This window comes from Ascaphus truei, chromosome 3, assembly GCF_040206685.1.
Source record: "Ascaphus truei isolate aAscTru1 chromosome 3, aAscTru1.hap1, whole genome shotgun sequence".
NCBI classification, from domain to species: domain Eukaryota; kingdom Metazoa; phylum Chordata; class Amphibia; order Anura; family Ascaphidae; genus Ascaphus; species Ascaphus truei.
The window spans coordinates 99,804,898-99,920,464 of NC_134485.1; the positions used below are offsets into that span (position 1 = coordinate 99,804,898).

The 115,567-nt window shown below is 44.4% G+C and overlaps 1 protein-coding gene across 3 annotated transcripts; it reads left to right on the plus strand.

The window, feature by feature from the left end:
* Nucleotides 1-507: 507 nt before the first annotated feature.
* On the plus strand, nucleotides 508-62,319 carry LOC142491671 (arylsulfatase D-like). 3 transcript variants are annotated; one of them, XM_075594582.1, is made up of 11 exons: nucleotides 508-685; nucleotides 1,574-1,617; nucleotides 19,308-19,442; nucleotides 20,298-20,419; nucleotides 27,661-27,783; nucleotides 31,141-31,564; nucleotides 35,620-35,756; nucleotides 36,582-36,716; nucleotides 41,784-41,946; nucleotides 55,267-55,388; nucleotides 61,490-62,319. In XM_075594582.1, the coding sequence occupies exons 2-11, from the start codon at nucleotides 1,595-1,597 to the stop codon at nucleotides 61,858-61,860; spliced, it is 1,755 nt and encodes a 584-aa protein (XP_075450697.1). In that variant the 5' UTR covers nucleotides 508-685; nucleotides 1,574-1,594; the 3' UTR covers nucleotides 61,861-62,319. The 3 variants fall into 3 exon arrangements, 2 of the variants coding, with proteins under 2 accessions (XP_075450697.1, XP_075450696.1); XR_012800446.1 differs by lacking the exons at nucleotides 508-685; nucleotides 1,574-1,617 and adding exons at nucleotides 18,840-18,915; nucleotides 59,860-60,546 and having other exon boundaries at nucleotides 61,490-61,626; XM_075594581.1 differs by lacking the exons at nucleotides 508-685; nucleotides 1,574-1,617 and adding an exon at nucleotides 18,840-18,915.
* Nucleotides 62,320-115,567: the final 53,248 nt, after the last annotated feature.

A 115,567-nucleotide genomic window follows, 5' to 3' on the forward strand; every position in this document is an offset into this window, starting at 1 on the left:
ACACAGTATATAACAGCCCTAAGGATTGTTATAAGAGTTATGGTGCATTGGGACAGAATTAGTTGGCAGTAAGCAAAAAACTAGAAAGAAATAGTGAGGGGGACGTAGGAGAGCAAAACTTTAATGGAATCGGATTGTATACATTTAGTTCTGATTATTTTTACATTTTAAATTCATAATTTAAATGTCACAGGGAGTAAGTTAGTGAGACTGATGTAGACCTGGTGAGAGGTAAGGTCATGTCACTTTCTATTCAATTTCTATTCAATTCACCCTAATATTTGTAGGGTGGTGTTTTTATTAACCCTAGTTGGAGTCAGTTTCGGAGGCTGATCGACTGGGAGGCAAAACCTTTGTAATTTATTATGTCATGATTTTTCAGGAACTACAGTAACAAAAACCTGTTCCTCAGCTAGTCACATGATCGGGAAGTAAATAGTGTTTCATACGTACTAATACCTCAATGAAACACGTGTGATACAGACTATTAATCATTGGGCAGGGCTTGAAGCAGAGTGATAGGATCACAAAGCCTACAGTAGTACAGTAGCACAGTAGCACATCAGAAAGTGCAAAGTGAAAGTAAACAAGGTCTGCTGCTTTTAGCAGAGGAACCAATACAATCATTTGAGAGAGGAATACAGGAAGGAGCGGAGTGAAAAGGCAACAGTGAAAATGTTTTCAAGTACGTACAGGCAGCCTATGGCATGTCCCATTTTACTTGTTAACTCTAACATGATAGGACTTGGAAACCTATTTTACCTTGAAATCCCAAGCAAAACATACATCTGTTTTTGCCTGTATTCGTGTAATTGTTATTAGTACAACTGCATTGTAAATGTCAGACTCCTTTGATGCCTTTGTTTATAAATTGCAATGTCTTTTAAAAGGTTATTAAAAAAATAATTTTGCTGCTGAACATTTGTTTCTGGAATATCTTTAACAATAACTTAAATTAAAAATTGCAAGTGTGTATTTTTTTTTTTTACACGCAGTCCCTCTTAACATTTAACACAACAACAGGATGTACAGTAGTACAGTAGGTGCACAATAGTCAGTGTCTCCTTGCATGAGGAAGAGACCATGATGTTTCCATTTAAGGCACATAAATGACCAGACCTGCCCTGTATACATCTGTGTAAAAACAAGAGAACATAAGAAAGACATTGAAATATGACTTGTATGAAGTACAGTACAGTATGTCATCTGTACCCAGCTGCAATACAGATGTATCAGACATTATTACGCCCGTTAAAGTACAATATAAAGCTTTAAACACATGTTTTTTCTACATAACCCTTCTTTTAAATAGCACTACTTTATAACACGCCAGCGTTAACACAAAACATTGCAATAATGGGTGCAATAATGTCCGATACATCTGTGGTTGACTAAAGGTTTTGTGCTTTAAGAATGCATACTGTGGAGCTCACCTCCTGCTCTTGTACATAAACAGGATTACAGTGTAAGTAAAATTAGGAATCTGGTGTAAATCGATTTCTTCACACAATGTTCCCTAGATATTCACTTTCAGAGTGCAATTTTTATATTGTGTTTTGTACTTTTATTTCAGAATTGTAATATAAAATAGAAGATGACATGCATAACAATCCATTGGTAAGTAAATGGTTGCACATTTAAAATAATGGTTGAATAGTTATGCCATGTTTTTCAACACTTTTATAAGTAATTCTGTAGCAAAAATGAATAATGGCAGTAATATCATATCAGATCATCCAAGATAGGTACGACTCTCCAATTAATCTTTCTGTGCATGATGGTGCTTCATCTGTAGGCACTTTAAGATACGCAGTACAATATAATATTGTTTTATCGGTAAGACAATTATAATTATTGTATTTCTTTTTTTTTTTAAACCTTTAGATCTATAAACCTACAGATAACAATGTTTATCAGATATTTTTTGATGTCATTAATCCCTCGACTGCTCTAATTTGCTGAAGGTTCTGAGTTTTAACCATTGGGAAAAGGAAACAGTTTTCCCTGCTTTCACACAATGGCTGTAATAGGCCTATAAGCAAATCACGGTTACATTTAACATTGTATGCAAAAGACTACACAAATATTTGCAGTGTTGCTGGAATTCTCGTTCTGTGGGGAAAGGGGTTGCAACATGGTTTATAATGGGTAGAGGGGGTGGGGGTAGTTGCCACGGTGAGGATGGTTAAGCCTCCAGGTGGGTAGTGGGGGAGGAGGGTTAACCCAATTATTACTATAGTGGTTACTAACCGCTAAGGTGATTAACGGGTTAGTGGCCAATAGTTAGTTTTTTAATTGTAATGTTGCTGCCCATAGAGGACGCTGAGGAAGCTGAGGACGGCCTTCATCCTGGCAGGGGTAAGTAGAACTTTAATTTACTTTATAGCGGTTCCCACAGCTATGGTAATGAAGGGCTTAACTCCTCCCGCAACTTTCATGGTAGGCCTAACCACCCACCCTGGGCAAAGTTCCTCCGTTCATCCACCCCCTCTACCCCCAATAAATCGGTTACTGTGGCTTAACTCCTTCATTGCCTTAGCAGCTAGCCGCTAAGATAATGAAGCTGTTTTTATGTTAACTTTAATAACAGATTATTGTAGCAGGTGGTCTAGTGAGCTGAACCGCATTAATTTCAGCCTCGGGGACCCCCAGCATACCGAGTTACAGGCCCCGGTATATAGTGCTGGTATCTCCCTGCATTGTTTAAATGTCCCGCGGGTAGGAGAGTGAGAGTGGTCTAGGTACTTGCCGTGGTCAAGGAGAGGAGAGATCGGATAGTCGTTGATGCGGTGCCAGAGTCCAGGGGTAGAGAGAGAAGAATAGTCGAGTCCGTAGCCGTTGTCCAGGGGTCAGAGAAGTTGGGAGTCCGAGTGCAAAAATACAAAACACGAACAAGGCAAGGCAACAGTAAGCAAGGAGGTAAACACACAAGAAAGTTTATGCTCAGCCAATTTGCCAAGGGGCTGGCTGAGCATACAGTATAAAGGAGAGAGAGCCAATGGGAAGGCTGCAGGGAGTGAGTAGCTGTATAGTGCTAAGCAGGGGCGGAGACTGTAGCAGCTGTGGAATAAGTGATTCCGTCAACCCCTTGAGTGCCTGTATCTGTGCGACGTCTGCACGTATTCCGCGTGCGCTGTGCGGTGCCCATGTCGTCATGCAGGCGGGACCTAGAGGCGGTCCCCGTGGTGTCAGTCTTCCTAGCGGGGCAGCGCCTGCGTGCAGGCTATGGCTGACGTGCATCACCTGTGATGTCGTAGGATATGTCACGGGGCGGAGCCTGGGAACGGTCCCTGCGGTGTCTCCCGTTCCAGCAGCGCGGTGCCTGGGCACAGGTTGTGGTAGGCGCGCGTAATTAGTGATGTCGCGAGATGCGTGACGGAGGCGGAGCCTTGTGCTGATCCTCACAATGGCTAATCCATTGTGTTAGAATTGGAAACTATTACTACTTTACTCATACCAAAAACAATAAAAAAATATTCACAGCTACAGAACAACTACCCATATATCTGGACACATGGACAATGTGGCTACCTTATGTGCACATACAATGTGAAGCTTTCTTTAAAACGCGGTTTATATGCTATTGGTTTTCTTTATTTATTCCAATGTACAGATGTAGCAAGAATTGTTTTCGGCACTGGGCAAGCTGTGGGACCGCAACTGCCCTAGTGCCGGAGGATTGTCGCTGCAGGGAGTCCAATCAGATTCATACGTGATCCAGGGGGAGCATGGGAGAAAAATAGAAAAATAAAAGAAACACAATATAAGTGCAGACAGTTTGATACTGAGTGGATTAGAGTGATCTTGTATCTTGGCTCATAAGTGTTGCCTACTCACAGGATTCAAATAGGACACGGGCAGTTTGACACAATGGTCTCAGTGGATTGGATCTGTAGATTCTAGATAGGTGCAGACTTCACTCTCAGCAGGACAGCATATGTGTGGAGGGAAAAAAAGTATACATAGTGCAGACCAGTAGTATAAACGGGTTTTACTTTATGAAACTTAAAAAATGCACACTTACAATAAAATCAATATGATAAAGCATGTATCACAATAATTGTGATGGGAGAGGGTGGACTGTAGATCTTAGGGCTCACCCGCCACCTTCGGTGCGCATACGATGCGTGGGACACTGCTCCGCTGGATGGTCCCTCTCAGTCCAATCAGAGGCATGACCCCCTCACCCCTGCAGCGTGACAGTGGCAGCACTCTCTAAAGCAGCCGCGCGCAAACTGGGGGCGCGCCCCCTTGGGGGGGCGCAAGATAATTTAGGGGGCGCGGGCTTCGTGCGGGGAAACCTGGGGGCGGCAGAGCTGTGTACGGGCGGCCAGAAGCTCTGTGCTGAGACTACTTCCAGTTCCCTGCTGTGACTGCCTGCAGAGGGGGCGGGGTTTTGCTGCGGGGCCTTCCCTGCACACAGACAAGCCCTCCTCCTCCTGTCTGTTACCCGCCCGTTTTCAGCAGCACATGGGGGGACCTGAGCAGACTTAGTTACTCCCTCCCCCCACCCACCCACCAGGTAGGTAGGTATGTGCTTTGTGGTGGGGTGCTATGTGGTGGGGGTTCCTCCTGGTCCTGGTTGTGCGGCGCATGCGCTAGAGGAACGATGCGCATTGGTTAATCCAAATTGGTGACGTCATTGGTTTGGCGCCAAAACGGCAGTCAGCTGTATTTAAATGTTCTGTGTATCGTGTATAACACTTCTTGATAAAGTGCACAACCTGCACGAAACGCGTAGAAGGGTTGCAACCCTCTATTTTATGGCTTTCCATTAAAGAGTGTATTTTGCCAGACTTGCTCTCTCTCACTTCTTGGCTGTGCGCTGCACACACACTGCATTTGGATTCTCCTGACCTGGATACAGCTGCACGCTTTGGAAAGAGCTACTGGGACTTCCGTGAGTACGTTTACCTGGGGCCAACCCAATGAGGAGGGGGAAGTGTCTCCGCACACATACCCCCACCTTCAGGGTGTTTTAGAGCCCCCTTATAGGTTTAGTGCTTTGATCATTTTAGTAATCATTGCCCAGTGTTTTGCTCTCCTCCTATCAACACAAGGATATAGGTCCTAGTATTTTTGAGCACCATTCTCTTACCATAGGTAGGTAGGTAGGTCGGTGTGTGTGTGTGTGTTTGGGTATGTGTGTGTGTGTGTGTGGTGATTGAGTGTGTGTATATATGTATGTGTGTGTGTATATGTATGTATGTGTGTGTGTGTATATATATATGTATGTGTGTGTGTGTGTGTATATATGTATGTGTGTATATATATATATATATATATATATATATATATATATATATATATATATATATTGTGGCAGGATGGTCGTGGTAAGTGAGGAGACAACGCGTCTTTTCCGGTGAAATAATGCGGATGGGTTTATTTGTCCAAAAACAGTAACTAAACAATGGGTACACTGTCCCTTTAAAATTGAAACGAAACAAAATCCTAACCCCGGTCGGGGTACTAGCTAAACAAAAGTGCAGGCTAACTATCTGGCTGGCTAGCTAACCTATTCCAGCCCAATAAAGTACAGCAAACGCAGTTGGCTCTTTACCTGGGAGCTTTATTCTTCCCTATTGGGACAGGATCGCTTTGGGCAGCTTGTGTCTGTCTTAACACTCCTCTGTCTTCCCTCTATGCCTCAGAGAGAGACTGCCGCCCCAGAGGTATTTCCTCTTCCTGTTTTTAAGCAGGTGAAGGAGCTTAATTCAAATCACCTGTGGTCTGCTTGACAAGCTGAGTTAACCCCTCGTTTACTGGATAGCATGCATACTGCTATCTCCTATTCACATACACAGAGTCAATGACCCTGTCACATATCCCCCTTCCCAGCGTAACGTTACTGAGTGGAGCGGCCCGTGCACCGAGACTGTGCACCCTAGAGAGTGCATCAGCATTACCGTGCAGTATTCCTGGCCGATGTTGGATCGTAAAGTTAAAAGGTTGTAACGACAGGAACCAACGGGTAACTCTCGAGTTCTTTTCTTTATTTCTGTGCATCCACTGTAGTGGTGCGTGATCTGTTATGAGTGTAAAAGACCTGCCTAAAAGGTAATATTTCAATGTGTACATTTAGGCAGAAAAATAAAAGCATATCTGTGCAAACATCAGCACAATGTTACCACAATGGAAAGCCTCTAGATGGAATGGTGTAGCCCTCTGGTGCAGCAGCTGTCTTCTGGAAAGTCACAGTGATATCTCTCACTTATTCTGGACCCCTGTAAGTGGCAGCTGCAGCCCTTGGGCTGTTCAGAGTTCCCCCACTGGTAGTGGCATCTGCTGGGCTCGTGGCATAAAAATGTCAGTTCAAACAGGCTTGGTTTGCTGTCCTTAGGGCACAGTGATGCCTAAGGGCTCTCCTCTCACTGCACACACCGCGCGGCTCACGTGGGATCTTCTTCCGGCGCTCGCGCACTCCCGTGACGTCACGGATGACGCGCGGTGTTGATTTCAATGGAGACAGTCCAAAAACAAAAGCACAGTATAGAAATCGCTAAAAATAGGTTAGGGAGGCTAGGATGGGGCACCAGACCCTGCCAATCTTTATCCAATGCGTTTCGAAGCTACCCAAAGAGCTTCTTCATCATTCTTGATCCCTGATGAAGAAGCTCTTTGGGTAGCTTCGAAACGCGTTGGATAAAGATTGGCAGGGTCTGGTTCCCCATCCTAGCCTCCCTAACCTATTTTTAGCGATTTCTATACTGTGCTTTTGTTTTTGGACTGTCTCCATTGAAATCAACACCGCGCGTCATCCGTGACGTCACGGGAGTGCGCGAGCGCCGGAAGAAGATCCCACGTGAGCCGCGCGGTGTGTGCAGTGAGAGGAGAGCCCTTAGGCATCACTGTGCCCTAAGGACAGCAAACCAAGCCTGTTTGAACTGACATTTTTATGCCACGAGCCCAGCAGATGCCACTACAAGTGGGGGAACTCTGAACAGCCCAAGGGCTGCAGCTGCCACTTACAGGGGTCCAGGATAAGTGAGAGATATCACTGTGACTTTCCAGAAGACAGCTGCTGCACCAGAGGGCTACACCATTCCATCCAGAGGCTTTCCATTGTGGTAACATTGTGCTGATGTTTGCACAGATATGCTTTTATTTTTCTGCCTAAATGTACGCTTAATACTCACCATTTTTTCACAAATATAATTTGTACTTATATACTTCACTATTGCGTTTTGCGCTGTTCTTTTTGTCTTTTTCTCCTAGTGTTTTGAGTGCTGAGCCACTCTTTCAGTATAGCAGCATACGCCTTCCTATATGGTTTTGTATACATTTTTATACAATTAGTATCACACCCTATGCACATTAATTATTGCACTCTAACACCATAGTGTGTGGATTTTGTTATAAGGTGAATTTTGGGTTGCGCACATATTTCTGTATCAATATTTCAATGTGTCTGTTGCCCACTTTACGGCCAGACACTCTTTTTCCACTGTGGCATATCTTTGTTCGCGGGGACACAATTTGCGACTTAAATAGAGGACCAGGTGTTCCTCTTCTCCTACAAACTGGGACAGTACAGCTCCGAGACCTACTTCGGAGGCGTCCGTTTGCAAAAAAAACTCCTTTTTAAAATCCGGGGCTACCAAGACTGGGTGACTACAGAGCGTTGTGCGTAGGTCTACAAATGTGGTCTCCGCATTACCGTTCCATTTTACAACATCAGGCGCCTTTGCCTTTACTAGATCTGAAAGCTGTGCAGCCCGGGTTGCAAAACGGGGTATAAGTCGCCTGTTGTAACCTACAATGCCCAGAAACGTCCTAACCTGTTTCTTTTTAAGCTGACGGGGCCAACTCTCAATGGCCTCAACTTTATTGAGCTGGGGTTTTACTGTCCCCCTTCCCACAACATAGCCAAGATATTTTGCCTCTGCTATGCCGACTGAACATTTAGCTGGATTGGCTGTAAGACCCGCCTCCCGAAAGGTTCTTAACACTGCTTCAACCTTTCCTAGATGTGAGTCACAATCTGGACTATGAATTACTACATCGTCTAAGTATGCTGAGGCGTAGTTCGAGTGTGGGTGTAGCAACTTATTCATCAACCTTTGGAAGGTTGCAGGCGCCCCATAAAGACCAAAGGGTAAAACAGTATACTGAAATAGACCATCAGGTGTGGAGAAGGCCGTTTTCTCTTTTGCTGACCTTGTTAAGGGGATTTGCCAATAACCCTTTGTAAGATCTAAAGTGGTTAGAAAACGTGCCCTCGCCAACTTCTCAATTAGCTCGTCTACCAGTGGCATAGGATAGGCATCAAACTTCGAGACTTCGTTTACTTTTCTAAAGTCGTTACAGAACCGTATTGTCCCATCTGGCTTAGGTACCAAGACAATAGGGCTGGACCATTGACTATGGGACTCCTCAATTATGCCTAGATCTAGCATTTTCTTTACCTCTGACTGAATAGCCCCTCTTCTAGCTTCTGGGATTCTATAAGGTCTTATCTTAATGACTACCCCAGGCTTGGTGACGATATCATGGGAAACCATCCTAGTTTTCCCTGGTACGCTGGAAAAGACATCTCTGTTCCTCTTTACCAAATCTACAGCTTCTCTGTGTTGTTCAGGTGTAAGTTCTGCCGATATTTGAACAAGTGGTTCCTCCCCTTTCCTGGATTCGTTAGCTACTACGGACAGACATACCTCTATCCTTCCAGGCTTTTCATAGATTTATGTGATAGATCTGCTCTACCTTCCTCTGGTCTGGCTGTCGAATTTTATAATTCACCGGGCCGACCTGTTCTAGAACCTCATATGGCCCCTGCCAATGTGATAACAGCTTGCTTTCGGCCGTGGGAACAAGGACCATTACTCGGTCCCCTGGTCGGAAGTTACGAACCGTAGCCTCTCTGTTGTAAAGGTTCCGTTGGGCCCTCTGTGCCTCTTCTAGATGCTGTCTGACTATGGGGGTAATATGCGCAATACGGTCTTTCAAATCTTCCACAAATTGGATGACATTTTTCCCTGGCACAGCTTGTTGCTCCCACTCTTCTTTGAGGCTATCCAGAATCCCTCTTGGGCGTCTCCCATACAGGAGTTCAAATGGGGAAAACCCCGTAGAGGCCTGTGGTACCTCTCGGATAGCAAACAAGAGATAAGGCAACAAGGGGTCCCAGTTCTTCCCATCACTAGCGACCACCTTTCTCAACATCATCTTCAACGTCTTATTAAATCGTTCTACCAGTCCGTCCGTTTGCGGATGGTACACATAGGTTCTTAGGGACTGTATTTTTAGCTCTACACACAAGTCTCGCATAAGCTTTGATGTAAACGGAGTACCTTGATCTGTCAAAATTTCTTTCGGTATCCCGAGTCGGGAAAATATCTGTAACAATTCCTTAGCTATAGCTTTGGAGGAAGTGTTACGTAAAGGTAGTGCCTCTGGATATCGAGTGGCATACACTGGCGACACACTTTATTGAAGTGTGACCAGTTCCGCAAGCCGGGAGATTTCCCGGCTTGCAAGTGGCAGCCCCTCGGCGTGCCGCGCGTCTCCGATGCGCGGTCACGCGTCATCAAGTGCCTGCGCCCCCTGCACGCGCGTCCAGGGCTCCCCGAGGGAGCCCTGGTGTCCCGCGATGTGGGGGACGGCGGCAGGGGGTTCCGGGGGACCCGGCGGACCCGGCAGCGGTAGGGAGAGCGCCCCGATCGGAGGGCGCTCTTCCGCTGCTTTGGCGCGCGCCCGGCACCCTCCGGCGCGCGCCAGGATACTGCTGCGGCCGAGAACGGGCAAATGCTCGAATAAACTCGGCCGCAGCAGTAGTCTAGGATCACCAGAATGTACTGATGACCCTTGGCAGATTTCTCCAAGGGACCCACTCTTTACTGCATTATATATCCCTGGTCAGTAAAACCTTTTTAGGATTCTTTGCTGTGTCTTCTCTACGCCCAGATGACCCCCCAACAAATGAGAGTGTGCTAGCTCTAGGACCTTCCTCACTAATGAACTGGGTACTAACAATTTTTCTATTTCTTGGCCCTCCTCTTGGCTCACATGGTATAACAAATCATTCTTAATATAGAAATATGGATAGGATTCCTTTGTGGTTCCTTCTACCAGGACCCCATTAACTTCTACCGCCTGGCTAAACCCATTTTTCAACTGGGGATCATTAGCCTGTTCTCTACCAAAGTTAGTTAAGGACAGTTCTAGATTTCCAAAACCTTCCTCATCGGGAGTTTGGTCGGTTACCTCCACGGGTAACCATATACCTGAGCATCAACAGGCCCTGTCTCGGACAACTCTTCTCCCTCTGGTCTCTCTCCGTTAGGAGTAGTGACCAGTGCTAACTGGGGTGGGGGTGTACCTCTTTTTTCTCGGTCCTACGTTCTCGTTTTGACTTAGGGGTTTTAGACACCTCGGCGACTAATTCGGGGTCTGTAAACGGAAAAAGCTCATCTGGAGTAGGACTGTTCAAGGTGAGCTGTCCTCTGATAAGGGTGTCAAAACCAGGGAAATTACAGCCTAACACTAGGGAATGGGGTAACTTTGGTACAATTGCTGCCATAGTTTCGATGACTTGCCCCTCGACCTTTACTTTTATCAGAGTCGTGGTGTACGGAAGCGTACACCCATGTACACATAATACCCGCAACTTCTCACCCTGGGGTAACCGGAGAGGCTTAACCAACTTCCCGGATACAAGTTAATATTGCTCCCTGAGTCTACCAGTGCGGAGACTGGTTTTCCATTTAACATCACCGTGGTGAGGAAGTTGTGGGTACGTTTTCCCTCGCGGGTCATACCCACCACTCCACAAAATTCAGATTTCACAGAACCATATGCACACTCCATTGGCTCAGACAACTGTGGGCAGTGAGCCTTAATATGCCCAGTCTCCCCACACTCAAAACAAACAATTGGCCCAGTTCGTTCTTGAAACCCTTTCTGAAATTTAGAGTTTCTGTCCCTATCCAGGTTTTCTTCCACCCGTTCAAATCGTGCGAACGGTCGTGGGTCCTGGCGCCAGCGCTGGCCTCTACTGGTCGTGTTGGGACGTGGGTTGTAGTTGGTGCAAGTGGGACATGACAGTTCACGGGTAGCCAGAAACTGCTCCACTGCGCCTACCATGGCATCACAAGAGAGGGGATCTCCCTGTCCCACCCACTGTTGAAGGTCCTGGGGTAACGCTCGAATGAAGCGGTCCAACACCACCATCTCAAGGATCCGTGCCGGGCTATGTTCCTCTTGCTTTAGCCACTTGGACGCTAGGTGAATCAAATCCCATAACTGGGATCTGGGCGGCTTCTGTTCCTGGAATTTCCACTTATGTAACCTCTGTGCACAAACTGCGGGAGTCACACCAATCCTTGCAAGGATTTCGCTTTTCAGACAGTCATAGTCTGCTGCGGCTTCTTCGTCAAGGTCACAATATGCTTTTTGGGCTTGCCTCAGTAGAAAGGGTGCGATAATCCCAGCCCATTTGGAGCGGGCCCACCTTTCCCGGGAAGCGATTCGCTCAAAGGACCTGAGGTATCCCTCGACGTCATCGTGCGGCGTCATTTTCTGTAGGTACTCGTTCGCCTGGACGGGCCGCGTCGGGCCGTACTTGACAAGCCCATTTTAATCTGGGACAGCTGCTAAATCAGCTGCTTCTGTGTGTCTGCAACAACATCAAGCTGGGCTGCAAATAACCGGTTCGTCTCGCGTTGTGCAGCCGTGCTGTCCTGTCCCTGTTTGTTAGCTTCTTGCTGGACAGCGGTGCTGTGTACTAAGGCCTTCACAACGTCCTCCATAGTGGCAGCTACCGCGTGGACAGTTTCCATCAGACGCAATCTGTAACTCCGCCCCTATAACAGGGTGTTCGACATCCCACTTCTGACACCACGTGTGTTAGGATGGTCGTGGTAAGTGTGGAGACAACACATCTTTTCCGGTGAAATAATGCTGATGGGTTTATTTGTCCAAAAACGGTAACTAAACAATGGGTCCACTGTCCCTTTAAAATTGAAACGAAACAAAATCCTAACCCCGGTCGGGGCACTAGCTAAACAAAAGTGCAGGCTAACTATCTGGCTGGCTAGCTAACCTATTCCAGCCCAATAAAGTACAGCAAACGCAGTTGGCTCCTTACCTGGGAGCTTTATTCTTCCCTCTTGGGACAGGATCGCTTTGGGCAGCTTGTGTCTGTCTTAACACTCCTCTGTCGTCCCTCTATGCCTCAGAGAGAGAGACTGCCGCCCCAGAGGTATTTCCTCTTCCTGTTTTTAAAGCAGGTGAAGGATCTTAATTCAAATCACCTGTGGTCTGCTTGACAAGCTGAGTTAACCCCTCGTTTACTGGATAGCATGCATACTGCCATCTCCTATTCACATACACGGAGTCAATGACCCTGTCACAATATATATATACCATAATACTGAGTTAAGTTATGGTGAGTAAAAAAAGTGACAAAAACCCTCCACAGGAAAGCAAATATGCAAATACAACTGTATGCTCATCTGCATGTCTTAGGCAGGTCTGCAACCCCGCCTTTCCCCATTATCACCCAGCATACAGCACTACCACTGCAGCAAGGGATTCTGGGAAATGACATGCAAATGAGCACACAGTGTCACTTTTTGCCTCAAAAACCATTTTTAACATGGTTCCCTATAGGCTTAAGCTTGCTGCATGGTCACAGCTTTGAGCACAGCCAGGGTTAAGGTGCATACCCAGAAAACCACCCACAGACAGCTGTTTCGACCTTGATGGGTCTCATCAGTGTGGGGTTGATTTTAACTGGATATGCATAAGAGGCTATGGGATAGGCTATACCATAATACTGAGTTAAGTTATGGTGAGTAAAAAAAGTGACAAAAACCCTCCACAGGAAAGAAAATATGCAAATACTGTATGCTCATCTGCATGTCTTAGGCAGGTCTGCAACCCCGAGGGATGGAAAATCTATTCATCCCTCGCTCCCCCTACTCTGTTTTGTCTCTACGTTTATCTAAGGGCTTTGGATCATCCCTTTATCAGGGGTAGAAGCAGAAGGGATCGCAAGAATAACTCTACACCAATAGGAATTAACCACAATAATTGGTTTCATCGCTTCTCTGAAATTCTGTCACTAAAGGTAAGCGCCTGGTTCCTCCATACAGGTCTGCAACCCCGCCTTTCCCCATTATCACCATCATTATCAATGAAATGATCATTTCCCAGAATCCCTTGCTGCAGTGGAAGTGCTGTATGCTGGGTGATAATGGGGAAAGGCGGGGTTGCAGACCTGCCTAAGACATGCAGATGAGCATAAAGTTGTATTTGCATATATATATATATATATATATATATATATATATATATATATATGTGTGTGTATATATGTATGTGTGTGTGTGTATATGTATGTATGTATGTATGTGTGTGTATATGTATGTATGTATGTATGTGTGTGTATATGTATATGTGTGTGTATATATGTGTGTGTGTGTATATATATGTGTGTGTGTGTATATATATATGTGTGTTTGTGTGTGTGTTTATGTGTGTTTTTATGTATGTGTGTGTGTATATATGTGTGTGTGTATATATATGTGTGTGTGTGTGTGTATATATATGTGTGTGTGTGTGTGTGTGTGTGTATATGTATGTGTGTATATATATGTGTGTGTGTGTGTGTGTGTGTATATGTATGTGTGTATATATAATATATATATATATGTGTAGAAATCCTCAAAGAGGTAGGAGCGGAGCACAGCAGAATGGATGCAGGGGCTGAACACCAGAGTAAATAAAAATCCTTTAATTCACGATCAACATCATGGTAGTGGATAGACAAACTTCTCTTACGCGTTTCAGGCTTTCGCCCTTTATCAAAGAGAACCAAATTTTACTGCAAGTGCCCCGCTGATATAGGTCTCTCCCCTCCGCTGCCAGCTGATCAGGATTTCATAATTTGTTGGCGCGAATCGCCGAACTGCAGTCTGATTGGCTGTCTCTTACAGCCAATGAGATGAATGAACCGGCATATTGTGTGCAGGGGGCGGCTCAGATCAGCGGAGCGGCTGCAGCAAGTCTTTGCAATAGGTTAAAAAGCAACAGCAGTGTACACAGTAACTTTTGAAGCATATTAAAAACAATATGATGTTACAAAAACAATCTACCAAACTGAAATGGTGGTATGGAGGATAATACAGTGGGGAAAGAAGGGTATCTATATATACATAATTTATAACAGGACTGTTATTGCAACCAACTGTATAGACTATAAAGAAATTGGTCTATGTACAAATAGCCAGTTGTTTAAGTGAAGTCTAAATGATCTTAAAGACATATACACTGTAGGTAGTCCTGATATATTGACTTAATGTTAGTAAAAATAGAGCCAACATAATACACATTTGATCTCACACCTATACTATCAAGTTATTTTTGTTCATGCATATCACATATATTGCTTCTATATAGTTTGTTATTTCTTATATAATTAATAGAAAAGGAACAGATAGATAGTATAATGCTAGTCATAAGATACATTTCTTGTCACATAAACTCTTTCTGTATAATGATTTATTATGTATTTATTATGTATATACCAGATAGACAATGAAAGTGCTAATTTCAAGATGTGTTTGTTATCAACTGCTTATGTATTATATGGTTCTAATAGAGGTGAGTCATTGTCAACCCATGTTGTATAAATGTTTTATATGAAGATACAATAATCATGGGCACATTATTATTTGTGTTATATTATTTCAGGAAATGTTTCAATTCCCAGTCTGTGTTCATACCATTGGGAGCCAGTGTTCCTAAGGTATATATCCAGTGCATTTCTCGGCGATTGAGGAGTGATTCTCTATCACCTCCTCTAGGATGTATAGCTATATGTTCGAGAGCACTGAATGTTAGGCGATCTATTGAACCTTGAACACAATTCTTAAAATGTCTGGCCACTGGGTAATTGTCATCCTTATTCCTTATAGTTCTAATGTGTTCCCTGATTCTTATCTTAAGTGGTCTTGTTGTTCTTCCAATATAATTACACCCACATGCACATCTGAGAACATAAATAACAAATTTGGAGTTACATGTTAGAAATGAATTGATCCTATATTTACGTCCAGTGTATATGTTCCTTACTGATTTCATTGGAAGTGCGAATTTACAGAAATTACATGTTCCACATTTGTGAAATCCCTTTGGTAGTTTTCTTTCAGTAGCCAGTCTGTCTCTATACATACTAGGTGATAAATGATCCCCCAATGTTTTTGCTTTACGGTATACTATTTTTGGATTAGATTGGGTGACTTTGTCCAAACCTCCATCTAATTTAAGTATCTTCCAATGTTTATTGAGAATTGATCGTATGGTATTTGATTGTTTTGAGTATGTGGTGATAAATAAGGGTACCTCTCCCTCTAGTGTGCCCCTTTTCTTATGTTTGTTGTTCTTATATCTAGATAGTAGATCTATTCTATTGCATTCTTTCACGTTCTGAAAAGCATTTTCAATTACATCATCCGAATAACCACGAGATTTGAATCTAGTTTTTAGGTGTTCTGCTTGATCACTGAAAGACTTTTCTGTTGAGCATATCCTCCTAAGACGGAGAAATTGACTCCTAGGAATGCTGTTTAACAGTGGTTTCGGGTGTGCACTATTTGCTCTGAGCAGGGAGTTGCGAGAATGTTCCTTTCTGTAGATATTTGTTTGTATTGAAAGGTTAGTATCCACATATAGGTGGAGATCCAAAAAATCAATATGTTGGTCATGGACCGTATGTGTGAATCTAAGGTTGCAGTCGTTGGATTCAAGGTATGCAAAAAATAATATATATATATATGTGTGTGTGTGTATTGTGATTGAGTGTTGATTGTGTGTGTTGTGATTGTGTGTGTGGGTGTTGTGATTGAATGCAGTGGTGCACAAACTGAGGGGGGGTGGGGGGCCGCCCCGGGCACAAGATTTAGGCGGGGCGCGTGCGGCAAAACCTGGCTGTGCAGGCAAAAAAGATGTGCGCAGGCGGCCAAGAAGAGGTGTGCGCGCGGCCGAACAGAATAGTGCAGGTGGCTGCCACGTGATTCGGAGGTACGGGGGAGGAGCACGCCCCAGCACTATGATGTCAAACGCCCCTCCTTCCGCTGTCTGCCCTACAATAGCGCTGTGTTCCTGCTCTCCTCCGCTGGCAATCTGCTTCGCTGCGATCCTCTGCAAGTGAGAGGGTAGGCTGCCACTATATCAATCATACTACGAATGTGCAGAAATAATAATAAAGAAAGTGTAAACACTTCCCGTTTGTGCTTGCAAAATTATGCAGGACACCCTGTGCTCATGCTTGGAGAGTTGGTGATGTCACCGCTCTCCGCGGCAGTGTGGACGCAGCCTAATTTTGCAAGAGCGAGCTGTTGAAGTATGTAAGTATTTAGGCTGCGCTTATAGTGCCGGCGACGCGACGTCGCCCGAAAACAAATGCATTGTCGCCGCCGTGTGCGCTTATACTAAGCGTGACCTGACAACGCGATTTTTTGAAGCCGCCAATATTTGATTTTTCAGGGGCTGTCGCCTCATGTCGCCCCTGAACCAATCAATGGCCTGGTTGCCCGCGCCGCCACAAAGCGAAATACAACTTTCGCTAGCGGCGACGTCGCGGGCACTATATGCACGGCCTTAGACATATTTGTATTTACATTGCATACCGTTAAATAAAGATTTTTTTAAAATGTGATTTTGATTACATCAGGCAGGGGGGGCCCGAAAAATTTAATGGATATGTAACCCTGGTCCCCAGCAGCTCCTGGAGACCCCCCTCCCCTGGTGCAGCTCGATCGCGGGTACTGAAAAACCCGACGGCTGCTTCCACGGTGGGGGCTGGTGCAGGGAGCAGCGCGGCTTCTCCTGCCTGCGGCCGGTTGCCGGGGACGCGATCGGGCCGTTGCTAAGGCCGCGATCGTGTCTCTAAGGTCCCGGTGGCCGGTGAGGCAGGGCGCCGCCATTGAAGACAGCGTTGCGCATGCGCAGGGACGCGTAGGCGCAGGGAAAGCCCCAGAGCTAGGGATAGCTCGCGCGAGCATAGGGACAGCTCAGGGAGAAGAGAGAAAGCCCGGGAGAGCTTGCGCACGCGCAGTGTAGGGTAGGAAAAGCCCGCGAACCCCTAGCCTACCAGGGAAGGCTCTGAGCTGGGACTACATATCCCAAGAGCCTTTGCACGCCCCATGTGATACCAGGGAGCCAATAGGGCTTAGGAAGGCCAGGCAGGCAAAGAGATACATTGTTTGGGCTGCAGCATGTTTGTCAGTTGGAGCAGCGGAGCTGAAGGGGAAGGAAGGATGCAGGGAGTGAGTGCAGCTCCTGCATCCAGATAGGTACCCTCACCCTCCAGGTAGGCCGCAACTCCCCACCAGGTTAGTGGGTAACTGATAAGGGACGGCCCTAGATAGGAAGGTCACCCTTAGTGTATGTAAGGTGCAGGTTTGGCAGTGCCACAGCGGGTAGTGCTGTGTGCACTGGCAAATAGGCACAGCGTGTGTGCAGTGGATGATTTGCTGCGGGATCCAGGTGGCTGTGTACGATTGCCAGCTGTGTGTGTGTCGCTGCATGTGCTGGGCGCAGTGTGTGCAGCGTGTGTGAATGTCTGCAGGCTGACAGTGAGAGCGGTGTGTCTGCTGCAGGCTGTTAGGAGTAGCGAGTAGCTAGATGTTAGGGAGGATTAGGGACTTGGGTAGATAAGGGAGTGGGGCAGGTTAATAACCCCGCAGGCCCTAGGAGTTTTCCCCAAGTCACCTCAGGTTGCGGTACATCAGGGACAGGCCCTAGGTTAGGGTTCCTGTCACTTTAGGGTTAGTTAGGGATAGATAGGGATAACGGCGGCTGCTGTTCCCGTGAGACGGTGTGTTACCGAGAGACGGTTGTGTTCCCGTGAAGCGGTGGGACCCTCGTTGGGGTTCCTGGAGAATATCACCTGGATAGGATCAGACGGATGCATCGCACGTCTGACCCTTTGAGAAGCTTGTTGCTGACCCGAGCACCGGAGTGCTCGGAAGGTATTATGTCATCACATGTGCACCAACAGGCCTAGAGGTTTTAGTGACTGCGCAGTCACCCATTGACTATCTCCGTAGGAGTACGGGACATTGGGTGTGTGGGTTTCACTGGACACTGAGTGGGATCACCTAGGGTTGGGGAAACGTCCTGCGAGACGTCACGGGTAGTGTCTCCTCGTGAGAGGGACACAGGTTATGAGGTTATGTAAAGGTGATGATATTCTCCATGCATATAAGTAAAGTCCTTAGTTATTATATAATCACTGTGTGTGTGGTTTCTGATTGGGTTCCTATGTAGGGTCATTCTACATTTCCATAGAATCCTACATAGGTGGAGGCGCTGTAAACGAAGATCCGTTCCAGAGGATTCACCCCAGGCTCTCATTAGCGGAGGCTCAGACCTCCTGTGAGCCTGCAGGTATACGCACCACACCGGTAACACCGCATGTTCTACTCACCCACACTATATATGAGATTGGGTGGGGTGGAATACCCGTTACAGATAAAAGGGGGGCTCGGCATAAAAAGTTTGCTCACCCCTGCTCTAGAGCACCCTCTCTCTCCTCTCTCCCTCATCCACATTTGTGGGTGGATGTTGGGTCTTTTGCAGAAAGGGAGGGCCATCAAACCCGCTTGTAAAGATTCAATTGCAAATCAAATTTTGCTGTAAACCCCACTAAACATTAGCGACTCGAATTTTGGCACATTCGCCCATCTCTAGATGGGAGAAACCCATTCTTAACATGATGAGAGATGTGAGTTGTATCATGTTGCCTAGTTATGGCATTGTGGAAAGTTGTTTTTATTTTTTATACTTTGTTGCATAGCAACATTACTCCAGGGACACTGTTAGTACGATAATGCTCAGCGAACTCCATGGAACACTTGGGCTGGAGCTTCAAGTCAGGATGCCCTGGGTTGGTGGCAGGTTCTGGTGGTGAGCAACTGATTATTTATAAAAGTGTAAATCAGCGTATGCTCACAATATTTGGGTGGACTTGTTTTATCAATTGGCTGTGACCTTGAAACGTTGCACTGTACCTGCTCATTATACAGTATGAATTAAAGACACAGCCATTTTGCATAAGAATTGATGTGTGCCTCCATCCTTCTATTGCTGATGCTTCATGAGGACTCAAACACTAAGCCATACTGTAGATGAGCTAGTGCACGGGGACTGATATAAGGTATACCTTTGCAAACACTGGAGTGCCACTTTAACCCTATTCCAGCAACCCAAATATTGCACATCAGCTGCACTAAATGCTTACGATATTAAGTCACATGACACTACCTACAGTTTTAACTTTCTGTACTCATATATTTCAGGATCTTGTTGATTATTTTGTATTTGAAGACATGTCCATGCACAACGGCAGTAGCTTCCAAACCCAACTTTGTACTGTTATTGGCAGATGACCTTGGCATTGGAGATATTGGTTGCTATGGCAATGACACCATAAGGTACGTAATTCATGTACATACAGCAAGACTAGGTAGGTTGGGATACATTTTAGGTACAACATGAGAGTTCTTCATAGATAAAATTATTGTATACACAGCTTTTGAAAACTTTTCCAACATAGAAACATAAAAATTGACGTAAGGTAAAAAAAACGTTTGGCCCACCCACTTAAAGAAAAAACCCATGAGGTTTTGAAAGCACAGTACGCTTTCATTTCATCCATGAATATCTTATGTTGGTTCACTAAAAGGTATCACACCCTACAATAAATCTACATTTCTCAGGGAACAGCACATCCACGTTGAACTACAGAATACCTGAATTTTAGAAGATTCCAATTTGATATTCAGACTTGACCTGGGTACCCCGTAATGATACTGTATGTTTAGATACATTGATATAAACGATATTATGACTGTTTTGTTTTATTTATCAAGTACTGCAATCAAATCATATAGAAAATCTGTAAAATGTATAATAAATTGCAATATGGTTCAACATTCTAGCTAGTTTTTACAACTGATATTTAGCTGTAGTGTGCAATGTGTTTAAATTACATAGTTCTGTAATGTATACAACTATCAATAACGTAAGAGAGAAAGTTAATCCATTTGAAAGAATTACGTTTCTTCATAGTGATTAAACATCATCATGTATCAGTACTAGATCTAAATATAGCTCAGATTTGTCTGAGGAATCAAGATCTTTATTGGCTTGTACCTTTACTCTTATTATTTTGTTTACAGCAGGCTACAATAAGGCACCTTTTTCCCTATACTGTATATGACAATGTATCCCATACGTAGAGGTGAGAAGGAACTTCTACAAACGTGGTAATGTTTTCATTTTTTAAGGACACCTAATATTGACAACCTGGCTAAGGAAGGAGTCAAATTAACGCAACACATAGCAGCTGCACCAATCTGTACACCAAGTAGGGCAGCTTTCTTGACGGGACGATATCCAGTGAGATCAGGTGGGTATTTGTTTACAAAGCTCATGTAGTTTAAGATTCATATATTTTCATTGTACATAGAAAGCTCAGCTTTGGTCTGAAATATGGATCACATGTTTTACAGCTAGGACCCTTGACCACAATGGAATGTGAATTTTTTTTAACTTTGGTAGTAAGTGAGACAAGCTTTTCAGCATTTTTTCAATTTTGCTGGAGGAGTTCCTATGCCTTCCAGAGATCGAGGAATGGGTCCTAGATCTCTATTCTATCTATCCATCACTACCCTCAGACCTGCAATCCAGTTCCATGTCTCTTAATGCCTCCTGGTTATATCTTCGTGGATGGTTCAGCTGTTAAAATAATTTCTCCCAAAACAGTCTCTGCTCATCTGCTCCTTTAATCCCTCTCATGGATCCTAGCGATTTGTGGAGTGGAGCAGTTGGGCATGACGGGCCCAGGACAGTCTTAGTCCAAGCCCCGGTGACTTGTGGAGTAAAGTTTTTTGGGTGATAAAGGGGCCTAGGACTTAGTCATGACCTGGGCCCAAGTGAGTTGTGGAGTGGGGATTGGGAGGGTAGCTGGGCCATAGTGAGTAATGATAAACCATAGTTAAATTAAAATGTAATGTCTTAAAGCAGCAGTCCAAGCTGCATTTTATTTTTTCCCCTTTAATATGTGCATCAATACAATCTACACAATGATAAGTAATTAGCTAATTTGCCGATAATTCTGTTCTCCTATGATCAATTGTTAAGAGTCGGCTCAGGGGTTCACTAAATGGCTGTCTGCAGAAGAAGAGGACCAAAAATACAAAGTTCTGTGGGGAAGATCATGTGACCAGGCACTAGATACATTGGTGCACTGCTAGAGAGAGGGCAGGGCTTCAAAAGGGGTGTGCCAGAGCCTGTTTCAGAAGAGGAAGGGGATGTAATTACATTATAATTACATTATAATACATTAAAAAATGTCATGTAGAGTAGTTTTTTTTTTTTTGTAAATGCTACGAGTTTTTTCTCATAGTACAGAACTGATTTATTTAAATAAAAAAAAACACATGTAGGCTATTGCTTGGTCTTCAGCTGTAAGTGGTACTTACAGACTCGGATGCTGTTCTGTAGTCATGCATTGACAAAAAAAAGCTTTAAAAAACATCTAAAGAACATGAAAGCGCTGCTGTGCCGGGCATAGGATGGAAAAATCAAAGTACAGCTTAGCCCCATTATAGCGCGGTCCTCGGGGGCCACCCGAGACCACCGCGTTATAAACGGGGTCATGCAAAAAATGGGCGCCGCCCCCATCGGAGGGGGAAAGCTGAGAACAATCCTACCGTTCCCAGACCCGGTGGGGCAGCGGCAACCTCACACAGCACTTACCCGGCATCTGGCAGCTCTTATCCCTGTCTCTGCTTCCTGCTTCAGCTTCTGTCTTGCGAGAGCAAGCTCCCTTAAAGAGACAGTGTGCCTCTGTGTGTGTGTTTAACTGTGTGAGACTGTGAGACTGTGTGTCAGTGTGTGAGACAGTATGAGTGTGTGTGACAGTGTGTGTGAGCAGGGGGGGTACTGTGTGATTAGGGGGGGTACTGTGAGTAGGGGGGGTACTGTGTGAGCAGGTGGGGTACTGTGTGAGTGGGGGTGGTACTATGTGAGCAGGGGGGTACTGTGAGCTGGGGGGTACTGTGTGAGCTGGGGGGTACTGTGTGAGCTGGGGGGGGTACTGTGTGAGCTGGGGGGGTACTGTGTGAGCAGGGGGGGTTACTGTTTGAGCAGGGGGGGTTACTGTTTGAGCAGGGGGGGTTATTGTGTGAGCTGGGGGGTACTGTGTGAGCAGGGAGGTACTGTGAGAGCAGGGGGGTACTGTGAAGAGGGGGGTACTGTGTGAGCAGGAGGGGGTACTGTGTGAGCAGGGGGGTACTATGTGAGCAGGGAGGTACTGTGTGAGCTGGGGGGTACTGTGTGAGCTGGGGGGGTATTGTGTGAGCTGGGGGGGTTACTGTGTGAGCAGGGGGGGGTTACTGTGGGAGCAGGGGGGTACTGTGTGAGCAGGGGGTGTACTGTTTGAGCAGGGGGGGGTACTGTGAGGAGGGGGGTACTGTGTGAGCAGGAGGGGGTACTGTGTGAGCGGGGGGGTACTGTGTGAGCAGGGGGGATAACTGTGTCAGGAGGGGGGTATTGTGTGAGCAGGGGGTACTGTGTCAGGAGGGGGGTACTGTGTGACAGGGGGTACTGTGTGAGCAGGAGGGGTACTGTGTGAGCAGGAGGGGTACTGTGTGAGCAGGGGGGTTACTGTGAGCAGGGGGGTGTTACTGTGTGATTAGGGGGGGTACTGTGAGTAGGGGGGTACTGTGTGAGCAGGTGGGGTACTGTGTGAGTGGGGGTGGTACTATGTGAGCAGGGGGGTACTGTGAGCTGGGGGGTACTGTGTGAGCTGGGGGGTACTGTGTGATCTGGGGTTTGTACTGTGTGAGCTGGGGGGGTACTGTGTGAGCAGGGGGGGGTTACTGTTTGAGCAGGGGGGGTTACTGTTTGAGCAGGGGGGGGGTTACTGTGTGAGCTGGGGGGTACTGTGTGAGCAGGGAGGTACTGTGAGAGCAGGGGGGTACTGTGAAGAGGGGGGTACTGTGAGCAGGAGGAGGTACTGTGTGAGCAGGGGGGTACTATGTGAGCAGGGAGGTACTGTGTGAGCTGGGGGGGTACTGTGTGAGCTGGGGGGGTATTGTGTGAGCTGGGGGGGTTACTGTTTGAGCAGGGGGGGTTACTGTGTGAGCAGGGGGGGTTACTGTGGGAGCAGGGGGGTACTGTGTGAGCAGGGGGTGTACTGTGTGAGCAGGGGGGGGTACTGTGAGGAGGGGGGTTCTGTGTGAGCAGGAGGGGGTACTGTGTGAGCGGGGGGGTACTGTGTGAGCAGGAGGGGTACTGTGTGAGCAGGAGGGGTACTGTGTGAGCAGGGGGGTTACTGTGAGCAGGGGGGTGTTACTGTGTGATTAGGGGGGGTACTGTGAGTAGGGGGGTACTGTGTGAGCAGGTGGGGTACTGTGTGAGTGGGGGTGGTACTATGTGAGCAGGGGGGTACTGTGAGCTGGGGGGTACTGTGTGAGCTGGGGGGTACTGTGTGAGCTGGGGTTTGTACTGTGTGAGCTGGGGGGGTACTGTGTGAGCAGGGGGGGGTTACTGTTTGAGCAGGGGGGGTTACTGTTTGAGCAGGGGGGGGTTACTGTGTGAGCTGGGGGGTACTGTGTGAGCAGGGAGGTACTGTGAGAGCAGGGGGGTACTGTGAAGAGGGGGGTACTGTGAGCAGGAGGGGGTACTGTGTGAGCAGGGGGGTACTATGTGAGCAGGGAGGTACTGTGTGAGCTGGGGGGGGTACTGTGTGAGCTGGGGGGGGTATTGTGTGAGCTGGGGGGGTTACTGTTTGAGCAGGGGGGTTACTGTGTGAGCAGGGGGGGTTACTGTGGGAGCAGGGGGGTACTGTGTGAGCAGGGGGTGTACTGTGTGAGCAGGGGGGGGTACTGTGAGGAGGGGGGTTCTGTGTGAGCAGGAGGGGGTACTGTGTGAGCGGGGGGGTACTGTGTGAGCAGGGGGGATAACTGTGTCAGGAGGGGGGTATTGTGTGAGCAGGGGGTACTGTGAGCAGGGGGGGTTACTGTGTCAGGAGGGGGGTACTGTGTGAGCAGGGGGGTACTGTGTGAGCAGGAGGGGTACTGTGTGAGCAGGGGGGGTTACTGTGAGCAGGGGGGTGTTACTGTGTGAGCAGGGGGTGCTGTGTGAGCAGCGGGGGTACTATGTGAGCAGGGGGGTACTGTGTGAGCAGGAGGGGTACTGTGTGAGCAGGAGGGGGTACTGTGAGCTGGGGGGTACTGTGTGAGCAGGGGGGGTTACTGTGTCAGGAGGGGGGTACTGTGTGAGCAGGGGGGTACTGTGTGAGCAGGAGGGGTACTGTGTGAGCAGGGGGGGTTACTGTGAGCAGGGGGGTGTTACTGTGTGAGCAGGGGGTGCTGTGTGAGCAGCGGGGGTACTATGTGAGCAGGGGGGTACTGTGTGAGCAGGAGGGGTACTGCGTGAGCAGGAGGGGGTGCTGTTTGAGCAGCGGGGGTACTATGTGAGCAGGGGGTACTGTGTGAGCAGGAGCGGTACTGTGTGAGCAGGAGGTGGTACTGTGTGAGCTGGGGGGTACTGTGTGAGCAGGGGGGTTACTGTGTGAGCAGGAGGGGGTACTGTGTGAGCAGGAGGGGGTACTGTGTGAGCAGGGGGGGTTACTGTGTGAGCAGGAGGGGGTACTGTGTGAGCAGGAGGGGGTACTGTGTGAGCAGGGGGGGTTACTGTGTCAGGAGGGGGGTACTGTGTGAGCAGGGGGGGTTACTGTGTGAGATGGGGGTGTACTGTGTGAGATGGGGGGGTACTGTATGAGCAGAGGAGTACTGGGAGCATGGGGGGTACTGTGTGAGCATGGGGGTAATTCTGTGTGGTTGTTTGGTAACTCCTTCTGTGTGGTCTTTCGGTTAACGTGAAAGATGCTGGCCTTTGAAGTGGTTGGGTGCATTGTGATCGTGCCCTTGAGCGCCCACAGCACCCAGAACTCACACAGCATCCCAGCACACAGAGTTCCCACAGAGCACGCACAGTGCACAGAACCCACAGCCCGCAAATAGCGCCCACAGCTGCCCACAGAGCAGTGGCAGAGGCAGCACAATCCCATAAAGAGGATAGGTAGGAGATCTTCAGCTTATGTCCTATTCACTAATACATTATTCTTCTGTTCTATTGTGCTGTTTTGCTGGGTTTGTGTTTGTATTTTATTTTAAGCTTTTATTAATGTTTTGTCCCAATTTTGCCCAAACTCCACCCCCCCCCCTCAAAAAAAAATAACAAAAAAATCTAATTTTTTAAAACGGGAGCCATGTTAATACTGCGTTATTGCGAATTCGCGTTATAGCGGATTGCGCTATAACGGGGTTAAGCTGTACCATTCCCCACTTTTTCCACGGTTTCCACTGCTGGTGACATTGTGACATTAGTACTATTAGCGGTGTTAGTGGCTGAGGTGCTTGTGGAGCCAGGCATGGCAGTTGGACATCCCGGGACCACCTAATTCTAAATAAAGGCAAAGAAGAGCCCTGGCTTCAACCTGGTCAGCTGTTCACTCATTCTCAGAGAAAGATGAAAAAGACCAAAGCATGATCCATATGTATACACATTTATAGCATAACATATAAAAGATCACACTTGCATACAAGCGTGATAACAACAGCGTGTAGAACTAAAGATGTCATCAGTTTCTCTGATTACTACATCGGCACAACAGCAGTAAAAGGTGACCTAATTTTCGATTAATTTTTAATTGTTTTAATAATTATCTTTTCCCGAATAAAAGTTCCCCACCACTTACAGCATACCTAAATTATAGGTTTTAATGACATATCAAACGGATATTATATCTTATATGCCTTATTGAATAAGTTTTATGCTTTATTTTGTATATATCGGCAAATTAATTTTGTGACCAATAGAAAGACAGAAGGAGCTTCTTAAGAAGGGCCATTAGATGCAGTAATTATGACTCCTGACAAAGCCGAACACGTGCGAAATACTTTGAGTGGCCAGCGCCAGCATCACCTTTTCTTGCTCCGTTGTGCCGATGTCCAGTGTGTACCATTGCCGAAATTCTTTGCGCTCCAATTGCCGGATGTGACCGGAAGCACCACAAGCCAGGGAGACACCGGAACGCAGAAGAATCATCTTGAGAGACAGCACCAAACACTGAGCAGCAGTAACCAGAGAAACTGATTACATCTTTAGTTCTACACGCCGTTGTTATCACGCTTGTATGTAAGTGTGATCATTTATATTTTATGCTATAAATGTGTATACATATGGATCAAGCTATGGTCTTTTTCATCTTTCTCTGAGAATGGGTGAACCGCTGACCAGATCCCTACCATAGAAGTTGACACTATCAACACATAGGCACTAAGCACAGTTTTGGAATCGCTTTATTTCTTATTGCAGAATGTGAGTGTACCATTTATAGGACTATCTCAAGTTACTATACCCCCTTATATATACCACCTGCACTATTTGTGTTTTTAATGTTTTTCACGTTGCATATTTGGTGAAAATCTGCGCTCCCCAAACTCCACTACTGAAGCCAATGCAGCAGGTCATATGACTACTTCCTTTTTTGCTGAATTTCGTATATCCACGGTTTGCTGAAATCTCATATGTTTGCTGGTTTGCTAAATGTCACTTAACACTGCCATACATTTTTATTCTAATAATATTTTGGCAAAATTATTAATTTTGCTGTGCTTGGCAAAAAAATGTTGTTGCACAATTAGGACACTTTTTCACACATCTCTCTTCTTAACCTACAGTAAGATAGAAAAAATGGGGAAACACCTGAGTCGATACTCTAGATGTATGTCAGAGATAGGTACTAATTTTACATGTAGTCATTAGACAAGTGAAAGAGTTAATAAGGTGCCTGAATAGAGGGAGGATATACCATTGTTAAACTTTGCTCTTCCTGAGAAAAGTGCCCATGTAATAAAGCTAATACAGCAGATGAAGGGCAGAGAAGTAGGAGGGAGGGAATCCCGCAGCCGGAGCTCAGCTGCGTGAGCCCGCACTTACAGAGTACACATCCCAAACAACACCTCCTTGTCCCCAAAGAACTGCTAGCAAATGGGCACAGAGACGGGATAAACTGAAGTGAAGAACTCATGTTTGATCCTCTCAGTGATCCCGCGATCAAGATGGCGGCAGTGTTTGTATAAAAATCCCGTCTGATGCATGCTCCAGCCGGTGCTTGGAATAAAGGTAAGGGAGAAAAAAAAGCGGAGCACTGCAGCAGGAACCAAGGAGGACGCTGGGCAATAGAGGCCGTAAAAATAGGACTTCTTTAGGGAACCACATCTCCGCAATCGCTCTGACGCATTTTGTACCCATCGGTCTCTTTGACAAAGTACCAACGGGTATGAAACGCATCAGAGCAACTACGGGGAGGTGGTTCTCTAAATAAATCCTTTTTTTTACAGCCTCTATTGTCCAGCCTCCTCCTTGGTGCCTGCTGCAGTGCTCCTCTTTTTATCTCTCTTACCTCTTAACCTACTCTAAGCAGTTAAAAAGAAGAATATTACACTTTACCATGGCAAAATGTCATGACGCCGTTAAATGTCTAAGCATCATATATTGTGGTGTTTCCATTTGATTAGAAAAGGGTTTTGTGAGTACAGCTAACATTTTGCAATATTTATATCCTATTATTAGGTATGGATTTTTGTGGTGGATATCGTGCCATTTTTTGGCTTGGCGGATCTGGTGGTCTGCCTCCAAATGAAACTACATTCGCTACAATGCTTCAAAGGCAAGGTTATTATACTGGAATTATAGGTAAAGTCTGCAATCATTCTGAGTGCTTGTAGATGGAAGGACTGTTTCCTACCTTATGTTGCCTACACTAAAAGAAAAAAACCTATAAAGGTTTCAAAAGCTCTATATTGTATACTGTACAGAAGTAGCAAGATTTACTGTCATTGGTGGTGGTGCTGCTGCCCCAAAGGTTTAATGCTGCAATAGGTCCTATTCGTACGCATGAATCCTCCGCAGCTCCATCGCCGCAGACACTGTGCCAGCGCCATGGACTTTTGCTTGTTTGTCCGCGACACCAAAGATTATAAGCCTTGCTACTGTTCATCTGTACTATAATTTAATCTATGAAGAATTGTAATATTGGCCTGCTAAATGGTAGCATAATCTACAAAAAATTTACAGTATGTTTTAAGAAAATTATCATTCAGTATGATACATTACATAAAGTAGCATGTTTTCCGACTTCACAGATAGAACTTGTATTGTCTTACATAGCACTGTATTCATTTTTAATTGCTACTGTATTGTATTAACTTTCCTTTCCCTCTCCTTAGTAGGTACTGTATATTTCCTGAATCTATCTCTTTACCCAAAGCTTTATTTTTTAAATGGAAATTTTTAACTAGGCACTCTCCATGGGAGCCTAAGTAGCCACATTGGCAATCAAAAGGAACCCATAATCAAAATTGGGTTACTTACCCCAGCCAAGAGGAAGGCCGTCCTCATCTGCAGGGCTGGAGCCCCCTGGAAGAAATCCAATAAAAAGCCAATGTCCAACCATTAAAAAAAGCAAACAAAAACTATAATCCAAGGACCGATGCCCACATAAATTAAACACAAAAACCATACAAAAAAAAGCACACAATAAAAATAAACCCAGGCCTATTTATAATCCATGGCCATCCATAGCCCGCGATGTGGAGTCCTCAACTTGATACAGAGCCCTAGATCATCTGTTGATTGAGGACTCTTCATCTGTAAGTATTCCTTTAGTTCTTCATTCTTTTCTTCTTTAAATGTGTCTTCTCTCTTCTTCTTTCATCTTCAGCTACTGTATATGTCCACTTGACAAACGTCCAGTGTTTTGCGAGCGCCCAGGCCTTTCTTAGTGCCTGAGCCATATAGTAGAACAAGTGTAATAAGGTAACATAGAGCATCAACCAAACAAGTTGATTGATGTACAATGTGATTCATGCTCTTTCTTACGGCATCATAAATTTTGCCAACCCTCTTTTTAATATGACATCATAGATTCATAAGTTCCCATTGGTTGGGAAAATCAATTATGTCATAAAAAAGAGCACATGGTAGATAAAACAACCTGATGTGTTCCCAGAGAACACCGTAAGTTAGTAAACAGGCCCCATCCAGTGGCTGAAGAAGAAAAATAAAGAAGAAAAGAATGAACAACTAAAGAAATCATTACAGATGACTCTTCAAGCAACATAGGATTGAGGATCCCACGTCACAGGCCACAGATAGACTTGGATTATAAATGAGCCATTTGGCCTGAATTCATTATTTGGTATTTTTTTTTATGGTCATCGGACCTTGGGTTATTATGTATGGATTTTGTGTCAAGCCTTGGATTATGTTTTTTTTTTTTGCTTTTTATTTTTTTACTGTTGGGTATCGGCCCTTTACTCATTTTGCTAAGGGGGACTCCATACCTGCAGATGAGGACGCCCTTCCCCTCGGCCGAGTTAAGTAATCCAATTTTGATTACGGGTCCCTATTGTTTGCCAATGTGGCTATTTAGGTTCCCATTGAGAGGGCATCGGTAGCGACAGTGACATTCAATGGGTTTATGTTTGGCCCGTTTTACCCTTTTTATCATCAAATAAACTATATTTTGGAGTTGCCCTCTCTACCTCGTTTTTGTATTGGTGGCGCGAATCAACTCTACCTACTTCTATGTTTTAAATGTTTTCTTCTATTATGCTATGTATTGTTTAATTATTTTAAATGTAGGGTTATAGGCCATTAGTCAAGGGGGGGTTGGTTAGCTTTATTGGGGGGCTAGGGGTAAGATGATGGGTAATGGGGTTATTTGCCCTGGGGATAGTGGTTATGCCCCCAAGGGGGTAGGTTGTGTAGTTTAATGTTAATATTAACCCATTTGTAGCCCATAGTGGTCAGCTAGTCATGTAAGCACATGACTAGCTAAACTTTTGGCTATTAAGGAGTTAATATGTACTGTAATGTGTTTTTTTTGTTTGTTTGTTTTTTTAGCCCTGGTTGATTTAGGTTATCTTACCTTTGTATATAATGGCCAATATATTGGTCATTATATACATTAGCAAGATAGGGCTATCGCCAGCCTGAACTATGTGATACAAAAATTGCACTATTTCAGCAGTTAATCGGTGATGACGACAAGGATATGGGGAAAACTAGCGCAATTACCTCCATTTTTGTCAGGTTCAGATATTTCTAACGGATCTGTTCAAAAAGCATTATTTTAAACGAGGTGACAATGTTAACTTGCACGATAAAAAATAAGGCATTTGTTTTCACGGTAATAATGCATTTTTTCTTATCGAGCATTGATGGCGCTAGGCTAATTAATCTACAAAAATGTGTGGTTGCCACCATTGTAAGGTCCATATTCCCTACAGGATGCTGAGCTTTAGCAACCTACAGTAATATCAAATAAAATTAATAGGCGTTATGAAGTGCTGAAACATAGCAGCACCCTTTAGTGAAATTGCGTCTAAGTAAGAAAAGGACCACCTGTGGACTGGTAAATCTCAGTTGATGAAATATTTTGAATAATCTTTTTCCCGTGATCTCCCGTAGCATGTCAGAAAAAAGGGATTAGTTTGTAAAAATGTTTGTGATGCAATAAATATAAAAACAAAAGAGGGATCAGTTGTGAAAGGGCATGTCAGAACACCCCGAATTACAAGTACAACATTAACAGTTATGAACTAGTATTATCTGGAATAGCTCGGTGCGCAAATACCCCAGATTCACAGGATTTCCTGAGCTCTAACGTTCAGTTTGTATCTGAATAGGTCAGGTAGAGTAGGGAAAGCACTCTGTAGGATCTGGTTTGGAATAGATAGTCAGTTGTTGGATATGAGATAGATATACTTGTTATGGTATTGACTTTTCTACCTAGTCCCAGACATCAGAACAGCCAGAAAGAAAAATTATTTCTTAAGCATTGTAAAAATATGTTCCTGTACATAAACTATTCCTTATTATTATTATTAGCCGTAATGAGTTACAATACAAAATGAGTAGATGAACAAAACTAGTAGACTGGATATTTGGCCCTTCCAGAGCTAGAAGGTGTCTTAAGAAATAGCACCACCATCATTTTTTCCCTATAGTATATGTTTTAATTTTTTTTAAATTGTCTTTTTGTTTCAGGAAAATGGCACCAAGGTATGAATTGCAAGTCTCGCAATGACCACTGTCACCATCCTTTAAGCCACGGTTTTAATTACTTTTATGGTATGCCATATACCCTTATCAGTGAATGCCAACCAGGAAGTCCTTCGGCAACAGACGCTCACCTTCAATCTCAACTTTGGTTTTATACTCAAGTAATTGCTCTTGCTGTGATTACTTTGATAGCTGTTAAATGTATTGACCTAATTGAAATCAATGGAAAAGTAATCATGTACTTTGCATTGTTTGGCCTCCTGTTTTTCCTCACATGGTACCTAAATTATGGTTTCATGCATTACTGGAACTGTATACTCATGAGAAACCATGAAATAACTGAGCAGCCAATGAATGTGCAAAGAACAACTTCTCAAATATTGAAGGAGGCAAATTTATTCATTGAAAGGTACAGTACAATACATGTGCTATCTCTTTCCCTCTATTATTTTTACAGCATGGCATAAATTTCATGCTATAGTATTACATTTATTTATTACTAGCTGATATACCCGGCGTTGCCCGGGATGTAATGTTCTCGCTTCCCCTCCCTCTCTCTCCACTCCCTTCCCCCCCTCTTCACAGCTCTGCCCCCCCCCTGTTCAGAGCTGCGCTCCCCCCTTCAATGCTACATTTCTCCCCTCCCCCGTTCAAAGCTTCGTTTCCCCCCCCCCCATTCACAGGTCCGTTCCCCCCCCCCCATTCACAGCTCCCTTCCCCCCTCCCCCGTTCACAGCTCCATTCTCCCCGCGTGTTTGGCAGCTGAGCTGACTGAGGGGGGGGGGGGTGTGTGTCTCAGTCAGTCAGTTAGTGTGTGTCAGTCAGTCAGTGTGTGTGTCAGTCAGTCAGTGTGTGTGTCAGTCAGTCAGTGTGTGTGTCAGTCAGTCAGTGTGTGTGTCAGTCAGTCAGTGTGTGTGTCAGTCAGTGTGTCAGTCAGTCAGTGTGTGTGTCAGTCAGTCAGTGTGTGTGTGTCAGTCAGTCAGTGCGTGTGTGTCAGTCAGTCTGTGTGTGTGTCAGTCAGTCAGTGTGTGTGTGTGTCAGTCAGTCAGTGTGTGTGGGTCAGTCAGTCAGTGTGTGTGTGTCAGTCAGTCAGTCAGTGTGTGTGTGTCAGTCAGTCAGTCAGTAAGTCAGTGTGTGTCAGTCAGTCAGTGTGTGTGTCAGTCAGTCAGTCAGTCAGTGTGTGTGTCAGTCAGTCAGTCAGTCAGTCAGTGTCAGTCAGTGTGTGTGTGTCAGTTAGTCAGTCAGTGTGTGTCAGTCAGTGTGTGTATCAGTCAGTATGTATTTGTGTGGGGGCTTCCCCCCCCTCTCTCTCCTGACTCCCTCCCCCCCCTGCGGACTGGCGGTGGTGTGCTAGTGTTGGCGGCGGGTGGGCAGGTGAGGCGCAGCTGAGAGAGGGTGGGGGGTGGTGGGGCAGAGGCGCTGTCGGCGGCAATGGTGTTGTCCTCACCCCCCCCTTCCCACGAGGAGCTGTGTCAGCGGCGGGTGGGGAGGTGAGATGCTGCTGACAGAGGGTGGGGGGTGGTGGCTGTGGTGTGTGTGTGTTGGCGGCTGTGAGGTAAGTGCGGCCTGGGGAGCGTAGTGTGAGCAGAGGAGGCTGCTCACGGTGTGCGGTGACGGTCAGAGGCGCACACGCGATGTGAGGAGGCTGTGAGTGTGCGTGTGTGTGTGATCTCCCTTCCATGGCACACAGGCCAATGAGCTGCGGCCGTCTGCTGGCCAATCACAGGGGGCACAAATACACACACAAACATTATTTTAGTCTTATATATATATAGATTGAAGAATAAAGATAGGGTCCAGAACTGTGGGCTAAACAATCTATGCACACTGTAGCTAACAAAAAAATATCTATCCTATCTACTGTATATATTTATCGTTTTAAACATCATGGGTTTTCCAACTCTTATTTGCTTTAATATCTATTTTCCTATTCGTTGTTCTAAAGTGTCATTAATTGTCTATAATAAATTCACAATTATTATTTTTATTTTGCTCTTTATGCTTCTGCCTAAAAATCATAAAAAAAACAATTCTAACACAAACAATACCCATATTTCTGAAAAATTGGGATTGACAAATATAATGAGAAACACGTGTGCCTTTTTTTTAATTTAATTACATTTATTATTTAAGCACAGCAAAAGCAGCAGTTCACTCTCCTCAATCTGTCCCAATATACCATCTGTCACGCACAGCACAGAAGTGACTAAGTGACTTAGATATGCAACCAGGGTTAATACATACGGCTATTCTAGCCAACTCGCCTTTTGCCTCCGCAAGGTACTTTCAATTAGTTAATATTTACCCCTTACTCGATTGCAATCATACCCGCTGACACGTCCCATGAAATATCAAATATGAAGATTTCAGAGTCTAAGGTCCCTGTTTATTAAAAAAAAAAAAAAAACTATGCACTTAACACACACAACTCTGTTGTAGCAAAATGTGTCTGAAAATGTACTTTACTCTATACAAAGCATGCAAACAGTTCATTCAGAGCCCAAAGCATAACTTATTAAAGTTTTGTTTAAATATATAGATAAAAATACAGTGCTTGGATTACAGAAAGATTCATACAAGAACATACAGTTAGAATAAATGCAGACCCATTTCTTAAAATAAAAGGGAAAATCAGAAAATATGTTACCATATGTCATAGGTTTTTGCCACTTGCTTAGTAAAGATGAGAACTCACGTCTGATCCCAAAACACATCTCTTATTGAACTCTAACTCATAATTGAAAAGTAGAGCTTTATATTCTAACTGCCCTTCATTGAGAACACCATAATCCCACCACTACCATAAAGAAGCTATTTGGGGGGACATTTACGACTTGAAAGAAAAAAACAAAATTTTCTTCTGACATTGAAATTGGACTCAGTATATAATTTGTTCACGTACAAACTGATTTAATTTTGTTTTTCATATGGTAGAATTATTGGGCAAAATCCAGAATCTATTTTCATAGTTGCCCTGACCCAAATTCCTACATAGTTACTTTCTCAATTGTATTTAAAGTTACATGTTTAGTGCACCAACATGAATTGTATTTACTAATGGCATTATACAGTACTATAGAAGAATTTAATTTATTTTGTTTAAGTCTATTGAGATTGTCTCTGCCTCTCTTTTTTTCTTTTTTATTATTTCACTTTGTATATTCTGTATGAGGTATATGGGGGATATTTACGAAGGCAATATTTAGTGAATTTGATTCAAATAGTGCCCCTTTTATCTTGCGTCTCTATACATCCCTGTATTACGCACATGTTCCAGCTGTTGCTCCATATGTACAATTTTGGGAGTGTCAAAAGGAGTATTTGGAGAGGAGGTACACAACTCACAAATTTGTAATGCAATGTATCAATCTGCATAAAAATTGTTATTTTAAGATGGAGTAATTTTATTGCTTCTAACGATCTGCGTCAGATCTAAGAAAAATAGTTTCTGATTTGGCTGCATAAAATTGTGCAATGAGTAAATCATTACTTTGTTCCAAAATTGTCTTAATACATAGCCCCCATCATAGCAATACAGAGAGAACTGTGTTTTGACATACTGCACTATTTCCTACTTAATGTTTCATCACATGTAACAAGCTTCTTCGAGATTACTACATCTGTTGACACAGTTTGATACATGTTAAGAACAGGCACAGGAAGAATGCAGACAACTAAACAATTTAGGTATGGCTGGGCTTGTTACCCCAAGTGATGGTTGGTAGAGTATAGGTACCAATTGTATGGTCGGTGGCCGGCTCTGCCCAAATATGAGCAACATGGAGACCAGCTGTATGGTTGGAACCCTGCAGCCACAGAGGGTTTTGGTAATCGCTCTTAGTTGGAGCATACAAGGGAGGGGGTTGGAGCAAACTCCACCCCCAGGTCCTGCATGGTGCACCCATTAAGGCTGAGCTTGGTGTGCCCATAGCAGGGGCTTACTGGCAGTCTTAGGGTTTTGATAATTTAATGTAAATTATTAAATAAAACTGATCCTTTCATTACCCACAACAACAGAGTGTCCGACTCCATTATTCCAAGGAGAGGGTATTGTGGAATAAGATGAATGCGACTAAATAGGCCTAAAATTTTCACCATAAGCCCTCATGCCCAAATCACAAGCTGATGCACATGGTCGAAAGTGGAGCACAGATACACTGATCTCCTGATGTAAAGAGTCACAAAGAGAACCCTTTCACTCACATTGGGGGTGCATTGTAACCCACTGATTGATATCCAAGCGATCACATTGCCATGATCCTGGAAGCATGGCCCTCACTGGCACTCACTTAAATGGCTATTATCAAGAGATAATCAACAACATTGCACTTGAATGAATGTAAATCTGCTTCTTTCTCCCTTTTCCTCCCTGTATGCTAACACTAGTTTGGGTATAGAATTGTTTTGTGGGTAATTCTGACATTCTGCTATGTTCTTTTTTTTTTTGTTTGTTTTTTTCTACAGAAATAGGAATGTTCCTTTCCTCCTCTTTGTTTCCTTTCTACATGTTCATACCCCACTGGTTACCACAAAGAAATTTACTGGAAGCAGTAGGCATGGAATATATGGGGACAACGTAGAAGAAATGGACTCCATGGTTGGTAAGTGAAATTTATCGATTTATTATTCATTTAGGACAGTAGAGACAACAAGGAATGGCACCCAATCCAGGCAGTAACTGCCTGCTCATTTTGTAAAGCACTAGATTATGCAGAATTGAGAGAAAGTCACACAGTGGCAGACACCACAGTACACACAAAAAAAATTTTTAATCAGTCAAACTACTGATTTAAATAAAAAGATGGGGAAAAAATACAGGCAATTTAAATATATATATTTTTTTTCTTTTTCTACTGGACAAGATTTAGGTGCTTACTCTATATCCACTGAAGGGGCCGAACGGGCTGTTTTCAGACAAAATTCCCTATTGAAGTCAATGGGGAATTTTGACTGAAAATGGTCTGGTCAGTAGCTTCAGTGGATGTAGATTAGAATAGAACAGAGAGTGTTTCAACAAACTACAAAATTAAAATCTGAATTATTTGTTAAGGATATCAATCATGTATAATAACCACAGAGAAATAATGGATGAGGAGAATATACAATATACTGTAGTATAGAGTCAGGAAATCTGTGATGTTTGATTTTGGTTTACCAGAACTCACTGATAAAAAAAATAATGCAAAAAGTGTTATTTGGAAGAAAGAGGGTTGAAAGATTTAAAAAATACTGGATGATGTATACTAAAAATGGATTAAATTCATTTTTATTATCCAGATATGTATATATATTTATAAATACTTATACATGAATGATAAATTACCCATTTGGTGCCATGGTGCATATACTATTACTGTACATTACCTTGAAATACATTTCAAAGTGTTAAATTATCATTAAATACTTTTTTTATATGTCTACTGTAGGTGCAATAGTTGATGCTATTAATGCAGCAGGATTAAAAGACAACACATTGATTTATTTTGCCTCAGACCATGGAGGGCATTTAGAAGTCAAAAATGGAAATATCCAGACTGGGGGATGGAATGGGATTTATAAAGGTAAAGAAAGATGTCTCTTATGCCTAATGTTTCTGTGCAGGTACAGTAGGACAAGAAACTTAAACGGCCTACCACCTAACATAAAACCAGAGCTCATTTAAAAACAAAAAACTACAGAAGAGTTTATTTTCCTTTTGGGGGGGTTGACACAATGGTGTCTCCTCCTGCTAGGAGCGTTGTGTTTCTCTCGCACATTGCATCAGCGGGAGCAATAACGTTAGCTACAGCTTTCATTAGGAATGGATTACCCATAAGGCACAGTAGGCATGTGCCATGGGGTCCCCAAGGTTAGGGGGCCCCCGCTAGGTCCCCGAACCTTGGGGTCCCCAATAGAGTTTGGGGTAGAGAGCAGGAGATCGATACTTGCTGCGCTGTGAGAGATCAGTGCTGCAGGCTGCTCTCACTCCCTCCTTGTGGCAGCTCGGTGTCTGTGAAACAGCACAGTGCAGCAGAGAGGTGAGAAAGTGAGAGCAGGAATGCAGCAGTAATACAGGTCACAAACTCCCCTCTCTCACTATTAACCCCTTCACTCACCCTCCCTATTGAACTTACCACCTGTCTGCTCCTGTTGACCCCCACCCTTCCTGCCCCCATTGACCCCCTACCTTGATGCCGGCCTGCCCCAGTTTACCCCCTTGCTGCCCTTGGTTACCCTCTATTTGTCCTCCCCTCTTGACTCCCCCCATTCCTGCCTCTGTTGACCCCCTACCTGCCCCTGTTGACCCCTTACCAGCCCCTGTAAACCCCTCCCCCCTCAAGTTCTTCACCTTTCTCCTTAACTCCCCTGCCCCTTACCTCTTAACCCCTTTCTCCCACATTTTATTAACCCATTAACTACCAAAGAGGCCGCAAGGAATTGCAGGGAGATTTGATGCAAATCCCTCCTGTAAGAAAAGGGTTAATTTCCAAACCATTTCCCTGTCTGTGCGTTACCTTTTCTCACCTACACTGCTTCCATCCACGTCATCCATCCACCCCTCACCCCAGCACTCACATTTAGACATTCCCTCCATTTAAAAATACATTTAATTAATAATGTTAAAAATACATAAAATAGTTTTATGTTTTTTTTTAACATTTTATAAAGGAAATGTGTTTTTAAATAGAGAGAGGGTTGGGATAAGGGATGGGTGGATGGATGGATGAGGGGGTTATTAGGATGATGGAAGCAGTGTAGGTGAGTGATGGAATGAGGGGGATGTTAGGGATATGGGAGCAGTGTAGGTGAAAGATGGGATGAGGGGTGGATAGATGACAGGGATGTTGGGGTGAAGGGAGCAGTTTAGGTGAATGTGATGAGAGGTTTGTGGATGACGGAGATGTTAGGGTGATGAGAGCAGTGTTGGTGAGAAAAGGTGAAGCGCAGACGTGGAAAGGGTTTGGGAAGGGAGAGCCCTTAGCTCTAGTAAATCTAAAGAAAATGTATTTCTTTTAAACGCTTCATTTAGACTTACTAGAACATTTTCGGGCTTAAAAAAAAAACATTTTTGAAACAAACTGCAAAAAAGGGCCCCCAAAGTCTTTGTGCCTAGAGGCCCCCAAGGGTCTTAATCCACCACTGGCTATCATTTCCCAAAGTGTTTAATCAGTATTCACACTGTGCAGCTTTATGGACTTTCTCGTCAGAACAATCTATCATAAAAATGAGGCTACAATGTGAGATATATTATTTGAATACATATTTATGGACATGCATTAGAGTATGTGCACTGTTATCCCAAAGATTTTCATATAGCCTAACCAACAATGTTTTTCTTACATATGTTGGCAAGATGTATTCTTTCTCTCTCTCTCTCTAGCATTTTTCTTCTTGCTTTTCGATTAGGCATTATTTGGTTGTTTGCCATTCATTATTATTGAAATGTGAAGTGAAAACACATTTTTAATTTCCATTAAAGCCTGCTGAGGTGCAGTGCCACAACAAATGTGTCACTAAATTGAAGTCAGTCAGTTATAACACAAACCTCATGAACATTTGTTTTTTGACTGGTTGTGTTAATTAGCTTCTTTAAATTTGGACCTAAAACCTAATTCTAAACAACACAACAGTAAATATTATAAAAGACAGTGGTCAGAGCACCGTCATCAAGGGCCACCAACAGAACGTTTTTTTTCAAGAATTCTCTAATTAACACATAATTACCATTTAGCCTCACTTTACTTAGAGCTAAATGAACTTGTTTGTGCATATACATTGCACTCAAAATCTAACCTGTTGGTCACTCTTGAAGACTAAGCATGGTCCAACCTGCTGTAGAATATATAAAAGGATCAAGTTACTGTCCTATGACTAACTTGTGGACAAATGTCATAGCCCCAGATTCACATAGCTCCATTGTTGATTTAACGATGCGCTAGCTTACATAGGTTAATTCATAGTTAAGTGCTAGCGGGTATCGTCAAACGTCAATAACACAGTTTTAAGCACTGTTTTTGGCTGGAGAAGGTATTGTACTAACTATAATAGAAGTTAGTACTAATGATATGCAATAGAGGTGTTCCCACTAACAACGCATATCCACAGAGGTTGCCTTGGCAGAGCCCATTCCAGTGAAAGACTTATTGAAAAAGCTGTGTGGTGCTCTAAAACCTCAGGCACAAATGCTTGATTAGCTCATAATATGTAGAAAGAATCCTCTGATTGAGTACCCCCTATGGTATCAGGATAATATTGCAGAACCTTCCAAATAACATCACAATCCCACGGTTATTCGAATTAGCTCAAGATTTGGTCAATGATGATGTTCCAGATGGTTCATTATCTTTATCGACCTTTAACGTAATGATGGTGATAGTCAATATGTTTCATCTTCTCTTTCTAGCAAAGTCGGTGCTACCTTTAACTTCAAAAAACAATCTTTGCTGCAAGATATGAATTCCCTCACTGATGAAAATAAAGATGGAGATGATATAGATAGTTTTGGGTAAACATAACTCAGGATTAAAAATTTTTTTTATCTTTTATCCCACACACATGAAGGGGCATTGTTTAATGACGTTTGAAAAACTTGTGTGAAAGGGACTTATCCTTACTTTCCAAGGGGTATACTTTTCACACTTATAGTGTAAGTTTGAAAATTTAACTACAACAGAAAAAAATGCTTTGCAAAACTTAAGATCCAATACATCTCTGGTTATAAAGGGTGCACACAAGGGAGGAGTCATCGTGGTCCAGAAGAGGACTGATTATAAAGATGAGACGCTTTGTCAATTTAGTGATGTCTCGTCCTATTCTGTACTACATGGTGATCCCACTGCGCCATTTCTTAGGGAGCTTAGAACTCTTTTGGAAGAGGGGTGTCTTTTAGGTGTCTTGGACAACAAAGAGTTAGAATTTGATAAGATACATAAGACATTGGTCTCCCCTCCTGGGAGGCCAATAGTCTCTAGTTTTGGATCATTGGGAGATGGTGTTTCGAGATACGTGGATCATGATTTACAAACACCTGTTCGTTCACTACCATCTTACATTAAAGACAGTAGTGATCTGGCACAATTGGAATCGATAAACTGACAAAGAAGTTACATCTGGGTCACACTAGATGTGACGTCTTTGTATACAATTATAGCACATCATCATGGGATGGCAGCTGTCAGGTTTTATTTGGAACAGTCTGATTTGTCACTTTCAGTACACAGAGCACTTTTATTCTTGATTCTTTACACTTTTTGTTAACTCACAATTACTTTTTGTCTGATGGGCTTTTCTATCTCCAAACACGTGGAACCGCTATGGGTACCAGCTTTGGTCCATCGTATGTCAACCTATTTTTAGGTTGGTGGGTGTCAGTCCGCGTGTTTGAAGATGGAAACCCTGTCCGACAATTTATCACTTTTTTAGAAAAGATATTTAGATGATCTTCTTCTAATTTGGGATGGTGGTTTAATACACTTTTGTTATTTATTGATTATCTTAATCACAATGATTTAAATCCCCACTTTACTTATAATTAATGATTTTCACCATATTCACTATTTAGACTTATTTTTATTTATTGATATGAATATGAACATCAATTCTAATGTTTTCCGTAAAACTAACTCACGGAACACTTTTTTGAGGGCAGAGAGCTGCCATCCCAAGTCTCTTCTGAGAGGAATTCCTAAGGGACAATTGACCAGGTTAAAGAGAATCTGCTCAACCAATGAGAATTTCCTCATACAGTCAAAAGAACTCCTATGTAACAGTATGAATAGGGTTGCTTTACGAAGAAATGAATCACGAAGAAATCAAGACACAACAAACCTGATATTTATTACTCAGTTTAATGTACAAACCAGTCAAATAAAAAATATATTTTGGAAACATTAGGGTGTCCTATCGGCAGACCCGTTATTAAAAGATGTATATAATGAGGGTCCCCAATTTGTCTTCAAAAAAGCCAAAACTATTTTCAATTATGTCTGCAAGTTTATTTCAAACACAAAAAAACAAGAAACAGTAATTTACTGAAAGGTAGTTTCAAATGTATTAATTGCATATCTTGAAAACATATGATATCAGGTTTCACTTTTACCTCGACTGTTACTGGATCTGAATTCCAAATCAAATCCTTCATTAATTGTAATACCACATTCGTGGTTTATATATTGAGCTGCGGATGTGGTAAACAATATGTGGGATGGACCACACGAGCCTTAAAGGTTCGTATTATGGAGCATTTGCAATGCCGTGTTTAAACACCCGGTAAGTATTCTTTTTATGCACCTTGATAAAGAGCTGCGGGGGTTTTCTGCCCTATTATGCTGCTTTTTAAAATGTGATCCAATACATTTTTCTACCATGGGTATGCTCTCTACTTGACTTCATTTAACTGCTTGAAAGTACTGCTTGGTTTTCTTGTCCTTTTCTTCAGTGAAAGACTTAACAGTTGAAAACTTAGCAGGAACTAAAATGAATAGCAAGAGATAGATCAGCACCATATAAATAGTTTGTTATAACTTCATTTGTGTTTGTTTTTTCTTGCAAGGATTGCTGCTTTAAATTGTTCTTATCAAAGTAAACCAGAAATTATTCAATTATGTTATTGTATGACATTTTTTGTTTCTGCTACTTCTAACTCCCAGGGGGAAAAGGCATGGCTGGTTGGGAAGGTGGAATTCGTGTTCCAGGCATAGTCAGATGGCCAGGTGTCATACCTTCTAATACAGTGATTGATGAACCAACAAGTCTTATGGATATTTACCCAACAGTGATTCAGCTAGGAGGAGGGGAGTTACCAAAAGACAGGTATACACAGTGCTCTGAAACACAGTGTTTGTATAAATCTATAAAACTAATGGATCTAAGCAACAGTGGTTTGTGTGCGCAGAGCTCACAGGAAATGAGTTCCAGACCATTTTTTTTAGTGATCAGCATATAATTCATGTAAATTAATCTGCGTAATTTTAAGAACTGCATCATATCTCAGTTTTTATCATTAAAATCACAAACTCCAATGAGTGAATCAGTGATGTTCGAGATTTCTGAGCCAAACATTGGAGTTAAAAGCAGCAGTCCCATCATTTTATATATATATATATATATATATATATATATATATATTAAAAAAACAAAGAAAAAGAAGCACAAGATCATCATCAAAAGCTTTGCCTCCCCATACAGACTGATTCCTGATCTGGACTTTTCATCTATGAACTTCACGTGTTTGTTTTTTTATATTTTAATCTCTATACTGTATATATCATATATTTACATTCTTGGGTGTTATTATTTAATTTGGAATATTTTCATTCACAATATATATATGCACATATTTTGTTAACACCAGGTTTTCTTCACACTTTAGCGCTACTCTTTGTTTGTGTTATATATATATATATATATATATATATATATATATATATATATATATATATATAGGAGAACAATAAGCGCATCAAAATTATAATATCAACACAATATATGTGAACTGTGACACAATATACAATACTGGGGGAGGTGCTACCAGTGACTCAAAAAACACAGCGCACAACGCTCATAGTGCATTAAGAATTATATTAACTCAAAACAATTAAAAGGGTAAGTATTGTGCGTACATCAAAGTAATATTAAACAAGCATTTCTGGGATAAATGTTACCCAAACACCACGTGGAAGCCAGAGTAGATGTCGTCACTGGTATTGGAAACTGCTTCGTGACCACCGGTTCCTACTAGGCAGTTAAGGAGTCCACCAAAGTGCCTGCTCACACGGAAAGTCCAGCACATCTGCAGCTCACACAGGAGGGGCTGCTCCAAACAGAACTCCACGCCAGCTGGGTTCCTCTCACTGTCCTCCGTTCAGGCACTTCCGGATTAGTGACGTCACAGGAGGGTTTCACCGGTGCTTGCGCCGGTTGCTGGATCAGTTCATGAGTCGTGGAGTAGTGGGATAAAGGCAATATAACTAGCATACTTTCCAACGCGTTTCGAAACCAACACGACCCCACCACAGCCGAGATTGGAAAATTGGTGCATATGACCTAAGCGCAAAGGAAATAATCGGGAAAGGAAGGGAATCAAATTAATGTGTCCCTGTTGCAGGGTACATGTAACCACACACGCGGGTTCTTTGGATAAGGCTTATTTATTTGAGCCTTAAAACATACAGCGCACCAAAAACAAATAGCTTCTCATCAGCAAACAAAAGAAAACAGCTTCTTCTTCAGCAGCCAAAACAAAATAGCTTCTTTTTAGCAGACAGAACAAAATAGCTTCTCTTTAGTATGCAGGAGACAGACAGTTCATCACACATGTACTTTGCACCACAGACCTTACAGCAATAATCTCTTCAGAACTTTCAGTCCTGTCTCCTCACCAGCTCTCCTGCATGTGTGTACAGCCTGGGGTTTTAACACCTTGATTATGCAGCTGGGGTCAGACTAATTAAGCAGCCCTTCTCAACTTTTGATAAAGCGCACAATGCGAGAAACGCGTTAGAGGTTTCTCTTTTAAATAGTTAATGTCCCATTACATTTTTGTTATTTTTTCACTTGGCCTCCAGTTCTTGTTTTTTCATTGCTGTGCTCCTAGTGTTTTTCTCCTGCTTACCTGTTCCTGCTATTCCTGGATGCACAAAGCCTACACCGGAGACTTCAGACTTACCTGGATTCTGGATTGTGAGTACGCCATCTAGTGACTGTTTGCTGCTGATTTATCACTAAGGGTTACCTGGTATATGCGAGGGTCTGTCGGTTCCCTTAGGGGGACCAAGGGTCCATCGCTTCCAGCTGGTTCCCGTTCAATGTGATCTAAGGATTTATTACAGCTACAGCGTTTTATTCCCATGGTTTGTCTCCGATGTGCTGGGGGTTAATACAGCCTGCACATGATACACGCTGTCTTCCAGGCTAGTAGCGTCGGGCTTGGAGGTTTCTTCCTCTGCTTTGCCTTCTCAACTTAACCTCGTCACTGCTGCACTGCAAGCCTAAACATAGGTTTTCCAGGCATATGGCTGGTGATGTTCATTCACCCTGTCACATTCTCCCCTGTTAGTGTGTGGCTGGGGCCACGCACGGCTGAAGCCCGATCCTCCACCCAGTCAGCATTCGCATTTTCTTTTCCAGGCCTGTGCTGAATCTCAAATGAGAAGGGTTGGAGGGCCATATACCACCTAGTCAATCTAGCATTGGAGTCCTTCATGCTATTTAACCACTTTAATGGAGCATGGTCCGTCACTAGAGTAAAATGGACTCCTGCCAGGTAATGCCTCAAAGCCTCGATTGCCCACTTTACTGCGAGGCACTCCTTCCCAATCACTGAGTAGTTTTTTCCCTCAGGAACAATTTCCTACTCAGAAAAAGGATCGGATGTTCCACTCCCTCAAACTGTTGTGACAACACTGCCCCTAGCCCTATCTCTGATGCATCGGTTTGCACTACAAAAGGCCTGTTGAAGTCTGGGCTTCTAAGGACGGGACCCTCTGATAGACACCTTTTTATGTCCTCGAAGGCTCTCTGACACTCCCTTGACCATACCACTTGTGTAGGGGCGGACTTTTTTGTGAGGTGCGTTAATGGGGCTGCAACTTCCGAGTAGTTGGGGATGAACCGCCGGAAGTACCCTGCTAAACCCAGCAGAGAGCGTACCTGCATTTTATTTTGGGGGGTCGGAACTTCTTTCAGGACAACTACTTTGTCAGCTAGTGGCCTTACTTTTCCACCTCCCACTGCATACCCTAAGTATTTGGTTTCCGCCTTACCTAAGGCACATTTCTTAGGGTTGGCTGTGAGCCCTGCCTCTCTTAGAGATTTGAGGACCGCTTTCAGCCTATTTAGATAGGCCCACCAGTGTTTACTATAAATGACAAGAAGAGAAGTGATGATGTGTAGCACAGCCACGGATTCCAGCTCCCAATAAGACCGGAAAGAATAACAAAGGTGAACACTCCAATGTAGCAACAGGTCAGGTTTATTGCAGGGTGGTGCAGCAACAGGACAACAGGACAACACGAACGCACCTACGCGTTTCGTGCACTAGGCACTTTATCAAGGTGACAAATACATGTATTGCTGCATAATTTATACTCACCTGAACTAAATTACGCAGCAATACATGTATTTGTCACCTTGATAAAGTGCCTAGTGCACGAAACGCGTAGGTGCGTTCGTGTTGTCCTGTTGTCCTGTTGCTGCACCACCCTGCAATAAACCTGACCTGTTGCTACATTGGAGTGTTCACCTTTGTTATTCTTTCCGGTCTTATTGGGAGCTGGAATCCGTGGCTGTGCTACACATCATCACTTCTCTTCTTGCTGTCTACTTACCTGGATGGACTGCACGCCCTGGATGTCTAGAAGTCCTGCAAGCACTAAGGTAAAGGGCCGCAGTGCCCCTACATATATATATGTAGCCCTTTTTGTGAACGCCTGAACTAAGGGACTACGGTGCATAAACCTGTGGCTTCAGGAGCTCTGAGCCTCCGCATATTGGGAGCCTGGGGGTATACCTTTATCACTTGTGGTGCAGCGCCTCCACTTACCCAGGATCCCCATTATAGAGATTATACCCTGAGCAAGAACCTAACAACAGCAGTATGCAACAGCAACCTTTTTATATCACACATGAATAACAAATGATATGCAGACTTATCATATAACATTTACATACACACACACAACGTGGCTCGGCCACACCTTATTAGGGATAATGTCCTGTACATAGGTGGCTCTGCCCCTCTTCTTAGGAGTATGTCTCATAACCAGTAAAGTATGGTACTATATGCATGCTCTCAGGAAACCCAATTAGTTAGTGGGAGGCGGGATCAGCGCCTGGTGACCGGTGTAGGTGCACTTGTAGATAAGGATACCTTCCGGTCACTACGATGACCTTGACACTCCACATGGGGTCCTGGTGTTAATCCAGCCTTGCGCCGTCTCTCCCTTCTGCAGCACCGTCAGATGGGAAATCCAAGATGGCGGCCGCAGCTCCGCAGATAACCCTCACTAAAGGGAAACGTCCCTGACGACTATGGGCGTCCTTACAAATACAGCACCCTACGATGGCAGGGAAAATACTCCTGGGGCTGTGGGCATACACTACCTAAGCAGACGGGTCACTGACCCTCTGCTCTCGCACACGAGGTTCCGCCAACCTCCTCCTTCACCTCCCTCGCTGCTCTGACCCACCGCCCACACGCATCCGGTTCCTGCATACACAGTCTCGCATCCCATTGGTCCTCAGCCTCAGCTGACCTTCTCACAGTCAGAGTTCATAGTTCAAACCCCCTCCAAGTCTCTACTTATGATTACCCTTCGCGCGCTTCCCTCGCGCATGCGCAGCCCAACTGGTACGCAGTAACTTCGCTGACAAACAGGGACAATATGGCGCTGCCTATGTAATTGACAGCGCGGAACCTTTAATATATATGCACATCCTTACATTCTCCCCCCTCCAGAATCCAGCGTCCCCGCTGGACTACCTAACCACATATATATTTAACTATGTACACAACCCTCTCTTCCTAGATTAGGTTACACATCTCATTAAACAGTACCATCATAGCTTGCATCCTATGCCGAGCCCACTGCTTAGCCTCATAATGGGGTGCCCCAAACTGATCATATGCCATTCGCATGGGAGGTTGACTGTTTCTTTGACTTCGGCGGGGTTGATCCTCCTCTGCTTCCTCTGCAGAGTGCTCAGTCTCAACTGGTATTTCCATCTCTACCCTTGAGGGGTGTTCAGCATTAGCACAGTCTCTTTGGGGTGTAAAACATGGACTTTGTGGGTCTAGAGGCTGACTCGCGGGAGTCAATTGATCAATGTTCGGGCCAAAAGGCTCTTTACCCGTGGCTCCTTCGGGAGATGCCTCCACGGCCGGAAGGCCCCTTTGAGAGGTTCCCTCCATTGTATCCTCAGAGGTGGCAATTATTACAGTCTCTGAGCCATCCTCTGTGTATTCAACTGCTCCATCTAGGGCAGTGGCTGGGGCTTCCAATTCATCCGTCCCTACTTGAGGTATGAGAAGCAGATGATTCCTATGCCACACTTTCACGCGGCCCTCAGAATCCTTGATCCGGTACACAGGAAGACCCGGCATCTGTGACTCCACCTCATACACACCCTCCCGCCACCGGTCTGCCAATTTATGCTTCCCAGGAACACCTAAGTTGCGTAAAAGGACCGCATCTCCGGGGTGAATTTCCTTGTAACGTACTTTGTGGTCATAACGCCTTTTATTCCCCGCATTCAATTGTGCGGTCGTCCGCTCAGCCAATTTGTAGGCCAACTGTAAACTATCCTTTAGTCGCTGAACGTATCGGAAATGCGTCCTATTGGATACCCCATCGGTAGATATCCGTAGGCGCACATCCACCGGTAACCGGGCTTCTCTTCCGAACATCAAGAAATACGGGGTATACCCAGTGGACTCATGTCGGGTACAATTATACGCATGTACCAATGCTTCGACGTGTTTACTCCACTCCGTCTTTTGCGGGCTCGTCAATGTACCCAACATATCCAACAAGGTGCGATTGAACCGTTCGGGCAAGGCATCCCCTTCGGGGTGGTACGGGGTAGTACGTGACTTGGCAATGTTCAGTAGGGTGAGCATCTCCCGTATCAGTGTACTTTCAAAATCCCGGCCCTGATCGGAGTGAAGACGATTTGGTAACCCATAGTGAATGAAATATTTTTCCCATAGTACTCGGGCTACCGTTACGGCCTTCTGGTCTTTCGTAGGGAACGCTTGGGCGTACCTAGTGTAGTGGTCAGTGATCACCAGAACATTACTAACTCCCCGACTGTCGGGTTCGATACAGAGAAAATCCATACACACCAAATCCATGGGACCCGAACTTTTCAAGTGTGCCATAGGAGCCGCCCTGGTAGGCAGTGTCTTCCTTTGTAAACAACGATTACACTTCCTACAATGTTGCTCCACTGACTCCCTCATTCTCGGCCAATAGAACCTATCCTGCAGTAGTCCAAAGGTCTTGTCAATGCCCAGGTGACCATGGTCATCGTGAAGGGCCCGGAGGACTAGTGTTCTCAAACGTTCCGGTAAAAACAACTGACGCCGATCGGGATGGTTATGATAGGAGATCACCCGATATAACAAACAATTGTCCATTTCAAACTTCCCAAACTCATTTAACAGGAGCTTCACCAAGTCTTTGGGGGCCCGCTTCAGTATAGACGGATTATCTTGCTGTACAGCTTGACGGGCTAGCTCCACTATGGGGTCTTGTGTCTGATAATGCACTAGATCCTTCCACGCTATGATATTATCTTCATTGATATTCATCCCTTCTCGACCTTGATAGGCCCGAGGAACAGCCTGCGAATGACATCCCAACGAGTCAACCACCCGTAATTCCGAGAATGCTACGTTGTAATCGACTATCGCCGCTACTGAACAGAGAGCACGAATCCCGGGGCCCGGTATCTCCTCCCAGACTTCCTCATCAGGGGTGGATTGCAGGCCAGGTCGACGAGACAGAGCGTCGGCACCTATGTTGGTGGGTCCGGGTTTGTATTTAAGGTTGAACTGGTAATTGGCTAGAGCAGCTAACCAACGGTGTCCGGTGGCATCCAATTTGGCAGACGTATTGATATAGGTCATGGGATTGTTGTCCGTGCGTACTTCGAACGGTACTCCATATAGATAATCGTGCAGCTTGTCCACCACCGCCCATTTTAGCGCCAAAAATTCCAACTTATGGACCGGGTAATTCTGCTCGCTAGGGGTTAAACTTCGGCTCGCGTAGGCCACTGGACGTAGCCCGGTCTCATACTTCTGATGCAAAACCGCTCCTAGCCCGCTGAGGCTAGCATCGACATGTAGGACATAGTCTCGCTCAGGATCCGCGTAGGCCAAGACGGGGGCCTGAGTGAGGCTGGTCTTTAAGTGTTTGAAGGCCTGTTCACATTCTGGAGTCCATGTCTTCCCAAAGGGTGTCTGCGCCGAGCTCCCCTTTCTCCCGGTTTCTCCCGGATACACCTTGAGAAGGTCATTCAGTCTCTTGGCCTTGCTGGAATACCCCTCCACGAACCGCCGATAATAGCCACAAAACCCCAAGAAAGACCGCAGCTCTTGAACATTTTGAGGTCTGGGCCAGTTCACCACCGCCTCGATCTTCCCTGGGTCGGTGGACACCCCATCAGCTGACACAATGTGGCCCACATACGTTACAGAGGCCCGACAGAATTTGCACTTGTCTAGCGACAGTTTTAGGCCCTCCCCCTCAAGCCTATCCAGCACCTTCATCAGTCTCTCGGAATGCTCCTCTAGAGTCCGCCCGAACACGATAATGTCGTCCAGGTACACTAAGCACTCTCGCGGGTTAAGGTCTCCGAGGGTTTTTTCCATTAGTCTCTGGAACGTGGCCGGGGCACCGCAGATCCCTTGAGGCATGCGGGTAAACTGGTAAAACCCTAATGGACAGATGAAGGCCGTTTTTTCTTGGTCTTCCTGGCCCATGGGCACTTGATAATACCCGGACCTGAGGTCGAGCACACTGAACCATTTACTCCCGGTCAACGCATTCAGGAGGTCCTCGATTCGGGGCAGTGTATACTGGTCGGGGATAGTACGGTTATTCAGCGTTCTGTAATCCACACATAGACGGACCGTCCCGTTCTTCTTGCGGACTACCACAATGGGTGAGGCGTAAGGGCTCCGAGATTCCTGCACGATGCCAGCCGTTTCCATCTCGTCGATTAATCCCCTCACTTCGTCAACATCCCTGGGGGCAAGCCGGCGGGAGCGCTCCCGGAAGGGGGTGGCGTCGCTCATTCGGATGGTATGGTGGGCACTGCGACTGCACCCCACATCCATATCACCAGTGGAGAACACACCCCTTCGGTCGTGTAGCTCATCCTGCAGCCTCTTCCTCCACTCATCCGGGAGGGGCGAGTCGCCAAAGTCAAATTCCAATGCCGGCGCTATGGTAGTAGGCGAGCTCCTAGCTAGTCCCGTCGAGGCCTTGTCCTCGGAAGTTACCGGGTATATCCTTCCTAGCGTCTGCCGCCGGTCAATAGTCATCGGGTACGGGGATATATTCTGCACATACACCCAGGTGCGCTTCGGGATCTTCCCGGGCCATTGCTTGACCGAGGTTAGTACTTTGTAGCCCAAACGTTGTTCGTCCTGGGCCACACTCTCCAAGGTGAAGAGCTGATCCTCCGACCGTCGACGGGAGTAATGGCAAGCGGCGACCATCATTCGTCCTTCCCCCGGGGGAATCTGGGTCAGTCCCCATTCTTGGCTGTAGAGGACGCCATGCTCTTCCTCAGTCGCAATTCTACCGCAGACCTCTTGGAGGGCGGGGCAGGCCGCTAAGGCCAGCAGTGGGGCTTCTCCCGCTTCTTGCAAGAACTGGCGAAACACCGTGCGTACTATGTCAGCGTTGGTCCCCAAGATGATTGGGGCGCTGGGGCGGTCCTGAGGTTCGGGGCACACTAAGGCCTCCACTTCCATGGGGTGATGTTTACCCGTATTCAGCTGGAGAATATCTAGCTGCACCTTTATTACTCCGTCTATGGGGTAATCTTCATGACTCAATCCCCGTAGCCGCAGGGCATCCGCCGATAGCAACGGTAGTTGATGTAGGTGTTGGTCGTAGAAGGGCCGGTATACGATCGTTACTTGGGATCCCGTGTCCAACAATGCGGCGGCGTAGATGCCTTCGATAACTACGCGAATAATGGAGGCGGGGCCGATTCGGGAGCCCTGAGGAGGCGGTAATGCCTGGTCATCCTTCAGGGGTTGGCACGGCATTGAATGCGCCGGTCGGGACGACGTTCTCCGTGAGGTGGGGCAGTGGGCCCGCAAGTGTCCCATCTTTCCACATGCATAACACTGTATTTGGCTGAGGTAAGCCTCGTCTCTCCTGGTGGGGGGGCTCCGCCCGATCGGGGGACGAGGTCTGGGTGTCACGGGGGGTGGGGGCATCCTCGGGGTCAGGGTCCCCAGATTCGGGCGCATCGGTTTTGGGTTCCACTTTCTTGGCCTCCTTACCTCCGAGCTGGGGCTTCTTCCCGGTGGCTAGGTCACGCCCCAGTAGCACCGTCTCATGCGCTTGAACCCGGTCCATTAAGTCGTGAAACGACAACGCTTGTCCGGGCGTTAGGCAGCTACTGACCCGCACCGACACGGGGTGTAGGGGTAAGAGGCCCCGCAACAGCTGAGTGGTGCGTAGTCCGTTAGCTTCTATCCTTGGTAATACGCCTTTCCTCACCAGATTCCAGAGGTCCAGGTGTAATCGTCTGAAAAAATCGGACACCATTTCTCCTTCTTTCTGGGTTAACGCATGAAATTTGGACATCAACGTGTACGTGTCCACCGGGGCTCCATAGGCCTTGGTCAGGCAGTAGATAAGATCGGCCGCGTCAGCTTCCGGATTGTCATCTCGGTAGTAGTGCACCATGTGGGACGCGGGGGGCCGTAAGCACTCAACTATGCGTTGTCTGCGGACCGCGTCCGTGCAGGTCCATTCAGGCAGTACCTGTTCGGTATGATCCAACCAGTCCTCTATCCCTACTTCCCCTTGAGGCGTGGGTTTCTCGCCGGAGAAGGCTTTTAACTTCCTGTACTGGAGCGACTGGGTGGTGTTGTGGATAGCGGCGGCTATGGCGGGAATAGAGGTGTCTCCTGGTAAGCTGTCCCCGACTGCAGGGTAAGCGTCCAATCTTGATACGCTAAGGCGGTTGAGGCCAGCCCGCAGGACGGACGGGGTGGACGAGGAGCCTAGGCTCAGGGTGGCTGGCCAACGAGGGTGTAGGCCACGGTCAGGGGAGTGGTCGGGGCCTCCCGTCGCGGCACCTGCGGTGGGAGCATACTCTCTCCTCGGGGTAGAGGTGGCCAGGGGCGCAGGGGTGTCCGCCTGGACTAGGGGGCAGCGCACCCCCGGGGCCTCAGCCAGCAACAGTACACGGGGCAAGGCCTCGGGGCATATGTCCTGTTCAGTGGCGTACAAGACCCGGCGCCAGGTCTGGTCGCGGTCATAGAAGTGGTCTTGTACTTGGGCATTGTCCAGGAGTGGAAGCTTGCGGACCTGCTCGGTCACTGTGCCTAGCGAGATCGTGGCGGGGACATGGCCCAGCGCGAAGACACGGTTCAAGGGAATCCCGTGCCGTTGGGCCCACTTGCGCACCTCGAGCGCCGAGGGCACCGACATGATGTGGGTTGGTTGCACAATAGAGACAACAAAAAAAATGTGGGGGCACCCCAGGTCTAAGATCTCAGCAGCGCCTCCAAATGTAGCCCTTTTTGTGAACGCCTGAACTAAGGGACTACGGTGCATAAACCTGTGGCTTCAGGAGCTCTGAGCCTCCGCATATTGGGAGCCTGGGGGTATACCTTTATCACTTGTGGTGCAGCGCCTCCACTTACCCAGGATCCCCATTATAGAGATTATACCCTGAGCAAGAACCTAACAACAGCAGTATGCAACAGCAACCTTTTTATATCACACATGAATAACAAATGATATGCAGACTTATCATATAACATTTACATACACACACACAACGTGGCTCGGCCACACCTTATTAGGGATAATGTCCTGTACATAGGTGGCTCTGCCCCTCTCCTTAGGAGTATGTCTCATAACCAGTAAAGTATGGTACCATATGCATGCTCTCAGGAAACCCAATTAGTTAGTGGGAGGCGGGATCAGCGCCTGGTGACCGGTGTAGGTGCACTTGTAGATAAGGATACCTTCCGGTCACTACGATGACCTTGACACTCCACATGGGGTCCTGGTGTTAATCCAGCCTTGCGCCGTCTCTCCCTTCTGCAGCACCGTCAGATGGGAAATCCAAGATGGCGGCCGCAGCTCCGCAGATAACCCTCACTAAAGGGAAACGTCCCTGACGACTATGGGCGTCCTTACAAATACAGCACCCTACGATGGCAGGGAAAATACTCCTGGGGCTGTGGGCATACCCTACCTAAGCAGACGGGTCACTGACCCTCTGCTCTCGCACACGAGGTTCCGCCAACCTCCTCCTTCACCTCCCTCGCTGCTCTGACCCACCGCCCACACGCATCTGGTTCCTGCATACACAGTCTCGCATCCCATTGGTCCTCAGCCTCAGCTGACCTTCTCACAGTCAGAGTTCATAGTTCAAACCCCCTCCAAGTCTCTACTTATGATTACCCTTCGCGCGCTTCCCTCGCGCATGCGCAGCCCAACTGGTACGCAGTAACTTCGCTGACAAACAGGGACAATATGGCGCTGCCTATGTAATTGACAGCGCGGAACCTTTAATATATATGCACATCCTTACATTTATATATATATATGGTTACCAGTGCCTCTGTTTATTCTATATTGGTTACTAGGTTGGTCTCATATGATGTTTCAGTTGTGGAGGTCAAGTGGACCCCACTAGACACCTAGCCCGTACCTGATAATAGCCATATCATTCATGGACTTTCTACTGTCATCCAGTATTATTTACATATATTGTAGAGGAATTCTAACCAATTTGGATGCATCACATCTATCCTACTCTTTACTATAAATGACAATGTCATCTAGGTAGGCTGCGGCATAAGCCCTATGGGGTTTCAGCACCTTATCCATGAGTTTCTGAAATGTGGCTGGGGCTCCATGCAGTCCAAATGGCATTGTCACAAACTGGTATAAACCCATGGGAGTGGCAAAGGCTGTTTTGGACTTGGACTTTTCCTCTAAGTATCCTTTTGTTAAGTCCAGCGTGAATATATATTCCGCGTTACCAAGGGCATCAATTAACTCATCCACCCTTGGCATCGGATATGCGTCAAACTTGGATACCGCATTGACCTTTCGGAGGGCCACACAAAATCTTACCTTCCTATCGGGTTTAGGGACCATAACTAGTGGACTATGAAAAGAAAAAAGAACAACATACAGTACCTTGAAACTAGCACTCTGGGTACAGAAAAAGTACACAACATATATTTATTAAGCATTATCTCATATATAAAAAAATCACAATATAAAGAACACATAAAAACATGGTGATTGTCTATAAAGACCCACAAAGAACTAAAAAGACCAAAGTTTAGACAACAAGAACCTGAACTGCAACCTAACCGTGTGTTAAAAATAATACAGGAGCAAAATAAACAGGCCTAGCTCCTCTTTGGAACGCTGACTATACAGTGTTTAGTCTATTAGCAAGTTGGAGGGCTAAGCCCCTTACCAACAACAATACTTGAGTCAGACATAGGCACGTTTTACTTTCAGGCCTCCTGGCTGGATAAGAGCAGGGTGCTCTTCACAGTGGTCCAGGGTGTCTCACTGGATCAGAATTTGAGTGCCTTCTGCAGGGTGGTCTCTCTTGTGCGGTCCAGATGTAGTAGCCTGGATCAGAGAGTCCCATGCAGTGAGCTCTGTATGCTTTCTATAAGTCTGTAACGTGGCAGCTGAGGAGGCTAAGAATAGTGAAGTTCCTATGACGACAGAAGAAAAAGAATAACGTAGGAGGGAAATTGGAAAAATACTGATTTTTAACAATCTGACTGTCTTCAAATCGGTGAGACTCAGAGAATATCATTGAGAGTTGATATGTATGTTTTTTATGAGCCCCTAACTAATTTACAGGTATAACAAAAGTAAAACTAGTTGCATCTTCTATGACATTTTCTAATCTGCTCTCCATGGTTTCTTGCCAATGTTACAAAGTGGTGAGGAAAATACACAGACGGGTTAAGTCAAGTAGTCCTTATCAGCTGTCTATTTCTGTGTTTCTTTGCTTGTATTATAAATGTCGAGAATTCGATCTCCCCTAGAAAAAGTACCAGGAACATTATGACATAGCTACTACATCATGGCGCCCCTGGAGTGCCAGACCCTATGACATAGCAGCTTTGTCTAGAGAGCACCCAAAGGGTTAAATTTGGGTTTTGGTTGCATTATTTGGTCAAAGTACAGTATGAAAAGCTTGCCCACCATGCCAAGGTAGCCCAAATCAGGCAAGACCTAACTTGTAACTGGGGGTGAGTCTGGATGCATTTACATATAAAAATATGCAGACTGAAAACATCAGGCTATTGTACAGTATGCTGTAGTTTGATACATTAATAGGGAAAATGCAGTTATTTTCTCAATTCTCTTTTCTTTATATTATCAGGATAATTGATGGTCGGGACCTAATGCCTTTGCTGAAAAACCAGACTTCTCAGTCAGAGCATGAGTTTTTGTTTCACTACTGTGGGATGGATTTGCATGCTGTGCGCTGGCACCAAAAAGAGAGTAAGTATGACAATTGTCACTTGTTATTAAACTCATAGTTTTCCTATGTCATGGCAAACAGAAGTACAGTAGAATCTGAAAAAAAACTTGGAATACCTGTAGTTATGGCAAACCGAGTACACATTATATAGCATTTACTGATTCAAGAGCACCAATCTACAGCAATTATGCGAAGAGCAAAAATGCCTTTAAGTCTATGCTTATATCACTGTTGCAAGGTATGATAAAATATTTTGCTATCAGTGACAGTCAGTTGTTATTGGACTGTGTTTACAATTATAAAACATGCAAAAGACCAAAGAGGGAATAAGGACTCAAAAAGATAAAATGTTATTTAAATTGGTGTAGCCCTGTGTAAAATTGGGTTACATGCCTTTCTCATTCTGTGCAGTAATTCCTGTTAAGAGGGAAGGTTTGCCAGAAGTTATCATGAGGATTGGCCTCACCCCCTTGTGATGTGTAAGGTGTAGCAAAGGAAGTGACAGCATGCTCTGTGTCCACTATTAGTGACACAGGGGTGGGCCTTCTGGAAGCTATATAATACGTATCACTTCCTAAAGTTAGAGTGTGTCAGATCAGATCCAGACAGTGTAAGTGTCTGGTGCAAGAGCTGTGAGTCTGTGCAGCTCAAGTGACAGTAGTTGCAGAGTGACAAGCTGACCCCACACTGTGTCCAGGGCTCTGGCACAGCTGGTGGCCCTCCCTTAGGGGAGAGGTGGCAGAAATATCCCTGTCTCTATTACAGAGTCAGGAGGGAATTTCGTTGAGGTGTGCAGCTATATGATGTGCGGCTAAGTACCGGCCGCTATGATGGGCAGTCTGCCATGCATGATGCAAATAAAGATGCCCTTGATTCAAAGACCCTTCTTGCCTGTGACTGGAGTTAATCAGGAAGAAGATGCACCCAGGAGTTCTCTTCCAGAGACTCCTCCCTGCTATCGTGGGGATCTGGAAGGGATGGTGGCGCTGTACCAACTGTGAGTAGAACTCAGCACTACCTCACACGCCTGTCATGGTGAAATCCCCACCACTAACGAGCGGGAGACTCAGGAGTTCTGTGAGCCAGCAGAACTGTGGGCAGATTCAGACCATAGGGACCCATATGAGATTGGGTAGGATCGAACCGTTACATTTTTGGAGGCGCTGCTGAGAGCATCAGGACAGGCTTTTGCTAGGCTGACTAGGAAACAGGGAATGTACAGTATGCTGCTAGGAAGTGCTGTGGAATGGACGGGAGCCTAGGAGTAGTCAGGGGTAGGAAGTCTGCTTGAAAGGTACAACCTAGGGCATTGAATGGAGTAAAGTAGGTCTGGAGACAGGGCTATAGCTGTCCTAGTCACCTTGAGGCAGCTAGTCGTAGGATGCCTTAGGGGGTAGCCTGGTTAACATGGGTCAGGAACTCCTGGGAGGGTCTGTGCTAGGTGTTGCCAACAGTAGGTGACGCCCTAAGTACTGCATGGAGAAGCCAGAGTACTCTAGCCAGTAACCAGACTATTAACCACAGAGCACATACTGGAGGAAATTGTGTACAGCATACAGAGACAGTGAGCCTAGCCTGAGGTAGTGCATACATGAGTGAGACACACATGAGATACATGTAGAGGTGCACAGGCATACTTTATTGCATCAAAATGGCAGCTGCCCAGCAGGAGAGGAGCACCATGTGCGATTACAGCAGAAGTGAAAAGATGGCGATTGCAAGTAATGATGTCCCGCGCGGTGCGGAGAGTCCAAGATGGTGGCTCGCGCCTGATGGAGAAAGCGCACGTGGTGTGTGTACCACAGAGGAACAAACTACAGAAGTCACTTGCTAGTTTGCTGTGGAGTGGCGCTAAAGCAGTGGCTGCGACGTTCTTTTCCTGCCTAGGTTCCCGGGGTGCCACCCTGGAGGATAGTTGTGAGGACATTGTAATTATGTGCGGAAATAATGGAGTATCTGATTGCCAGACGGTGATCACTAAGCAAGTAACCCCTGCTGCTAATGGGATCCAAAATGGCGGCTCCCGCTTCCCAGGAGACCGCGTGGGCTGTGTGCAGAAGAGACTTTTGCAAAAACTTGGCTGGGAGAGGCGCAAAAGAAAGAACCCCACCCTGCTGGAGGAAGTGGCGCGAAAGCTGTGGCCGCGCCTTCCTGGACTGTAACAGACTCAGAGCCGATTCTGGGTCATGATGTGAAGCTGTGGGACCCTCCTCTAATCACTACCAGAGGGAGGGATCCTTGCATCTGCGAATGGAGAACAGAGCTGACTGAAGGAGGAGCTGGATGTGCGCTTCCTGCCCCTCAGTTGCGAAGAGCTGGTGAGCAAGAGAGACTGATGTGCCATGTGTCTCCCTTGCCAAACACCACTACCAATTGTGCCATGGACATTGCCATACACCCCTACCAACTGCCAGGAGGCTTCCTGGTAGTGAAGGCAGGTGGAAAAGAGACCCTGCGGTGCCTGTGCATGCAGTGCAGGTTACCCGGCGGAGAAGCCAGCACCACCGCAAGATGCCCGCAATGTAGTATACATTACTTGTGGGCCATGGAGTCGTTCGTGCCTGGGCACACCGCGGAGGCGGGAGGAGAAATAGCCACGCTGACGACTGGAGCCTCGCCTAGAGTGAAGAAGGAGAAGGTCGATCCTGGAGAATGGGGATCGCTGATATTGACGGTTCCTGACCAGAGTGAAGATGGGGCCTGCTACCGTAGCGAGAACCCGGAACCTCGCTGTCGGTCCCCTGCGGAGGTACCCTTACCGGCATCGGAGTCTGCCTCGTTGAACGACGAGCAGGGAAGTCCTACGTCGGTGGTGATGTGCCTACCAGCGGGCCACTACAGCGGTGCTGAAAACAAAGACAAGCGACTTACCGGTGATCCTGAGGAGCTGAGCCTCGACAGTCCCCGACAACCTGCGCTTGTGTGGCCGGAGCAGCGGACGAGTCCCACGGACGTGGCGACTCTCAGCGTGTCGGGAGAAGAGGACCTCATCGCAAGCCAGCGGAGTGGTGAGATAGCCTCTTACCTCCCACAGGCTCCGATGGAGGCAGCCGAGGAGAAAGGCCCTGCCAAGGCCCCAGCGGAGCTGAGGAGCGAACCATCGTATCCGGTGCCGGATGTTGAAATGGAGGAAGAGGTTCCGGTGGGGGACCCCACCCAAGATGGTGCCTCATCCCGCGAGGTCGATGACGTCACTTCTGGTGGCCGCAGCGGAGCCGACCGGAAGCAGCCGTCGCCGCCGATGTTAAGCACCAGCCTGTCCAAAGAAGATATGGACAGATACCGGGAGGCAGTGAAGAGTCGGGAAACCAGAAGACAGGTGAGCCTGATCCACCCAGCGTTGCCACGGGCCGCGGCATCGCCAAATTGCGGATCATAATCCCGCAGCGTAAGAACACTTCCCTCTGCCCAAGGCCACTGCCCAAACGCCTGCCCCTGTCACGTCTTCCTCTGGGTCCCAATCAAGCCAAGTCTGGTCTGGGGAGTCCCAGGACACGTCGGAAGAAAGGACTGGGTTGGCCATGGACTGGGGTGAATGCTTTTCTTCTGATGAGGGGTCGGGGAGGGAAATGCTATTACACCTCCGAAAATGAATCCTACCGTTTATAATAGTTTTGTAAGGGGAAGGCCTAAGCGATATGTGTCAGCTTCCAGGTCAACTAATACATCAGGTGTCTCTTCTGGGGGAGAGACTGAGGGGAGTCAAACCACAGTATCAGTGAAGGAGCAGTCTGTGGAGCAGAGCACCAAGTGGTGGGCTCCCATGTATGAAGGATACGTAGTCTGGTTAGATCGCACCCGCTTTGTACTAATGCGGGGTGAGGTGGTTGACCACTGGTGGGAAGTGGGCGAGTACACAGAGGAGGAACGCCAGGAAGAGTTAGTCAGGTGATGGTACGAAATTCAGAATGGACTAGTTACCCCCAGGGGATCCTCTATACTGTATGATGTAGTTGCCCCTGAAGAGCCCCTGTCTTGGGTCCTGCCAGGTAAAGCAGGCAATAAGAAACTGATTAGAATCAGCAGAGCTGAGAGGGCCATAGTTGCGCGCTACAAGCAGTCACATGGATTAGAGTACCCCTATGTCCCAGAACCACCTCTGATGCAGGAAATAGAGGACAATAGAGATACTTGGTTAAGGGAGGCCGTGGAGGACTACATCAAGTCCAAATCCAGCCACTCAGAGCATAGAACAGAGGCTAGGATCTGTTATCTGATGAGAGTATGGAGTGTTGGGCGCAACATCTATATGCATAAGATGGAGTACAGGCCAGAGAACGGGCAGCCTAGATCCTATAGCATATCAGTGCTTGATGCTAATTGGAGGGAGGTAAAGAAGCCTGATCCCAGACATTACTACTGAGGCTTAGATTCTCCTAAGGAGTAGTCCATAAAGTGTAATTCTGGATGCCATAATGTCTTATGTTGATTATGTACAGTGTGGGAAGATGTATTCCTGTATTGATATTATTGTTTTTGTGTCTTTTGCAGTGCCATCTGAAGGAAGGTTCCGCAAATTTAGGTCCAAGCGGGCACGTTGGATTCCACCAGGGGGAGATTGTAGCCCTGTGTAAAATTGGGTTACATGCCTTTCTCATTCTGTGCAGTAATTCCTGTTAAGAGGGCAGGTTTGCCAGAAGTTATCGTGAGGATTGGCCTCACCCCCTTGTGATGTGTAAGGTGTAGCAAAGGAAGTGACAGCATGCTCTGTGTCCACTATTAGTGACACAGGGGTGGGCCTTCTGGAAGCTATATAATACGCATCACTTCCTAAAGTTAGAGTGTGTCAGATCAGATCCAGACAGTTCAAGTGTCTGGTGCAAGAGCTTTGAGTCTGTGCAGCTGAAGTGTCAGTAGAGTGACAAGCTGACCCCAACTGTGTCCAGGGCTCTGGCAAAGCTGGTGGCCCTCCCTTAGGGGAGGAAATATCCCTGTCTCTATTACAGAGTCAGGAGGGAACTTCCTTGAGATGTGCAGCTATATGATGTGCGGCTAAGTACCGGCCGCTATGATAGGCAGTCTGCCATGCATGATGCAAATAAAGATGCCCTTGATTCAAAGACCCTTCTTGCCTGTGACTGGAGTTAATCAGGAAGAAGATGCACCCAGGAGTTCTCTTCCAGAGACTCCTCCCTGCTAGCGTGGGGATCTGGAAGGGATGGAGGTGCTGTACCAACTGTGAGTAGAACTCAGCACTACCTCACACGCCTGTCATGGTGAAATCTCCACCACTAACGAGCGGGAGACTCAGGAGTCCTGTGAGCCAGCACGTGCACCACACTACACTGACATGTAACTGTGGGCAGATTCAGACCATAGGGGCCCATATGAGATTGGGTAGGGGTCGAACCTTACATTGGGTTATAAAAATATCTAAGATTTTGTGAACTTTAGACCAAATTGTAGAAAAACAATAGTAAGAAAAAGGACACAGATGTCCCTCAGCGATCCTCCCCCTCTACAGGGTAATACCAAACTTCTCATAACAGTTAAGGCAGTTCATGAATATATTTGGTGCAATTCTATTAACACAGTCCTTATCCTCCCCAAAAATGAAGAAAAATATGAAAAATATGAAGAAAAATGTCACAAAGGTAGTCAACAATAAATGATTTGTCAGTAGTGTCACTTATCAAAATAAAGTCTCACTATTCTTGACGACATGGTGTTGCGAAACGTGTTAGGAATATTGCACTGGGGTTATGCACTTTATGTAAACCCTTTTTTTCTACCACTAACTAACTTTAATACGGATTTAATAAATGTTGTATTTTAAGAACCCGTAATGCTCTTGAACATATTGCTGCTGAACTTTGCTGACAAAGGGAGGTTCGAGAAGCATTGTGACTTCATTTCCTTGATGCCCCCAGGATTTATTCATGCTGCATTAATACTATATGATGTAATGTACCGGTTACGTATAGACATTTATTTTGGGGGCGCTAATAGTGTATAGTGATGCTCTGAGTGTGCATCAAAACCCTTACTCAGCAAAAGGATAATGTAACACATACTTTCAGAGACCCAAATGGGAGGACAGAGAAAGTGATCTTCCACACAAACATGGGGCTTATATATTATAATATTATTGAACTACATGTACATGCCATTTTTTTTCCAGGTGGGGCCATTTGGAAGGCTCATTACATGAGTCCAGTCTTTTATCCAGAAGGTGCAGTGGGATGTTACAACATACAAATCTGTGCATGTGAAGGGGAACATGTAGCACGCCATGATCCTCCATTGTTATTTGACCTCTCTGTAGATGCTTCTGAATCCAATCCACTTCAGCCTTATTCTGAGCCACAGTATAAGGCAGTTATTAGTCGGATAGAACTGGCTGTGGCAGAACATCGGAAGACTATTAGTACAGTGCCACAGCAGCTCTCTCTCTCAAACATTGTCTGGAAGCCATGGTTACAGCCATGCTGTGGAACTTTCCCATTTTGCTGGTGTGACAAAGAAGGCAATGATGAAACTTCAATTATATGATTAAGTATATTTCACTTCTCTGTATCCCATTATGAGTATAACTGAATGATCCACTCCAAACCTGTTTTCTGCAGAAGGTGATGGGACATGGGCATGTCATTGCTTCCTTAAATCTTCTCTTTTATTATACCCTGATTATGTTACCATTGTATTGAGATGAAATGAAAAGATTGGGTTTTTTAAAGCGGCCTGATATTGTGAGTAGTAAGGTAGATAGCTAATTATATGATATTCACCAGTAATTGTGTGCATTATTTACTAAGCAGTGCTATTCCATAAGGCGCTGGAAGAGAAGTTACAACCCGTTCGCTTAATGGGCTGTTTGGTTTCATCCGGGGTGCTATGATGTACAGTAGTACCATTACGAAAATATGGTTAAATGCCTGTGGAACTCCTAATTGAAACCTCCAGTTTTGTTACCATCCAATCTTTCATTCAATAAAGAATTGAGACAATTGCCTTGGTGACGTATACATACATGAAAGAGAAAAGTGTCAAATGTACTATTTTACAGCCTCCAATCCCTGATCAAATTAATGGTTGACCTAAAAAATAACTTTAAAAAAATGCTTTTAAACAAGCACAAAACATACATCATGTTATTCATATAAAAAAAGTTTTTTTTTTTAATTAATATTGTGCTATTAATTGCACCCTGTGTATTTGCTGTACAAGACTTCTGTAGAGGTGGATGTGATGTGTATTATATGGGTGAATGGGCTGAACTATTACAGTAGGGGTTTTGGTGTAATGGTGTCCTCAAATTAACAAAGAGAAAAAGTGATCATGCTTACTTACAGTATGTAATACCATTTTCAATATCAATTTTGTCACAATATCATACTTTTTAAATAATGCATTTTATACATAAGGATTTAGGAAGTCATTGCTTTTGGTATTTTTAAAGCAGTAATCTGCCTTACTTTTTTTTCCATTCGTTTTCTTTACAGAACTTGAGCTAGAGGGTTTCCAGAGTTGAACTGCATTACTTTTAGCTCTGGGGACATCCAGTTCCAAAGATACTTACCAACCTAGTTGCCAGAGATTTCTCCCCCATTCAGAATGTCAAAAAGGCCCCAAAACTGTCTTTAGTACCGAGGGCAAATAGGAAGTTACAGGTTCCTATTGAACAATTCCAACAGTCATCTTTGGGTATCCAGGAAGAACACAAACAACTAATATGTTAAGTACTGTTTTGTGGAAACCGAGGGTTCCAGAAGCTAAAATTAGCGCAGTTCAACTTCGGAGGACCCCGTTCAAATTCTTTAAAAGAATATATGAAAAATTGGGAAGGGTTGTTGCTTTAAACATTACATGAAATAATTCTTGATACAGTAGTTAAGGCTTCCTTCTTCATCCCTTTTATTACCATACACTGTAGATAATTTACCATATGTGTATGGCTTTGTACAGTAAGTAATTATTTGAGAAACTGAAATTAGAGCCCAGTTTGTTTTCAATTAAAAAGAATTGAACATTCCAATGAGTTCATCCCCTGCTATATAATATTGGTCCATCCAACATTGCACAAACTTCCCATTGTGAGAAACCATTGTGCAGAAACAAATTAAACATTCATTGTAGATTTTTAAGACTCATTTCTATCTCACACTGTAACTCAGTTCAATTACATTTTAAAGATGTTGTAAATCCAGTAACATTTCACCGGATATATCAAAGAAAATAATATCTATTCCTGTCAATAGGATTTTTCGTTTTGGGAAATTTGATGCTATTACACTGGCGACACACTTTATTCGAGCTCGGCTAGTCCCACGAATTCGAGTATACTCGGGTGTTTTGAGGTTTGTGACTGTTTTCTGCCCGAGTGCATTGCGTTATTTTCCAGGCAGGGATTGAAGCATTTTATTCCCGCTGGCTGCAATACTGCACAGTATATATATATATATATATATATATATATATATATATATACTGCATTACAATTCATGAATTTATGCCATCTGGTAGACACGCAAAGCATTGCAGCCTATTAAATCCTAATCATTATCATTTAACAGATCAGCCGCCCATCAGCCAGGCATGAACCATGGCTGGGAAGGCAAACGCAACGGGGCTTGTCAGAGGTGAGGAGCGGCGCATTCCAGGTATCTGCCAGGTACATACTGGGTATTTGCTCGAATAAAGTGTGTCGCAGCAGTACATGCATCACTTTGTGGTCTAGTTATGAAACCAACAGAATGATAAATAACACCCAATACCTGTATAGTTGTGCTAATTAGGGAAACTGCTTTAGGTAGCATAATAGAGTTATCAAAGTACAGCAATTAGTAAGTGTTTATTTCTTTGATAAAGAATGCTTGCTAAAACTTCAGTTTGTGGCTGAACTACAAACAAAAGGAATGTATGTAAATATTGGCCATATCTGGCGGGGAAATGGTTTCTATTTCACATCCTTAATAAACAATGTGGTCTGTTTTCACACACACCGTCCTCCTCCCGCCCCCCCCTCCATGCCCCCAGTCACAGGGGAGAGGTAGAGGAGAGGTAGAGGCGGTGGTCTTAGTTCTATTTTTTATTAGTTGTTTGTTTGTATATGTATGTGTGTAAATATAATTATGCGTGTATGTGTGTGTATGTATATATATACCGTAAATATGTGAAGAGAAAAGTTCCGATCGGGTTGACTGTCGAGCAAGGTATTCAAATAAAGATGAAAATATTTTTCAAAGGATTCACTTCCTGGCTGTATATGTCTCAATTGGGTGCTCCGTTCTCCGACTAGATAATCCAAAAGGACCTTAAAAATTACAAAAACAAAAGACACAGCGCACCAGATGTGTGAATAGTAGATGGTGTAATATACTGTAAAAACCACACAACATATACATGAACTTACATTTATGAAAATAAAAGTGGATTCCATGACGTCCAAGTGAGAGCTGAAAGTCCAAATTATGTCATTTTGTTTGGACCCGGTGCACCAGGTCCCTGGACAGACTGCTCGCAGCACCTTGGGGCCGTAGATGCCACAAAAAAAAACAGTTTATCAGCTGATCCACTGCTGGGGCGTTTCAACTGGAGAGCCACGCAATGCTCTGGTGCCGGCGAACAGCATTTTCCATCCCCCTAGCAGCTGTACTGGTCACCAGCTGATCGCGGGCTTTGCGTCTCTGCATAATGATGCGCATACACTCTGCTGTCAAAGCTCGTGAGCCGGACCACCGAACAGTAAGCGGCTCAGCAGCTGTGATGACACTTAAGTAATAACATGCAAAGAACAAAGTGACGACCTCTATGCATTTCCACACTCGCATTCTTCTTCAGGGGGTAACGTCACTGGCGTCAGGACTTTTGTATTTATATCAATTGAATGTAATTGACCAATTTGTTAGAGCTATGGTGAGCTGCAGCATGTTCAACACCTCACACGTTGTAATACAGCGGCCATTGGGCATTCCCGACCTCCATCATGTACAGTTGTGTGAAAAAGAAACACCCTCTTTTGAATTTTATGGTTTTACATATCAGGACATAATAACAATCCATAGCAGGTCTTAAAATTAGGTAAATACAACCTCAGATGAACAACAACACATGACATACTGTATTACATCGTGTCATGATTTATTTAACAAAAATAAAGCCAAAATGGGTCCAACCCTCATGGATTGAATTTCAGGGGGATCAGAACTTCTTGCATCTCATTGGAGGGGGGGGAGGTAACAGAATCCAGGATCTTGTTAGCCGGGAGAACCTTCTGGATTCATAGATTAAAATCTATGGTTCTGAAAGGTCTCAATGTAGCTATCGATGTCAGAGGTTGTTTTTTTAGTTTAATAATTATATTATTGCTGTCATTTTATGATTGCTATGATTTTAATTATGTTGCTCGTTCTCCTCTTTTTCTCTCCACTATGGTCTGAGAGCATTTTAGATTAGAGTAGTTTTTTAACATTCATTGTTATGTGTTTTAATAGTATTTTCACTGTATTTTATATTATATAAATTATCTTTATCGTTAGTCATCTGTGTGTGTTATTCTGATAACTCTCTCCTGGGCTATGTTCATATGTATTTTATTTTTCTGTATGTATTTTATTATACAGGATCTTTTTTTGTATGCACAACAATAGAAAAAGAAACCCCTATAATGAGAGCACTCTAAACAAATTCATCTTTTTTTGTATGTATACATTTCTATTTCTGTTGTGTATATACAATATTCCTATTTTCGTTAGACAAACTAGAGCTATATGGATACCCCTTACATTGTCAAATCAAGTTTATGTGAAATAACCAATCAGACAGTATTTAAAGGTATAGATAACCTCACCTAGTCATACTCCTGACAAAGCTAACTAAGCGAAATGCATAGTTTTTGTTCAGTCCTGTGCCCGCTTGGAAGGATGTCGCCACACTGATGCGTGATCACACTGTACCTATTCCTGTGTCTCCCTGCTATCCGAGTTCGAGAACCGGTAGGGATGTTGTGGACTTTGAAACCGGAAGTGATGGCGCAGGCCCTGTTGCTGGTTGCAGAGGGCAGACAAGCGACTCTGAATAGTGTATAAACTTCTAAACATATGCTTTTAATCTTGTTACACATTGTGATTGTGCATTCGTATGTGCTTTATTTTTAATGATACATAAAATGTTGAACCCATCTGCACTATATTCTGCTCTATGTTTCCTTTGAAATATATACCACTTACCTTCTGCTCATTACAAGATACATTGTTTTTTCCGTATACCCAGGTTATACCCTGGGTTATTGTATCTTAACAGTTTCCAACCCTTTGGGTTATTGTTCAATATCTTCCTCCTTATTTCTGTGTGTTTTATTGTTTCATGACCTTCACTTATTACTTGAGCTCCCCTATCCCATGTTTCCTTGTTAAAATAATTTTGTACAGTTCTTTTTGAAGGTTTTCAGTTGCAATTTTTTCCCATACATTGTTCACACATATGCATCTTTTTGCACTTACCGTACTTTCACTCACTTTTGAGTCAATTATCACAATTATGGGAGCACCTTCTAATTTGTTTCAATTATTTCAGAAAGGGGCTTGATTTTGACCAGAAGGGCTCTAGTGAATCAAATAATCATATCTGCAGGGGAGAATGAGGAGAGGGATGCAGTTCTACAGTGGCGACACCCTTTATTCTAACTCGGCTAGCTTCGCGAATTTCGGATTATCCCGGTTATGTGCGGGTTTTTGTCGTTTTCGCCCGGAGTGAATTGCGTTATTTTCGCGCCCGTGATTTAAGCATTTAATTATCGCTGTCTGCAATACTGCAATGCCGTGTAAAAACTCATGGGGGCGTTTGTGAGCTGTTGTCTTTGAAGTCTAATACCTTCTGCTCATTCTGACTTAGCCGCGCTGGTTTGAAACGGCTTTCTCCGCCATTACGGTCAATGATAGGACCTTCCTCGCCGGCGTGACCCTTTCTCGTCGCCATTACTGGTCGGACCCTGTTGGGGTCAAGTGAGAGGGTTCCTAACATCTATGGGCAAAATGAATTTTATTTTTAGGTGCCCTAGAACAGAAGTTCCCACGCCAATTGGCCGTGACCTTGACTGAGCCCCTAGTTCCCACGCCAATTGCGCGATTATCCTGACTCCGTTCTGTTGCCACGAGAGGGTCGCTATTTGCCATGCAATCTTGCCTGAACTAGGACTACATGGTGACCGAATCTGAGCCCTCTAGGTTAAACAGAACCGGAGTTATGGGTTCCAGGTTTTTGCTCATTCTGACTTAGCCGTTTCCAAGCAGCGCGGCTTTCTCTGCCATTACGCTCAATGATAGGACCCTCCTCGCCGGCGTGACCCTTTCTCACCGCCATTACTGGTCGGACCCTGTTGGGGTCAAGTGAGGGGGTTCCTAACATCTATGGGCAAAACGAATTTTATTTCTAGGTGCCCTAGAACAGAAGTTCCCACGCCAATTGCCCTAGTTCCCACGCCAATTGCGCGATCCTTGCTCTTTTTTGACAATGTTGCCGATCTTGCGGCTTTGCGGTCTGGCAGTAAAAAAACAGTGCAGTAAGCCTCGACATTTGTTACACTGTCAAAGGAGCAAATGGAAACAATGTAAGACAAATCAACTTTCATTGGTGGAGTCAGTACAAAAACATTTATTTACAAATACTGTACAATGTGGAAACATTTTCAGTGCACAGCAATTCAAAACATCAACAGGTGTATGGTTTACTGCTACAGTACATGTGTGAAAACATTTGTCAGTCAGTATGGTTTACAGTCACATGTTTAAAATACAATACATTCTTTAATATCTTTAAAATATAAATATATAAATATAATTTAAAATAATCCGTTCTGTGGGTCTGAGCGGGTTGAAATTGCACCAGTACAGTCCTAGAGGGCAGCAAACAGGGCAGGTATTCAGGGCAACCTTGAAAACAGTGCCTGTTTTCGGCCCCCAGGGACTGGAGTCGTGCATGTCCTGTGTAAAAAAACACACAACAACGCTTTGCTCATTTTCTGCAGTTACTATGGTCATTGTGTTTTTAATCCGTCCCTAGCCAAGCGTCAATCGGCTGACTGCGCCTGCGTATACTCTAATCCTTTTAGAGATGGGAGCTTGCTGCTTACAGCGCATGAGTCACCCTACCCTACCAACCCCCTCTCTCCACAGAGTCATTAGTCTTCTGAATATTGCCACAGCCTCAGTGCTCCTGCGTGTAATCACACCATCCCCCCCCCAACCCTTAGAGGCTTTGTTTACGGTAACGCTTTGGAAAATCCCCTCTCGAATTTGAAATGTAAATCTGCTGTGCACAGCATTGTGAGAATTGAGAGTAAAAAAAACATTAACTGATTCATGTTGTTTTTTCATTCATTCTTATAATATACTGTCGGGGGGGGTGTGGTGTTGTCAATGATTACGATAACCAGGAATGTGAATAAATATTTATTATATTTCATCGGGGAAAAAAAAAAAAAAAACATAAAAATAATCATGAATAATACATACTGCAGCCTTTATTAAATTCTTCTGGCAGATTGAAATCGGAGAAACATTTACAAAACATTTGTAAGACATAAAGACACATGAAAAATGGACATTTATATGAATATTAATTAATAATATATATATATATATATATATATATATATATATATATATATATATATATATATATATATAGAAAATCTACTGTTTGTTTTTGGTGCCTGAGGCACAGGGAGTTAAAGTGACTTGCTTTTTATGTACTGTATTTGGGGGTTGTATTTGGGGGTTTATTGATCAAATTATTATGATGAACTGCCTTTTGAAATTACAGTACTGTTAACTATTTTAGCCACACACCTCCATAGTCATTTATTTTCTGCAGTTACTTTAGTCATTGTGTTTTTAATCCGTCCCTAGCCAAGCGTCAATCGGCTGACTGCGCCTGCGTGTACTCTAATCCTTTTAGAGATGGGAGCTTGCTGCTTACAGCGCATGAGTCACCCTACCATCCCCCTCTCTCCACAGAGTCGTTAATCTTCTGAATATTGCCATTGTGTTTTTAATCCGTCCATAGCCGAACTACAAAGCCTCAGTGTGCCTCAGTGCGCCTGCATGTAATCACACTACCCCCCCCCCAACCCTTAGAGGCTTTGTTTACGGTAACGCTTTGAAAAATCCCCTCTCGAATTTAAAATGTAAATCTGATGTGCACAGCATTGTGAGAATTGAGAGTAAAAAAACCATTAACTGATTCATGTTGTTTTGTCATTCATTCTTATACTGTCGGGGGGGGGGGTTGTTGTTAATGATTATGATTAGCAGGAAAGTGAATAAATATTTATTTTATTTTGTCAGGACCCAAAAAATACAAATATAAAAATAATCATGAATAATACATAATGCAGTCTTTATTAAGTTCTTTTGGCAGATGGAAATTGGATAACCATTTAGAAAACATTTGTAAAACATGGGGAAACATGAATAATGCACATTTATAAGAATATTATTTAATAATATATACTGTAATGTACTGTATAATATATATACTGTATACTGTATATACTGTATAGTAATATTATTTTTTCCGTCTTTATCTTTTCCTCATTCTGTCTACAGTACAGTAGTTCATTGAGAGAGGAGAGGTTTTGTGTACATCATTACTGCTGTTTATATACTGTACATTTTACTGTACAAACAGATTAGACGGGACACAAAAACCCTCCTCCCCCCAGGCCACCCTTTTTTCCTGAAATGACAAGAAAACAAAAAATTAGTGCAGTTACTGTACTGTACTGTATGTGCGTACTGTATTATGGCATTGTGTGATGTGTAGAACTACTGTAGGTGGCTGGTGCTGCTTTCTCTGGAAAGAAAAAAATTGAGCAGTTAGTAGGCAGTTACTGTAGTACTGTCAAAATAGTCTACTGTATACTGGAACTACTGTATACTCTGACTACTGTTAAATTCTATGTACTGTAACCTGATGGCTGGTGCTGCTCTCTCTGTAAAGAAAAAACTAACTACTGTATACTCTGACTATCTGGAAAGAAAAAATCTGTACCATACTTACCTGTATCATACTGTACTTACAATACTACAGCACAGTACTACTTTCCTGATGCTTGCCCATTACGCGCGATGACACTGGGCAACACAGTGGCAATATGGTCTATATATTTATTGCAGCTTTCCACGGTGAGTACATCGTTCCAAAAACTCATTATGCCTTTCAACAACTCGTCCTTTTTGGAGGGTTTCACCACTTTCCGGATATAGTCCTTCAGCTGATGCCAGACCATTTCGATCGGATTGAAGTCTGGCGATCTGTCATTGGAAAAAAAGGACAATTGGTTTAAGAGCTAAAAACAGTGGGGAACAAATATGGGACACGGTCTACTGCACTTACTCCGCTGGCGTCTTCACCCAGTTGATGCCGCGCTCAAGGATATGCGCCGTTGACGCGGTGTGCTTCGGATCGTTGTCCTGGTAGAAGCGGTGACCATTGGGGAACTCACGTGTGATGTATTGCACTATCTCGGGCACAATGTTGTCTTGGAAGAAAGCTTTATTCGTGATTCCTATAGCAAGAAAAGAAAAGTGCTCAAAAAACTGCACAATAGTACAGTACAGTGCATACAGTAAGGCAACACTAGTAAAGTACAGTGCATTAGGCAACGTTATATTTGATAAATTTTACCTTCAAAGATGACAATGCAACCCGGTCCACGCCTAGAGATGGCACACCACACATGCAGCTTCACAGGGTGTTTTGGCCGCGGCTTCAAAGATATGCAGCCTTTTTTGTGGAATGCAAAGCTTGGAAATCTCTCCAGCGACACAGTAGACTCATCAGTGAAGATGCAATCCTGGAAAGTCTCCCCACTGTCGATCCATGCCTGGGCCTGGACCACTCTTTTGATTTTGTTTGCGTCCTGTATCATGGGGTACGCTCTGTAATGACAAGGAATAAAAAAAATTAGCGGCACAGTACAGTACGGTACAGCTTGCTAAACAACAGTTTTACCTCCTGTACTGTCCAATACTAACCTCACACGTCCATATTTCCATCCAATGCTGCGTCTCATCTTCTTTATGCTGCTCTCGGATACAGTCAGATTGTGCTTTTCCTACAGAGTGTTTATAACCCTTAATGCACTCTTCTCATCATTCTCCTCACTTATTCTGTCCACCAGAAGAGTTGTCTCCCTACAATGTAAAGAATATATATTGTTTTATTAATATGCAGCAATATAAAATGTATTTTAACATAATGTTGTAATATAAACATAAATATACCAAAAATATATACTGTTGTAATATAAATATAAATATACATCCTATATATACCGTTGTACGATAAATATAAATGTATACTGTTGTACTATAAATATAAATATACAAAATATATATACTGTTGTACTATAAATATAAATATACAAAATATATATACTGTTGTAATATAAATATAAATATACATCCTATATATACTGTTGTACGATAAATAGAAATATACAAAAAATGTATACTGTTGTACTATAAATATAAATATACAAAATATATATACTGTTGTACTATAAATATAAATATACAAAATATATAAATTGTTGTACTATAAATATAAATATACATCCTATATATACCGTTGTACGATAAATAGAAATATATAAAAAATGTATACTGTTGTACTATAAATATAAATATACAAACTATGTTGTAATATAAATCTACAGAAATAACAACAGTATTACAGTAGATACAGAACTGTACTGTAGATGTACTGTAATGTATGAACAGTACAGTACGTACAGTTTATTATATTTTTTTGTTGTTAAGTTTTATAAATATATTTACGCGTTAGTTACCCTTGGTGCCCTTTTGCGGTCTCTGTTTTTTCCGTATGCATGATAGCACACAGTGGTTGCTGGCACAACGAGGTCAGAAGCAGCTAACCAGCATTGGATAGCAGCAATTCGTTGTCCGCACGTGTACATCTCCTTAATTCGCATGCTGAGCTCCTTTGAAATCTTTTTTAACAGGCATTGCTGCGAGTTGAAAGAAATACAAACACAAGAATGTATATTCGATGTTTAGTCGATGTATATTCTATGTGCAGTCAATACACAAAATGGATGGTGTATTTATACGGTAATGACTCACATTAGAGTACGCCCACTTTCAACACCTGTACCTGGTCGCCATGTATAAAAGGTTACACACTTTGCATAGCCCACCACTCCATGATCTTTATCTGAACTTTCCCTTGTCCAGATACTGCATTGTGCAACCTGCTTCCATGGATCAGCCCCGATTCTATGGACGCAGGAACCCACTCGCCTCTGCCGTGCCTGTCAAGCTGAAAAAGCGAAAGGCGGTTGCCGTTTCCACGCCAAGGCCAAAGCGACAGGCTAAGGCCAATAAAGAAAACCTTCTGCTGACCCCAAAGGTTAAGGGTTTTCTTAGACGTAAGCCTCATTATGTCAAGAAGATATACAGTGATGTACTCTCGACGCAAAACGAATGGGAGCCAACCCATCGAACCCGCAGACCACTTCCTCATATATGCTTCGACGACTCTGCTGTAGCTGTCCCGGAAATCTTCAGCCCGTCTTCTCCACCCCCATCTTCTCCGGTTCCATCCGACGACGCCGCCGCCTCTGAAATCCAAGGGTCACTGTCTCCTTTGCTCTTGGACGACTGCTTCTCGCCCGGAAATCCAAAGGTCACTTTCTCCATCCCTCTTCGACGACGCTGCCGCTTCTCCTCTACCGGGTATCCACAGGTCACCTCCTCCACTTTTCCTCGATGTCGATGCCGCTTCTGTCCATGGAACCCCCATCTCATCCTCCGTTGCACCCATCCCCCCAGATGTCCAGACGCCATGCACAAGAAGCAGCTCGTTAGACCAGATGCTGAATGGGATAAGTGTGGATCTTCCCGGGAATTCTATTGTGCTAGCAAAGATAGATCTGCTTCTGGAGACAATGCTAAATGTGGAGCAACGGATGCTACAAATGGATCAACGGATGGATCGACGGATGGAGAAGATAGAGGCTGACATAGCGGGCATACATTATTTGCTCAGTGCTAATGCCCCTGTTTCCCCGACACCGGAGCAGGGGGGTGACATGCATGTGATGAATGGGACCTTCGACCCCCTTCCATCACCAAGCGCACCCCCTCCACCAGAAGATGTAGTGTACATGTATGCCGTTGAGGAGGACATGACAACCCCGTCAAGACCACGCCAGGAGACAACACGGCGACCACGACCGGAGGAAAGCTTCCTCCCAGACAACCTACCGTCGCCTTAAGCACACCCGCTCCCAAAATACCTATACCCGCTCGCATCGATACGGTGCCCGACATCACCCTGTGCGATCTGCCACCGAAGCTCAGGGAGAAGTATAGGGTGAAGAGTGCTGGTGTACCCCACAAGTATGCCTTGTTCATTTTTAAGCACCATGTTCCCTACTCGTTGTACTGCGACTGGGCCTTCAAAGTGAACTACGATGGGAATCGCGTAAAAAAGGCGCTTCCTGTCAATTTAAGGAAAAACATTCTGGATGAAATGCGACGCTTTTATCCAATTACAGATCCTGTAATGAAAGGCCTTTGAGACTGCATTAATGGCGTTTTGCGCCATGCAAGGAATCGGCCATGGACGGACAATGTGGAGGACTTTCTGTAAGACCATACTGTTGTGCTGAACTGTATTGTACTGTACATGTTTTGCCCTACAGTACCTGTTTTACTTAAAAAAAGGAGATGTTGTTGTGTGTTTTTTTACACAGGACATGCACGACTCCAGTCCCTGGGGGCCGAAAACAGGCATGGTTTTCAAGGTTGCCCTGAAAACCTGCCCTGTTTGCTGCCCTCTAGGACTGTACTGGTGCAATTTCAACCCGCTTAGACCCACAGAACGGATTATTTTAAATTATATTTATTTATATATTTATATTTTAAAGATATTAAAGAATGTATTGTATTTAAAACATGTGACTGTAAACCATACTGACTGACAAATGTTTTCACACATGTACTGTAGCAGTAAACCATACACCTGTTGATGTTTTGAATTGCTGTGCACTTAAAATGTTTCAACATTGTACAGTATTTGTAAATAAATGTTTTTGTACTGACTCCAACAATAAAAGAACTTGTTGATTTGTCTTACATTGTTTCCATTTGCTCCTTTGACAGTGTAACAAATGTCGAGGCTTACTGCACTGTTTTTTTACTGCCAGACTGCGAAGCCGCAAGATCGGCAACATTGTCAAAAAAAAGCAACGATCGCGCAATTGGCGTGGGAACTAGGGCAATTGGCGTGGGAACTTCTGTTCTAGGGCACCTAGAAATAAAATTCATTTTGCCCATAGATGTTAGGAACCCTCTCACTTGACCCCAACAGGGTCCGACCAGTAATGGCGACGAGAAAGGGTCACGCCGGCGAGGAGGGTCCTATCATTGAGCGTAATAGCGGAGAAAGCCGCGCTGCTTTGAAACGGCTAAGTCAGAATAAGCAGAAACCTGGAACCCATAACTCCGGTTCTGTTCAACCTAGAGGGCTCAGATTCGGTCACCATGTAGTCCTAGTTCAGGCAGGATTGCATGGCAAATAGCGACCCTCTCATGGCAACAGAACGGAGTCAGGGTAATCGCGCAATTGGCATGGGAACTAGGGCCTCGGTCAAGTTCACGGCCAATTGGCGTGGGAACTTCTGTTCTAGGGCACCTAGAAATAAAATTCATTTTGCCCATAGATGTTAGGAACCTGGCACTGTATACTGTAGAACACACATAATGTAAATGATACTGTACATGTAGAATAAATGCATATTTTTATTTTTTTCGGTTTTATTACACAGTATACTGTACGGCCTGAACAAGGGCAAAAAACTGTAGACGTGGGGTTTTAAATCCGATTCAGCAATGTGCAGGCATTGTCACACAACACGATATTATCCATCGAAATCCCCCCATTAGCCGTTTTCTTTTCTGAGGAAAAACAAAAAGAAAAGTTTTAATGTACTGTAATGGTCAGCCCCCTGAAGAAGTACCCAACCAGTCCCACCAATAATTTTCTCCTGTTCACATGCGCATGCGCCTAGCGTTCCACCAATTGTTCAGTATCTGCAGTACAGTACTCTAGAAGCCGCTCAGCCAATGATATTGCTTACAGGAGAATCGCTTGACTTTGGAATCGCACTGATATTTATACAGTATTGTCAAAATAAAAAAACACAGAAAATAATATGGCAACAATACTCACCATAGTATTTCCCATTCAGCTGGCGCCGGCGCCGGTCCACTGCCAGTCCAGCTTTCTTGATCATCCACGTCGATAGTTTGCAGCGGGACTAGTCCACCTGTAGTCAGCTGGTGAGGCTGGAAATTGCTTAGGTACATGCAAGCTTCATCAAAACTGCACGCGAAATCCGGCTCAGGCTCAGGATTGTCATTGACGGCGGGACCGTCATTGGAAGCTGGTGCTGGTGCATTGCTTGGCAGCGACTGTTGTTTCTTAGTTGGTTTTAACACGGCCCTTTGCCTTTTGTCGCCTTCATGATCATAAATACTAGAAAAATCCGGTGATACATACCAATACCCTTCAACAAATTGTGGCTCAATACGATGAAAACAGGGATCGCTACATAACCTTTTCCTTATTGCACGCTTTCACGTATGAGGAGTTGGTGAAAATTTGTAAAAGTCATAGTTTTCGATAAAATACTGATAAATTTGAACAACTGTTGCCATCTTATCCTCTGTTGCATTAATCGTGGCACATATCAAATATGTGTAACTTCTGTCGGGTTTTTGGAAAGCGGGCTGCACTTGAACACTCATGGCGGGCAGGTCTCAGGAGAATACTGTAACCGAAACTGGTCTTTGTCTTTCTTTAATATGAAAAGCCTAAATTGATACATTTTTACAACCTCTTCCTTCAGTCTCAAGGCCAAGTTACAATGGCACACTGTGGTACAGTATCTTTTTTAAACGAAACACCTGCAAGCCGACACATTACTCAAGCGCATGCGCATTACAATTCATGAATATCTGCCATCTGGCGGACACGCGAAGCATTGCAGCCTATTAAATCCGAACCATTATCAATAAACGCATCAACCGCACGTCAGCCGGGCATGACCCGTGGCTGGGAACGCAAAATGAACGCGGCATTCGCCAGGTGAAGAGCGTCGCATCCCAGGAACAAGCCAGGGAAAAAACGGTGATTTGTTAGAATAAAAGCTGCCGCAGCAGTAAGTTTCATATAACCAAGAAAACTCAAAAAGAATTGAGTGAAGCACCCTAGTATTTTGCACTCTTATCCTATATTCTAATGAATTGCTCCTAATAACCCATGGGGCCAAGCACTGTCCCCTGTCAGGTAAAGGAACCGACAAAAAAACAAAAAAATTTTTAATACATCTAATAATTACATTCAATATTACAAAAAGTTTTTAAAAATGTTATTTAAAATCCCCAAAGGGGAGCGGTGGAGTGGGGAATAAAAGAAAGTTCTGACGAATTACTGCATGATTTCTGCAGATAGAGAGTTGTCTTCCCCCTCCTACGGTCTCAAAGGCTCTGTGGTGTATGTTTGCAACAATAAGGGTGTTGCTATTCAAACTCGAGTTACAATGGGTGAGATAAGGTTAGTTAGGATCCACACATGTTGTTAGTATGTATATAATAGCCTAAATTGGCACCACTGAAAGATCTATATATGAGGTGTCTGTTTAGATAATACCTAATTATACCAGTAGTACCTAGACAATACTGCAAGAGTATATAGGCTATCAGATGTCAAACAGGCAATACAAGAGGAAAAGGGAGACCAAAAAGCGCACCAGCAAAAACGGAGCAGGAAGGACTCAAAACGAAAAAATGATTAAAAGGGCACTTTAATGTGACAAGAGACCCATCCAACACGTTTCGAATGTCACAGCGTTGAAAAATAACGCTGTGACGTTCGAAACGCGTTGGATGGGTCTCTTGTCACATTAAAGTGCTCTTTTAATCATTTTTTCGTTTTGGGTCCTTCCTGCTCCGTTTTTGCTGGTGTGCTTTTTGGTCTCCCTTTTCCTGTTATTGCATATTTGTAGCTGCACAGCTTGCCTACCTACTACCAGGATGTGAGTATTGCTTATTTTCAGGGGAACCTGCTGATGAGACTGAGGGTGAGTGGGCTTGTACCATCTACCACCTGTCTTCAGGAGGATAGTACCCATACTATTGCACATTAAGTACTATATTATTCTTATTAGTACCCTGGTTTAGTGGTTTGGCTTATTTTATTCATTGCACCTGCATTGAGCGCTTTAGCCTACTTCCCTTAGGCAATACAAGAGACCTAATAGTCAATAGCCTGTTGAAGCTCAAATATCACACATGCATAGTCTCTAAACACAATATAGTGACACATACTGCAGATACCTGAATGAAAGTAACCAGGAACTGCAAAGTACCACAATGTTGCAGACTTGTCTTAACCCAAAAAGTAACTGCTGTGTATCCTCTGGTAATAACCTGCTGTTGTTTAGCAGTGAGTCCTACAATACAATTAGTTATGCAGGAAATGCTCATGCGTATTGCATATTCAAGGGAACAAACACAAATCACCAACAGTGGTTCGTATGGATACGGGTTGTGGCAAACCCTAGCAGCAGAAGGGAAAGAGATTATACAAGCTGTCTTGCTGACTTGTCTTGCTGACTTGGACCACACCAGCCGTATGAGCCGCCGCTCCTCAGTGACGTCTCTCAGCTGACGTCCGATTGCCCGACAAATGTTTCACGCGATGCACGCGCTTCATCAGGGGGAGGAGTCTGCTCCTCAGTGCCTGACTTGACTTTTTATTGGCAGCGCTTAGCTCCTATTGGTAGGAGTCTGTGGGATTGACCCTATCATGTCAGGTCTGACTTCAGTGACGAAATTGTCACGGACCTATCTTTCATAAATAATATCCCTTTTATATATATATATATATATAAAGCACATGAATAGTATTTATAAAGGGAGAGGATAAAGTGGGTGTACTATAAGGCACTAGTATAAAGATGATATGGTGTAGAAGTTTATGAGCCTTAAGGTGATCCGCCCCTAAGGTCAATACGGATCATATTGGTATTACTCCTGTATACCCTGGATCCCCACATGTAAAATATGGTGAAATTCTCCCTACAGAAAAGGGGGGGGGGTTTGTTGTGTTGGGGAGCTTATTGGGGAAATAGATGTTATTCCATATCAGTAGTTCTTGGAGATATTTCATTTAATGAAGGTATGCTGAATATAGAAATCCCTCATTAAGTCCAGAGGGTGACTGGGACTGTAACAAAAAAATCCAACGACTTTCTCTTTGGAGAAGTACTTTGTCCCAGTCACCACCTCATGGATTACGCTGAGTATGTTCAATGGCAGGGACAGTGCTTGGCCCCATGGATTATTAGGAGCAATCCATTAGAATATAGGATAAGAGTGCAAAATACTAGGGTGCTTCACTCAATTCTTTTTGAGTTTTCTTGGTTATATATGTTATACCTTCTATGCACCTACCTTACTATCCATAGGACCGTTATATATATGTAGAGGTGAGCAGTTTAATTTCTTCTTATTTGTTGCAGCAGTAAGTTTCAGCAGCTAGAATTCATAACTGTAAGAATAGAACTATGCCTGGATGTGTAGGGGCAAGGTAGACATCATAGTGCACCCCTACACAGGCGCAGAGCAATTTTCATTTTATCTGTCATACAATCTACAGAACCAGACTTTATATGACAGTTCAAAGGGACCCATTGCAGTGACCTCTGGTGGTCATCTTTCAGAAAATGTAAGTTGAGAAAATAGCAGTGAATCAAAATCTGTCGTATGCTGGTTTGGGACGCACCACCCTCATATTAAATATTAACAAAAAAAAAGAATATATATTGGATTGATATTTTCTTAAAGTAGACAACATGATGGTTGATACGGTGTATAATAAGGCCCATTTAAGTTTAGAAAGCCATACTATTTTGCATACTGCTTTGCAAAGATTACAAACAATCCCAAGATTATTGGCATGTTATTTAGAAATGGTTTAACTTATTTTGCAGATTTGAATCCACAGCGGATCGTCCGGTTCCTTTGATCCACGGATCACGCTCCAAAGGAGCAATCTGCAATTTCTTTCAGAGGCAAAGAGCAATCTGTTCCCAAACACATTTTTGATGTGAGAGATTTCTAATTTTATTAGCAATCACCAGTTGTGTATATACTGTATATATATCCCCTCAAGCGTCCCTCCAAATAAATTAGGGAGACATACCTGTACTGAAGAAGAAGCACAGATGAGGTACCTAATGCAAAATATTTAAATGAATCCCTTCCCACACTTCCTAAAAGGATTTACATACCACTTACTGCTGCGGCCGAGTCTATTGCCGTCGTCCCCCACATCGCGGGACAGGGGGCGCAGGCACCCGATGACGCGTGACAGGGGGCGCAGGCACCCGATGACGCGTGACCGCGCATCGGTGAAGCGCGACACGCTGAGGGAGTGCGGCTAGCACGCCGGGGCATCCCCCGGCTTGCGGTGCTAGCCGTGCTGCAATAAAGTGTGTCGGTAGTGTATATAGAGTATTGATAAGCATAAGACACAAACCCAATGACTGGTGTCAGATTCAACGGGACTAGAACCCACGACCCTGCTTTTCCAAGCCACAGCTCTAGCAGTGTGTGCTAAACCAGCTGATGGCTGTCACTACTGAAAACATAATTATAAAAAACCCACAAGATCTGAGGGGGATCAAACCACAATGTGTGTCATCCTAGTAGTACAGTATGTTCTACTACTGTACATAGTGATAATTTAAGCAAAATTATAAGCATTTAATGAAGCCTGTATATTTATATTTGCAGAACAAAAACTCCTGATTTAGAGCTTCTTTGATAATGCAGATTGAAAAAAATCTAAATGCATTCAATCACACGTTGGCTTCTTCAGAAGTGCTGTCACCCTGAAAGGGACCCTATATGCTTAAATACATAGCTACATAGAAGGGACTTGATGCCTGTAACAGGGACGTTTCACTGTTTGAGAGAAACTGCCTCTAAATCCAGCAACAAGCTGGTTAATTGCACACTGGCAATCAAACAGACTCCACCCGGCTGATTAGGACTCTGAGAAAAGCCTGATGTGAGAAACAGGAAAGAGATTCCTTAGCTCACATTTGGGCTGACAGAAGGAGAGCAGAGAAGCCTGCACACAGACACTGTCTTGAGCACAAAGGCTGTGCTGAGATCAAGACACCCAGAGACCTATATTTCCTGGACACAGAGGACCCAGGAACCTGCCAGAGACTGACATGGAGGGCCACCTGCTTAAGGTTCTTCCTGAGACTTTGGGGTGATAGGCTGGTAATGGGAACTTTCCTGTTCTGTTATACCGTAGCCATTTTGTGCATATCCTTCATGTACTGTAGTGCCAAAATGAGTGCATATACCTGTAGAAGCTCCCTCTCACTGGCTTCCTTTAAAAGCAGATCACTTCCACTTCCTGGTTGACAGTTTAATGTTCATTGTGGAGCACACCTGAGACACCAGTGAGATACAGTAGGTAGCTAATTTAGCTATTAGTGTATGTAAGCAGCTCAAAAGAAGGATGTGACAATGCTGGTAGGAAGTATCCATCAGCTGGTTTAGCTCACACTGCTAGAGCTGTGGGCTAGAAAAGTAGTGGTTATGGGTTCTAGCTCTTTTGGGTCTGACACCATTCCAGGCATCACGTTGATGCCTTTGGCATATTATGAATTCTATATAGTTGTTATGCAAATTCTTTTAGGAAGTGTGGGAAAGGACTCATTTAAATAGATAGATTAGCATATCTCCCAGCCATGTATCTTAGATGGGCTCCTAATTCAGCAAAGGCATGTCTTTGTAATTTACAGTATTTGAAGGGACAGCTAATAAAATTAGAAAGTGCGCTCAAAACCTGCCTGGATTTATAAGTTAGCAATCTGCATTTTAGTGTGCAGAACGGATTTTGTCAATATTATCCGAGGAATTGCTGCAGTCACATGTCCAAAAATGCATATCACACCAAATAAAAGTGCAACATGTTCTGAAAAAATGGTATATTGGCTACTAGGATATATCACAAAACTGACATAATTCATTGTTTCAAAATTTTATTGCAAAAATCTTAAATCTTAAAATTCCATTGGCTTCACATGGGCAAACTGCTTTGGCAGCGAAGGGGTAATATATCGAATTAACTAGGTTAAACAGAAATATTGGTAAAATAAACCACACAATAAATAGCTATGCTGAGTATCACATTGCATTAGGCTGATGTTGTTTTCCTAAAAAATACATAGACAAGACCTTATTGTTAAAGTACTCACTGTAAACATAAGGTATTTCCCTGTGATCACTGGGAGTTCCAATTAAGCACTGTTAAGCATCATCACACAGAAAGAGTATAATCTGCTCTCTGATTGGTTGGGAAACTATTTAAACAGGCTTAATCAAGATACTGTAGACCATTTGAATGCACAGAATAACTTTGACGCAGTGCACCAACTTTGCCCCAAAAATAGGAGTCCATGTTAAAATGGATTTGAAGCAACGGTGAGACTGTGTGCTCATTTGCATATCATTTCCCTGAATCCCTAATTGCGATAAAGCATTGTATGCTAGGAGATAATGGTGAAAAGCATAATGGTGAAAAGCTGCAGACCTGTCTCAGTCATGTCAATGTGCTCACAAGTGATATCTTTATGCGCATTAAGTGAATAAAAAAACTGAATAGCAATTAGGAAGCAAAAAGTGAAAACACATGGATATGCTTTATAGTTAAAGGTGATGCCTCACTATTCAATCACTTGTATTGCTAAAGACATTAGCCCCTGTATCACCAGGGAGCCTCTGAATCAAGAGATATTCTTCAAAGAAGTTCTAAAAAAGCAGACATTGTCTTGTCTCACAATGTCATGTAACTCCTGAAAAAAACAAGCTAAAGCACATGGTGCCAAAACTGGAGCTAAAGTCCTTGATACATTGGTGCAAAGAGGCGCAATACGGAAATGACACAGTGCATTCCAATTTCGCTCTAAAATTGACTTTGTACATGGGTTGCACTGTCTCCATACCAGTGTACTGAAATTGAATATAGTCAAATATTTCTAATTGCTTATTCATTAAGAAAGTGAAGGGGTTAAAATTATATGTCAGCTCTACAAGTCTCAGGGATTGAAAGGGTTAATATAATCTGCAAGCTTTATCCTTTTTATATGAGCTGTTCCAGTACTGAGAGAATTAACTCACTATGCTAGTTGTAATCTTTATTTACTTCTGTTGTTCTCAGTTTGTCTTTCATACAATACATACAGGACACCTGCAAGCTCATATTGAACCCCCAAAATAACCACAACATATATATTAGCATATAAGTGTCACAGAGGAGTGCTACTGAGCATGGCAATATATATTTAAAACCAGAGGCCGAACATGAAACACAGACAGAGCTCATTGCACATCCAGTGAAACTTATACACGGTACAATGCCTAAATATATATGTATAGATATCTATTAAATAAAATGGTCTTTTAGTTTAACATTTTGGCCAAAGTGTTGTAAGCCCTTGAGCCACTACACGGCAGACCACATCTCAAGGGTACCTAACACTAATATAAATTCTTAGTAACCTGTGCATTACCAGGAAGAGCTGTAAAATGTCCCAAACAAGACAGCTGCATGCCCTTGATAAAACATTCCCTGTATTTCTCTTTGTAATGTAGAAGTAGAAACTGCCGGCCAAACACATGCAAGATGCAATGATTTACTAATGCTTTGTCCAAAGACACAGATACATAACCTCTACAGAAACTAGTTATTTCTCACATTGTTAAACATGATATGTTATGTATTAACATGCCCTTGGTTTTCTGTATAAAACTCTGGGCACAACTAAATAAACTTGGAAGTGTGGAATCAGCCCTGTTGTCTGACTCCTGGCTTCCCAAGCTCGTATTTGTCTGTGTTTCGGAGACTGTTAAACCATTGCTGTCCAAATCACTAGGTTGAGTGAAGTGATTCCTGCCAAAGTGAAAAAGTAACGCTTTCAGTTGGTGGCAAGCGGTGGAATCTCCACTGGGCCGGTGAGTAACTATTGTTTCTTGCCTTCCCTCTGGGGATCCCTATTGGTAGGATATTGGGGTATAAAGTCCCTGATAGGTTTTAAAGGGTATAAAGTCCCTGATAGGTTTTAAAGGGTATAAAGTCCCTGATATTATTGGGGTATAATGTCCCTGATAGGTTTTAAAGGGTATAAAGTCCCTGATATTATTGGGGTATAAAGTCCCTGATATTGAGGTATAAAGTCTCTGATACCAATTACGGGTATAAAGTCCCTAATTGGTGTTGTTTATCAAACTGGTTTACGCTCTCCCGGACACAGCAGACTTATTATAGAGTATAAGTGTTGTATTATAGAGTAAAAGTGTTGTATTATAGAGTATAAGTGTTGTATTATAGAGTATGTGTTGTATTATAGAGTATAAGTGTTGAATTATAGAGTATAAGTATTGTAGAGCACAAGTGTTAAGATTACAGTGATAAGTTTTTTCTTTTAGATCTTCTGTATAAGTTTCCTTTGTATTACAATCATTTCATTTTTATATAAACTAATTATGGGTACTAACACTAGTAAAAATCTGGGAGGTAAACCAGAGGTTATTAAGTATAAAGCTAACAAAAAGACTAAGAAAAATAAAAATGTACGACAGGTCACCCTTTGTAGACGGAAACCAGGTGAAAGCCCAAAGAATTTGTTGTACAGATTATCGGAGATTATAATGTTGATCGGTTTGTGAACAATTTGTCTGGGTGGACTGAAGCAATGGGTTCCACTAGTCCGTTTCCAAGAGACGGTGCCTTTGATGATTTTCATATGTTGATGCTCAGAGGCACTTGTATAGGGGATCCTGACTGGTTGTGGTTTGGTCCTAACCCAAAGTGGAATATGAAATCTATGCGGGAATCTGCTAATGCATGGGTTAAAATTGCCCCCTACGGGTGTGAAATGTCAACCGATAAAATTGTGTCCTCCGCACCTCCACCTCCTTATATATCTTCCCTGTACACTAGTTTATCTCAGAAACCCTTTTCGGATGAGGATGTTTTATTAGCAATAACACCCCGTGTTGACCCCAGTCTAACTGTGAGTCGCAGTGAGACCCCTCCACCCCCTTCGGGTTCGGGTACGCAACAAATATTCTCCACGTCTGTTAGTGAGGGTAGCCGAGCTAAAATACAAGCTGCTCAGCAACTGGCTGCTTCTAAAACTGGTATCACTGATAGTCAGCCCTCAAAAGAGCAGTGATAAGTCGTGGACCATGAATAGTCCTAGACGTCTCTTACAAATCATAGCCGATTATGTGGCACCTTCAGCCCAGGTTGACACTGTTGTTACAATGCCATTTATGACTGTGGGTGACCAGTTGATTACTAAACCCCCTGATATTATGACTCTTAATGCATGGGCAAATGACTGTCCTGATACCACTAAACACCCCGAAGCAGCAGTAAGGTATCTTAAAAGGTGTACAAAGGGGATGAATTTGCTTGGGGATGATTTTATTTTTATGACCGCCCGATTCCTGATTCCGATGTCTCCTCCTTACAGGCTTTGGCCACTGAGGATGATGTCACTTTTTGGAAAAAGAGGGTCTGACCATGAATGAACATTCTCTATGTTCAGACAAGGAGGGTAAGGTGGGGATACCACGCATGTTGGCCCCCCTTTTCATCAGCCATTTTCACGGTTTTGGTCATATTGGTAAAAAGCAGACATGTAAAAATATTCAAGCTCGTTTTGCTATAAAAGATTTACCTGCATTGGTGGAAACACAATTATCGCGATGTCTCACATGTGCAAGGAACAACCCCACAGGCACCATTCACGGAATACACGAACATTTGCCACCACCTGAGGGCCCTATGCAACAGTTACAGATAGATTTTACACACATGCCCAAGGCTAAGGGAAGTTTGCAGTACTTACTGGTTATTGTGGATCAGTTTTCTAAATGGGTAGAGGCATTTCCTACATCTAAGGAAGATGCCAAGATGGTAGCCAAGATTTGGTGCAAAGAAATTATCCCTCGTTTTGGATGCCCTTTAACTATCAATAGCGATAAGGGAAACCCTTTACGGCAAATGTTTCCCAGCATATCTGTAACATGCTCTGCATTGATTGGAAATTCCACATTCCAAATCATCCTCAATCCTCAGGCCAAGTGTAAAGGACTAACCACACAATAAAAGATAAGATTAGGAAAGGTACGGGAGGGACTTTCCATAATTGGCCAGATCACCTGGCGGCTGTACTAGCGGAAATACGGATGACCCCTAAAAAGACCACCGGGCTCTCCCCATTTGAAATACTAATGGGTAGGCCATTCCCTACCCCTTGGACAAAGACTCATGGTGTACCAAAAACAAAGGGCGACCTGAATTGTATAATACAGGAATATGTAATACACCTTGTTGACAAGTTGAATGGCATCTATGGTGATGTATCTATGTCTCTTCCTTGTCCCACAGGTACGCCATCACACCCTTTCAAACCAGGTGACATGGTCCTGGTCAAACAACTGTTCAAAAACAAGACGCTGGATCCTCCCTTCGGCAAACCAACCACCATCATCGCCGTCACCTGTACTGCAATCTTGACAGAAGATAGCCCAACATGGATACACGCAAGCCGTGTGAAGACCGCACCAATTGGTTCCCGTGGTCCACCCATCCTTGACCCGTCGGCAAGCTCCTAATACTTACCATGTGGTTATCTATTATAATAGCTATAATCTGGGGACTAATTGCGGGACTAACTGCCTGTTATATGCAACACACGGAGACATACACATATATAAATGTTACACCCATGTTGTATGTTCAATTGTACATAATATTCTGGGCGACACAAAAGGGAGAGATGCCAACCTTTGCGGTTCTCTCAGACCACCCGCCCAGGACATACTTGAAAACGAGAGGTAACTCTCAATGTATTACTTCCTGGTAAAATATTTTATAAATAAATAAATAATTCATCTCTAATTGTCACACGAGATAACTAGTGAGAGATAGGTTTCTGCATGCCCATGGTCTCTTGGAGGTTTCTCCCCCGGGAGTTTTTCCTCTCCTGAGTGGTGAGCAGAAGAATAAATGGGTTTGGTCAGATGGTTGTTCTTTTAGAACAAAAGGAGGGCTTACAATAGCAAGAGCTGTAAAATGTCCCAAACAAGACAGCTGCATGCCCTTGATAAAACATTCCCTGTATTTCTCTTTGTTATGTAGAAATAGAAACTGCCGGCCAAACACAAGCAAGATGTAATGATTTACTAATGCTTTGTCCAAAGACACAGATACATAACCTCTACAGAAACTAGTTATTTCTCATATTGTTAAACATGATATGTTATGTATTAACATGCCCTTGGTTTTCTGTATAAAACTCTGGGCACAACTGAATAAACTTTGAAGTGTGGAATCAGCCCTGTTGTCTGACTCCTAGCTTCCCGAGCTCGTATTTGTCTGTGTTTTGGAGACTGCTAAACCAGTGCTGTCCAAAACACTAGGTTGAGTGAAGTGATTCCTGCCAAAGTGAAAATGTAACGCTTTCAGAAAGGTAGCCATAAACCATTGAGCATTGGGTGGCATGGCCACTAGGGTGAGGGCCTTCTCACTTTCCCCCTTATCTTATTTCCTGAAAACTTTGGGAGGATCTTGACATGGCCCAAGGGGGTTTGGGTTAGTGGAATGGAGGATAAAAGTGTGGTGCAGGGGTGGAAGCAGACATCCGTCGCCTCTCCCAAGAATATTTTGGCAGCATGTCATTTTCTGATGTCAGGGAACTTCTTCTCCGTAAGCTCCATGCAGAGGCTCTGTCTAGAGATGAAGGTTGGCTGCAGCAGCTTGGGGTGCTGAGCGAAGTGGTGGGAGGTGTCAGAAGGTAAAAATGAGGTGTCATCGATATCCTGCTTAGAACTATGTGGCGACATACTGGAGTGGCAAGCAGGCAAGCGCGATAGGCCCAAAAGGAGGCTGAGGCCTGTAGTAGAGCCTGTAGCATGGGCTGATTGTGGTGGGAGAAGGTGCAGACTGGTGGCAAGATCAACCGGAAATAAGAGGATGGCCCTGGCTCTTAGGCCTACTGCTGTCCTCTTGGTGTAACCCACCCCTTCTTAAATTGCCCCCAGAGGGAAGATGGAGAAAGTGTGCTCCTGGGGAGCCCCTTAGGGATGGAGGAACCATTGTGTTATGGGTTATCTCAGGGTGGGGCCACACTGGTGCAAGCTTCTCTACAATTAATGGTATCCGGAAAATGTAAGTAGCAGGGCTTGCATCGCTATCCAGCGGTAAGCCTCTTGGGCGCAAGTTCCTGCCTGGGATCCTGAGAGCGGGTGATTTGGTGGCCCTATTCAGAGGTGTCCTGGTGACTCTGGCGAGCTAAGGGAGTCTTCCCATGGGGGTCCACACTTGTGTGTGGTGCAGCTTCCGATATTGCAGCAGCGTGGGACGGGACCCCGCCTTTGCTGACATTGGTCAGTTATGGCCAGGTTGGGCTGAATGTGGTTGTTGGGGTGGAGCCTGCCTCGGTGGGTGGGGCCATGGTTGTGCTCCCTGGCCCTACTGTGGGCCTGGCAGAAGCGTTTGTTCAAGCAATACATAAACATGGGTCAGCAGCCTGTTGAGGTTGCATTTACCATCTGATGCAGAAGATCTGGGTGGGGGGAGAATATGTTGAAATATTGTTCTTGCAGCCAGGCTACAAAGAGGAATTAGCAAGGGCTAGTAGAAAAAGGTGAGGAAAAAAAAGAGGATATTTTGAAAAGGTTATAATTCTGCACTTTTTATAAGCGACTTCAGGTATTCTCTATCCTTGCTGGCGTAATTAGCAACAAATTGCCCTATCTTTGCTCAGCCGTGCTCAAGTACCAAGACATGGCGGGGTTTGTGCTGAGGATTTTTAGCAGGATGGCTCTATGAAGAGCAGTTTCACCAGAAGATCAGTTCACAAGCAATTTTCTTGAGATACAGTACAAAGGATATGGATTTGTGAATTGAGCTGATGTCAAATGCAGTGGCCAGACCCTTTTAAGGGGACATCAGGCAGTGGATTGGCCACCAGATTGATGGTCAGTTGTAAATTGCTTTTAATGAAGGCCAGTGCAGCAAATGTAGCAGGTGCAGATTTTGGCATATTCGTTGTGTGGCAGCATCCACTACGCAGCCAGGTGGGCAAGCTTGGGGGAGTGGGGGGAGATGGCCATCTCAGTGGGCTTTGGCAAAGGGTGCCAGTGATTATAGAAAAGAGGGAAATTTGGCTAGATCACTACACCAATAGGGGGCAGCGGTGGAAGCAGCCCAGTTGGGGCTGGGCTTAGATGTGTTTGTCGGTTTGGGAGATGGGAGCGAGACACAGCACAGTTATGTTTGTCTTGGACTAGTTTAGGTATCTAGAAGGGAATGCTTTATGTTTTTTGTTTTCTTCTGGTGCTTTTGGTGCTGCTTCAGCGGATGTATGGATAATCGGCAATGTATACATTTATTGGGCGGGAGAGCAGGTAAAGGTTTGCCCATGAGGCATTAATTGGGGCGGGGGGGGATCATGCATTATTTTTTGCCAGGCTAGGAGGGGTTTAAAATAGGACCATTTGTTACTAGTGTTGTTAATGTGTGCCAAGGACAGGAGGCCTCATATTTTATTACTTCATGTGGGGGCCATAACGTACTTGGCTAAGATTCAGGTAGGTGGTTTATTAAGACCATGGGAAGTTTTGTTTTGAGTCTGATAATGGTGGATTGTGTCAGTTAGATGGGGTGCATTTGTTTGACTTTTACCTGGTTTTATTAATATCAGCATTCAGGTCAAGATGGAGAGGCCCCTGGGGTGTCTGGACTCTCTTGGGTTAATTTAAAGGTCTTTAAAAAGCCCTGTTGGTGGCGGCTGGTTGGTGAGTAAGTGTGGGGTATCCTTGCCAGATGGGGCTCCGTGAGTACATTAATTGCCAGGTGGTGGCATTTATTGGCGAGTGGGCAGGGCTCATTGTGCGGTCTGTACCTGGGATTCATTCTCACAGCTGATGATGAGTCATCTGAGCAGCTGGTCTGTGCGATGCCTGGATCAGTGGTTTTGCTGGCCATGGTTGAGCACCATTGGCCTTACTGGTTGGAAAAGCATTCTGGCAGGAATCTCCAGACCTTTCCTTGTGTGTTAGTTTTATTTATTGGTAGGTTTCAAGGAAGGGGGGCAAAACGGTGCATCGAAAGCTCTGTGGAAACCAATTGAAAGCAATGGAATTTAACCTACAGTATGAAAAATCTGTTGCAATACATTTGACCTAGATTTGCCAACTGAAATCTTCGTCCATTACATAACTAGTCAAAATGACATTAGGCAACCTGGAGTAGGTGACAAAACATTTTTTATTTACTTGGGAACGCACTTCTATACATCTTTTTTTTCTCCAACTCCCATATTTTGTGGTGCTTGCTTTTTCTCACATCGTTATCTAGTTCTATGCCAAGCAGATTGCACACGCAGTACCCCAGGACCTCTGGGATTGAAGTTTGGATGCTGCACACTCATGTAAGTCCTCCTGTGATTATACAGTACAACTCGTTATCTCAGGTGGCTGAAGAACGGTACAGTATGTTTTATTCGTTTAAAACGCTATTATTTCTGGATACTGGATATATTAACCTTTACTAATGTGGATTGTGAAGTTTTCCAGACAAGCGATCTTTACCTACCTAATCAAGCATTATGTATGAAGGATACTTCAAGGGTACTTTATGTTGAAACCTTTACGATTCAAAATCTGTCTATTAATACAGTAGTTTTGAGCACCAAACATTTTTTTGGACTGACAAAACATTTGTTATTATATTTTACTATATTAGCCCCATAGCAGCCCAAGTGTTAAGATTTAAGGTTCATTAACATGACTTCCCCATGGGGGCAGAGTAAATCATCCATGGCTTACAGGCTCCTATTTTATGCTTATATTACTTAGTGTTGGGCATGTTAAAGCGTAACTAAAGAATTCAGACAGAAAACATTGTCGGAAATGTTTCCACTATGTTTAGTTATGTTTATTGTTGGTGGGATTGAGTTTCATGTCAATCCTGTTGGTGCAGCAGTAGCCTGCAAGGCATTCATATGCAATGCATTGGTAGCTCCTCCAGCATTGAAATGGTTAAATCACTTTGCTGTCAAAGGGTGCCGTAAGGATTAGAATATGATTAGATTACCCAATGGTGGAAAACGTAGCTATTTTCATGTTAATTGTTGCTGTTAAAGGAAGAAAATGCAAAAGTGGCTACCAGGATATCCTCATCACTGGCACACATCCACGTGCAAATTACAGTTGGTCATACAAGACAATTGTGCGTAAATAACGGTTATTAAATTGTCAAAAATGTTATGTAGTAATATTTTTTCCTAACTACAAATATTATAGGCAATATATGGTAATAACCTTTAGTGAATTCTGGCTTGCGTGCTTTGGCAGGGTCTCATTATCCAAGGAATTAAGTTGGTCTTAGAATCTTGATTATGAAGCTATATACGGTAACGAATGTATAGAACACAGATAAATGTATGTAGATGAATACTTTGTGACTTAGTTATTACCTAATGTACCTTCTCAATATTTGTTTTACAATCCCATGGTTACAGAATGAAGCTTTAAGTTATAATTTGTACCTCATGTAGAGGTAGTAAATATATATACAATTGTAATACATTTTTCTATTTAAATGTAAAGCTTAATTTAATCAATATTTTTCCATTAGGTACTACAGTATGAATCAAGACAGAGGGCAATTGAATGAGCAACAGCTAGGTTAATACAATCTTGAAGAGTTCAAACATTCAGAATATTCTTCTATAATTTGCCACAGTCAAAATTTTCGATCCCTGAATCTTTGTCAATATTACTGAGCTCAGAATGACCCAGTTCATATGTGAGATATAGTTTAAAGGTCAAAAGCCTAATTTACCTTTGCATTTCTGGGAAGATTGCCAACTTGAGATGGGTGAACCAGTTCATATCTATTTCCCGGATTTCCCCTGATTTGTTTTTTTTTTTAGACCAAATCCAACGGGGATTAGGCACTAAACAATCTATGCAGATCAATCCAAATCCGCCTTTGGATACAATCCAGACAGATTTTTAAGAATCTGATCCGCGTATACCACAATCCATTGCCGGGATTATTAAAAATCATGCATGGAGAGAGAGAGGGAACACCACCCCTCACCCCCACCCCCCTACCACCGCCCCACCCGTGCATTAATCAATGTCCGGATTTTTAACACCGGCCACGGATTTCAGATTACTCTCTAACATAAAGTTAAAAAAATCCGTAACTGCAATTTGAGACTGATCTACGAAAATCAGCGGACCAAAGGTACCTGCCGATCCGAGGTGGATCCAAATCTGTGTGGGGGGGGGGGGGAAATCTCCCATCTCTATTGCCAAACTGATACATCAAGTTTTACAGCTATTGCTTTGCCATTGTGAAAATGCTTGTTACTGCTTTATCAAGGATTAAAAAGGGAGAAAGAATATAATGTGAAAATGACAATCTATAGCACCAAAATGTGAAAAATCCAATGTTTAAAAATTTTTTTTAAATACGTTCTGTAGTATTAGATAACACTGTCTGCATTTTTTGTTTTAACTCCTAATGCCATTTTCAATGATTTTGTTAATGTACGAATCATTCTTTGGTTCCTACAGGAAACATTTAGAAAGTCATGTTCACTTCCGTTTTTGAAACAGGCTCTCTTCTAACACAACTTTTGAGCTCTGCCCTTTGACAACAAATTATCACAAAGATCTGTTGCTGTGTTGCAGACTGCCTATTACTCTGAAAGCTGTAACAATAATGTGTTACACTTAGTCATATAATGTTTCATATCAACTACAGCATTTCACAAACTGCAGCACACAGGCAGACATTTCATTAGGCACACAATAAGGATTTTTTTTTGTCACTTACATTTTTATTAGTTTGTACTTGAGGGAAACAGGAAAGGGGGTGGGGGTGGGATTACAATCAGGATTTTGGCAGATTTATAACAGGAGCACCAATTGAGTGCCAGTTAAGGTAAGAATGTAGAATTCTATGTAGCCAGGTCTCCCCAGCCTGTCAGCACCCCCCTCACCTGGTTGGCGATCGCGGGTGCCGCTGAGTCCAATGGCGGCTCCACCCGGCGATCGCAGAGGTGAGGGCGGTCAGGTCCCGGCTCGGGGGTTGCCAAGGCCGCACGCACGTCACAGGGATCCCGGCGCTCCCGGAGCCGTGCAGCGAGGGCGCCGCCATTGCCCCTTAGCTCGCGCATGCGCAGTGGTCGCGCAAGCGCAGGAAGTACCTCAGAGGCAGGGATGAGTCGCGCGAGAGTAGGGAAGGTAGTGAGAGAGTCACGGCAGCACCAGATAGCTTGCGCACGCGTAGGGCAGGAGAAAGAAAGCCCGCAAAGCTGTAGCCTATTAGGGGAGGCTCTAGGTAGGGACTACGAGTCCCAGGAGCCTCTGCACGCCCCACGTGACACCAGGGAGCCAATAGGGCTTAGGATCTCCAGGCAGGGAGAAAGATACATTTTCGCGGGTTTGAGCCACGTTAGTCAGTTGGAGCCAGGGAGCTGTGAGGGAAGGAAGGGTGCGGGGAGCGAGTGCAGCTCCTGCACCCAGATAGGTACCCACACCCCAGGTAGGCCCCAACTCCCCACCAGATTAGTGGGTAATTGAATTGGGACGGCCCAAGATAGGGACGCTGCCCTTAGTGTTAGTGTGCTGTCTGGTCAGGGTCATGGCTGTCAGTGCCATGAGGTCTGACAGGCAGGCACAATGCTGTGCAGCACGTTGGCTGCCAGCATCCAGTGGGTCACAGCTTATTGCTGCAGGCGCTGGGAGCAGTTAAGTAATAGTCAGGGCTGGGAAGAGTTAGGGGAGTAGGGCAGGTTATTAACCCCTGTAGGCCCCTAGGAGTTTCCCCATAAGTCATCAAGGTTGCTGTGCTGTAGGAACGGCCTATAGTACAGTATTGTCCGTGTAGTTAGTGAAGTTAGTTAGGGACTCAGCAGGCGCTGCCTCCGTGCATTGAGGTGGGCGCAGTTCATCGTTGCGGCTGCAGCAGTCCTCCGGGTGGGATCGTCCTGGAGGTGGTTCCGGTGTTCTTCGGTCGCCAGATCCTTTGCGAAGGCAGTTGGAGATCCGAGCACGGGAGTGCTCGGGCAGGTACTATTAAGTCAACAAGTGCACCAACGGGCCCTTAGTTTAATAGTGACTGCGCAGTCACCCACGTTCTCTCCAAGAGTACGGGACATTGGGTGAGGATTCTCGGGACACTGGGTGGGATCACCTGGTGTTGGGGAAGCGTCCTGCGCGACGCAGTAAGTGTCTCCTCTAGAGAGGGACACAGGTTATTATGGTATTGCCGTGATATGTTGTCTTGCATGTTAGTAAAGTCACTAGTTATTATACATCACTGTGTATTGGTTATTTGTATGTGTCCTGCGAGGAACCACTCCCCCTATGGTGGGAGCCATCGCAGGTGGAGGCGCTGCACTGAGTAAGTGGTTACTCATACAGTAGTATCATAATTGCCCCAGGTTCCCCGTGGTGGAAGCTCAGCCCTCCTGTGAGCCAACAGGTAACGCACTAACACCGTATGTTCCTTGCACCCACAATATATCTGCGATTGGGGGGGGGGGGGGAATACCATTGTCACATGCTTAAATATCCAAATAAGAAAAAAGAATTAAATAAAAAAGAGGGAATGCAGTATTGCTGCTTTAAATTGAACATGTATTTAATATTACAGTTGCTGCATTTTATTTTTACGGTAAAATATAATGTTTAAAATAAGTTATAACCTACTGAATTGCCAATTTATAGCCACAATCGTGCCTATTTTACATATTTTTACTTGCAGAATTTGAACCATGGTGTCCGGAACCGCCCTGAACCTTTTTTTTTTAGCCCCGAGGGGTTAACGAGAAAATTAGTGTTTGTTCCTGGAATTTCCTGGTCATCCTGTCATGCGGGAGATGTTACAGATAAGTATCTTGGAAACAAGGGGTCCCAGGAGAAGAATATAATGCGGTTCACAAGGCGTAAAATACATGTATTTTTCTAATGTAGTTTGATTGTGGAATGGTGCTCAAAAAGTGCTGGGACCGTGTGTGATGGAAGGGAGCATAAACTGGGTATAAATGAATAAGAAAGTAGTAGTACTAAGCCTTAAGAGGGCATAAGGTACCCTGAAGGTTGGGGTGGGTTGTCCAAAGACACCCCCCCCTTTCCTCATTGGGTTAGCCCCAGGTAGTGTACTCACAGTATTTTGCTTCTTCCCAGAGTCTCCCTTCCAAGGCGTGCAGCTGAAGTGGGATAAAGATTCAAAAAGCCAGGGTGTGCAGCGCACAGCAAAGATAGAAAGAGCAGGTCTTGCAAAAACAGTCCTTTATTGATAGGTCATATGGGTGTGGGACAGCAGCAAACCTTCTAAGCGTTTCGTTCAAAGAACTTTATCAAGAAGTGCTGTACATAGTAAGATCAACAGTTTAAATGCAGCTGACTGCCTTGATATCGCGCCAAACGGTGACGTCACTAAGCGTCACCAACCAATGAGGGATGTGATCTCCGCGCCAGAGAACTCAGGGATTCCCTGCTCATACCAGCCGCGCTCAATCATGAGAGACACGCCCGTCGGGCGGCTCTATCAATGAGAGCACGCCTCTGGCAGTCGCAGAGGAGCACCTCCTCCCCGCTCGGCACATGTGCAGGTAAACTACTGTGTAATCTCCCCAGTACTACACCACGACCATATGAGAAAAATCTACACACATATATATACTAAACTGGGGAATCACTAGGCAGTCAGCTACATTTTCAAATGGCCTTCCAGGGATGTCATGCCAGTTTACAGTTTTACCAACATAATAAAACTTCAATATTTCTCTTAATTTGTTGTTTTCTGGAATTTTCATTATGTCTACAGATAAGGGGGAGGTGGCAAGTTAATTTAACCAGTAAGGAGTTATAATTGGCCTGCAAAAACAAATGCAGGATTATAAAGCACGCTTATCCAAACGTTAATAGTCTAATATAAATATAACAAAAATACAAAACCCACCATGTTCCAGTACATTTGATGTAAACTTGATATGATAACATATATATAAACAAATATATTCAGCGTCAATACAAGGAAATTTGAAAATATCTTCATCCCAAGGGCAGTACAAACAACACAGGGTCATACCTTAAGTTTGGAGGAAAGAAGATTTCATCAGCAACAAAGGATAGTGTTATTTACAGTAAGGACAGTTAAAATATAAAATTCACTACTCAAAGAGACTGTGATAGCAAATACAATAGATAGCTTTAAAAAAAAAATTGGACATCTTTTTAGAAAGAATGCAAGAACAAGAAAAGTAAACCCAGTCACTCTTTGACAAAGTCCCGAACGGGATGAAATGCGTCAGAGTGCGCTTGGTGATGTAAAGTTTTTGTCCGTTTTGTTCATTAAAACAAGCCTTTTATTCAGTTGCATTTGGAACTCTTTTGCTGTGCACCGTCTTCTCTTCGATTTTCTCCAGTACAACTTGGTTTGCTTTTTCTTGTTCTAGTATCCATTAATACTTAACCCAGAGGTGCACCGTCCCCTCTTTCCACTCCAGATGAGCAAGGGTTACCGCTCCTGTTTGCTTTATCTTTTTAGAAAGGAAAGGTGTACAGGGATTTGCCAAATAAGTAAACGTGAAGGATTTTGATCCAGGGAGAAATCTGAGTCAGGAAGGAATTTTTTTTTCCCCTTATGAGAAATCACTGGACAATGTTTCACTGGGGGGTTTCGGTTTGCCTTCCTCTGGATAAATATACTGTAATTACAAATATAGGATGAGTATCTGTCATCTAAATTTAGCAGAGGCTGAACTTGATGGATATATGTCTTTTATCAACCTCATCTACTACAGATGTTGCAAGATTTACTGCCGGCATGGGTGAGGACCAACAGGCTTAATTCTATAGCCTGTGTGCGGCCCTCGAAAACAGTACATTTTGCGGTCCAGGAGGATTAAATCCGTGTTAATCGTCCCAGGCCAGACAGTCTATAATAGCTGTTCAAAGGAGCAGGGGGTCCCCAGAGGTGAAATTAATCGGGTCCCCATGCTTCAATATAGTATATGAAAGGAAAAAGTAAAAAAAACAGTAAAACATAAAACATACATTACCCAAGCACTAGAGTAATGAAGGGGTTAACCCCACCCGCTACCTCCTGAGGAGGCCTAACCACCCACCCCAGGTCAATTACCAGATCACCCACCCCCCATGCCACCAACAATGACCCTTTCCCCCCCCCCCCCCCACACACACACAGTAGTTGGGAATAGCCCTAAAAGCCAAATCTGACTAATAAAGCTTTTGTCCATACCAAAGTACAAAATATACATTACAGTAAAATACACAAACCCTCCATTGATTTTTACCAGGGGCCACCAACAGGGGGGAATGGCCGGTGTTGGTGTCCCGGGCCCCATGAGTCAGGGGGTCTAGTCGCCTGGGCCCCCTGCGTGGCTGTGCCCGTTATCTAAAAAAAAATGCTGGAAATTCCCCATGCGCATGCGCAGAGCCGAGGTCCCGGCGCGCATGCGCAGGGAAGCAGGGTGTCCGGCCTGTTGCCTGTTGGCCCTCTCTCTCCCTGCTCCCCCCCCCTCTCCCAACATGGGATGGAGGGGAAGTGCCATTGCGAGCCAGCACGTGCCGACCTAGCTTCCCCCGCATGCACGAACCCAGCTCCCCCCCACATGCACCAACCCAGCTTCCCCCACGCAACTCACTTCCCACCTAGCCACCTATCTCCCAAGCCCCCTGAGTCTGCCCCCGTGCCCCCTGAGCCAACCTCCTGCACACCCCCCCCCCTTCGAGTCTACCTCGCGTCTGGCGGGCAAGATAGCAGCACCCACCCAGTCAAGGTCAGTCACTCACCTACCCAGTCACTCACCCACTCATTCACTCACCCAGTCAGTCACCCAGTCACTCAGTCACCCACCCACCCATCCACTCACTCAGTTGCCCACCCACCCACTCAGTCAACTCAGTCACCAACCCACCAAACCAGTCACTCAGTCACCCAGTCACTCAAACCCAGTCACCCACCCAGTCATGCAGGCAAGTCACTCAGGCAAGTAACTCAGGCCCCACCCACCCACTCAGGCACCAGCCCAACCAATCACTTAGGCAAGTCACTCAGGTGCCCACCCAGTCACTCAGGCACCCACCAAGTCACTCAGGCAGGCACCCACCCACCCAGTCACTCAGTCACATAGTCAAGTCACTCAGTCACACAGTCAAGTCACCCACCCACCCAATCACTCAGTCAAGTCACCCACCCCCCCATTCACTCAGTCACTCAGTCACCCACCCAGTCAGTCACCCACCCACCCAACCAGTCACTCAGTCACCCAGACACCCAGTCACCCAGTCACTCACCCACTCACCCACCCAGTCACTCAGTCACCCAGACACCCAGTCACTCACCCACTCATCCACCCAGTCACTCACCCACCCAGTCACTCAGGCACCCACCCACCCAGGCAAGTAACTCAGGCAACTCAGGCACCAACCCAACCAATCACTTAGGCAAGTCACTCAGGTGACCACGAGTCACTCAGGCACCCACCCTCCCAGTCACCCACCCAGTCACTCAGACACCCACCCAGTCACTCAGGCACCCACCCAACCAGTCACTCAGGCACACACCACCCACCCAATCACTCAGGCCCCCACCCAGTCACTCAGGTAGGCACCCACCCACCCAGTCACTCAGGCACCCACCCAGTCACTCTGGCACCCACCCAGTCACTCAGTCACCCACCTACCCACCCACTCAGTCACCCACCAAGTCACTCAGTCACCCACCAAGTCACTCAGTCACACAGTTACCCACCCATCCAGTCAAGTCACCCACCCAGTCACTCAGTCACCCATCCAGTCACCCAGTCACTCAGTCACCCACCCAGTCAGTCACCCACCCAGGAAGGCAGGCACCTGTCTTTTGTTGAAAATATCAAAATAAACAGATTGCATTGTAATGTTTTTTCTGTATTACAATATGAAGAAAACAGTTAAGTAAAAGTTGCACGCTAAAAAATATTTTTTCATGGTAGGTGCGCTATGGGCTGCTCTTTTCATTTGTCCTGGGCCCCATGATTTCTGTTGGCAGCCCTGATTGTTACTGTGGTTACCTACAGTATATCCTCAACGGGACCACAAATATCCAGATTAGCAATCAATGGACACCCCTATAGTAAATAAATGTGTTGCTTAGCCCTGCCAGGATGAAGGCCATCCTCCTCATCCTCAGCAGCACCAACATCCAATAAAGGGCAGATGGCCAACCACTAAAACACTCTACTGGATATGAACCCCTTAATTACCTTAGCGGGCAGTAACCGCTAAGGTAATTAAGGGGTTAACCAATCTTGCTTCCCATGGGAGGCCTAACCACCATCCTGGGGCAACTACTCCCTTCACTCACTCCCTCTACCCCCAACAAACACCCCCACCACAGCCACCACACACAGTAATGGACAATAGCCCTATTAGCCAAATATGGCTAATAGTGCTTTTGCCCATTCAAAAATACAGTACTGTATATTACAATAAAATAAAATATGATTACTACTATGGTAATTAGGGGGTTAATGTCCATCAGAGCGTACTTTAATGATTGGGCATCTGCCCTTTATTGGATGTTGGTGTCTGTGACTGAGCCTTAACCCATGTCTAAAAGGGCTTCAAATAAAAAGCCTGGATCTGACTGATGTTCCCAGCAAGCAGCTGGTTAATAGCAGCTACAGACAAGTAGCCAGTCTCCACTTGGCTGATCAGTCAGGTAGAAAAGCCTCCTGTGTAAACTGCAAGGGATCTCTCTAGCACATGGGAGGTGTATGATGACAGAGAGGGATCCCAGGGAACCAGCCCCTCTAGTCCAGAACAAAGCAGTCCATGGAACATGCCAGAAGGTGCAATCTCATGGACACCAACCCAGACTGAAGCAAAGAGCCCCTGATAACACATACCCCTTTGGACTTTTGGGTCAGAGGTTGGTAAGAGACCTATCCTCCCTGCAGATAGGGACTAGGAAGTATGAGTCAGCCCTTATAAAGGGATAGGCCTGTTTGTTTGTTTTTTTGTGTGCTGCCTAAAAGCTGTATTGTTTGAAGCTACAGGCTAATTAAAAGTCAAGGTTTATTTTCCCCAAATATGTCTCCATGGTTATACCTCTGCATTCGTCTCCTTAAGTGCTCCTGAGGTCGAGGAGAAGGGTGGCCTTCATCCTGGCAGGAGTATTTAACACATTTATTTATTATAAGGGTGTCCATTGATTGCCAATGTGGATATCTGTGCCCCCGTTGAGGACATAGGTTACCAGAGTAACAATCAATAGATGAAATGGCTAGTCTTTGTGTATTTTATTTTATAGTAATGTACATTTTGTATACTTTGCAATGGGCAAAACCCTATTGAGTACATTTGGCTAATAGGGCTATTCCCCATTACTCTGGCTGGTCCACGTGGTGTGGCACAGGAGCTTTAAAACCCACTTAGAGCGGCTACCAACACCCCACGGATGTCTGTATCTCCGGAAGCAGGGGATCCCTGGAGTTGAAATGAATGGGGTTCACCTCTGGACAACCCCTGCTTCAATACAGCAAATAAAAATAATATAACATGGGATCGTTGTAATAGCTGTTCAGGAAGACATAGAGAGATCGCTTCTCTCTCTGGGACTCCTCTGCGCATCTATTACAGATTGTCTGGCCCAGGACGATTAACACTGCTTTAAACCTCCCATGCAACAAAATATACTGATTTCGGGTGCCACAGACTGTCGAATGTTTCAGCTTGTCGGTCTGCAGTAACGGAGGCATTAAATCTTACTACATCTGTATTTTCTGTTGCTTGTTGTATACATTTGCCATGCTCAACAGCTCTCCTTTTTGACACTTTTATACATATATATATATTATGAGGGCACAGGGGTTCCTAAAATGAGCTTGCTGGGGTTCTGTGTGTTGTTTGTTTACATCTGTTTTTCTTCCTGATTATTAATAAGTAACAATTGCACAACTATTTTACAGAATGAAACAGTACAAGAGACAGCCAAAAGAAGAATATGTCTATTGACGTCTTTGTTTTTTTTTATCTCCAAGTTCTCATTTACACTACTAATATTTTCAACTCTTTTCTATTAACTTCTGTTACTTGTACGTTATATTCAAATATAGGCAAAGTGACTCAGTGTAATATTTTCTACTTTTTTACTATTTTAATCAGAGAAGGCACATAGAAACATACATTATTATACTTTTATACTATGGGTTTCACACAAAAACGGCAAATACTGTAACTGCAATGGTGTGTTCTCAATAGAGTTCCTCTAAATGTTTTTGGAGCGACATTGAAGCCAGCCTTGAGTCATATCAAGACACATCACTTGCGTTGCTCATTTTAATTATCACTATTCTCTCTAGATGGGCTAATTAACCACCTAGCTGAGTCATAAGGGGCCCGATTCCAGCACTTATATCAATCATATGCTGGAGTCTACGTACACATTTCCAAACATTTATTTATGTATGGTATTTACTCCTTAATGTAATGTACAAACATTAGATAATGAGAGCCACTAGCTAGGTGGCGCTATTGCTTAATTTTCACCAGCATAACCCTATTTTCTGGTCCTTAGTTTTATGTACATACAAACAGAGACCAGACAAGAGAGTACTAATTTAATAGTTTTTTTTATTTTTGTATCATTACGTTTGAGATCGTGTGTGTTCGTGCTGTTTGTTTAGTAGTATTTTGTCCAACATTATTTTAACTATCAAGACCATTAAAGGTTACGTTTTAATTTCTTCATTTACCCACATTTTTTGGTGAGTGCTGTATCTAAAGGAGTCTTTTTCACTTGCTTCGGAAAGTTTCTGTTGCTCCTTGTGTCATATTTACCTGTATTGAGTGCAATAAAATTCAAATAATTAAAAATAACTTACATTCCTCACATTATACATGAATCCTTCATCGGCTCCTCCTCGATTCTATTTAGCAGGCTCCATAAAATATGCACACGATCTACACTGTGTAATTCTTGCTATCATCTATTTCCTCTCCAGTATTAATAAATAACATTATCAAAATTATTTTACCGGTGAAACTGTACAAGAGATAACCAGAAGAAAATGTTGGTTGAAGAAGATTGTATTTTCGTAAGAAGATCGAAGATTGTATTATTTCACAAAGTCTAATAAAAAATGTCATACTTTAAAAATACTTTTTAGTCATCTGAAGTTTTAATGCAAATAAGTGGTGGGCTACATTGAAATGAATGGGATATCATATCATATGAGATGAACAGGAGTAAGGAATGGGTTACATTACATTTAGATTAAAGACGCACACTAGCACCACCTATCATCACTGCAGAGTACTACGGCTGATGCTAAACTCCATTTTTGTAGTCTCGTAACCCAGGGGGAGCATAAAGGGAGACAAAATACAACAATCTAAGTTTCGCCGGTAGAGAACGTGGCTTCGTCAGGAGTATTACTCGGTGAAACGCATAGAGTAGGACCGCCCAGAGGAGGAGAGACGAGGTGCCGAGTGACTGCCTATCCCAAAAGCTAAACCGGAAGTGACCCGGCGCTCTGGAGACCACGACGGAGCATAGCCCCAGAGAACCATTGGGAGGCAGTTAGCCGAACACGGAAGAATCCCCAGAGCACATCAGATTCTCAACGGAAGCGGGGGAGGGGGTGGGGGGGGGTTAGCCACAGCACGAGTCGATCCTTTGTATCACATTTGTGATTAATGCGTATTTTATACGTTTATACTGTAAGTGCATTTTTTAATTTGTCATAAATTTATACCTTATAATATTGATCTGTACTATGAGTATTTCCTTCATTTTTACATCCCATGATCTCGCTGATACTGGAGTTTAATACCACTTCAAACTCAGTAGACAATCTGTGATCCAAACCACCTGATGCTGTTTTGATGTTGCCCGATTAACACTGAAATCTTGTGAGTAGGCTGCACATAGGAGCCAGGAATACCATTGAGTTATTTCACTCAACACTATTGTCTGCACTTAGATTGTTGTATTTTGTCTCCCTTTATGCTCCCCCTGGGTTACGAGACTCCAATTCCACAATTTGGGGACCAGAGAAGACGAGCCCTGCCAGAAGGGTTTGAGCAGGGAGTTACAATCTTTATTTATTTGACACGTTAATTACACGTTTATTTTTCACTGTTCACAGCTTATATTGCTTTTATATTGTCACGTTATTATTAGTGATCACTTATAGTGTAGCGCCTGTTTGTCACTATCACATATCACAAAACTCAATTTTTGTGGCAGTGACCTAGTTTTGGTCGCCACATCTGCAAAACGCAAATAAATGCCGGGGATTTAGAGTTAGTTTCACACGATCACATGGATAGTAAGTCTTGCTACATCTATAGTATTGCTATTCAACTGATTAGTAGCTACAGTACTACAATAATTCTAACCATAAAGTTTCTTCTCTACCCATCCTTTTGAAAACTCACCTTTCAGTAGTTCTGTAACCTGACTAATTTATTTTAGACACACAGATGTAGCAGGGCTCAATGCACCCACTGGCGTGTTATTCTTAGGATATTCTGTGTTATCACTGCCATTGATTCCTATGGAAAAGCTGAGATAGACAGCGTTATAACGCTATATTCTGCGTTCTGCGTGCATGCAATAACCCTTGCTACATCTGTACTTACAATGTTATCATCGACTTTCTCTATAAATCTATATATTTTCATGTACCAGAAATACAAGAAGTAAATTAGGCTTGTGGATCAGCCATCGTTCATTTGAATTGAGTCATGCAGCGTTCAGTAATATTGACAGAAATTGAGGAATGGAAATGCTTTGGCAGTGGCAAATTACAGGAGAAATGGGAATGTCCTAACTCTAACATTGTATTAACCTAGCTGTTTCCCATTCAAGATTACAGTCTCTCAATACTATTACCTAAAGTCCTTACTCTACTAATATTAGCATGTTGCCAGTTCACCATATTGAGCATGTTAATAACTTGGCAACAACTGCATTTTCTATCCATTCCTTGTGACAGTTTCAAGATGACTAAGTATTTTCTTGAGTGTATATATATCATGTCTAGGATTAACATGTACAGATGTAGCCAGCGTTATTGTACCCACTGGCGCATGCAGCAGGTGCAAAAGTGCAGTTACCCTGCCCTTTTTTCATGCATGGTTTTGCCATTACAATGGCATCTGGCTGCATTGTCTGTGTGACCCACAGCAACACACCGGAGGGGAGGGAGCAAACACGCCTGCTACATCTGTAGGTTTTAAGACTGGCAACCTCGTTTACCACATTCACAATTGTACACACGACACACAATCCAAACTTTACATTTTCTTTCAATTGTTGGTGTCCCTTTATTCATCAGGTATTGACAGGAGATCAGGAGTATATGATCAGGAGTATATGATCAGGAGAGGGTGTGCAGATGTGTGTTTAAATATTATACACATCCGTGATAAGAATAATCATCTTGTGCTCCACTTCCATCAGTCTCTTTTATTTTTCAAACTGTAAGACTACTTTTCTGCCAAGTACTTAATTACTGCTATCATCACTCATAATTTCTTTCATCTCTTTGTCCTCATCATGCACCAATCTTTTTCGTGCATTAAAGCTGCAGTTCAGGCCCCCGTTTTTTTTTTTAGCTTCAATAGTTTCATGTGGGCAATCTCTACTTACCTAAAAAAACTGCATAGCTGCCGGTCAATGCGTTCTCCGTCTATTGATCGGCAAAGTTTGGCGACATCTTTAAATATGGGGAATGTAAATCATTGCTATAGGAACAAGCATGCTTGTTAAAATAGAATACAAGAAAATTGGTCTTTCAAAGTTGTTGTTTTTTAAACAGAAAGGGCCTTATTCAGAGAACATTCATAAAAAAATTCGCCAGGGAATTTAAAATGAATGTTTTTTGGGCGTTGCTATGACGGTATTCAGAAAGGCTCGAATACCTGTGATACAGAATGCCCAAACCTGGCGAGTTGCTGCCAGCGAGAGCCTCGAGCCTCTGCAAAGCCTGCAGAGCCTCTGCTGCAGAGAGAGCTGCTCTGAGAGAGCCGCCTCTCCCAGCGGAAATGTCGCCCGAAATGTATTAATTTAAATATCCATTTCTTTAATAGTGTAGAGGTGCAGGGGGTCTCCGGAGCTGAACCACGTTGGTTTTGTGTCCGGGGACCCCCTGCTTCCCGAGATACAGGCCTCTTTATGGGGTGCCGGTATCTCCTATGCAAGGAAATGTCCCGGTCACGTGACGCGGGACATTTCAATGCAGAGGGATACCGGCATCCCATAAAGAGGCCTGTATCTCGGGAAGCAGGGGGTCCCCGGACATAAAACCAACGTGGTTCAGCTCCGGAGACCCCCTGCACCTCTACACTATTAAAAAATGGATATTTAAATTAATATGTAAAAACACATCAATACACGCCCCCCACCCCCCCACGCCCCTGCCTAAATCCATACAGTACAGTAATGGGCAAATTAACTATTATCCAGATATGGATAATATATTATTTGCCCATTATTAAACACTGCAGTCGCATACATAAATAAAATAAATAAATACAGTTATACTTACCACAACAGCAGGTCCCTCTGTCCTCCGTTGCCAGAAAGCATATATTGAAAAAAAATACATTCCAATGGTCCCTAACCCCTTAATCACCTACCCACCCTGACCCGTGAGGCCTAAGCACCCACCCCAGACTGACTATACCCACCCTATACCCATTGAGTAGTATAGTGGTACATCATACCCATATAATAATAATATGGGCATGATAAGCCTCTATAGCACTCAATGAGCACCCTAATAAAAATACAGTAATACACAAGACACACAGTAATAAAACCTAACTATACTCCCAAAAAACACACTTCACTAAATAAAATCAGTAGCCAGCTAATCCAATCAATATAAGCAATTACATCAACAATGAATTAATTAAACCATTACCCAATCAAACCAATTAATCCCTAAAGCAACTCAAAATGAATAGTAACACTAACCAATGTAAACAATGAATGAATCCTACATTAATTAATGTAACCATTAAAAGACAAATAAATACATTAAAACTATCTCTGAAGTATCCATAAAACACAACCTGATTGGCTGTTGAAACCATGTGCAGACTTAAAAAAATTTTTTTTGCTGTGACGTCACTTAAAGGGAATGATGCAAGCCAATCAGAATGGCTGTGCTTCATTTACCTTTAACATGACGTCAGTAAATCCAAGATGGCCGCTGTGTCACAAGGTATTTCAGCCAATCAGCGTGTGGAATTGGCAAAAAAAAAATTAAGTCTGCACATGGTTTTAACAGCCAATCAGGTGGCTGTTAACCATTGTGAGGGTAAATGTGACGTCACAAGCCATATTTAAGGCCGTGACGCCTCATTTGAGCCCAAGAAGCCGACGAGACAGCATCGGCTGGGATTTAACATGGGGTTTTATGGATTGACAGATGAAGAAAGAAGATAAAGAACAACAAGAAATGGTTACAGATGAAGATAGAAGACGGTGAGTAAAGAAAGAAAAAAGAAGTTTGGGGTACCTGAGCCGGATCCTGATGGATGATGGCATCGGATGCTGTTGGAGGCCTTCAAGGTACGTGAGCTTCCTGTTACCCTGGGAGTCGGAGGGCCACCGCTTCTAATGGTAAGTAAGATATTCTATGTTTGTAAATGTCTCTTTTTACAGGTCTATTTTTTGGGTGTGTTTTTTGATTTTTTGGGGGAGGCACATTGACTGATAATATATTAATCTGTACCTCTTTCGGGTTTGGATTAATACATTATTATGCCAATATTTGGGGGGCATTTCTCGCTTGTTATTGATGTGGATGTGATTGTTTGTTTATGGTTAATGTTTTAAAAGGTTTGCGATTGGTGTTCGCTTGTACTTAAAGTTATATTATGTTAGCTAATGTGTTTTATGGATACTTCAGAGATAGTTTTAATGTATTTATTTGTCTTCTAATGGTTACATTAATTAATGTAGGATTAATTCATTGTTTACATTGGTTAGTGTTACTATTCATTTTGAGTTGCTTTAGGGATTAATTGGTTTGATTGGGTAATGGTTTAATTAATTCATTGTTGATGTTGTAATTGCTTCTATTGATTGGATTAGCTGGCTACTGATTTTATTTAGTGAAGTTTGTTTTTTGGGAGTATAGTTAGGTTTTATTACTGTGTGTCTTGTGTATTACTGTATTTTTATTAGGGTGCTCATTGAGTGCTATAGAGGCTTATCATGCCCATATTATTATTATATGGGTATGATGTACCACTATACTACTCAATGGGTATAGGGTGGGTATAGTCAGTCTGGGGTGGATGCTTAGGCCTCACGGGTGAGTGAAGGGGGTATTAGCCCTAAAGATGGGTGTTTAGACCTTGCGGGGGGGTAGCGGTTGGGTTAACCCCTTTATTACCTTAGCGGTATTAACCGCTAAGGTAATGAAGGGGTTAACTCCCCCCGCAATGCCTAAACAGCCACTAAGGGCCAAATTCCCCCTTCACCCACCCCCGATAGCCACTGTATTGTATTGTACTGTATGTTTTTACTGTAAGCCTGGCATGGGTGTTTAACCCCTTCATTGCCTTAGCGGTTAGCCGCTAAGGTAATGAAGTTGCTGTACATGCATGTTTCCTGCATCGGATGCATGCCGGGGGGGTCCGGAGCTGCTATTAATGGCTATCAGCTCCGGAGACCCCTGGCATCAATCCGAGGCAGGAAAGGGGCCTGATTTCTTCTAAGTCCCGACCCATCGCAGCTCATCGAGGCCATCTCCCTACCAATTGTCCAACAATTTTGTGGGGAAGTGGATTTGGGGAGAAAATCGTTTTTTAAGCCTGCGATGGGCTGCGATGGGCCGCGACACCCGACTCGCGGGTCTCTGAATAGCGGGAGTTTATCAACCCTCCGAAAATGGTCGATAAGGGCCTGATCGCTGCTCAGTCAGCGAATTTCGGACGGAGATAAAATTTTGCGTCGATACAGGCCGTTATCGAGCACTTATCGAGTCTATCTGAATACCAGTAGCCATTTTGGTCGATAAGTGCTCGATAAGGGCCTTATCGAGGCTTTCTGAATAAGGCCCAAAATGCTAAAAGTATTTTTTCTTACTTCAGAACTGATTTATTAAAAAAAACACACATGCAGGATATTGCCTGAACTGCAGCTTTAACCATAGTACTCCATTCCCGTTGACCAGCCACTGCCACAAATTTCATAGGCAGTTTTTGTTTATGGTAATTACGTCACAATCCTTGGTTAATATCTTGCTCTCACTTTGCTACCGATGGTCTTGTTGACTTTCATGTTTGTAGGCTTCCCTGCAATGCTTTTTTTTGTCCAATAACCCTCTAAAGCCCAGTTCAACAAAAGGGTGCAAAGATTTAGCACGCCTCGGCTCCCATTCACATGAAAAGGAATTTGCATAACGCTGGTTAGGTCAGATAGACTATTTTTTATATTATATTAGTAAATGAGCAGAGAATACATGAGAAGCATGTTGGTGCAATACAATTAAATGTAAACCCAATTTCTTCAAGAAATACAAAACAAAAGTATTAGAAATTAATATTATCTACCATAAATTAATATGTGCTTGGGGCTGTGCTACGATCAAGTCTATGACACCATTAGTGTTGGACACATCAGTATATAAGAGGCACCTTGAAGTGATAGAAATAGGCAAAGAATGCAAACAGTGGGTGGCACAGTGATTGTGAATATATATATATATAAATAATATAAAGTGAAAAATACAAATAAGTGATAAGTGAAAAGAATGCAGCTCAAAAAAAAACCTTTAGTGGTTGATCTGTGATTTCCACTTCTTGCTGCAGCACATCTTAGGAAAGCAGGGGAGCGCAGATTTCAATATGCAATAAATGAAAAAGCATACATACTGTAGTGCAAATAAAGTTGATTCAAACAATGTAGTGTGGTTATATCTATTGAATGGAGACTCACGTAGTGTCAGATATAATCAGTCATGTCAGAGATCAGTGGCAATAGCTTGACTCTGTAAATGGTAGATGAACCCCACAACTGGATGGTTGTGGAGGCTCCTGATGAAACTACACTGTTTAGTGAAACGCGTAGAGTCGCTGTGAGTGACTCGCTGTGAGCGTATGCTGTTCACATTTCACCAACCATCCAGTTGTGGGGTTCATATACCATTTACAGAGTCAAGCTATTGCCACTGATCTCTGACATTACTGATTATATCTGACACTACGTGAGTCTCCATTCAATAGATATAACCACACTACATTGTTTGAATCAACTTTATTTGCACTATGTATGCTTTTTCATTTATTGCATATTGAAATCTGCGCTCCCCTGCTTTCCTAAGACGTATAAGTAGCACCTGGCAGACTCTGGATATGATTCCTGACCTAACATGCTAAATAGTGTGCATATGCAATGAAGACTTTACTACAGTGAATATGTATGAAACCAAAATGTGTCAAGGTCGCATGTGTCATCATTACAACATGTTATAGTAAAAAGAAATGTCATGGAACAAGTAAGCCCATTTCTGCTCTCTGTGATCACTCCCCCTCTCCCCCTTCTTTGCAGCTTCTGCTTGTCAACTCCTTAAGTTCAGCTGCATGCATTTGTTCCACACACACACAGTGCCTGTGTGATGTATCAATATGTTGCCCTTTCTGCCTCTGAACATGTAACCAGTGAGTTGCTATAGCAACCTGAGATTCTTCCCAGAATGGGCTATTTCGCCCTCCCCTCTGTATTTGTTCACAGATAGTCTGTCCCAAGACTGTTCCTTTTACCCACATTGCCCCTCACTTCCTTTTCCACCATGGAGACAGTGAGTACAGCACCCATCTCTCCTATGGCAAGGCCATCTCTTTCTACCTGTTTCTAACTACAAATCACTACTACACACCATCCACAAGTGCCTGTATTTACTGCTACTTTTCCAATAAAGTGAAGGAAATATTATAGGACTTGGAGTGATTTGGAAAGGGAGCTGAGTTAATGCTATCTGGGGCAATTCACACATCACACGTGACCCTGGCTTCAGAATTGTAGAAAGAGGACTGTGTGCTTTGGGGGACACACACAGAGGAGCTGCTACCCACAGCCTTTATGTTACAGAAACAAGTAAGCAGCTTACACAGCAAATTAACAGCAGTCTCTCATCACCACAGTATCTCACCACCACAGTACAAGCATACTGCTCTACATTGCTACACAGAGCCACCAGCCTCTATACAGTACAGCAAACAACTACAGCTTTATGCAAAGACAAGCAAGCAGCTTACATTGCTAATAAAGAGCGCAGACTTTCTACAGCAAAAGCCTTAAAAACAGCAAGCAGCTTACACTGCACACGGCCTGCAGCTTACACTCAAGGCTCCAGCACTGGAGTCAAACAGTGCACTATACACAGAACTTTGATTGCTCTTTTCTGTCTTTGAGTCCACCCTCTGCACAGCTTCACAGTGAGGGATTACCATCTCACCTAACCCTGCGCACGTTCCACGGCCAGCACCACCAGGGCAACGCCACCGGACACCCGCCAGGACACGGGTCAGAGCCACCGGACACCTGTAAGTACAGCTACCCCTACGCTTACCGCTGCAGGACACCTACCGGCACTATCTGAGACAGTCATCCATCGCTGACGCAGGTAACAGACCGCACGCCACACGCATTGGCTAAAGGCCTACACACATCTACAGCATGGCAGAACTCAGATCCTCACCAGACATCACGTAGGAGAGTGACCACTCAGACACAGAGACCGCTGCGCAACTGCAACAGGCGCAGGCAGAGCGCATAGAAGAGGAGGAGCAGAATGCCGCCGCTGCCAATGCCGCCGCCGCTGCCACCGCTGCCAATGACGCTGCTGCCGCCGGGCGTAGAAAGGTCGAATTGGACGTGGATCTAGAAGCTCTAACCAAAGAAGAGGACGCCGCCGCCATAGCCCAAGCCGAAATCTTAGAAGCTGCTGCGAGACAGGACGGCGCGGAGCAACCGTACAGACGGATAGCCTCAGAGGATCCAGTCCAACGCACTGAGGACTATGTGAGGAGCCTCTTCAGCATAAACACCAGAGCTCCATCTGAACACGACGGGAGTGATACCACAGACACGAAGACTTGCTAGGTCCATGAGGAGAAGACGCTGTTCCTTCAATGGTACATGCTGCCTGGGATAGCCACAGCCGCAACAGTGATCCACACGCCAGCGCACACGGATGCACTACAACAGGCTCGCAATCCAGGCTCACCCACATGGGGAACACACTGACCAGCCGTCACCACGCATCCACGCCAAGGATGAGGTAACCGCATGGACCCTCCCAGCAACTACCTCAGAACGCGACCAACACGCGTTCAGACCTGACAGACATGGCCAAGTACATGATCCGGCGTGACATGGTGCAAACAGGACTTACCAACTTTGACGACCCTCCTGAGAACTACCGAATGTGGAAGTTTACGTTCAAGGATGCAATCAAGAGCCTGGACTTCTCAGCAAGGGAAGAACTCAGCCTGCTATCCAAATGGCTGGGGAAAGAATCCAAGGACCATGCGAAGAGACTCGGGACGGCAAACACGAACCACCCCCAAGTAGGTCTCAACCTAGTATGGGAAAGGCTAGAAGAGTGCTACTGTAGCCCCAAAGCAGTCAAAGATTCGCTCTTCAAGAGAGTCTACAGCTTTCCGAGGATCACAGCTAAAGACTACTCGAAGTTACGAGAGCTCGGGGACCTGCTGCAAGAGCTGGCGTTTGCAAGGAAAGACCATTCCTTAACAGGTCTCAACGTCCTACACTCAGCTCGCGGAGTGAGACCCATCTTGGAGAACCTACCCTACAACCTCCAAGAAAGATGGATTTCACAAGGCTCCAAATACAAAAGGGAGAAGAAGCAAGTCGCCTTCCTTCCCTTCTCATTCTTCTTGATCTTCATCCGCGAAGCGGCAAGGACAAGGAACGATCCCAGTTTCATCTTGGGTGCACAGACCACTCACAGTGCAAGCGACGTGAGGAATGAGAGACCAGTTTCGAGATACGGTAACACTCGAACACCCATCTCGGTCCACAGGACGGACGTGTCCCCCACGACCCAAACTGCTCCCGATCAGTCGGTCGCTGGAGACGAGAAACCAAGGGACCCAAACAGGGAATGTCCCATACATAAGAAGCCACACCCACTTAACAGATGCTTTGGGTTCAGTATGAAGTCCCTAGAGGAACGCAATAAGTTATTCGGAGTCTGCTTCGGGTGCTGCAATTCCATGACTCACCTAGCCAAGGACTGTAAAGAGGCCATCAAATGTGCAGTGTGCAAAAGTGACAAGCACGTAAAATCTCTACATCCAGAGGCGCTGACACTCCACCAACTCAACAACCCATTCTCCATAGCGGAGCATGGTGGGGAGGAAGGAGAGCCAACATCTGTCACGTCTCAGTGCACCGAGGTTTGCGGAAAAGGAAGTGACAAAATATCCTGTCCAAAATATGCCTTGTCGCAGTGCACCCCAAGGGACAACCTGAAAGGGCTATCCGGATGTATGCAATCCTCGACGATCAAAGTAACAGATCATTGGCGAAGATGGAATTCTTCAACTTATTCAACGCACAAGACAATGCCTCACCCTACACCCTCAGAACCCGTGCAGGGTCAACTGAGACAACAGGGAGAAGAGCAAGCGGCTACGTTATACGTTCAGTGGACAACAGAGTGAAGATAGCTCTCCCCACACTCATCGAGTGCAACTGCATGGCTGCAAACAGGGACGAGATTCCTACACCAGACGTGGCACACCATCACCAACACCTCAGAGGAATAGCCAACTACATCCCGCCGGTAGAACAAGGCGCCAATATCTTGCTGCTGCTTGGTAGGGACATCCTGAGGGTGCACAAAATCCGTAAACAGCGAAACGGACCCCACAACGCTCCATTCGCCCAAAGGCTTGACCTAGGATTGGTGATAGTGGGCAACGTGTGCACTGACAAAAGGCACGGACCAGACTATGTTGACGCCCGCAGAACGGTGATAACAGAATGCGGACACACATCCCTCTCCGAACCACGTCTTGGCCATCTCCAAGTGACAGGAGGGCCAAGTGAGGAGAAGAGACAAGGTCATAACCCTGAGATCAATAAAAACATCTTCACATCAGGGGGATGCGACAATGGCCTAGGATGCTTAGTAGTTCAGACAACTAAGCATGATGAGTCGACTCCACTGAAGGAAGAAGGTAACCTCCTGAAGGTGCCCGACAAAGGGTTCGTCCAAAAGACAATAAACAATCGGACGGTCCTCCTGTAAGAAATGGCACAGCTAGGACGTACAGCCATTCCTCTCCGCAAAATACCAAGTGACAAAGCAGCCAACCGCCACAGCTGGCATAGCCGCAGAAGATTGCTCCCTGTAGGTGAAGCCACAGGGGCAAAAAGACTGTCCTCTCACATGTCTCAAAAGAGACAGTCGCAGAGACATTTCATAAAGGGATTTACAAGGGCAAAAGAGACTGTTCTTCGTCATGTCCAGGGAGAAAATAACCTCCTGATGGCAGTTAATAAAGAGACACAAAAGCGTTTCACCAAAATACGTGGAGACGTTCTCGTGCAAGTGAAACGTTCTGATGACCTAGGATGCACAGCGTTCCAGACAACAAGGGACAGTAACAAACAAGCACCATCGATGGAAGATGGAGAATTCCAGAAGTTAATGGATAAGGAGCCTTTTCAAGGACAGATCGGACAGTTGAGTGACCCCGCTACCATTCCGTTCACTGAAAAGATGCCTCCCAAACAAAGTACATGCCATCTCTTGGCTCACTTCGCTCCGCTGCGACCTACAAAGGAAACCGGAGACCAAGCATAACTTTGTGGCCTTCATCCAGAAGACATTCCTTAGCGGCCACGCAAAGCCAGCACCCTCACTGAAGGAAGGTGAAAAATGTCGGTACCTTCCATCATCTGTCCACCACCATCAGAAACCCGGTCAGATCTGGGCAACGTTCAGCTCCAATGCTCAGCACCAGGAAGCCTCTCCAAACGACACCCTGTGCACTGGGCCAGACTTGTCAGACAGTCTTCCAGGAGTGCTGATTCGCAAGGAGCCAGAAGCCATTACCTTCCGTCAAACACCAGGTGATGGAGTGACAGACTATCACGACTGGCACATCCACAAGGTGATGCCCTCTGTAGAGAAAACTACGGAGATAAAAGGACTGTTCTCTCATAGATCTAAGAAACAGGATCAGAGACTTTTGTGAAAGACATTGTGGTGCACCCAGCTAACCTGGACCGGACCGGCCGGTATCACATCGTTGTGTGGACATGGACCTTTGCATTGTTTTGTGAATACGATGTTATCTTTGTCATGCATTGCACATATGTTCCACATAATCCAGTTATATAGTGGTATCTCCAGATACCAGACGGGAGTGTCATGGATCAAGTAAGCCCATTTCTGCTCTCTCTGATCACCCCCCCTTCTTTGCAGCTTCTGCTTGTCAGCTCCTTAAGTTCAGCTGCATGTATTTGTTCCACACACACACAGTGCCTGTGTGATGTATCTATATGTTGAGCTTTCTGCCTCTAAGCATGTAACCAGTGAGTTGCTACAGCAACCTCTGAGATTCTTCTCAGAATGGGCTATTCCGCCCTCCCTCTGTCTTTGTTCACAGATACACGAACTTGGGGAGTGGGGGGGGAAGGAACCCTCGCTACTGCTAATACAAATAAATGGAGTGGTGGTGCTACTATCAGGGGAGATAGAGGTAGTGACAACAAATGAAAAAGAGCCCCATGGAGAGGACTCTCCCACTCTGAGAATCAAGTGTACCAATGATTCATTTGTTTACTAAGAGGAGTGAGTGAAATAATACACTTTAATGTGAGTCGTAACTCAGAATAAAATAAAGGTGAACGCTGTGGGTCAAGTTCAATACTCGTTGAGAGCCAGTATACAGCGAATTAAAATGAGGACGGATACAATTGTGATAGTGGCCACTACGCTGCCTGTACTCAGGGGGACAGGAATAACAGCATAGGTGCCATATAGCAGGGCTAAGACCCTATTGATGACTGTGGTCTTGGGAGTAACAACATAACTGCCTGAATAACTAGCCAAAGTGGCAGGTAAGTCCCTGACTCAATGGGGTAGCGAATTAGTAGTATACTTGATTATACCCTCAATTAGGGTGTGGACAGGTCTGCCCTTCGGCTGATAGTCCAGATATGCACCTGTGTGTGCCAGGTGTCACAATGCTAGATATGCCATAGAATCAAGTATACTTCCACTAGCATTAGGTAAAATCTTTCAACTGCCAGTGGGTTGTGTTGTATGTAAGAGATGTATAAGAAGACAGACAGAGTCAATAGCTGCTAGAACAGTGCACAAGTAGTGCCTGTTTACATGTAACATCCATAGATATGGGTCATGGAATGCATCCGTCCGTGGTAGCGATCATACCTCTTCGAAAGGGGCCGGGCACCTTCAGCTCATGCAGGGTGCTCAAATACACTACCGACACACTTTATCACTCTGCGGCCAGATCCGCAAACCGGGAGATTTCCCGGCTTGCTAGTGGCCGCCTCTCGGCGTGCCGCGCGTCACCGACGCGCGGTCACGCGTCATCGGGAGCCTGCGCCCCCTGCACGCGCGTCCAGGGCTCCCCGAGGGAGCCCTGGTGTCCCGCGATCGCGGGACGGCGGCAGGGGGTTCCGGGGGACCCGGCGGACCCGGCAGCGGTAGGGAGAGCGCCCCGATTGGAGGGCACTCTTCCGCTGCTTCGGCGCGCGCCCGTCACCCTCCGGCGCGCGCCAGGATACTGCTGCGGCCAAGAACGGGCAAATGCTCGAATAAACTTGGCCGCAGCAGTATATCAGCCGAGGGTAAGTTGCTTGTTAAAAACATATATACACGGTGCTAGAATAGCATAGCCCCATGCGAGGAGCTACTGGGGCTGGACGCGCTCCGATCGCGAGCACATGTCCCGCCCCTCAGACGTAATGGCGTCATCAATCGCCGACGTACGTTTCGCTGGTG

What these genes read in the sequence shown, in the direction of transcription:
- LOC142491671 (XM_075594581.1), top strand. Translation starts at nt 18,887, where the DNA reads ATGCCCTGGGTTGGTGGCAGGTTCTGGTG. An exon ending in ACGATATCCAGTGAGATCAG is followed by an intron (nt 20,420 to 27,660) that starts GTGGGTATTTGT and finishes TCCTATTATTAG; the next exon opens with GTATGGATTTTTGTGGTGGA. An exon ending in GCGCTGGCACCAAAAAGAGA is followed by an intron (nt 55,389 to 61,489) that starts GTAAGTATGACA and finishes TTTTTTTTCCAG; the next exon opens with GTGGGGCCATTTGGAAGGCT.